Source organism: Rhinoderma darwinii, chromosome 2 (genome assembly GCF_050947455.1).
Source record: "Rhinoderma darwinii isolate aRhiDar2 chromosome 2, aRhiDar2.hap1, whole genome shotgun sequence".
NCBI classification, from domain to species: domain Eukaryota; kingdom Metazoa; phylum Chordata; class Amphibia; order Anura; family Rhinodermatidae; genus Rhinoderma; species Rhinoderma darwinii.
The window spans coordinates 162,557,242-162,701,420 of NC_134688.1; the positions used below are offsets into that span (position 1 = coordinate 162,557,242).

The 144,179-nt window shown below is 43.3% G+C and overlaps 1 protein-coding gene across 1 annotated transcript; it reads right to left on the minus strand.

Moving 5' to 3' along the window:
• Window positions 1–4,825: 4,825 nt before the first annotated feature.
• STK24 (serine/threonine kinase 24) lies at window positions 4,826–112,092 on the minus strand. Its single transcript, XM_075852414.1, has 11 exons — window positions 111,695–112,092; window positions 77,539–77,769; window positions 44,790–44,846; window positions 43,469–43,577; window positions 42,795–42,952; window positions 24,181–24,366; window positions 21,438–21,580; window positions 19,980–20,103; window positions 9,224–9,292; window positions 8,460–8,596; window positions 4,826–5,489 (listed from the first exon to the last, which is right to left on the minus strand). The coding sequence occupies exons 1-11, from the start codon at window positions 111,734–111,736 to the stop codon at window positions 5,453–5,455; spliced, it is 1,293 nt and encodes a 430-aa protein (XP_075708529.1). The 5' UTR covers window positions 111,737–112,092; the 3' UTR covers window positions 4,826–5,452.
• Between the last annotated feature and the right edge of the window lie 32,087 nt (window positions 112,093–144,179).

Below are 144,179 nucleotides of genomic sequence, written 5' to 3' on the forward strand. Positions count from 1 at the left end.
GGTTGCAAAATCTGGTGACAGAGCCTCTTTAACCTTTCTTTACAGATGTGTTTATGTACTCTATCTAGATCTACCAGTCATTGTCAAAGTATTTATACCATGACGATATGCCATTTTTTCCTGTTCTTTGTGTCTTTTACTGTATGACATGTACCGCCTTAAATATATAAAATATAGTTGATGTAATTTTCTATATATAGTTATAATTTGTAACATTTAGGTTAATATGTACTTTCCTACCCCATATATTGCTTCCGACTAAGCTTTCCATTCATTTGTGATATGTATGTTTGATTCTGATATCATTGATGACATTATGTATTCTATTCTGTGGAGTTTAAATATATATCCATTTATGAATTTATAGTGCCTCAGGAAGTTCATGGTAATGACCGAAACGTCGCACTGATACGGTCTACAAATAAATTATCTATTTTGAAAAATTACCGTCATCTGGTGTGCATAGTACTTGCGTTCTATTGATCGGGTTGGGCCCCTACGTATGCACCCACGTCAAAACCTAGTGTTTTCTGAACCTTGCTACACTGTATATGAAACAGTCTCTCTGTCTAATATACAGAAAGTTGATTGAGATTGTCTAATGTACAGAGCGAGAGAGAGAGACTGTTTGATAAAACACAGAGGAGAGAGACAGAATCTCACATTCAAACTACAAGTATCCTGGGTGTGAGGTCTTAGGCCCCATGTCCACTTCAGTTTTTTCCTTCAGGGTGCTAGCCGTTTTTCTGACGGCTAGCACACTGACCCATTCATTTCAATGGGGCCATGCACACTTCCGTTTTTTTGACTGTCCCGTTGCTCCGTTCCGATCCAAACTAGAGCATGTCCTACTTTGGTCCGGGATTCCGTGACCATGAGGCCCATGCAAGTCAATGGGGCCGTCAAAAAAAACTGAAGGCACACGGAAGGCGTCCGTGTGTGACGGAGCCGTTGCCTAGCAACGGCCGGGCGGGCAGAAGTACATTACAGATATATTCCACTAATCGGCAGCCACTTGTCTCTATCAATCACTGATAGAGAAAAGAGGCTGCTGATTAAAAATAAAATAAAAAGCAGTTCATACGTACCCGGTCGTTGTCTTGGTGACGAGTCCCTCTTCTTCCTCCAGTCCGACCTTCCTGTATGACGCGGCAGCCTGTGATTGGCTGCAGAGGCCGCTGCAGCCTGTGATTGGCTGCAGAGGCGGTCACGTGGGATGAAGCGTCATCCCTGGAGGCCGGCCTTCTGACGTCATCCTGACGTGCGTGATCGCCACTACAGCCTGTGATTGGCTACAGCGGCGACATGGATGAAACGTCATCGCTGGAGGCCGGACAAGAGGAAAGTAAGTGACATTTTATTTTTTATTTTTTTTATTACATTAAAATTTTATTTTCCGTGCGCCAAGCATGGTACTGTCCAGGGTGCTGAAAGAGTTACGGCCGATCAGTGCAGCCCATTAACTCAGCACCCTGGACAGTACCATGCTCGGCCCATGGAAACATGGAGTGCACATGGCCGCTAAAACGGGCACACGGATCCGTCAAAAACGGCCGTGAAAACTGTCGTTGAAGTGTGCACGAGGCCTTACTCTCTGCCCTAAAATTTTACCTGGCTGCAGTGTCTCCTACCTGAGTCTCTCCTCAGAGCCTACGGAACCCTGAGTATGTGTGCGCGCGTGCCTGTGTCTCTCATCCTCTCCTCACGACATGGAGGGTAAGGCCAGGCAGTAACGGGTGTGCTGCATGCTGAGGTGGCCTGACTGTGGAGGAGGGTGTAGAAGTGTGGCTGCAGGAGAAGATGATACTGGACAGGCTGGGGGTTCGAAGGATGCATGATTTTGATTTTACTTTTCTGATCAGAACCCTACTTCACTGAAACGGCTGTTTAATTCATTAGGCCTGCCTTTGTGTGCACACAAAACTCCACATACAAGATCTACCACCTACCTGTTTGCATAGAGGCAGTTAAAAAGGGCTGGTCAGCTCTCCTGACATACCTGTTTTAGTAAATACTTGTGTTCCCCATAAAATATATATATTTTTAACTTTCTTAGAACGTTGTAATAACAACTGGGCGTTAGCGTTTCCCTTGTCAATAGAGCATCTCTGCACAGTCTTGACACTGTCCAATCATTGTTATTTTATGGGGAATTCAAGTATTTACTAAAAGGAACTCTGTTCACATTTGTGTCGAGCCTCCGTTGGGGCTTTAACTCCTTAACGCCGAAGGACGGATATATCCGTCCTCAGCAGCTGCTAGTTCGCGCAGGAGGACGGATATATCCGTCCTGTGATCGCGCGGGTACTGACACTGTACCCACGCGATCAGCGGCAGGAGCACGGCTGTTATACACAGCCTGGCTCCTGCTGCAACTGCCGGAATCGAAGCGCGCGCCGATTCCGGCAGTTTAACCCATTAAATGCCGCTGTCAATAGTGACAGCGGCATTTAATGTGTTTGACAGAGGGGGGAGCTCCCTCTGTCACCCGATCGGCGCCCCCGCAAACAAATCGCGGGTCGCCGTCGGGTTTCCATGACAGCCGGGGGTCTAACAAAGACCCCCAGGTCTGTCTTCAGCATCTGCCTGTTAGGCGATGCCAGAGGCATGACCTAACAGATTGCCTGTCAGTTTTACACTGACAGGCAATAATGCTTTGGTATACGAAGTATACCAAAGCATTATATATGCGATCGGCACATCGCATAGTGAGGTCCCCTGGTGGGACTAAAAAAAAAAATGTAAAACAGTTAAATAAAGTTTGTGAAAAAAAATAAAATAAAAATTACAGTCAAAGTCAAATAAAACTACTTTTTGGGCCCAAAAAGTGGTTTTATTTAGTAAAACGGTCAAAACAAATCACACATACACATATATGGTATCCCCGCGATCGTAACATCTTGACCAATAAAATGAACATATTAATTAAACCGCCGGATGAACGGCGTCCAAAGAAAACGCAAAAAACAACGTCAAAATTCTCTCTTTTCTCCCATTCCCCCCATAAAAAATAAAATAAAAGTTCATCTATAAGTCCTATGTACCCCAAAATAGTACTAATGAAAACTACACATTGTCCCGCAAAAATCAAGCCCACATACGACCACATCGACGGAAAAATAAAAACGTTACGTCTCTTGGAATGCGGCGATGCAAAAACAAGTAATTTTTTTCTAAAAGGCTTTTTATTGTGCAAACGTAGAAAAAACATATAAAACCTTTACATATTTGGTATCCCCGTAATCGTGCCGACCCATAGAATAAAGTTAACATGTTATTTACGCTGCATAGTAAACGGTGTAAATTTATAACGTGAAAATTAATGCTGGAATAGCTGCTTATTTTCAATTCTCTCCTAAAATAAAGTTAATAAAGGTTAATCAATATGTTATAAGTATCTAAAAATGGTACAATTACAAAATACAACTCGTCCCGCAAAAAACAAGCCCTTATACGGCTATGTTGACCGAATAAAAAAAGAGTTACGACTCTTGGAATGCGACCGTGAAAAAACAAAAAATAATCCTTGGTCATTAACGTGCAAAATGGCCCGGTCATTAAGGGGTTAATCGGCCATCCTGCTGTTGAGGTTCTGCTATTTTTGACAGCAAGAATAGCACTGCATACTGTTCAGTTCTTGTCAAAAATAGCAGAACCCCCGACAGACCCCATTAAAGTCAATGAGATCTGTCTGTCTGTTTGGATCCATTGGAAAACAGATCATTCACTGAGTCATGGCTTCTGCTATGGATGAAGCCCTGACACTAGTGAACTGAGCATTTGGAAATATGGAACTTAAGTAATACTTCTGCTGGTCTAATTAGAATGGTTTGTGCCTGGATTTCCTTCATATTTAGGCCTTATTCACACGAACATGTCCGTTTTGCGTGTGCAAAAGTTCAGTGTGGCATCTGTATATGGTGCGTGGCTGTGTGATTTTCACGCAGACGGCATCATTATGACACTCCCTTTTTATGTGACGAGACAGTAAAGGAGCGGATTTTGTTTCCCTTCTCCGCTTTACCAATTGTAGCGCGAATCACACGCGTCACCCGGAAGTGCTTCCGTGTGCCGTGCGCGATTTGTACGCACCCATTGACTTCAATGGGTGCGTGCTGCGCGAAACATGGGCAAGTATAGGACATGTTGTGAGTTTTACGCAGCGCACATACGCTGCGTGAAAATCACTGACAGTCTGAACGGCCCCATTCACTAACATAGGTCCGTGCGACATGCGTGAAAATCACGCGCGTATCACGGATGTATAACAAGTTTGTGTGAATAAGGCCTTATTGTAGTAAAGGTAGCAATGGATACAAGCAGAGGGAAGAAGGAAATCCTGTTCCCAAAATAATAACGCCTTCCCTATGTTGACCTCTGTCCCTGTAGAACACAAATAGGGTCAGTTCACGCAAAGTTTTTTGATGCAAAAACCACGTCAGAATCTGCGAAAAAAAACTGTTTAGATCTCCCCACATTGATTTCAGCAGGCGGCAGGGGTGGTTTTTCCCCCACAGGTGGCTTTTGGTCACTCGCGGTAAAAAGGTGGCATGCTATTTCTTTGAGTGGCTTCCACCTCTGAAATTAATGGGAGGCAGGAAAAAAAATCTGTGGCGCTTAAGTGTTTTTTGCCCTCGGTCCTTGCATTAAAAAAGTTCAAATTCTGCCTCAAAATTCCTGAAGGAATTCTGAGGCAGATTTTTTTTTGCCTGCAAAAAACAGTGCGAACTAGGCCATAGACTCATCTAAGCGAGTCCTAAGGAGTGGAGCGTTGAAGTATCTCCTGATAAGTAATATAAATAAATAAAGCAACCACACAGAGACGTTGTGACGAGTACCCATCTTTAGTCTTTTTATAACAAATGTACATTCAAAGCTTCAGCAAACGTTAGCAATACTGTATTTTTTACATTGCAAAATCTGTAGAGAAATACATTGGCTTCCTGTAGCATTTATCTCAAAGTAACAGAAGTAGAAAACCGCTTCTCCTGCCATGTGGTTTTACTATATACAGGTAACATTAGGGGAAAATGTAAGCACAGTCTTTTAAATAAGTCATCCAGTAACATTATGTACAGAAGCGCTCTCCTGCAGACACACATGGGAGGCTCTGGGCACGCTCGAGGAAGGTCTGTAAAAATGAGGCTATATACATACATCTGTGTACACAAAACCTCAGTGCAGCGTTTATACCACCCCCCAGAGGAGCTGCCGGCTTAGAGCGAGATACCTGAGTATTCAAATCTTTTCATTCGCTTTATCACAGTACTTCTTAACATTTATCATGTTTGCACTAGGTGCGCAAAAAATAAAATCCTAAAAACGATCGCTTTTAGTGAGTGTCCAGTGGAATCACTGATCATTAAAGCTACATCCACATTCTGACTCTACAGTCTCTCTCCATCTCGATTTCTTCTGTAAAGTTTGTCCGCCTTATACTGAAAATAAAACTTCATTGTGTTGAAGGTTCTGCTCCATTGACAGAGTATCTAGAAGAGAGAATGGTAACAAGTCCGTGTGAAATTAAGGTGTTGTGTAAAATGCCATGTAATTTCATACGCTGCATATATAATAAGGTTATATCATTCTGACGTGAACTAGGCATTCCTATTGAGATTCTTCAAAATCAGTTTATAAAGTGTCATACGAATAGACAATAGGGTGGCGGGACACTTTATTAACTATTCTATAGAATATCTAGCATTTTATATTTATTTGGCAAAATATAATAGACAACAGAGGGAGCACTTCATGAATGAATTTCAGGGGGGGGGGGACATGTTAAAAAAAACCTGGGGTGCTTCTTTAATATTTCTGCCTATTTAGTGAAGCATAGGCTATTATTAAAACAATGTAGAAGCTCTTGTGTCTTCCTTACCGCAGTCTCCTGTGCAGCACTGCAGCCCGTATTTCCCAATATGCCTCTGGCTCTTCAGTGGGGCTGGAGTCTCATTACACTGCACTTTGCTCTGAGTTCTTTCTAAACCTGTGCATACACATTAGATGCATGTCGGCCGAACCCGCCATACATCTAATGTGTATAGTGGCATTCCACCACCACCACCAATGGCAGATGTTGGGCATGTTGCATTTCCACATGCGTGAACCTTTTGTTCTTTAGCAGATAAGCCGCTGCCAGGAGTCTGTGTTTTCAATAGGGAGAAAGCCGCTGCCAAACGCTTGGCCGAGCAGAGCATTTGCATATGGGGGATTAGCTCTCGGCTGAACAAATGTTTCAGGCTTGTCATACACTTTAGACAGCTAAGTTCAGCAAGTGATAGAGCCTATTGGCACAGAACAATTGCCTTTTAATAATAAAACTCCACTGACTCACACTGCAGAGTTTACAGTGGGTTCTATGCTGCTCTCCCCTGCCTCCTGCTTGTGATAGGATTCTTCCTGTCAGCTCTTGCTGGCAAGGAGCAGGGGAGAGCAATGTGAAGCTGCATCTCATAGGAATCTTTTGGAGACAGGTAGTGTGAGTCAATGAGTTTTATAACTGCAGCTAATAATTGTAGGGACAAAACTATTATATCACTGCACTCCTGCTCCCTCAGATAGGGGCAAAATCTGTTCTGTAGCACTCTATGCATGGAGAACATACAGAGGAACAAGGAAAGTGGATCTTGGTGGGGAGAGGAGGCGAGAGCTTGCAATGGCGATTTGATCGATGCTGATGCAATGAAGTCCTCCTCACGGAAGGCTGACTTCCGGTTTACACCGGAATGCGAGCTCTGGCCTGGTGGTCCGAGTAACACATGACACAGCTGCACATAATAAACTAGTTCAAAATGGATGGATGCAACTGAGCTGTGAAGAAAAATTACACCGCTAGAATATTGCTGATGCTAATACCAAAAAAAAAAAAATCCTTTGCTGGAGTGCTACTATAACCAGTTATTCTATAGAGTGTCTAGCAGTTTTACACGTTGAATAAAACAAACTCAGTAATCTACAGCATGCCTAGGAAATGTGTACAGACGGATTTTACACATGGTCTAGAAGTTTTAGGCCTCCTGCACACAGGATGGAGATTCCACACCGTTTATTCAAGATAAATTGACGTGTTGCAGATTAATTTCCGCACGTGATTTGGGCTGATTTTCTCTGCAGCGTGTAGATGGAGATTCGTTCAAATGTCATCCACTTTATTGCTACTGTAATACGCTGCAGAATTTACGCACCTAAATTTCAGATGTAAATTCTGCAGTATTTCCATCTCGTGCGCAGGAGTCCTTAGGCGTTCTACAGATTACCTAGGCATTCTGTACAAAGTCTTCATTTCACACATTGACGGTAACATACACTGAAAACAAAAAGTCAGATTTAGGCCTTATTCACATGAACATGTCCGTTTTGCGCACGTAAAAAAACGCAGAATTTTTCTTGCATTGCAGTTCTGTGCGACATCCGTGTACAGTGCGTGTCTGCGTTTTTTACATGCGTATGTCACACGTTGTTTACGTCAGCAAAATAAACTGCTGCGTGAAAAACGCATGGCACATGGATGTGCAGCCGTGTGCTATACGTGATTTTCACGCACAAGTATAGGACATGCAGTGAGTTTCCCGCAGCGAACAGACGCTGCGTGAAAAACACTGTCTGAATGACCCCATTGAATTGCATAGGTCCGTGTGACGTCCGGTTTAACACACGTAACACGGATGTGAAATACGCTCGTGTGCATGAGGCCTTAGAGTACATCCACACGGCTCAGATTTGCTGTGTGAAATGCTGCAGAAAATCCGACCCAGAATCCGTAGAGAAAAACCTGTAATGTACTGTACTCTGCCACATGTAAACGTGGCCTAAAATTAGCCATACGATAAATGTGGTCAATCCTTGTTTGCCTAAACTTGTCATTAACATGGGGGTTTGGCTTGACAAACTAGGGTTACACGGTGACTTTGGCCCAAGATCACTGCGTTGCGACCTGCAGGTTTCCGCAACATGACAGTTGCAAAAAATCTAAACTTGAGCGTTGGATCACGGCCATATTCTGATCTCAGGCTTGTATAGCTAAGCCTGTGCTCACTTAAAATATCCACATTTCCCAATTTAATATTGTGTTAAAGAGACGGTCACCTCTAGAAATCCCTCCTAACTCCTAACAGTAATGAGAAAACAGCTTAAAATACTATTTTCCCCGCTGCAAGCTGCCCACAAACGGGCCGTGAGCTGCTTGCTAACGCATAAAGAGAACTCCTAAGCTCGGTGATATAATGCAGTGGACTCCTAGGACTCATCATCCGCATGCAGCACGCGGGCCTACAGCGGGGGAATGCAAGTGAGTACAAAGATAAAACGTACCGATTCTGAATCAGCGTCTTTTCAGCTATTAAGTGATTGTCACCTCCAAAAACACTCCTAAACGGTAATAGAGTCTCTATAATGGTAATTTAAGCATTTGTGTTAATTTTCTATCTTTCCTGTACAAATAGATTATATAGGGGCATTACCTTTGAAGTCGCATAAGAAGCTGTGATACCATTGAGTCAGAGATGCCTGGACAGTCCTCCTCGGCTAAGTAAATTGCCTCTCGCAGTTCCTCTATGGATCCTACATTGCCACCACTGGCTTGACTTCTCTCTTTCAACTGACAAAAATGTGTTATAGTTATTGTTAATCTACAGCAGTTCCCCTTAAACAATTTCAGCACTGTGGGTTGAAATCTATATTTAATCTGTATGACAACTTTTCAGGTAATAGGGCCATACAAAAAGTGAAAAAGGATTGCGTCCTTACGTTCCCATGCACATGGCCATATTATGAATCTAATTTGTGTGCCACCCATAGAAACCTTTGAACCTATACTGTATTAGTAAGTTATTTTTCCATTTCAGCAGGCCCCCTTCTAACAGGGCCACCTATAGGCACCGGGCTACAAGAAAGATCCAGCCCAGATTATTTTTTTCACTGGAATCGGAAGATAATTTTAAAGCATTTATAGAATAGTATTGCATATAAAGGACGATGTAAAATATGTAACATGCTGGCTTGCAACATGAGAATTTGCGTTGTGAATTCCGTTTTGCGGTTCCGTCATAGGAGCAGAAAAACGTAATTCAAGCGGTCATGTATCCATCACAAGAAGGACACCATTGGCACCCAGCGGACTCCATTGACCTATAAAAGGTTTTGTCGGGTTCCGTCATGGTGTTCTTCATTTTGCCACAAAGATTTGAGCTGTACGCTGTTAAGTTAAACTAAACCTGCTACATACCTCAGCAAATAACGGTGACATTATTGTTGACAAGCACTGAGATAAAGGTCTTTTTTGGATGTCTTTAGCCTTGAAGATGAAACAACAAAAAAAATAATGGTGAGGTCAGTGTACGTAATGTTTCAAGTTTTCATTTTTTCGTGATTTATTGTGAAGCACTGGTTTGGAGCCATGTAAGGGTACGTGCACACGACCTATTTTCAGACGTAATTCAGGCGTTTTACGCCTTGAATTACGCCTGAAAAGACGGCTCCAATACGCCGGCAAACGTCTGCCCATTGCTTGCACGATGTTCTGTTCAGACGAGGTGTAATTTCAAGCGTTGCTGTCAAAAGACGGCACGTAAAACAACAGCCTCGTCAAAGAAGTGCAGGACACTTCTTGGGACGTTTTTGGAGCCGTTTTTCATTGACTCCAATGAAGAACAGCTCCAATTACGTCCGTAAAAGACGCCGCAAAAAACGCGAGTACATGCAATTACATCTGAAATGGAGGAGCTGTTTTCTCCTGAAAACAGCGCCGTAATTTCAAACGTATTTTGTGTTGTCGTGTGACCATACCCTTATAGTATATTAGGGAACTGCATAAGTAGCAATTGCCCAATATAATGTTATGATCAGATAAGAACTTGCACGGCTGCAGGACAGTGTTTAATTACATTATATTACAAAAAACGAAACTGCAATTTCCTATTATAATTTTTTACAATGCCACTAAACTGGAGCTTCACTACCATAATTCTGGTTTAGCAATATTAAAGGTAGAGTTCACAGGAAGATGGTAACTTGCTTTTAGCTTTGTGGGAATATAACATGATAAAAATGTGTGACATATAAAATGCTACATATAAGCGGAGATGATTTTCTTCTTGTTCTCCTCCAAGGTGAAGTGTTCACCCCACCTCATGGGGCGGTACAACCCTACTGTAAGGGCTTATTCAGACGAACGTATAATAGGTCCGTGCAACACGCGTGATTTTCACACGCCTCGCACGGACCTATTTTAGTCTATGGGGCCGTGCAGACAGTCAGTGAGTTTCATGCAGCGTGAGTCCGCTGCGTAAAACTCACGACATGTCCTATATTTCTGCATTTTTCGCGCATCACGCACCCATTGAAGTCAATGGGTGCGTGAAAATCACGCGCACCACACGGAAGCACTTCCGTGTAACCCACGTGATTCGCGCAACAGCAGTAAAAACTATGAATGTAAACAGAAAAGCACCACATGCTTTTCTGTTTACAAACATACAAACAGAGTGTCATAATGATGGCGGCTGCGCGAAAATCACCCAGCCACGCATCATACGCTGCTGACACACGGAGCTGTTAAGTGCCTTTTGCGAGAGAAAAATGCACACGCTCGTGTAAATCCGTCCTAAGACAGTAAAAACGAAATTATGTTACATAATGTTAAATATGTTTGTAAAAAAAAAAAAACTCTCATTAAATCTTCATAAGATAGTTTTTCAAAAAGAACTTAAAGGGGTTCTGACATTTATGACATATCCTGTGGATATGTCATATATATCCCTGATGGGACAACCCATCATAGATATTTATGACATATCCACAGCATATGTCATAAATGTCAGATAGATGTGGGTCTCACCTCTGCACCTGCACCTATCTCTAGAACAGGGCCCCTTAAACCACATTCTACCGCTCCGTGTTGTGGCTGAAGCATGTGATTTCCGACCATGAATTACGGACGCGGCTTCCATAACTGCCATTCACTACTATGGGAGGTACGGAAACAGCATAGCTCAGCGAGCTAGGTAGTTTCCGTAACACATGGTCGGAAATCACACGCTTCAGCCACAACACGGAACAGTAGAACGGGATTTAGCGGGCCCCTTTCTTAGAGCTAGGTGCAGGTCCCAGAGGTGGGACCCACATCTATCTGACATTTATGACATATCCTGTGGCTATCCATAAATAAAATATTTGAAGCAGCACAAATCCCGATATCAGGAGCAGTGTCACGCTGTAAAATCAGACAAACCCAGTCTGACGTAATGTAATCCTCAGAAAAAGCATGGTTGAACAGCAGCACACGTCTCCCAAATTTCAATCAATATGTTCTTTTATTGGTCAAACATCCAGTAAAAAATGGCAACGTTTCGACCCGTGACAAGTGGAGGGTCTTTCTCAAGCCTAACAATGTGTCTAACAGTGTCAGTTTAAATAGGGAAGTATACAACATCACATGGTGCAGGTAATCCAATCAAGACATCAGCACATAATAGAGAGACTCACACAGGTGTACAATTAGGCTAGATTCACACGAGCACATTACGTCCGTAATGGACGGAACATATTTTGGCCACTAATCCCGGACCAAACACACTGCAGGGAGCTGGGCCCCTAGCATCATACTTATGTACGACGCTAGGAGTCCCTGCCTCGCTGCCGGACAACTGTCCCGTACTGAAAACATGTTTTCAGTACAGGACAGTAGTTCAGGGACTCCTAGCATCGTACATAACTATGTTGCTAGGAGCCCGTCTCCCTGCAGTATGTCCGGTCCAGGATTAGTGGCCGAAATACGTTCCGTCCATTACGGACGTAATGTGCTCGTGTGAATCCAGCCTTACATGCATGGCCTTGTTCTCATATAAAAGTGTTCATAGTGCATCTCATATAAAAGTGTTTATAGTGTATCACATTAAACATTTTACTAAATGACAATCAATTATATATAGCATGGGGGGCGTGGCCTAGCGGTGAATGTGAGAGGACGTGTGTGACCGGAGCTCCTGCTGTATCCATCCTGTAAGGCATATATATCCCGCAGAATTTGGGGGAAAACTGTTTCCACGGTGACTTACCGGAGTCTAGAGGTGGAGGTGCACGAGTGCCCGTTCATAATGACGAGCTCGAAGAAGCAGAAGTCGCCGCCAGCGAGTCCCGGGTCCCGCTCTCAAGATGGCGCCGGCGAGACGGAGGGCTGCACTAGGGGCCTCAGGCAGGAAGCAGCAGAGAAGCTGGAGAGGTTCGCCCGCACGCCGAGAGCAGGAGGTGCGGCAGCACAGCAGAGAAAGTCGGCTGGAGATCAGGCTACAGGAGGCTCATCTTATGGATCCAGGTACTCTCCTTTGGCAGGGGACATGAGAAGTGAGGATGAGGAGGAGGAGGAGGAGATGTGCGGTGCCATGCAGGATCAGCCAGGTGCTGGAGGGAAAAGTGGAGCAAGGAAGGGGGAACCCTCATTAAAGGACATTTTGGCTGCGGTGAAGCAAAATTCTATGGTCCTTACTGCCTTATCATGCCAGATGGGTGGATTAAAGGAGGACATTTTGTTGCTCAGGAATGATTTACAGAAAGTAGCGGAACGCACCACTGCTGTGGAGGGGAGAGTGTCAGACATGGAGGATGCGATTCCTAACATAAGGCAGGATGTACAAGCACACTCTCAGGCAGTGGCCGCATTGCAGGCAAAGACAGATGACATGGAGAATCGGCTGAGACGGAACAACGTTCGACTTGTGAGGGTTCCGGAAAGAGTGGAGGGAACGAATCTGGATGATTTCTTTGAAAAATGGCTGATCGACACATTTGGTAGAGAGGAATTGACCCCTCTGTTTGCTGTGGAGAGAGCACACAGAGTGCCGACAAGACCCGGCCCTCCGGGGAGGCCGCCGAGACCCGTCCTGATAAAGATACTACACTATAAAGATAGAGATAACATCCTGAGGAAAGCTAGAGAACGTCAAGACATCTCCTTTAATGGGGTGAAAGTGTCCTTCTTCCCAGATTTCTCTTTGGAAGTACAACGGAAAAGATCGCAGTTTATGGATATAAAGAGACGCCTAAGGGCGCTACAAGTGCAATATTCTATGATGTATCCTGCCCGCCTGAGAATAGTGGCTCTGGGCACGACTTCCTTTTTTGAGACACCGAGAGAAGCGGTTAGATGGTTGGACAGTCATGAAAGTCAATTGAGACCTGCGGAGGCAGAGAGAAGGCGTTGATCTGGAGGGAACCGGCTGAGAAGAAGAGGCCGGAGATGCGGGATTGAACCAGGTGTCGTAAACCATTGCAAGAACTGGCATTAAGGGTTCCTGGCTATGCTTGGACTCCTGATTGAACCCCTGGGGGCCTTTGAGGGCCTGGCTGCGGTGCACACTGAAGACAGGGAGTGGAGGAATTTGTCTATGGACATTGAGGGGTACTGATATGTTGAAGGGATGGTTGTTTATTTGCAAAAAAGCAGCGGGAGGAATGGTCAGTTAAGCGGGAAGGGTGAATTGCAAGTTATGGTATTGCTGAATGTACGGTGGGCGGAGTTGACCTGCCAATGCTTGTTGTTATGGGTTATGGCAGATGATATCTGTCGCCCCAACCCTTGGAAAGGGGTAGGTTTACGGGGGATGTTACAGGGAGGGGGAAGGGAGGGGAAGGAGAAAAGGTTGACCCAGCCGGTCGGATATTTAAAAGTACGAATACAGGGTAGGATGTATTGGGATATGTTGAGGGATGACGGGATCACTTAACTGTTTGTCCTGGAATGACCGGGGCTTGCGGGACTCCAGAAAACTGCAGGCGGTATTTGAATTTATCAAGAAACAGGAGTCACGGGTGATAGGACTACAGGAGACGCATATGACTAGGGATTCGGTCTCCATGATGCATAGGGCCTGGGTAGGCCATAGTTTTCATTCCTATCACACTACATATTCAAGGGGGGTGAGTCTTCTCATACATAGGGCGGTGCCATTTATATGTCATGACTCCTTCCAGGATGGGGAGGGGCAGTATGTCTGGGTACACTGTACGATGTATCACTGGAATTGTGTGTTGGTGGTGTTGTATGTTCCCCCTCCCTTTTCAAGTGGGTATCTCAAGAAAGTGGTGGAAGAATTGGCTAGATTCCCGGAGGTGCCGGTACTGGTGATGGGAGATTTTAACGCGGTACCGAATACCAATATGGATAAATTTGGCACGACAGGGGGGTGGGAATAACAGCGTTTGGTCATCTTGTTGTTGAAATGGGCTGACGGGACATATGGAGGGATAAGCATCCAAATAGGTGTCAGTACTCTTGTGCGTCTTCCACGTATCAGTCTCTATCCAGGATAGACTTAATTTTGTGCTCGAATGCAGCGGTACCCTTCGTGGATCAGATAGAATAACTACAAAGAGCCCTATCGGATCATTCTCCCTTGTTAATGAAGGTGGTGACGGAGGGGAGGGCAGGGCGGGGGCAAGTGGGCTGGAAGCTCAATGCATTCTGGCTGAAGTTGATAGATAATAAACAAATTCTAGACCTCATAAAGGAGTATTTTCAGTTTAACTCGGGTACTGTACCGCAAGAGATACTGTGGGAAGCGATGAAGGCGTGGCTGAGAGGGGTGTTCATCCAGCACATTTTGGCAGTAAAAACCAGGTCTAGACAATTAGGGGAAGCGCTGTTGGAAAGGGTAACGGAGACAGAAAGGTTACATATTGCGGATAACACACCAGACACTTTGAAGCATTGGGTGGAGGCACAGAGGTTATTAAAACAGCATCAGTTGGAGAGGGCGGATAACAAACGGATGTTTTTGAAACGTCAATATTATGAGGAGGGGGAGACCACAGGACGGTTGCTGGCAAGGATGGCGCAGGCTCAGAGGGAGAATAATTATATACATACTATTAGGGGGGAGGGGGGAAAGCCGGAAACTGATACGGGGCAGATATTGAAAGTATTTCAGCAATTTTACTCCGATTTATATGCCTCTAGAGCAGAGCACACACCCCAACAGTTGGAAGAGTATATAGGGGAGATTGACCTTCCCAGGTTGGGAGGGGAGGAGAGAAGGACATTGGAGGAACCTATATCTCTGGAGGAGCTCCAGGCAGCCATAGGGATACTCGCCAGTGAAAAGGCTCCGGGACCGGATGGTCTTCCGGTAGAGGTTTTTAAAGAATATGGGGAGGAACTCACACCTCATTTACTGGCCACTCTTCTGGATAGTTTTGAGTGGGGGCGGCTCCCGGAATCAATGTATGAAGCAACTATAGTGGTTCTGCCTAAAGAGGGTAAAGATCCCCAGCTCCCGGGCTCCTACAGACCAGTTTCACTATTGACGGCAGATATTAAAATCATAGCAAAGCTCTTGGCGCTTCGACTGGCTAGGGTAGTGGCTGGGGTGGTACATGGGGACCAGGCCGGATTTATGCCATCCAAATCGACGGCGGTGAACCTGAGACGGTTGTTCTTGAATTTGCAAGTTCTTCCAGATAATCATGGGGGGAGAGCCATTCTTTCTTTAGATGCGGCTAAAGCGTTTGATTGCGTGGAATGGGGATATTTGTGGTCAGTTCTGGGAAAAATGGGATTTGGGCCTAATTTCATAAAATGGGTAAGGTTGTTATACGTAGCCCCGACGGCCAAAATTAGGTTGAATGGGGCCCTCTCTGATCGGTTTGCGCTGGCGTGGGGAACACGTCAGGGATGTCCCTTGTCTCCGTTGTTGTTCGCGTTGGCGGTGGAACCATTGGCGTGTGCAGTAAGACAACACGAGCATATACAAGGGTTGAGATATGGGGGGGTGGAGGAACAAATCGCATTATACGCGGATGATATGCTGTTGTTCATGGCGGATACCGAGCGCACACTACCGTTAGTTATGGCCCTGATTAAGCGTTTTGGGAAATATTCGGGATTGCTCATTAATTGGTCGAAATCGGCTCTTATGTTTATGGATCCGGGGGCTATCCAGACTGGGGAGGAGGAGGTGGAGATACCGGTGGTCACGGAGTTTAAATATCTGGGGGTCAGGGTGACGGCGAAAGCACAGGATTATATGTCCCTTAATGTGATGCCACTGTTGACAACGATAAAGGCCAAAGTAGAGGCTTGGAATAAGCTACCGCTATCGGCTCTGGGTAGGACGAATTTGATTAAAATGATCCTTATGCCTCAAGTGCTGTTCGTCTTACATAATTCCCCGGTATGGATCCCCAAATATTGGTTTAGGAGGTTGCATAACCTTTTCAGAGACTTAGTATGGAAAAAGGGGGTACCCAGGATTAAACTGGAGAAGCTTCAATTGCCTAAGGAGGAGGGGGGCCTAGCTTTGTCTAATGCTTGGGTGTATTATTTAGCTGCCCAATGTCAGCATTTCTGGGGGTGGGAGCAGGAGGAGACCTGGGGGTCCAGTGCGCGCATCCTATCGCATCTGGGGGGGGGGGGGGAGAATCCGCTGGCAGGACTGGAAGCACACAGCTATAGAAGACTGGCGAGTACTCGACCCACCCTGCTTCTCATACATAAGGTGTGGTGGCAGTGTAAGCAATTGTTGGATAGGAGAGTGTACTAAATATACCCCACTCTGGAGGAACACATATCTGGGGGAAATGGGCAAATTGGAAGGGATGCAGGGGTGGGAGCAGCGAGGTATAATACGATTGAGTCAGTTGTACGAGGGAGGCATACTCAAATCCTTTCAGCAGTTACGGGAGGGGTTTCAGTTGCATTCCCGCATGTTCTATCAGTACCTGCAGATTCGGCATGCTGTGCAGACACAAGCGGCCAGTGTAGACATGGCGATCCATGCCACCGGAGTGTTGGAACATATTGCAAAAGCAGTAACGTCAAAGGGATTAATTTCATTGGTTTATCGCAGGTTGCTGTCAGAACATCTGGGAGATCCTATGGCACCGGTCAAAGCTGCATGGGAAAGAGATGTGGGTCCTATTTCTACAGACCACTGGGAGGTGGTATTGGCGGCATCATGTACTCTGTCCATAAATGTTGCACAACGGAGATCTCAGTTATTTCTGATACATAGGGTGTATAGGACCCCCTGGGTTCTGAAACAAATGGGATTAAGGGCAGACGCCAGGTGTCCTAGGTGTCCGGAAGAAAAGGCAGACGTCCTTCATATGTTCTGGTCCTGCGGGAGATTGGGGGCCTTATGGACGGAAATTACAGAGTTAATGGGCCGAGTGTTTGAGGTACAGATTCCATTGGATCCAGTGGTAATACTGCTGGGGTATGTAGGGGATTTGGAAGGGGATAGGATGACATGGCTGGCAATTGCAAAAATACTATACCAAGTAAGGAAGGGAATAGCAAAGCACTGGCTGGATGGGGAGCCACCCTCGAAGCAAGAAATTATAGGGGCACTTAATTCTCAGGTTCTGATGGAATATAGGATATATTCCAAGAGGGGGTCCAAGACTAAATTTGAAAAACAATGGGCTAGGTGGATTGATCACTCTGGGTGTGCTTCCTCGGAACTTATGACGCTACGTGCGCTGGTCTCACTCTAAATGGTTCTGGGGTCCAAGGGAACACTAAGGGCGCGGGGGGCACGGGAGAAGGGAGGGACAAGTCACACATTCAGGAACAGAGCCACTGACGGTTGCGTACATGCGGGGAGTTGGAGGAGGATGGGGGAGGGAAATGGGAAGGAGAAAGAGATAGGATAAAGACGATTGTAACGGGAGGGCCGGCTGGGGGATACAGGGGGGAGTTGGGGGGAAGGGATTGTTTTGTTGGAAATAAATGCTTGGGTCTTTGGAGAGATGCTTTCACAATGTATGAGAATGTATAATGACCTGTATTGATGTGAAGTTTGTTGAATAAACTTGAACTGATTAAAAAAAATAAAATTATATATAGCATTAGAGAAAACAAGAGGAGAAAAAAGGCATAAAGCAAAAAACCCAAAGAGTGGATGGGCTCACCACACTGCAGCAGCTGTCAGCGTTCAGCTAGTGTAAGGGTATGTTCACACGGCCTATTTACGGACGTAATTCGGGCGTTTTTGCCCCGAATTACGTCCGAAAATAGCGCCTCAATAGCGCTGACAAACATCTGCCCATTGAAAGCAATGGGCAGACGTTTGTCTGTTCACATGAGGCGTAATTTATGCGCTGCTGTCAAAAGACGGCGCGTAAATAGACGCCCGCGTCAAAGAAGTGACCTGTCACTTCTTTGGCCGTAATTGGAGCCGTTATTCATTGACTCCAATGAATAGCAGCGCCAATTACGCCCGTAATTGACGCGGCGTTCAAGCGCCTGCACATGCCGTTACGGCTGATATTACGGGGATGTTTTCAGGCTGAAACATCCCCGTAATTTCAGCCGTAACGGACGCCCTCGTGTGAACATACCCTTACTGCGCCATGCCTGTGTAGTGTTTACTTCTGGATTAGTCAGATCGTATAGAGATGATCACTCCATATCATTTGTGATCCCATGTACTCTGCAGCACGATCAGTCCCTGGGGTGAGTAGGAGACTTGCATGATATGGAGTGATCATCTCTGTCTGTCAACTCCTTCCCTATCTCTATACGATCTGACTAATCCGGAAGTAAACACTACACAGGCATGCGCAGTAACACCAGCTGAACGCTGACAGCTGCTGCAGTGTGGTGAGCTCATCCACTCTTTGTGTTTTTTGCTTTATGCCTTTTTTCTCCTCTTGTTTTCTCTAATGATATATATATATATATATATATAATTGATTGTCATTTAGTAAAATGCTTTTTTATGATGCACTATGAACACTTTTATATGAGAACAATGCTCTGCATGTAATTGTACACCTGTGTGAGTTTCTCCATTATGTGCTGATGTCTTGATTTTTTTTTGTTAAACAGTTCGTATATAAATGATTACACATTGTTCTAACTAATTTTTTTAATTTTTTCACAAGTCAGGAAATATTATAAATTAGATTCTAATTTATAACATTTCCATGTGCTGGTCACTAGAGGGAGCAATTCCCAAAATTGCAGCATTGGCATGTGGTAAAGCAACCTCATTGCTTTATGCTGCAAAATTGGCAAAGACACACTCGCTCTAGTGTACTCACACAATCCCCCCTCCTTTATCCTGGCTAGTGCCAGGAGAAAGGAGGGGGTTGAATGTTCAAACCTCCTACACTGTGTGCCGCCATTTTTTGAGAAAATGTACAGTGTATGAGGATTAGATACAGTGGTAATCAGACAGTATAACACGAACATACATACACAAACATAACTTACCTACTCCTGCCGCCGCCGCCGCCGCTCCCTCCGCTCCTAGTCCTTGCGTCTGAACATATGGCCGGAAGCCACGACCGGAAGTAGTCATCTTACTGTCCGGCCGCGGCTTCCGTTCCACATGAAAATGGCGCCAGATGTCGCTCTGCCGAGGACCTTCCTTTTGGTCTGTGTGGGAGTGGCGCATGCGCCGTTCCCACACAGACGGCGTACGCTGCAATGAATAGAACGGCTACCGTTCGCATTCTCTATGGGGATGTATGTGCCGTATTACATCTCTGTATGTGTCGTTAATCGACACATACAGAGATGAAAAAAAAAATGGCAGCCCCCATAGAGAAGTAAAAGAAAGAAGAAAGTACAACACAAATAAATAAAATGTATTTTAATAACATACTAAAAGCAATAACATATAAAATAATTTTTTTCGGGACACGTTAGACACATTGTTAGGCTTGAGAAAGACCCTCACGTTGACATGAAATTGATGGCCTATCCTCAGAATATGCTTCCGGCAACCCCGCATGTGCTGCTTCCCTTTCTTTCCCATTTATGTCGGCAATTCACAGTGTAAGCTAGTAAAGGAAATGAAGGGGAAGCAGCGCCCTTCAAAACAGCTGATCGGCAGGCGTGCTGGGAGTCGGACCCCAACCGAAGAGATATTGACGGCCTATCCTGAGGATAAGCGATCAATTTCTTAGGACTGGAATTCCCCCGTAAAAAAATTCTAGTTTAAAAGTGACGGGTTTTAAAATACAGTAAAATAACAAACCTCATTTTCCTCTAACTCCACAATTTGTGCTGCTCCATTATCCATCTTCTTTAGATATGACTCTTCCACTGTAAAGTACCAGGGCCCTTTATCGTTTCCACCTGAAGCTTGTCCTTCATCTTCCCTTTAAAAAAAAAATTATTTACAGGATGTAGCAATAGAAATATCTGACAGTTTTTCATCTTCCATGTGTTACCTGCAGGATACAGGAACATTTCCAATCAATAATACATTTCACCATATGTACTGTACATAGATTTAAAGTGTAACTGTTGTTTAAGTTTCTTTCTCCATAAATCAATAGTACAAGCGAAGATAAGAAACTTTGATAAGTAGTGAGAGACATTTTTTCTATAATAAGATATATTACAGACTCCTCTCTTCCTCCCTACCTCCTGCACTGATCGTTCACTCTCAAGTCACTAGTAAAATCCATCTTCAGTGAGGCAGAGATGAGATGGATTGTCATTTCACTGAGGGATCAGGTTACAGCTGATGCCCATAGAAGTCTATGGAGAGTGGAGAGGCAGGAGCGAGAGAGAGAGAGAGAGAGAGAGACACAGACACACACACACTCACTGCTGTTTCTAGTAAGCGTTTTACTAGAATCCAGCTCTGAAAACCCTTACTAGGAAAGAGCAGTAGCAGCATAGAGGACATTAAACAGAGGATAAAGCAGTGTAGCAGAGAATGCAGGACTGGGGTGAGATAAAACACTTACAAAGAAGCTGCAGCAGTGTCTGTGTCTCCACAGCTACTCCCCCTCCATAGACTTCTATGTAAAACAGCTGTAACATGATATCTCAGTGAGCTGATAATCCATCTTCACCTCTGCCTCACTGAATACAGATTTTAGCAGTGAATTAAGAGTGAATGATCAGTACAGGAGGCAGGGGGGAGAAGGAGAAGTGCCTAATAAATGGAGAAAGAAGCATTTTTCTGTAATAAGATTTATTACGACGTTTCTTTTCTTCGCTTGTGCTTGATTTATGGGGGGGGGGGGGGATGAAATCATTGCACTTAGTTCTCACACTCAAAAGAAGGCTAAGGGTCTCTGCCCACTGCGTTTGCAGTACCTGGAAAAGCTGATGGCATATACGTTAAAACGTATTCATAGGCACCCATGCAACAGTCAGAGGCCAAACGTGTCACCTTTTGGCCTCTGGGCAATAAATGTCAGTATTCGACAAGAAAAATTTATGGAATAGCATAGTAGACTATGCTATTCAATTCAAATGTATCCAGTATAAAAAATAAGAAAAAAACCATGCCGCATACTTTTTTTGAATTTTATACTGGGACCCTATGGCCAATGTAACCCACTGTAAGTTGTCACATCCTCCGTCGAAGGTATACATTGGGAGATCCTCCCGACATATACCTCCACTGCACACTGCAAACACAGCGAGCACAGAGCCTAACTGACTTTTTGTAGATGAGTTATTTCTATTAACGTACCCCTCTGAATCAGAACTGGAAGCCTCATGGCCTTGTTCCAACTTCCATCGCTTGTACCTATCAATTAGATCTGTTAAATAGGATGTTTTTTTGGCATTTCGTACAATAAATTTGTGCTTGAGAAGTTCCTTTGCTGTAGGTCTCTGAAGAAAAAAAAAAGTTAATTAGGAATGAGAGTTTTTACATAATTTTAACACTTAATACATTTTTGGGTGGAAGAAACCCTTAATTGTGTGAGCTGACTAGAGTAAGGGGCCAGCACAACAATTGGAGCAGAGATTTTTTATTATTGTTATTTATCTTAATGCCAGTGGCAGAGTGCAACGTTTTGGTCCTAATGAGCTTCTTCAGGCACAGAGCCGTGCTGGGGACTGTTGCACGAGCGCTAGGCTTTGTAAAAGCGGCTGACCACTGGTAGAAAACCTACCAGAGGCACTGCATTAAGATAAATAACAATATAAAAAATTCTCCACTCCAATTGGTGTGCCGGATACTTTTTTCTTATTCATAATTGGTTTGGGCCCCTATCCGTACACCCCCCCCCCCCCTCCGAGCTGGTGCTATCTGAACCTCTACACATAGAGTAAGGGGCCTTTTAAACCGGGCAACATTTTACGATCAGTGAGAATTTGCTTGTTTGACACTGTTTGAATCTCGAAAATAACGTAAAAATTAATGTTTGTCGGCAGTACAACCCCTCATGTAAACAGGCATCTGCTTGTCTCTGTGAGTGCTCAATAGAGCAAAGAGAAGCAATCTCAAAAGCGATCAAAATTCTGAAAAGCTTTCTTCTTACAATCAGCCTCATATTTTTTAGCCTGAACATAGGCCATGTTCACACGGCATAAGACTTTTTAGTAAGACTAGAGTAAAGCTCTGTTTACACTAGCGTCATGGCTTCTGTTATTACCAGATCCAATTAGGACAGATCTGTTGTGTAGTGGTTCCTGATTTCGTGTTGTGTTGCAGTAGCATGTTCAAATATTTTTTTTTATAAATGTCACCGTTTCCCATGAGGTACTGAGAGGACAGAGGTGACAACACTTTTGCAAAAATATCTACTGCAACTGGCTTTTGTTTTATCTTCCCATTTACTAAGTATAAGGCTGGGTTACCACATATCGTAAACACTGCGGAATTCTATGCAGAAATACCGCAGAATTTACAGTAGCAGCAAAGTGGATGAGATTTAGAAAATCTGCAGAAAAAAAACACAGCGTAAACGTTAATAACTACCTGCAGTGCGGAATTTAAAGAGGCTCTCTCACCAGATTATCAAATCCCTATCTCCTATTGAATGTGATGGGCACTGCAATGTAGATAACAGCAAAGTTGTTTTTTTTGGAAAACGATCATTTTTGCCCAACAATGAGCAATTTTATATTTATGCAAATGAGCTTTTCAATGGACAACTGGGCGTGTTTTCTCGTTTTACCAACGTGTATTGTGTTTTTACCAACTGGGCATTGTGAATAGAAGTGTATGACGCTGACAAATCAACATCATACACTTCTCATCAGTCCCACCCAGCTTCTTTCACTGCAGACACACAGCGTGACATCATCCACAGGTCCTTCAACCTTGTCGTCGGAAAAAGAAGATACATCGGCTCCAGGCGTCCAAAAGGTTAATATGCTCGTCTCTAGGGAGTTTGCTATGCTTACCTGCACATGGTGATGCTGCTGCAAATTCAACTGTACTCTCTGACGCCTGGAGCGGATGTGTCTTCTCTCTTCCGACACCAAGGTTGAAGGACCTGTGGGTGACGTCACGCTGTGTCTGCAGTGAAAGAAGCTGGCTGGGAATGATGACGTCACCCACAGGTGGCATCGGAAGAGAGAAGACACATCAGCTCCAGGCGTCAGAGTACAGTGCAGGTAAGCATAGCAAACTCCCTAGAGACGAGCATATTAACCTTTGGGACGCCTGGAGCCGATGTATCTTCTTTGTCCGACAACAAGGTTGAAGGACCTGTGGGTGATGTCATGCTGTGTCTGCTGTGAAAGAAGCTGGGTGGAAACGATGAGAAGTGTATGATGCTGATTTGTCAGCGTCATACACTTCTATTCACAACATCCAGTTGGTAAAAACACAATACCCGCCCAGTTGGTAAAACTAGAAAACACGCCCAGTTGTCCATTGAAAAGCTCATTTGCATAAATATAAAATTGCTCATAACTTGGGCAAAAATGATCGTTTTTCAAAAAAAATAAAAACTTTGCTGTTATCTACATTGCAGCGCCGATCACATGCAATAGGAGATAGGGATTTGATAATCTGGTGACAGAGCCTCTTTAAATCCGCATCATGTCAATATATACTGCGTTTTAGTTGATTTCAATGCCTGGATAAACCCTTTCAAACTTAAAGGGTTTATCCAGGCTTTACATTTACAGTAAAGGGTTTATCCAGGCTTTAAAAACGGATGGCATATCCTTAGCCAGGTGCCAAAATTGATACAAACAACTGTCGTAAACTAAGCCAACCAAGAGGTGGCATAAGGAAGAAAAAAAAAGTGTCTTGCATGTCTAACAAGATGCTCCAAGTTTATCATACAGCATGCACCACTGATATATTTGGCGCATCTTCTGACACTCTGGTCTAAGTTTACACAGTCTTAATGTTATACAGCATTAGTGCATCTTTCCCACTGTTTATAGCTGGCATTATGCTACGCAATACCAAAAGGAATAAGGACCTTACATGCAACATATTAAATAATGTGTCGATTTTGAAGACTTACAAAGCTGGGCTCTTTGTTTAGACAGGCTTCTACAAATTCTTTGAGGAGTTTGCTGTAGTTTCCTTCAAGCGTGGGTGGGTTGCATTTGGGAATGTGGAAAAGCACTTTCATAGGATGCAATTCTGAATGAGGGGGTTCCCCTTTAGCAAGTTCTATAGCGGTTATACCCAATGACCAGATATCAGCCTATAAAAAAAGAATCAACAAGCATATATATGACCACAAACTAGAGGAAACAAATCATGGGTTATTACAATCTTAAACAGTTCTTGACGAAAACGTATTGCAATTTATATTTGAGACTGTAGTAATTCTGTCCTGTCAACTATGCAGTGCCCAAGCCTTCTAATTCTTGAATATCTTATCTGTATATAATGTTGACGTTTATACTGTAGGTCAGAAGTACTTAACAACTTTTAGTAAAGGTTCATTTATCTGGGTCTGCCATCAGGTGAAGGTCCGAGCTGAACCCGACAGTAAGACTATGTTCACAGCAGTTGAATTTGGAATAGGCAAATCCGACACGTGTATCAGCATCAGGAAAGAAAGGCCTATGTCGGATTTTTGCCGCTAATTTGCAGTTTGATGTGCAACAATCTGCGTGTGGAAATTCACCTAGGGATTCGGTCTAGAGATGTCGTCTTGTTAATGTGCGACCCTATCTACAGAATCATTTCACACTGACAGCAAAGGAGGTATTCCAAAAGTAATAGCTTCCTGACAATACTCCCCCCACCCTCTCAGAAGAACTGTTCTGTATTTGTCACCTCTTCCTGCGGATGCTGTAATTTTTATATTAATGGAAATTTCAATTGAATTCAATTGCGTTACAAAATAAAAGCACCACACAGGCTGTGCCCCTTAAAAATAGTGCCACATGCAGTGAACCATAAAAATAGTGCCATATGCTATGCCCCATGCAAATAGAGTACCAAAGGTATGCTGAGCCCTGAGCAAATAAAGCATCACACACATGCTTTACCCATGTAGAGAGTGGCACACACTGTGCACTCTGTAGAAAATGCCACATGGTAGAGAGTGCCATATACCGTGCCCCCTGTAGAAAGTGCCACACACAGTTCTCCCTGTAGAAATTGACATACAACCACAAACAAATTCACCTGTCCCCATTTCCATGCTGTTATTCAGTAATGCAGGCCTGGCCTATTCTGACCAGGCATGCTCCAGCAGAACGATGCAAGTGGCGCGCTGATATATTTGCACCACCTGCATCACAGGAAAAGCGCCGAATGGCAGGGCAGGGAACTGATGTCTCCCTTGCTCCCGCAGGCAATAAGTGAGGCTGTTAAATTCTATCTGCATCCTAAATACACGGATGCAATTGGGTGCAGGGAGAATCGGACAGATCCCACCCCTCCTTGTAGATGAGAAACATGCCTCCTATGCCGCAGAAGAGAATGGACGTCCACTTCACTGCCCTGTCTACCTGCTGGCTGTCAGCAGGGGTTTGGAAAGCTAGTGTTCGCAGTCCAGATTCTGACTGCGGTCCGCCAGTTGAGTACCCCTGCTGTAGGTCATGTGTACCTACACTCACAATCAAGGACAACCTCATATTCCTGTAACTTTAAAATGTTAAAGGTATGTTCACGTACAGCAGATTTGTTGCAGAAATTTCTGCGAAAACTTATTTCCATACATGATGGGGTGGTTTCTGCAGCATGTGCATAGATTGCTGCAAGCCCCATTCAGATGAATGGGACAGTCGTAGAAATTCCTGCAACAAATCTGCTGCTTGTAAACTTAGGTTACATTCACACGTGTCCGATTTGCATGCACAAAAACGGACTGTATTTCATGCATTTCATGTTCGTGTGCATTCCATGTGGCATCAGTGGGCTTTGCATGTGGCATCTATTTTTCGCATCCGTGATTATCCTCGGCAAGCAATAAGCTTCTTTTTTTTTTTTAATTTCCCTGCATTTCTTTAGCAACTGATGAGTGAAGCACTGACAGCACATGGATGTTGTCCGTGTGCTGTCTGTGTTTTTCACGCACCCATGGACTTCAATGGGCGATGCGCTCCACAAAAACGCGCCAATGTAAGACATGCAGTGAGTTTCACGCAACAGAAACAATCTGCATGAAAAATCACACGTCTGAAAAGCCCAATTGATTTGCATGGATCCGTGTACTTCAACAGACGGCACACAGACGCAGAACATGCTCGTCTAAATGAGCCGTTAGGCCTCCTGCACAAGGGACGGAAATGAAGCGAAAATTCCACAGCGTATTATAGTATCAGCAAAGTGGAAGCGATTTGAACAAATCTCATCCACATGCTGCAAAGAAAATCAGCCGAAAACAACTGCGGAAATTGACGTACTGCACATTGATATTCCATAAGGAAGGTCAATTTATTTTGCGTAAAGGCTGCAAGTTTCTGCATATATGGAGGGGGCCTTAAAGTCAACTTGATTGTTATTAACCCCTTCCCGCTCCTGGACGTACTATTAGGTCATGGCAGCTGTATCGTTAGCGCTCCATTACCTAATAGTATGTCTCGGGAATAACGGCCGTTTCGGCCGTCCTCCCGACACATACAGCAGCAGGAGCTGTGACAGCTGCTGTCTCATACAGCAGCTGTCACAGCTCCTACAGCGGGGACCGATCGCTGTGTCCCCGCTGATTAACCCCTTAAGAGCCGCGTTCAAATAGAGATCGCGGCTTTTTAGGGGTTAAGCTGCCATCGCCGGCCTGCTACACCATAGCGGCCGGCGATGGTGACTATGGCAACAAAGGCGTCCGGCTATGCCATCGACGGAAGTCTAGTGGGTCCTGACAAAGTCAGGACCCACTATGCTTGCTGTCAGTGAGTAGCTGACAGTTCTAATACACTGCACTATGCATGTAGTGCAGTGTATTAGAATTGCGATCAGGGCCTCCTGCCCTCAAGTCCCCTAGTGGGACAAAATAATAAAGTAAAAAAAAAGTAAAAAAAAAATGTGTAAAAATAAGAAAATAAAAGTTTTAAAAGTATTAAGAGTAAAAATCCCCCTTTTTACCTTATCAGTCCTTTATTATTAATAAAAATATATAAACAAACAAATAAACTATACATAATTGGTATCGCCGCGTCCGTAACGGCTTGAACTACAAAATTATTTCGTTATTTATCCCGCACGGTGAACGCCGTAAAAGAAAATAATAATAAACCGTACCACAATCACAATTGTTTAGTCACTTCACCTCCCAAAAAATGGAATAAAAAGAGATCAAAAAGTCGCATGTACCTAAAAATGGTACTGATCGAAACTACAGTTCGTTATGCAAAAAATAAGTCCTCACACGGCTTTATTGATGGAAAAATAAAAAAGTTCTGGCTCTTAGAATAAGGTAACACAAAAAGTGAATGATTGTTTACAAAACGTATTTTATTGTGCAAACGCCATAAGACATAAAAAAAACTATAAACATCTGGTGTCACCGTAATCGTATCGCCCCACAGAATAAAGTGAATGTCATTTATAGATCACGGTGAACGCTGTAAAAAAAATAGAATAAAAAAACTATAGTAGAATTGCTGTTTTTTAGTCACCACGCCACCTAAAAATAGAACAAAAACTGATCAAAAAGCCGCATGCACCCCAAGAAAACTACAATGGATTCCTCAAGTGGTCTAGTTTCCAAATTGGGGTCACTTTTGGGAGGTTTCCACTGTTTTGGCATCACAAGACCTCTTCAAACCGGACATGGTGCCTAATAAAAAGGAGGCCTCAAAATCCACTAGGTGCTCCTTTGCTTCGGAGGCCGGTGCTTCAGTCCATTACCGCACTAGGGCCACATGTGGGATATTTCTCAAAACTGCAGAATCTGGGCAATACGTATTAAGTTGCGTTTCTCTGGTAAAATCTTTTGAGTTATAGAAAAAAATGGTATAAAAAGGATTTTCTGACAAAAATAAATATGTAAATTTCACCTCTACTTTGCGCTAAATTCCTGTGAAACACCTAAAGGCTATGTTCACACGGGGTATTTTGCCGAGTTTTTTGACGCGGAAACCGCGTCGCAAAACTCGGCAGAAATGGCCCGAGAACGCCTCCCATTGATTTCAATGGGAGGCGTCGGCGTCTTTTTCCCGCGAGCAGTAAAACTGCCTCGCGGGAAAAAGAAGCGACATGCCCTATCTTCGGGCGCTTCCGCCTCCGACCTCCCATTGACTTCAATGGGAGGCAGGAGAAAGCGTATTTCTCGCTGTTTTATGCCCCCGGCGCTCAATGGCCGCGGGCGAAAAACGGCGCGATAATTGCCGCGAAAATCGGCGTGCAGGGAGAGGAATATCTGCCTCAAAGTTCCAAACGGAATTTTGAGGCAGATATTCCTCCCCCAAAATACTCCGTGTGAACATAGCAAAAGGGTTCATAAACTTTCTAAATGCTGTTGTGAATACTTTGAGGGGTCTAGTTTCGAAAATGGGGTGTTTCATAGGGGTGTCTAATATATAGGCCCCTCAAAGCAACTTCAGAACTGAACTGGAACCTAAAAAAATAAATAAATTAGGCAATACTTCTCTTCTTACACTACCGTTCAAAAGTTTGGGGTCACCCAGACAATTTAGTGTTTTCCATGGAAACTCACACTTATATTTATCAAATGAGTTGCAAAATAAATAGAAAATATAGTCAAGACATTGACAAGGTTAGAAATAATGATTTTTATTTCAAACAATAATTTTCTCCTTCAAACTTTGCTTTCGTCAAAGAATGCGCCATTTGCAGCAATTACAGCATTGCAGACCTTTGGCATTCTAGCTCTTAAAGGGGTTTTCCAATCCTTTTTTTTTTTTTTTTTAAATCAATGCAATGTTCCTCTATTAATATATTAGTGCACTCTGACTACCTTTTTCTTGATAATAAATGGTTTTAGTAACACTACTCCCTATTGTTTACCTTGAGAGGTTTGTTTTGCTCAGTAAGTTCATTCCTCTTCTCTTCCTGTGTTTCTCCTCCCTGCATGCACTGCTCTAGTCCCAGCATGCAATGTGCATGCAGCAGTGCACTTGCTCCGCCTACTACACCCAGCTCTACTAACTTCTGCAATCTCAGTCTTCATTTTGGTGCTCTCATTCTATTACTGATAGCACAAGCTGAAATCACTGGATATCTGCGTTTTTAACCTCTTAACGCCGGAGGGCGGATATATCAGTCCTCTGCAGCTGCTAGTTCGCGCAGGAGGAGGGATATATCCGTCCTGTGATGGCGCGGGTACTGCCAGTGTACCCACGCGATCAGCGGCAGGAGCACGGCTGTTATACACAGCCTGGCTCCTGCTGCAACTGCGGAAATCGAAGCGCTCTCCGATTCCGGCAGTTTAACCCATTAAATGCCGCTGTCAATAGTGACAGCGGCATCTAATGTGTTTGACAGAGGGAGGGAGCTCCCTGTCACCCGATCGTTGCCCCCGCAAACAAATCGCGGGTCGCCGTCGGGTTTCCATGGCAGCGGGGGTCTAACAAAGACCCCCAGGTCTGTCTTCAGCATCTGCCTGTTAGGCGATGCTGGAGGCATGACCTAACAGATTGCCTGTCAGTTTTACACTGACAGGCAATAATGCTTTGGTATACTAAGTATACCAAAGCATTATATATGCGATCGGCACATCGCATAGTGAAGTCCCATGGTGGGACTAAAAAAAAAAATGTCAATCCGTTAAATAAAGTTGGTGAAAAAAATAAATAAAATTACAGTGAAAATCAAATAAAACTACTTTTTTTGCCCAAAAAGTGTTTTTTTTTAGTAAAAGTGTCAAAAAAATCACACATACACATATATGGTATCCCCGCGATCGTAACAACTTGAACAATAAAATTAACACATTAATTAAACCGCCGGATGAACGGCGTCCAAAAAAACAACGGCAAAATTCGCTCTTTTCTCCCATTCCCCCCATAAAAAATTTAATAAAAATTAATCTAAGTCCTATGTACCCCAAAATAGTACTAATGAAAACTACACATTGTCCCGCAAAAATCAAGCCCACATACGACCACATCGACGGAAAAATAAAAACGTTACGGCTCTTGGAATGCGGCAATGCAAAAACAAGTAATTTTTTTCTAAAAGGCTTTTTATTGTGCAAACATAGGAAAACATATAAAACCTTTACATATTTGGTATCCCCGTAACCGTGCCGAGCCATAGAATAAAGTTAACATGTTATTTACGCTGCATAGTAAACGGCGTCAATTTATAACGTGAAAATCAATGCTGGAATAGCTGCTTATTTTCAATACTCTCCTAAACTAAAGTTAGTAAAAGTTAATCGATATATTATAAGCATCTAAAAATGGTGGAATTACAAAATACAACTCGTCCCGCAAAAAACAAGCCCTTATACGGCTATGTCGATGGAATAAAAAAAAAGTTACGACTCTTGGAATGCGACCATGAAAAAGCAAAAAATAATCCTTGGTCATTAAAAGTGCAAAATGGCCCGGTCATTAAGGGGTTAAACGGTTTGAAGAGTTCTTCTGGTACCAAAACAGTGGAAACCCCCAAAAGGTGACCCCATTTTGGAAACTAGACCCCTTGAGGAATTCATTGTAGTTTTCTTGGGGTGCATGCGGCTTTTTGATCAGTTTTTATTCTATTTTTAAGTGGCGTGGTGACTAAAAAAACAGCAATTCTACTATTGTTTTTTTATTCTATTTTTGTTACAGCGTTCACCGTGCGCTATAAATGACACATTCACTTTATTGTGCGTGGCGATACGATTAGGGCTCATTTACACGAGCGTGTTATACGTCCGTGCAACGCGCGTCGCAGGGACCTATGTTAGTCTATGGGGCCGTGCAGCCAGGTGCGTGATTTTCACGCAGCGTATGTCCGCTCCGTGAAACGCACAACGTCCTATATTTGTGCGCTGTTCGCACATCACGCACCATTGAAGTCAATGGGTGTGTGAAAACCACGCATGTCGCACGGAAGCAATTCCGTGGGACGCGCGTGATTCGCGCAACAGCACTGTAAAGGATGAATGAAAACAGAAAACCACCACGTGCTTTTCTGTTTACAAACATCCAAACGGAGTGTCATAATGATGGTGGCTGCGCGAAAACCACGCAGCCGCGCATCATAAAGGGCTGACACACGGAGCTGTTAAGTGCCTTTTGCGCACGCAAAACGCCGCGCTTTTTGCTTGCACAAAACGCACAACGCTCGTGTAAACCCGGCCTTACGGTGACACCAGATGTTTATAGTTTTTTTTATGTCTTATGGCGTTTGCACAATAAAATACGTTTTGTAAACAATCATTCACTTTTTGTGTTACCTTATTCTAAGAGCCATAACGTTTTTATTTTTCCATCAATAAAGCCGTGCGAGGACTTATTTTTTGCGTAACGAACTGTAGTTTCGATCAGGACCATTTTTCGGTACATGCGACTTTTTGATCTATTTTTAATAAATTTTTTGGGAGGTGAAGTGACCAAACAATTATGATTTTGGTATGGTTTATTATTTTCTTTTACGGCGTTCACCGCGCGGGATAAATAACGAAATAATTTTGTAGTTCAGGCCGTTACGGACGCGGCGATACCAATTATTTATAGTTTATTTATTTATATATTTTTATTAATAAAAAAGGACTGATAAGAGAAAAAAAGGGGATTTTTTTTAACTTTTATTTTCTTATTTTTACACATCTTTTTTTTCTACTTTATTACTTTGTCCCACTAGGGGACTTGAGGGCAGGAGGCCCTGATCGCTATTCTAATACACTGCACTACATGCGTAGTGCAGTGTATTAGAACTGTCAGCTATTCACTGACAGCAAGCATAGTGGGTCCTGACTTTGTCAGTACCCATTAGGCTTCCGTCGATGGCATAGCCGGACGCCATTGTTTGGTGTCCGGTTGCCATAGTAACCATCGCCGGCCGCTATCGTGTAGCAGGCCGGCGATGGTAACTTAACCCCTAAAAAGCCGCGATCTCTATTGAACGCGGCTTTTAAGGGGTTAAACAGTGGGGACACAGCGATTGGTCCCCGTTGTAGGAGCTGCGGCAGCTGCTGTACGAGACAGCAGCTGTCACAGCTCCTGCACCTGTCGGGAAGACGGCCGAAACGGCCGTTATTCCCGCAACTTCATATTCCGTCGCTAATTTATAAGGGGTTATAATTTCACAGAGCATGCGCGGTGGAGTGTGTTAACCACGCATGCTCTAATGAGATAAAGAAGCACGTGGTACGGTTACGTCATTTGTGACGTAACCGTACAGTGTGAAAGCTGGAAACCGGAAGAAAGGCAGAAGACCAAATGGACGGGTCTGCACAGGAAGTGCAGATTTTGCATTACTAAGGGGGCGGTGACGGAGGAGGATATACGACGCTACAGCCATCTGATGAAACGTAAGTACATTGTATATTTTTCATTGTTTTATTTAAATAAATGTAATTTTTTAGTTCCGGAAAACCCCTTTAATTTGCTAAGGTAATCGGGAGAAATTTCACCCCATGCTTCCAGAAGGCCCTCCCACAAGTTGGATTGGCTTGATGGGCACTTCTTGCGTACTATTCGGTCAAGCTGCTCCCACAACAGCTCTATGGGGTTGAGATCTGGTGACTGCGCTGGCTACTCCATTACAGATAGAATACCAGCTGCCTGCTTCTTCCCTAAATAGTTCTTGCATAATTTGGAGGTGTGCTTTGGGGTTATTGTCCTGTTGTAGGATGAAATTGGCTCCAATCAAGCGCTGTCCACAGGGTATGGCATGGCGTTGCAAAATGAAGTGATAGCCTTCCTTATTCAAAATCCCTTTTACCTTGTACAAATCTCCCACTTTACCAGCACCAAAGCAACCCCAGACCATCACATTACCTCCACCATGCTTGACAGATGGTGTCAGGCACTCTTCCAGCATCTTTTCAGTTGTTCTGCGTCTCACAAATGTTCTTCTGTGTAATCCAAATACCTCAAACTTCGATTCGTCTGTCCATAACACTTTTTTCCAATCTTCCTCTGTCCAATGTCTGTGTGCTTTTGCCCATATTAATCTTTTCCTTATATTAGCCAGTCTCAGATATGGCTTTTTCTTTGCCGCTCTGCCCTGAAGGCCAGCATCCCGGAGTCGCCTCTTCACTGTAGACGTTGACACTGGCGTTTTGCGGGTACTATTTAATGAAGCTGCCAGTTGAGAACCTGTGAGGCGTCTATTTCTCAAACTAGAGACTCTAATGTACTTGTCTTGTTGCTCAGTTGTGCAGCGGGGCTTCCCACTCAATATATCAATGTGGCACGTGTCCCGAAAAACCAGAGCTCTGTATGAAAGAGTGTTTTAAAATGTATCATACATCCCTTGGTTTATAATTTACCCCAATTTTACTTATCCTGATGTACTCCGCACAGCTTATCCCCCCTCGTCTTTCCCCTCTGGGCCCTGCTGTGTGCCCAGGCAGCAGATAACAGCCACATGTAGGGTATTGCCGTACCCAGGAGAACCCACATTACAGTTTATGGGGTGTACGTCTCCAGTCAAAATGTTCACTACACCTCTAGATGAATGCCTTAAAGGGAATGTGTTGCCAGAAAAACATGTTTTTTTTTAAAAAATTAAACATTTAGTGTGTGGGTGATTAAACATTGTTAAAATTTTTTTTTTTTTTTTGCATGAGTCCAGGAAATATTATAAATTATTTCTAATTTATAATACTACCCATTTTTGGTCACTAGATGGAGCTGTTCCCAATGTTGCAGCATTGCAACATTGGGTTAAAAGCCCTCGCTCTAGTGAGCTCTCAGCATCCCCCCTCCTTTATCCTGGCTAGTGCCGGGATAAACGAGGGGTTTGAACGGTGTAACCTCCTACACTGTGTGTCGCCATTTTTTAAGGTAACCCACAGTGTAGTAGGTTTACATACAGTAGTAAACACACACAAACACGAACATACATTGAAATCTCTTACCTGCTCCTGCCGCCGCGGCTCCCTCCGGCCCGTCCGCTCCGTTTGCTGCCGCTGGTGCAAGTGCAGAAATCCGGAAGCCGCGACCGGAAGTAGTAATATTACTGTCCGGCCGCGACTTCCGGTCCACAGGAAAATGGCGCCGGACGGCGCCAATTTCGAATAGGACTGTGTGGGAGCGGCGCATGCGCATTTCCCACACAGACGCCGTACACTGCAGTCAATGGGACGGGAGCCGTTCGCAGTCCCTATGGGACTGTGGCTGCCGTATTCCATGTCTGTATGTGTCGTTAATCGACACACACAGAAATGGAACAAAAAATGGCAGCCCCCATAGGGAAGAAAAAGTGTAAAAATAAGAAAAAGTAAAACACAAACACACAAATGAATATAAACGTTTTTAATAAAGCACTAACATCTCTAACATATAAAAAAATAATTTGTGATGACACTGTTCCTTTAAGGGTGTAGTTTTTAAAATGGGGTCACTTCTTGCGGGTTTCAACTGTACTGGTACCTCAGGGGCTTCTGCATACATGACTTCGCCCCATAAAATCCCCAGTAGGCCAAATGGTGGTCCTTTCCTTCTGAGCCCTCCCATGTGCCCAAACGGCAGTTTATCACCACAAATGGGGTATTGCGGTACTCAGAACAAATTGCGCAACAGAATGGGGTATTTTGTTTCTTGTGAAAATAAGAAATTTTCAGCCAAAATGACATATTATTGGGAAAAATTAATTTTAATTTAATTCCCAGCCCAATTCAAATAAGTTCTGTGAAAAAACTATGGGGTCAAAATGGTCATAACACCCATAAATGAATTCCTTGAGGGGTGTAGTTTCCAAAATGGGGTCATTTCTGGTTGGTTTCCATTGCTTTGATACCTCTGGGGCTCTGCAAATGCAACATGGCACCCGAAAACCAATCCAGCAAAATCTGGACTCCAAAGAACAAATAGCGCTCCTTTCCTTCTGAGCCCTCCCATGGGCCCAAACGGCAGTTTATCACCACAAATGGGGTATTGCCGCACTCAGGACAAATTGGGCAACAAAATGGAGTATTTTATTTCTTGTGAAAATAAGAATTTTTGAGCTAAAACGACATATTATTGGAAAAATTTTTTTTTTTTTCATTCCCAGCCCAATTCAAATTAGTTCTGTGAAGAAACTATGGATTCTAAATGGTCACATTACCCATAAATGAATTCCTTGAGGGGTGTAGTTTCCAAAATGGGGTCACTTCTGGTGGGTTTCCATTGCTTTGATACTTCTGGGGCTCTGCAAATGCGACATGGCACCCGAAAACCAAACCAGCAAAATCTGCACTCCAAAGAACACACAGCGCTCCTTCCCTTCTGAGGCCACCCATGGGCCCAAATGGCAGTTTATCGCCACAAATGTGGTATTGCTGCACTCAGGAGAAATTGGGCAACAAAATGCGGTCATTTGTTCCCTGTGAAAATACAACATTTTGATAAAAAATGACATCTTATTGGAAAAAATGAAATTTTTTTCATTTCACAGCCCAATTCAAATAGGTGCTGTGAAAAAACTGTGCCGTCAAAATTGTAACAACAACCATATTTGAATTCCTTGAGCGGTGTAGTTTCCAAAATGGGGTCACTTCTGGTGGGTTTCCATTGCTTTGATACCTCTGGGGCTCTGCAAATGCGACATGGCACCCGAAAACCAATCCAGCAAAATCTGGACTCCAACAAACACATAGCGCTCCTTTCCTTCTGAGCCCTCCCATGGGCCTAAAAGGAAGTTTATCACCACAAATGGGGTATTGCCGCACTAAGGACAAATTGGACAACAAAATGGGGTATTTTGTTCCCTATGAAAATAAGAAATTTTGATCACAAATTACACTTTATTGTAAAAAATTTCATTTTTTTAATTTCACAGCCCAATTCAAATAGGTGCTGTGAAAAAACTGTGCGGTCAAAATGGTAACAACAACCATAAATGAATTCCTTGAGGGGTGTAGTTTCCAAAATGGGGTCACTACTGGGGGATTCCTACTGTTTTGGCACCTCAACACCTCTTCAAACCTGGCATGCTGCCTAAAATATATTCTAATAAAAAAGAGGCCTCAAAATGCACTAGGTGCTTCTTTGCTTCTAGGGCTTGTGTTTTAGTCCACGAGCGCAGTAGAGCCACATGTGGGACATTTCTAAAAACTGCAGAATCTGGACAATACATATTTAGTAGTGTTTCTCTGGTAAAACCTTCTGTGTTACAGAATTTTTTTTTAATAAAATTGAAATTCAGCAAGAAAAATGAAATTTGTAAATTTCACCTCCACTTTGCTTTAATTCCTGTGAAATGCCTGAAGGGTTAAAAAACTTTCTAAATGCTGTTTTGAATACATTGAGGGGTCTAGTTTTTAAAATGGGGCGTTTTATCAGGGTTTCTAATACATAGGCCCCTCAAAGCTACTTCAGAACTGAAGAGGGACCTTAAAAAAAAGGCTTTTAACATTTTCTTAAAAATATGAGAAATTGCTGTTTACGTTCTAAGCCTTGTAACGTCCAAGAAAAATAAAAGAATGTTCAAAAAACTATGCCAATCTAAAGTAGACATATGGGAAATGTGAACTAGTAACTATTTTGGGTGGTATAACCGTCTGTTTTACAAGCAGATGCATTTAAATTCTGAAAAATGCTATTTTTAAAAATTTTCTCTAAATTTTGCAATTTTTCACCAATAAACACTGAATATATCGACCAAATTTTACCACGAACATGAAGCCCAATGTGTCACAAGAAAACAATCTCAGAATCGCTTGGATAGGTTTAAGCATTCTGACGTTATTACCACATAAAGTGAAATATGTCAGATTTGAAAAATGGGCTCTGAGCCTTAAAGAGGCTCTGTCACCAGATTTTGCAACCCCTATCTGCTATTGCAGCAGATAGGCGCTGCAATGTAGATTACAGTAACGTTTTTATTTTTAAAAAACGAGCATTTTTGGCCAAGTTATGACCATTTTCGTATTTATGCAAATGAGGCTTGCAAAAGTACAACTGGGCGTGTTGAAAAGTAAAAGTACAACTGGGCGTGTATTATGTGTGTACATCGGGGCGTGTTTACTTCTTTTACTAGCTGGGCGTTGAGAAGAGAAGTATCATCCACTGACAGATCTAATACATTGCACTACATAGGTAGTGCAATGTATTAGAAAAAAAAAAATCTGACCGTTGGACCTTCAAGTCCCCTAGTGGGACTTGAGAAAAAGTGTAAAAAAAGTATAAAAAAGTGTAAAAAAAAGTGCAAAAAAAAGTGCAAAAAATAAGAGTTTGAAAACAATAAAAGTTTCAAGTAATCAAATAACACACAATCCCCCTTTTACTCTTATCAAGTCCTTTATTATTGAAGAATAATAATAAACCATATGTATTTGGTATCGCCACGACCGTAACGACCGGAGGTATCAAAATATTATATTATTTATTGCACGCGGTGAACAGCGTAAAAAAAACCCGTAAAAAAACGTTACCAGAGTTTCTGTTTTTTGGTCACTTTGCCCTACAAATATTACAATAAAAAGTGATCAAAAAGTCGCACGTATCCAAAAATGGTACCTATAAAAACTATAGCTCGTCCCGCAAAAAACAAGCCCTCATACACGTCCGTCGACAAAAAAATTAAAAAGTTATGGTTCTCACAACTTGGCGACAGAAAAAATACATTCTTTTTACAAAAGTAATTTTATTGTGCAAAAAGTTGTAAAACATAAAAAAGTGCTATAAATTAGGTATCGCCGGAATCGTACTGACCCGCAGAATAAAGTTAACATGTAGTTTATAATGCGTGGTGAACGCTGTATAAAAAAAACAAAAAAAGCTGTGCCAGAATTGCGTTTTTTTGTTTACCTAGCATCCCAAAAAATAGGATAAAAGGTGATCAAAAAGTTGCATGTACCCCAACATGGTACCAATAATAACTACAGCTCGTCCCGCAACAAACCAGCCCTCATACCGCTACGTCTATGAAAAATAAAATTAGTTATGGCTCCAATAAGTCAGGAAATAAAAAAATATGCAGTTGTGCCCGAGGGGAACATTTCTTCTGTTTCAAGAGGCGATTTATCAAGGACCTAAAATTAGGGAACCAGGAAGGGGAGGGCCCAATCATATCCGCTGGAAGCGACGGTGCCCGTATTATACCAAGACAACACTTTCCCAGCAAAATTCCCCAAACTACAAAGGCGCGGAGTGTGGATCAAAAGGGGGATAATAAATGACACCATTTATCAGTGTGACACCGGCCTGTGCAGAAAGGATTGCTTCACAGCGTAACACACATCTATGGATTATTTTTATTTTTTTATACCACATGACTATGCCCCTTATATACTCCGCCCCGCTTACATGTACCCCCACATTATAAAACACCATCAATACTCAAACAAATATAGTACCAAGCAAAATCCGCTCTCCAAAAGCCAAATGGTGCTCCCTCGGCCCTGAACCCTACAGCGTCCCCAAACAGAAGTTTCCTTCAACATATATGGCATCGTCATACCCGGGAGAACCCTTTAACAATTTTTGGGGTGTGTGTCTCCAGCGTCATAAGCTGGGCATGACATATTTGCCACTGAATGGCATATCTAGGGAAAAATATAAATTTTAATTTGCACCATCCGCAGCGCATTCATTTATGGAAAAGACCTGTGGGGTGAAAATGCTCACTACACCCCTTAATTAATGCCTTGAGGGGTGCAGTTCCATAGTGGGGGTCACTTATCAGGGGTTTCTTTTTATTATTTCACATCTGAGCCTCTGCAGTTGTGAACCAATACTTTGTAAATCGCCAAATTAGGCCTCCACTCCGCATGGTACTCTTCACTTCTGAGCCCTGTCATATGTCCAGACAAAAGATTAGGGTCACATGTAGGGTGTTTCTAAAACCGGGAAACACCGCATAATAACTAGAGAGCTGTCTTGTTATGGTGGCACAAGCCGGGCACCACATATTGGCATATCTATGGAAAAAAATCCCATTTTCACTCTGCAACATTGAGCGCACACTAATTTCTACAAAACACCTGCAGGGTTAAAATGCTTACTACAACCCTTGGTAAATGCATTGAGGGGTGTAGTTTCCAAAATGGGGTCACTTCTGGGGGGTTTCCACTGTTTTGGGCCCACAGGTGCCCAGAAACCAATCCAGCAACATCTGCACTCCAAATGGCGGTCCTTCCCATCTGAGCCCTGCGGTTTGCCCAAACAGCAGTTTATGACCACATATGGGGTATTGCCGTACTCGGGAGAAATAGCTTTACAAATGTTGGGTTCTTTTTTTCCTTTATTTGTTGAGAAAATGAAAAAATTTGCGCTACAGCTACGTCTTATTGAAGAAAAAGGACTGTTTTTATTTTCACTGCCTAATTCTAATAAATTCTATGAAACATCTGTGGGGTCAAAATGCTCACTACACCCCTAGATGCATTCCTCAAGAGGTGTAGTTTCCTAAATGGAGTCCCTTTTTGGGCGTTTTCATTGTTTTGTCCCCTCAGGGGCTTTGCAAATGTGACCTGGCCTCTGCAAATCATTCCTGCTAAATGTGATCTCAAAAAGTCAAATAGTGCTCTTTCCCTTCTAAGCCCTGCCGTGTGTCCAAACAGCCGTTTATTACCACATGTGGGGTATTGTTTTACTCGGGAGAAATTGCTTTACAAATTTTGTGGTGCTTTTTCTCCTTCAGTCCTTCTGGAAATGAGAAAAAATTAGCTAAACCTACATTTTCTTTGAAAAAATGTAGATTATTATTTTCAGGGCCTACTTCCAATAATTTCTGCAAAAAAACTGTGGTGTCAAATCGCTCACTATGCCCCTAGATAATTTCCTCAATGGGTGTAGTTTCCAAAATGGGGTCACTTGTGGGGGGTTTCCACTGTTTTATCCCCTCAGGGGCTTTGTAAATGTGACATGGCCTCCGCAAACCATTCCTGCTAAATTTGAGTTCCAAAAGCCAAATGGCGCTCTTTCCCTTCTCAGCCTCGCCGTGTGTCCAAACAGCCGTTTATTACCACATGTGGGGTATTGTTTTACTCGGGAGAAATTTCTTTGCAAATTTTATGGTGCTTTTTCTCCTTTAGTCCTTGTGGAAATTAAAAAAAATTAGCTAAACCTACATTTTATTTGAAAAAATGTAGATTTTCATTTTCACAGCCTACTTGAAAAATTTCTGCAAAAAACCTGTGGGGTCAAAATGCTCACTATACCCCTAGATAATTTCCTCAAGTGGTATAGTTTCCAAAATGGGGTCACTTGTTTGGGGTTTCCACTGTTTTGTCACCTCAGGGGCTTTGTAAATGTGACATGGCCTCCGCAAACCATTCCTGCTAAATGTGAACTCCAAAAGCCAAATAGCGCTCTTTCCCTTCTCAGCCACGCCGTGTCTCCAAACAACCGTTTATTACCACATGTGAGGTATTGTTTTACTCGGGAGAAATTGCTTTACAAATTTTGCGGTGCTTTTCCTCCTTTAGTCCTTGTGGAAATGAGAAAAAAAAATCGCTAAACCTACATTTTCTTTGAAGAAATGTTGATTTTAATTTTCACGGCCTACTTCCAATAATTTCTGTAAAAAACCTGTGCGGTCAAAATGCTCACTACACCCCTAGATAATTTCCTTGAGGTGTCTAGTTTCCCAGATGGGGTCACTTTTGGGGGATTTTGACTGTTTTGGCACCGCAAGAGCCCTTCAAACCTGACATGGTGCCTAAAATCTATTCTAACAAAAATAAGGCCCCAAAATCCACTAGGTGTTCCTTTGCTTCTGAGGCCGGTGCTTCAGTCCAGTAGTACGCTACGGCCACATGTGGGATATTTCCTAAAACTGCAGAAACTGGGCAACAAATATTGAGTTGCATTTCTCTGGTAAAACCTTCTGTGTTATAAAAAAAATTGTATTAAAAATGTATTTCTGCAGAAAAATATGAAATTTGTAAATTTCACCTCTACTTTGCTTTAATTCCTGTGAAATGTGTAAAGGGTTAAGACATTTTCTAAATGCTGTTTTGAATACTTTGAGGGGTGAAGTTTTTAAAATGGGGTGACTTTTTGGGGGTTTCTAATATATAAGGCCCTCAAAACCACTTCACAACTGAACTGGCCCCTGTAAAAATAGCCTTTTGAAATTTTCTTGAAAATGTGAGAAATTGCTGCTAAAGTTCTAAGCCTTGTGAGGTCATAGAAAAATAAAAGGATGTTCAAAAAACGATACCAATCTAAAGTAGACATATGGGTGATGTTAATTAGCAACAATTTTGTGTGGTATAACTGCCTGTCTTACAAGCAGATACATTTAAATTGAGAAAAATGCTAATTTTTGCAATTTTTCGCTAATTTTTGGTGTTTTTCACAATTAAATACTGAACATATCGAGCAAATTTTGCCAGTAACATAAAGTCCAATGTGTCACGAGAAAACAATCTCAGAATCGCTTGGATAGGTGAAAGCATTCCGGAGTTATTACCACATAAAGTGACACATGTCAGATTTGAAAAGTGAGGCTCTGTCAGGAAGGTCAAAAGTGGCTAAAGAGGGAAGGGGTTAAGGCCAAAACTAGGCTGCGTCCTTAAGGGGTTCATGATACTTCACTGGATGCTAACATTTACCTTACAAAAACTAATAATTGCATTTACAAATGTGTATATCATTTTTTTTTAACTATCAGAAGACTTTCCCCTAGTCTGATACACACAACAATCATTTGCAATTTTTCATATTAGTAGAAAGGTCACTTATTTACATGCTACTTTTTAAGATCAAGAAATATTCAGTAGGAAGCGAACTGCGCAAATACACTGAACAAAACTGGAATAATTGGGCTAAACAATGAGTGGGACACAATCTGTTATGTTTGTTGGGGGGATCTTACAATACATAAAGATAAATAAAATGTGTAATGTATTATTGAATAAAACAAGGACACTGAGTTTTGTGACGCTCCAGAGCAGTTGGCAATCGTCCATTCTTAGGGTATGTGCACACGACCTCTTTTCAGGCGTAATGGAGTCGCTTTACGCCTCGAATTACGCCTGAAAAGACGGCTCCAATACGTCGGCAATCATCTGCACATTGCTTGCAATGGGTCTTACGATTTTCTGTGCAGACGAGCTGTCATTTTCCGCGTCGCTGTCAAAATACGGCGTGTAAAATTACGGCTCGTCAAAAGAAGTGCAGGACACTTCTTGGGCCGTTTTTGGAGCCGTTTTTCATTGACTCTATAGCAAAACAGCCCCAAAAATGGCCATAAAAACACAGCGAAAAACGCGGGTTGCTAAAAATACGGCTGAAAATCAGGGGCTGTTTTCCCTTGAAAACAGCTGCGTATTTTCAGATGTTGTTTAGTAAGCGTGTGCACATACCCTTAGTGTAAAGAGAGTCAAATCTTGCAGAACAGAATGGTTTGCTTTTAATACCACAATATTTAAATAGCTGAAAAACAAGTCCTATGATGGTGCTGTGCACATTACAGAAGTTGTTTTACAGGTTTGCTGTGTTTCTGTCTGTCCCATCATCAATATTCATGAAGACTTTGCCACAGAACACAAGTATCACAACCCTTAGTTGGAAACACAAGTTCTTTGTGTACAGACAGTGATTCATTATTCATTATATTACATGTGATCTTTAATTAACATTAGACACAAGAAAAACAAGGACAGTAACCCTTTCTCCTTACCTTGGAATCATATGCCGACTGTTTTATGACCTCTGGTGCCATCCAGAATGGCGTGCCAACAAAAGTATTCCTCTTAATCTGTGTATCAGTTAGCTGACCAGCTACACCAAAATCTGCCAATTTAACCTCTCCATGCTCAGATAATAAAACATTGGCCGCTGGGAAAAAATTAAACAATTCTTCATTAAGAAAGCTGATTGTTAAGACTGCAGTCCTCCTGTATTTTACATAAGGCTTTTGGTGTACAATGAGTTGTCCGGGATTAAAAAAAAGCATGGCTGCTTTCTTCCCGCTCCTGTCCAAGGGTTGTATCTGGTATTGCAACTCAGCCTTATTCACTTCAATGGAGTGGAGTTGTATTACCACATACAACCAGTGTAAAAAATTAGAACTGGTTTCTTAATCCCGGACAACCCCTTTTATTTCGATACAGCACAATGTCTGTATTGCTGGACAATGATCTATGTGGTTATGTCAGCAGGGCTGTGGTAGCCTACTTTGTGATCATGGAGCTCATATGATGATGTTCTAGGAATAATACATTGTTAAATATACATGTACGTGTACAGTCACTAAACTATACGAGCCAATAGAGATGCGAGGAGGACCACAAAGGTTAAAAACCACTAAGCCAGAGTATACGGGTTGGTGCAGGCACTTAGCGACATACTCGCCTTTAATGTCTCTGTGAATTTTCTTTTCTGAATGTAAATAATCAAGTCCTTTCAAGATCTCCCTTAATATTGTGGCAATTTGTGTTTCGTCCATTTGACCAGGTTCCAGCTGGCAAGAAAACAATGAATCATATACACCTTACAATGCACAACACACAACAAAGCCTGACATATACTACTCTAAGGCACATGCTGCAGATTTTCTTGTGGAAAATAAATTGACATGCTGCGCGGTTAAAAATACGCACCGCAGGTAAATTTACGTGCCAAAAAAACCCCGCAGCGTGTACATGAGATTTCCTGAAATCTCATTTACTTTGCTGGTACTGTATTATTCTGCGGATTTGCCACAAGCAAATACACGCGGAAAAACAACACGTAATACGCATCGTGTGCATTCAACCTGAAGCCAGATGAGGAAAATAAGTTTCCAGAATATGTAGGGAACCAGAGTAGAGATTAAATGAGAGAGCGATTAACAAGTTTGCTCTAAAACATGCCCAATGTACAGCAACCAGTAAGTTGCCATTTACTTTAAATTAAAGGGAGCCTGTCAGTAGGTTTGAAGCCAATAAATCACCAACATGACATTATTCAGCTGGAGTTTAGTGTTCCAAACATACCCATCTCAAAAACAGAGGTTTTGGGAATAGTTAGCTTAATTACAACTTACCGAAAGGAGTGGGGGTAAGGAGTGCGGCGGCATCGGGGGGGGGGGGCATGCGCATTGTGCACATGAAGCCAAGGACAGTACACCTCTCTTCACTGCACCTGCGCAGTGTACGGTCCTTAGTAGATGTCTGTAATGTGCATGCGTCAGATGTCGCTCCCTGTCTTATCTCTGTAGGTTGTAATTTACTAACTATCCCCTAAACTTCCGTTTTCGAGGTAGGCATGTTGTTTGGAACATTAAACCCCAGGTGCACAATGGCATGTTGGTGATTTAGTGGCTCTAAACCTACTAACAAGTTCCATTTAAGGCCTATAATGAAATCCGGGTCCGCAAAACCCTATCCCTTGTATACAAGACATGGCAATATTCTCTTCCAAAATCATTTTGCAGTAAGAAGAACATTCAGCAGACAATGATTAATCACTCCGACAAGTCTATTTATACTTGTGCTGCATGAATTTGTTCTATTTTAGATGTCATCCAATTATCTAAATTGTGCAATCAGCTGCAGTGTCTTATTATTATGGAGGTCGCATTTAGAAAAAAAAATTATGCTTTTATCAGCTATGAATGTAGCTACAGGCTGTAACAAGACACAGCTTAAAACCATCCTATAGGTAAAAATAACCGCTTGGTAAATATACAAACCAGATCCAAAGCCGATCCTCCTCCAAGATATTCCATAATGATCCATAATTTTGTATCCTAGAAAAATAAACAAGTTGTTACTATCTATTCTGGTGAATGACAATGTGGGTCGATGCCGGTGTGTTCTGTGTTAGGTCAGGACAGTCCCTTTAGAGAAGTTTGGTAGTGGTGATCTTCAGGCACCATTACACCTAAATATTATAAATAGCATATGGGTGTCAAATATGCACCTTAAATATATTAAAAAAACACTGGTAATTATGTAGATAATAATAAAGCTAGTAGTTCATATTTATTCATGTTTTTGTGCTAGTTTTTAGTATAAACTGTGCCAAAAATTGTCGCAAATCATCTTGAGCCCTCAAAATTGTGCAAAAATGTAACTTTTGCCACAGTCGCCAAAAGATGAAATTTAGAGCATCTGTAACAAATATACTATCAGCCTGTAGCAGTACTGATCGCAGTACTGAGGAAAGGAAGGGGACCTTTGTGACATTCCTGCCAGCCCTGGCAACACAATGTCTGGTGCCAACATCACAACCTGGGCAGCCCTGGGTCTAACTACTACCTGCATTTTTCTATGTTCTTTATGGGTTAGCGATCAGGAAAACTACAATTAATCATGACTACAATCAATGAAAACTTTCCATCCCATCAAGGTTTGAAGTAAAACAACTATTGCTTTATGAAACTTTCAACAGTCTGTATAAAGGAAGGAAAAAAGAAAGATGCAGAAAATGTATATACAAAAATAAGCCACCAAAATAAGAAGCTTATGCCGATTATGAAAATGAATGACAATGGGTCTCATCCTTGTGCAGCAGAAATCCAAGGGTAAGGGTTTAGATTTTAGAAGCATAAATACGCGTCACATTTCAATGGCATCGTGTGAAAGGAATCGAACACTGAACAGTTCAAAAAACATGGATCAAATGACATTGTTTAGTTTGTGTATTTACATTCGACAGTTATTGTTTCAATCACCTGTATTTGTTTGAATCATAGGGTAAATTGTTGTGTGTAGATGGGCCTTTACAACAAATATATGGCACGGGCTCAGAAGCCTTGGATGTCAGCTGTATGTTGCAGCTGACACCAGGGGCGTAACTAGGAAAGACTGGGCCCCATAGCAAACTTTTGACTGGGGCCCCCCTCCGCTGCGTATCACACAACCCCCCCTTGTAAATAGTGCCTCCCTATAGATAGCACCATACACAGCCCCCTGTAGATAACGCCATACAGCCCCCCTGAAGATAATGCCATACAGCCCCCCTGTACATAACGTCTTACAGCCCCAAATCCCCCTGTAGATAATGCCATACAGCCCCCTCTGTAGATAACGCCATACGGACCCCCCTGTAGATAACACCATACAGACCCCACTGTAGATAACGCCATACAGCCCCCCTGTAGATAACGTCTTACAGCCCCAAATCCCCCTGTAGATAACGCCATACAGACCCCTCTGTAGATAACTCCATACAGACCCCCCTGTAGATAACGCCATACAGACCCCCCTGTAGATAACACCATACAGAACCCCCCTGTAGATAACGCCATACAGCCCTCCCCTGTAGATAATGCCATACAGCCCCCCTGTAGATAATGGCATACAGCCCCCCTGTAGATAACGTCATACAGCCCTCCCCCTGTAGATAACGCCATACAGACCCCCCCTGTAGATAACGCCATACAGAACCCCCCTTTAGATAACGCCATACAGACCCCCCTGTAGATAACGTCATACAGCCCTCCCCCTGTAGATAACGCCATACAGACCCCCCCTGTAGATAACGCCATACAGACCCCCCCTGTAGATAATGCCATATAGCCCCCTCCCAAAAAAACGGCCTATAGTTTGTCATACAAAAGACATACATCCCCTAGGATAGGGGATACATGTGTGATCACAGGCAGCGATAAGGAGAGCGGGGGACCGAAAGTCCCCTGAAGTTCTCCATGACAAACCTCGGACTTCAGGCGTCTGCGCAGTTCAATAAAAATGAAAGTCGTGCTCGTCACGCATGCGCACAAGCGAGACCGGTGCGCAAGTCATTTCTATGGAGCTGCAGACAGACCCCGGAAGTCCGAGGTTTGTCATGGAGAACTTCGGGGGACTTTCGGTCCCCCGTTCTCCTTATCGCTAGGCGTCCCAGCGATCCCACATGTATCACCTATCCTGTGGATAGGGGATGCATGTCTTTTATAGGAACAACCCCTTCAGTGGCGTCGCGCTGTAGCAGCCATAGCGGCTGCTAGCGGAGCCTCCGGCCATGGGGAGGGCCGTGCCGGCGGGTGGCACGGGCCCCCTCATGCTGCGGGCCCGTAGCAAATGCTACGGCTGCTATAGCGGTAGTTACGCCACTGGCTGACACCCTGCTATAACGGAAGGGACTGGAGCTAGCTCCGATCCCCACCATTAACCCCTTAGATGCCGCGGCCAAAAGCGACATAGGTTAGTAGCCGATCGACATCCCTGCAAAGCGATCCCCGCGACGCGATGGCTGCTATGGCAACCGGAGGCCTCCTGGTCTGCCAAGTACGCCCAGAGGCTAAGCTTAATAGGCTTGCTGTCAGTGTAAAATTGACAGTTCTAAATGCATTGAATATTAGAACAGAGATCTGACAGATGGAGCTTCAAGTCCCCTAGTCCGACTTTAAAAAAATAAATATATATATATATAGTTGCAAGTAATAAAATAAAAAAACACCCTTCTTCTCTTATCAAGTCCTTTATTATTGAAAAATATGAAACAAAAATAAACTATACATAAGGGCCTGTTCACATCACCGTTGCCCTTTCTGTTGAGGGGTTCCGTCTGAGGGTTCCGTCTGAGGTTTCCGTCTGGTTAACCCCTCAACGGAAAGGCAAATGGAAACCTAAGCTTCCGTTTCCCTCACCATTGATATCAATGGTCACGACGCGGAGTGTGGACCCACTGGGCCGTACCGCGTAGCGGGATAGAAGCTGGTCAACTAGGTACAAAACAATGTCTATAGTCCAGAACGGGTACCTGAGGCAATGTAGACAGTAGCGGTGACACAACTTGACTTTCACTGTAGATGGCACAGTAGAAGCAATGGAAGACACGACTTGACTCTCACATAGATGGCACAGTAGCACGGGATACAGGGTACAGGCAGCAGGAACGGGTAACACTGGGAACTGGAAGACACTGGGAGACCATTTGCAAGACAAACTTTAGGTAGACAACAACGCTCAGGCAAGGATCAAGTGGGCAGAGCCCTTTTTATAGTCCAGCAGCATTCTGGGCTAATTACTGATTAATGACAACTGGACGCTTACTGGCCCTTTAAGGCCGTGCACGCGCCCTGCGGGAAACAGTCCCAGAACCCGGAAGTGAGTGCCAGCGTTTCCCTGGAGGGAGATAACGCCGAGAACACAGATGTCCATGGCCGGGGCCGTCAGAGGTAAGTCTGAACGACGGCCCTCGGCCATAGATGTTACATCAATGGTGACGGAAACCTAGCTAATGGTTTCCGTTTGCCACCGTTGTGACAGGGTTCTGTTGTTCTTGACGGAACCAATAGCGCAGTCGACTGCATTATTGATTCCGTCAAAACGACGGAACCCTGTCACAACAGTGACAGACAGAAACCATTAGATAGGTTTCCGTCACCATTGCGTTCAATGGTGAGGGAAACAGAAGCCGAAGTTTCCATTTGCTTTCTGCTGAGTTATTAACCCGACGGAAACCTCAGATGGAAAACCTCAACGGAACACAGATGGTGATGTGAACACAGCCTAATTAGTATCACCGCATCCGTAACAGCCTGAACTACAAAATATTATATGTATCCAGCACAGTAAACGCCGTAAAAACAACAAATAAAAACAACTAAAAGAACAATGCAAGAATTGCATGTTTTTGGTCACATTGCCTATCCGAAAATGTTAATAAAAAGTGAAAAAAAAAAGTCACATGTATCCAAAAATGGTACCAATAAAAACTATAGCTCGTCTCGCAAAAAACCCTCATACAGCTCCGTCGACATTTAGATGAAAAAGTTATGCATCTCAGCACATAACAGAAAAAAAACATTGTTTTTACAAAAGAGTAATTTTAATGTGCGTAAAGTTGTAAAACATAAAAAAAGAAAGATCAATTTTTTATCACCGGAATCGTACTGACCCACAGAATAAACTTAACATGTCACTTATAACAGATGGTGAACACTGTATAAAAGAAGAACTAAAAAAATTGATATTTTTTGGACACCATACCGCCCAAAAATAAGATCAAAACGTTGCAAGTACCCCAACATGGTATCAATAAAAGCTACAGCTTGTCCCACAAAAAACAAGCCTTCCCAATGCTCCATAGACGGAAATGAAAAGTTATGGCTCTCAGAAGATGGCGACCCAAAAACATGATTTTCTTTTATTGTGTAAAAGTAGTAAAACATATAAAAACTATATAGATTTGGTATAGCCAAAACCGTACTGATCCGCAGAATAAAGTTACCATGTAATTTATACAGAACGGTAAATGCCTTATATGGACAGAGACGTCAGGAACTCCCTCTAGGAGTGGAATCCCCGGCAACGCTCTGGCCGGGGATTCCGCTCCTAGAGGGAGCTACCGAGGCGCTATCTACAGAGGGGACGTGCCATCTACAGGGGTGTGACACTATCTACATGGGCACTGTGGCACTATATGAGGGGTGTGGCACTATCTACAGTGGGCACTGTGGCACTGTCTATGTAGGCAATATCTACAGGGACATAGTGGTACTATCTACATGGGCACTGTGGAGGTTTCAGGGGGTTGGGACAAAAAAAACCCTGACATATGAAATCCATCTGGGTTTTTGACAGCAATGAAAAACGGATGGCTAATGGATGACAAATGCCCGTTAAAAACGGACAGATGGACTAGAAATGGATGGAAATTTGGAGACGCTGATGCAAAACGGCCATGAAAAACTGACAGTTGATCAGTTTTTAATGGCCATTTTTTTTCACTGTCGTGCGACTGGAGCCTAAGGCCCCATGCACACGAATGTGCTTTTGCGGCCGCAATTTCCCCGAAAATCCACGTGAGAATTGCGGCCCCATTCATTTCTATGGGCCCATGCACACGACGGTGCATGGCCCAGGAGCCTGGACCACAGAAAGAACGGACATGTCTTATTACGGCCGTGGCTACGGTCGTGTGCATGAGGCCTAAATTACTATGATGGCAGGAGTCCCGTTCACATGTACCGTGGTCGGGCCAGGAAATCACAGCTGACACACGGACTGGTTTTTACGGTCAAATCGCAGTCATGTGAATCGGGCCTTAATGTCATTTATTTAAAACACCATCGTGGGGCCGGTACTGCACAGGGTCCTGCTCAGACTCCAGACGCTATAAAATAATCTCTCCCCAAAGTGCCCGCTCGGCGATATCTGCCTGGTAAATTACACTGCTCTCATCTGCAATGTCAAAGACCGGCTGAGGTGGTGACGGGCAGAGAGGGATGTTAGTGCACGCAGTACATAACTTGATTATGGATTCTGTTAACCTGTTCCCTGCCAGGAACTCAGGAGGATCAAAGGTGATTGCAACTGTAAGGGGTTAATAACATTTGCTATTTAACTAATAATTAAAAAAAATAAAATATAAAACTAAAACCACACAAGTCACGAAACTAGTCCTATACAAAAAATCACCTAATTGTGTCATTTTGGTGACTCATGTTATCTACCATCTTTGTCATTAAAGCAGTTTGCCCACCACAGACATCCTCTGTAACGAGCCTGCATACTTGAAAATATCATTATTCTTAAAGGGTTATTCCCATTACTTGTCTTTATTTTTATTTTTTACCTAGCTGCAGTCCTTAATTAAAATGATCCCGATTGATGCAGTCAATTAATTTCTCTTAGTGTATGTTCACACAGGGCGGATACGGTGCGTAAAATTACACAGCGCATCCGCCCTGGACCCCGCAGAGAAATCTGTCCGAAAAAACGTACCAAATGGTGGTGCAGTTTTTCGGACAGAAAGGAGCTGGTTACGGAAAAAAAGCAAAAAAAAAAAGCTCACCTTACCTGTAGTCATGGAGATGCGTCCCTCTGTTGTCCTGCAGCCCCACCACCTGGGATGATGTTTCATCCCATATGACCACTGCAGCCTGTGTTTGTCTGCAGCAGTCACATGGGATGAAACGTCATCCCAGGAGGCGATTTTGGTAAATATAGGCTTCTTTTTTTTTTCGCCGAGGTGTGATTTTTGTGGCGGAATCACAGTTTTTTCGCTGCAAAATTCGAAACATTTGCGATTTGTTGCGGGTTTGACCTTCCCATTGAATTCAGTGGGGAAAACATGAAACAGAAATCCAGCGACTCCGAAGCATAAATTGACACGCTGCGGGTTAAAAAACCGCACCGCAGGTCTATTTATGAACGTTTTTTCGGCGGATGTTACGCAGCATGTGGATGAGACTTGTTAAAATCTCATCCCCCCTGCTGCTACTGTATTATGCTGCGGATTTTTTGCAATCAAATATGTGGCATTTACACTAAGTATGTGAATACCCTAAGGCCGAATGCACACATTGCGTATTACGTGCGGTTTTGCCGCGCATATTCGCGTATGGCAAAACAGCACAGTAATACAGTACCAGCAAAGTGTATGACATTCCAGGTAATCTGAAAAACGAATAAAAAAAACCTTCAGGTGCGTTTTCTTCCTGCAAATTTCTTGCGGTTTCCTGCGGTTTTGCTGCGTATTTTCTGCAACAATTTTCAGGCGTAATTACCCCTGAAAAGACGGCTCCACTACGTCGGCAAACATCTGCCCATTGCTTGCAATGGGTCTTACGATGTTCTGTGCAGACGAGCTGTAATTTTACACGTCGCTGTCAAAAGACGGCGCGTAAAATTACGGCTGCGTCAAAGAAGTGCAGGACACTTCTTGGTACGTAATTGGAGCCGTTTTTCATTGACTCCAATGAAAACCAGCTCCAATTACGTCCGTAAAAGACGCCGCGAAAAACGTGTGCACTTGTAAAAACATCTGAAATTCAGGAGCTGTTTTCTCCTGAAAACAGCTCTGTATTCAGTCCTATAGAACGGCTCCAGGGCTACTGCGCAAGCCTCGAGCCGTCCTATAGACTTCAATGGAGCAGCATAGATGGCAGGCAGGGAGCTACTGCACATTCCCTAGCATGCGCGCACCAGAGATCCCAGCTACCCTCATGTAAGATGGAGTGGCCACCACTGCTGGCACACATTGGCAGCCATAACCAGGAACAACGACCACAAAACAAGGGACAAATCACTTTAAAGAAAAAAAAAGCACACAATGGCGCAACATAGGGCATCATCGCACGATAAATAGCAGAGGCAGGAAAGTGAGAGGTGTTGACTCCGTTGTACATGACGTATCCGTTAATGGATCACATTATAGCCTGTGGTAACTGATATGTTTAAAGGATCCCTTAGGGTATATTCACACCTGTCTTCAGGCGTTTTTCCTCTGTTTTAAAAAATGAAGCGTAAAACGACGCTACGTAAAAATAAGTAGCATGTCACTTTTTGAGGCTCCTAGCATTATAGTTATGTACGATGCTAGGAGTCCCTGCCTCGCTGCGGGACAACTGTCCCGTACTGTAATCATGTTTTCAGTACGGGACAGTAGTTCCACGGAGAGGCGGGGACTCCTAGCATCGTACATAACTATGATGCTAGGAGCCCGGCCCCCTGCAGTGTGTTCAGTCCGGGATTAGTGGCCGAAATACGTTCCGTCCATTACGGACGTAATGTGCTCGTGTGAACCCAGCCTTAGGTATCCGTCACAGCCTCTGTTTAACATATACGTCGGGAGCTTTTACCATTGTGTACACAGACTCTATTCACATCTGCACCAGAGGCTCCGTCAGAAGACTCCATCGCAGGTCTGGTGACAAAATGCCGAACAAAATAGCGCAGCATGCAGTGCTATTTTGCCGGAAAAATTACGAAACCCATGTCAAAGGGTTCTGTCGGGCACTGCTGTCTGTCATGCAACGAATCTAGTGCTTCCGTTTTTCATTGTTCTGTTCCTATGATGCAGCGGTACAAAGGAAAACCAGAACGCTGATATGAGTGAAGCCTTAAACGGGGACAAAAGCAGTGAAACCTAGCTAGGTCATATCTTAACCCCTTCCCGTCGTAAACAACTTTCAAATTTTAATTTCCTCCCCACATTCCAAAACCAATAACGTCTTTATTTTTCCGTCGATGTAGTACTAGGAGGGCTTGATATTTGCGGGACGAGTTGTCGTTTTTCGTAGCACCATTTATTTTGCCATATAATGTACTAGGAAATGGGAAAAAAATTATTTGTGGGGTAGAAAATGAAAAAAAACAGCTATTCCTCCATGGTTTTTTGTGCGCCGTTTTTGCGCAATTAACTGTGCAATAAAAACAACATGTTAACTTTATTCTGTGGGTCAATACGATTATAGCGATAACAAATACATATAGTTTTTTCTATATTTTACTACTTTTACAAGTACAAACCTAAGTGTAAAAAAGAAAATTTATTTTGTGTCGCCAAATTCCGAGAGCCATAACTTTTTTATTTTTCCGTCGATTAAGTGATATGAGGGCTTATTTTTTGCGGGATAAGCTATAGTTTTTAATAATACCATTTTGGTGTACATACGACGCTTTGATAACTTTTTATTTAATTTTTTGTGGGAGATTAGGTGACCAAAAAATAGACATTCTGGCTTTTACAATTATTTTTTTTACGGCGTTAACCGTGCGGGTTAAATAATGATATATTGTAATAGTTCAGACTTTTACGGACGCGGCGATACCAATTATGTTTATTTAATTATTTTTTTACTATGCTCTAGGGGGGAAATGGGAAAAGGTTTTTTCTATTAACTTTTAATATATATATTATATATATATATATATATATATATATATATATATATATATATATATATATATATATATATATATATATTTATTTATTTATTTATTTTTTCCCCAAAAAAAACCCAAACTTTATTGAACTCATTTTTACTTTTTTTATTAGTCCCCCTAGGGGACTTCAACCAGCGATCGTTAGATCGCTTGCACGATATACTGCAATACTAACGGAGGGAGGGCTTAATAGGTGCACAAAAATGGCGGACCTGGGGGCCTTCATAGGCCCCCAGGCAGCATAGCAACCATCGCCCCCCCCTCCGCGATTGCCTTGCAGGGGGGGTGCGTTGAGCTGTTAGAGGGGGCTGGACCCTCTTTCTAACAATTTAAATGCTGTGGTCGCTATTGACCGCAGCATTTAACGAGTTAAACGAGCGGGATCGCGCTCGAGCACGATGCCGCTAGTTACTCTGAAGTGTCGAATGTAACAAACAGCCGACACCCGCATTGAATGGAGCGGGTTCACTCCGTGAGCACGCTCCATACTTCCCCTACCCGGCTATGACGTAACTGTATGTCATATGTCGGGAAGGGGTTAAAGAGAACCTTTCACCTGCCCTTACATGTGCAGCTGAGTGCAGAATGTAATGGGCAGGGCTGCACAATCCCTGGGGCACTTTACACTTTAAGAGCTGGCGAGAGGAGAGCGCGCATGCCCGCTCTCCTCCCTCCAGCGATTGCACTGTACGTAGCAGAGACACGCCCCCTTGCCAGTTCGGCAGACAAAGTACAAGACTGATCTCTTACAAGAGCTGAAGAGAGGAGAGCGTGCATGCCCACTCTAGTCTCTCCAGCAGCTCTTACACTGCCTGTAGCAGTGACACGCGGCGCCCCCTTGCCAGTTCGGCAGACGACTGATCTTGACAGCTGAAGAGTGAGAGCGTGTGCGCGCGCACACACTCTCTCCTCTATCCTCGCTCCTGCTGTAACACTGTCTGTATCTGATTGGACAGTCTCACAGCCATAGTAAAACGCCCCCTTGCCATTATACGCCCCATTGACAGTTCAGTTCAGGGGGTTATTTAAATATTGGGCGCCAAATATAACGGCACCGATATCTAAATAACGGAGGAGGGTAGTAAAAAAATGTAAAGTGCCCCAGGGATTGTGCAGCCCTCCCCATTAGATGCTGCACTCAGCTGCACATGTATGGGGAGGTGAAAGGTTCTCTTTAAATATACATAATTCTGTTTAATATTTAGTTCGGCTCAACAGAAAGGTCTGTACTTGAAAGTCAGGACCTCTGATCTAATGTGTATGACCAGCTTTAGGCCTTATTTACACGAGCGTATTTCACGTCCGTAATACGCGCGTGAAAATAACGCGCGTCACACGGACCTATGTAAGTCAATGGGGCCATTCAGACATTCCGTGTTTTTCACGCAGCGTATGTCCGCTGCATGAAACTCACGACATGTCTTATACTTGAGCGTTTTTTGCGCATTACGCACACATTGAAGTCAATGGGTGCGTGAAAATGACGGACAGCACACGGACGCACTTCCGTGTGCTGCGTGTGATTCGCGCAAAAGTTGTTCAAGAAATAATGGGAAAAAAGAACTAAAAAAACTTTATATTTTTTGGACACCATACCGCCCAAAAAATAAGATCAAAACGTTGCAAGTACCCCAACATGGTACCAATAAAAGCTACAGCTTGTCCCACAAAAAACAAGCCCTCCCGATGCTCCATAGACGGAAATGAAAAAATTTATGGCTCTCAGAAGATGGCGACCCAAAAACATGATTTTTTTTTTATTGTGTAAAAGTAGTAAAACATATAAAAACTATATAGATTTGGTATAGCCAAAATTGTACTGATCCGCAGAATAAAGTTCATTTCATTTTCTAAACATCAAAACCGCGTGTCATAAGGATGCCATATGCGCAAAAAATCACGCAGCCACGCACCAAACACTGATGACACATGGAACTGCAACGTGCGCAAAACACTGCGTTTTTTGGGCGCGCAAAACGCACACGTTTGTGTGAGTTTCGCCTTAAACATATTCACTCCTGATAAACTCAACATCAGACTTAACCCTTTCAGGACACAGCCCGTTTTGGCCTTAAAGACGAAGCCGATTTTTTCAAATTATGTGGTAATAGATTTGGAATGCTTTTACCTATCCAAGTGATTCTGAGATTGTTTTCTCGTGACATATTGTACTTTATGTTAGTGAAACAAATTGGTCGATAAATTTAACGTTTATTTATGAAAAACACCAAAATTTCGAAAATTTGCAAAAATTAGCACTTTTCTAAATTTAAATGTACCTGCTTATAAAACAGAGTGTAATACCACACAAAATAGTTACTAGTTCACAAACCCATATGTCTACTTTATGTTTGCATCGTTTTTTGAACGTTCTATTCTTTTTCTAGGAAGTTACAAGGCTTAGAACTTTAGCACCAATTTCTCACATATTCAAGAAAATGTCAAAAGGCAATTTTTTTCAAACACCAGTTCAGTTGTGAAGTGGCTTTGAGGGGCCCATACAACACAAACCCCCATAAATCACCTCTTTTTAAAAACAAAAATGCCCCAAGAAATGGCTAAAAATGCGGGGGCTGTGTGTCTACAAACATCTGCCCGTTGATTTCCAACGGGAAAAAAGGCGTTCCGTTCGCACAGGGCGTTTTTTATGCGTCCGTTTTTAAATACGGCCGTGTAAAAAAACACATCGTAAAAATAAGTGGATGTCACGTCTTGAGCCATTTTTGGAGCTGTTTCCCCTTGATAACAGCTGCGTATTTTCAGCCGTTTTTTGTTAAGAATGTGAACATACCCTAATAGTACAACGATAACAGGTGATCAACATGGATTCCAGCAATTGGACCCTCAGTGACATACCCAATCTTAGGTAAGCTGCTGTAATAAAGAAGCTTGTCCTCATGGGACGATCTCTTTAAAAAGGAGTCCGTCACCAGAAATTAGCCTATAAAAGCAGCAGCACATTAAAATAGTGCAGCCTCACCTCAATATAATGCGGTTTTCCTTTTTCAGATGCGTGGCAGAAATATAAGTTTATTCTTTATTTGCAAATGAGCTGTTTGGAGCAACCAGGGCGTCACCGTTGCTCCAAACAGCTCTACCTTCTCTCCCCAGTCCGGCCATCCCTCCCTTCCTTCTCTGATTGACATCTCCTGAGCGCGCCTCGGCTTCTGAATCGGCACATGCGCAGTACAGCACTGGAGTTTCAAGGGCTGAATCGGCTTTACTGCGCATGCGCCGATAACGTCACACTATACCCGGATTAGTTTCACGTAATCGATGCATGCACAGTAAAGTGGAGCCCGAATATTACAAAGCATGTGATACACTGCTGGAATCAGGGTCTCCGGCATTACTTTATGCTACCCTCAAATAGGACAGTATAAACCTGGTGACTGATTCCCCTTGAGCTCAGTTCATACTTCTGGGTCATTATAGTGAGTTCCCTCAGCCTTTTGTTTCAAAAGGAAACTGACATTTAAACAGATTCCAATGTTTCCAACGAGAATGATTTTGAACCAAAGTGACCAAATATTTAAAACTGGAAAAACTTTATATGATGAGTATATAACAAATATACAAATAAGTCTTTCCTCCTACAATTCAGTTATTATTTCTGTAAACAACAGCATCTATATATTTCAGGAAAGTCACGTTGAACATGCAGTCCAATTTGCAGTCAGCATGTTATAGACCAGGATAAGCAGAGCAGATTGATGTATATCTTTTGAGAAAATATTCACTATAACATGTAATTTATTCACTTAAACCCCTGGTCATTCTGCCCTTAAGAGTCCAGTGGGTGGTCCTTAGAAGTGATTGACAGCCTATCCTTTATGAGTGTGAATACAGAGATTCCTCCCATAGTATTTCAAAGCATTATTGCCTTTTCGTGTTACATAATAGGCAGGTGCTTATGGCAGACCTTGGGGCCTTTGTTAGACCCCTGAATGCCATGCCAACCCATCATAGCCCCGCAATCGCCACTCCCTCAGTCAAACCCCCTATATGAAGCGGTTGCTATTAACCATAGCATCTAAGGTGTTAAACGCTTGGATCCCATGATCGGAGACCAATTTCTGAATAAATTGACAACCAGTTGTTACTATTCCCCTTGTCAAATGGGCGTCTCCATGCACAGTCTGAGACTGCAAGCACTGGTTCTAAAGTGTCAGACTTTGTAATATTCAGAAATGGCGCTCCCTCCCTTCTGAGTCCTACAGTGTGCCCAAACAGCAGTTTATGTCCACATATATAGTATGGCATTGCCATACCTGGAAGAACCCACTTAACAATTTATAGGGTATGTGTCCCCAGTGGAACAACATATTGAACGCTGAAATGGAATATCAGTTGAAAATTCGCAAATTTCACTTTGCACCATCAGCTGTGCATTAATTTCTGGGAAAAAAACTGTGGGGTCAAAATGCTCAGTACATGCCTTGATAAATGCCTTGTAAAATATCTATACTGGTACCTCAGGGCATTGCGACATGGTGCCCGAACACCAATCCAACAAAATCTGTGCTCCAAAACTCAAATATCGCTCCAAAACTCAAATATCACTCCTACCCTTTTTAGACATGCTGTGTGCCCAAACAGCAGTTTATGACCACATATGGGGTATTACCGTACTAGGAAGAAATTACCCCTTATAAAAATGAAAAATTATGAGCTAAAACGACATATTATTGGAAAACATTTAATTTTCTATTTTCAGTGCGAAATTCAAATAAAACCTATTAAAAACATGTGGGGTCAAAATGCCCTCTATACCCCTATTTTGTGTGGTATCATTATATGTCTTAAAAGCAGAAAAAATCTAATTTAGAAAGATATAATTTTTTTAACATTCAATGTATGACCAAAATTTACCTCTAACAAAGTCTAACAAGTCACAAAAAAAAAAAGCAATCTCAGTATATCTTGGACAGGTAAAAGCACTACAAAGTTATTCCTACATAAAGTGACTGGGGCTCTATCAGAAAGGCCAAAACTGGCTGCAGCGGTAAGGGGGTAATATCGCATGATATTTAACAACTGTTGGTACCATCTAAAATCTTGTATCATGGAAAGAATATACTTAATTGATCTGTAGACAATGATGATAGTCTAGGATACGACTTATTCATCCAGTAACATAAAGCACACATGTCAATATACACATACAGTATTGGTCAGTACTGGAGTTACTGGAGTACAGTGCCTCCAATTATTGAGACTACTGCAAGGTGTGCGCTACTCTGCCCGTCAGCTGCTGGTAGGTAGTGGTCTCCCGTAGAGAAAAAAAATAGTTTGTAGGAATCTATGACCTGCAAACTTCATTCTCTCTAGGGAAAGGACAGCCATCACGCAATAGCTTTCAGGCCTGCCATTACTTTTAAGAATTGCATCCACTTATGTAATGCGGATATAACCTGTGACAGGACATTGTTACACCGGCCAATTTTGGACGGTGCAGCGAGCGCCGGTCAACGGGACAGCTTGTTGATCGGCGCTCGTTTGCTCACGTCACAAGGAGCTATGTATGGGGACGAGCGGCCGTTACTCCGATCGCTCATCCCCATACATTATTATCAAGCGAGGGAGATGGGCTGCCGACACAGGGAGATGGGCTGCCGACTACGATAATATTTCGTTTTTTAAAACGATACGATCAGCAGATGAACGAGTGTTTTTCTCGTTCATCTGCTGATCGCTGCCCTGTTTACACAGGGCAATTATCGGCAACGACCGTTCTATGAACACTTGTCTGCCCGATAATCGCCCAGTGTAAAACCCCCTTAAGACCCGGAAATCTGTTGACTACAAAAGTCTTTCTTGATTCTTTTTTGGTTACTGCTTTGCATGGTTTTCAGTCACATTACAAGCTACTGTATGCTATGATGATACAATGGATAAACCTTGCATGTACATTTATTTGTCCTATGAATGTTATGGACATCTTTGAACTCTTTTTTTATTGCATTTTATCTATTTTAGGTTTAAAAAAAAATTGCAATATAGTTTTATTTAGTCAGCATTTTTCTTATGCAGCTTACACGTTTCAATACTGTCGGTTTACTCTCTAGCCTCTCCTGAACGCTCATCTAAGCCCAAATCTGAAATTATTTTAAGGCTGAGATTCTTAGCTTTAACCCCTTAACGACGAGTGACAGATATATCCGTCGCAAGCAGGTGTTAGTTCCCGCATAGTGACGGATATATCCACCGCTCTGATAGGGTGGGTACTGCCAGTGTACCCACGAGATCAGCAGCAGGAGCACGGCTGTTATACACAGCCGGACTCCTGCCCCAACAGCCGGAATCAAAGCGTGCTCCGATTCCGGCAGTTTAACCCATTCGATGCCGCTGTCAATAGCGACAGCGGTATTTAATGTGTTTGACAGAGGGAGCTCTCTCTGTCACCCCATCGACACCCCCACAAATAAATCGTGGGGTGCAGTCGGGTTTTCATGGCAGCCGGGGGCCTAACAAAGGTCCTCAGGTCTGCCTTCAGCAACGGCCTATTATACCAAGTATACCAAAACATCATATAAGCGATCAGCAGATCGCATGGTGAAGTCCCCTAGTGGGACAAAAAAAAAAAAAGGAAATTAAGTTTATGAAAAAAACAAACAAGATTACAGTAAAAATAAAATAAAACCACTTTTTTTCCCCAAAAAGTGGTTTTATTTAGTAAAAGTGTAAAAAAAAATAACACATACACATATATGGTATCGCCGTGATCGTAACGACTCAAACAATAAAGTTAACACATTAATTAAACCACCGGGTGAACAGCATCCCAAAAAAAAAAACGCTAAAAAACAATGGCAAAATTCCTTTTTTTCCTACCATTCCACCATAAAAAATAAAATAAAAGTTAATCAATAAGTCCTATGCACCCCAAAATACTATCAATAAAAACTACAGCTTGTCCCTCAAAAAACAAGCCCACATATGGCTACATTGACGGGAAAATAAAAAAGTTACGGCTCTTGGAATGCGGCGATGTAAAAACAAGTAATTTTTTTAAAAGGTTTTTTATTTAGCAAATATAGGAAAACATAAAACCTTTACATATTTGGTATCCCTGTAATCGTGCCGACCCATAGAATAAAGTTAACATGTTATTTATTCCGCATAGTGAACGGTGTAAATTTATAACGTGAAAAACAATGCTGGAATAGAGGTTTATTTTAAATTCTTTCCTAAAATAAAGTTAAAAGTTAATATATTATATGCACCCAAAAATTGTGCAATTGAAATACGCAACTCGTCCCGCAAAAAACAAACCCTTATACAGCTATGAGGACGGAATTAAAAAAAAGTTACGACTCTTGAATGCAACAGTGAAAAAACAAAAAATAATCCTTGGGTCATTAATGTGCAAAATGGCCTGGTCATTAAGGGGTTAAAACAAGACCCCAAAAAAACTGATCTAGCCTGAACTAGAGCAGATGGAAGTGAGGGTATGTTCACACGGCTTATTTACTGACATCATTCGGGCGTTGGACTCCATGGAAAACCAGCTCCATTTAACGTCCGTAATGGACGCAGCAAAAAGCGCCTGCACATGCCATTACGGCTGAAATTACGGAGCTGTTTTCTCCTGAATACAGGCCCGTAATTTCAGCCGTTATGGACGCTGCCGTGTGAACATACCCCGAGAGCTGCACATACTTCCAGCTCTCACTTCAACCCATGTTTCTGAAGGCTCAAGCTCAGGTTAGATCGCAGCTTAAAAAAAAACAGATTTTTGGTCTCTTCAATTCTGGTGATTTTAGGTAGCTGCAGCATGTGCATGCAGACATATGTATAACTGGCATGTAAGAACTCTGGATGGACCACACGTGCAGTTTTCTGCTTGGGTCGCATTTTTTGCCACAAATACATATTTTAATGCATTTGTTAAGAAAAATTTAATTTTGACACAAAATTGAATAACAGTGCCTGCGTGTATAAAGTGCTGAGTGGCATTATGACAATGTGCCAGCTGTCTGCTGTAAGAAAATATAGGGATTTAGTATGGTCTATTTTCTCATTCAGATTTTAATTGTACATGTGAAAAGAGTGAAAATTGTCCTGGCTAGCAGAGGTGCAAAATATAAAAACAAAAAACTTGGCAGTGAAAGGGTTAAACAATCTGAAACTGCGCTCATTCACCACAAAATTCACCTATTGTACACAAGTTACAATAGTTTTAGCACTTTCCTTCATTTATCCCTAATATCTCTAGAAGATGGATAAGTCACCGCCTCCCCAAAAATTCGGAGGCAGAACTTCACCTGATGGGGTGAAAAAAAATTTTGAAAAAATTTACAAGGCAAGTCGCCTGTGCCCATCAGAAAATGTAGTTTGCACCGAATACACGCCTAGAAAAATACATACATACCATACAAAAGTGCTATATCAGGGGGTTTTGTATGTATTAGGTATTTATGTCTTTATATGGGGTGTTTATATTTTTTGTTCGCACAAACCTATTTTAGAATTATATACTTTATTTAGCTGTACCCCTTTAACACATATATATGTTATATATTTATCAGTGAAATTTGTTCACGATTCCATAGATAATGGCTTTTCACCACTGCATACACATTGCCCACTTTGCCCTCTTTATAGATGGCTGCACTGGCGCTGTGCACCTGATGACCTCACACTCACCTGGGTTGGCTGGGTGGGGGCGTTCATTGATGCATCTGCAGCTACGCAGATCTGCGCATGCTGCTGATAGTCATGTGGGCTTTCATCTCCCTGGCAGCAGCGTGTTGATCATTCAGGCACCTGGTAAGAAAGTGATCAATCATAGGCTAATTTTCTTCCCTATATGTTGTCCAGCATTCCCTCACCTCACTACTTCCAGAGAAAGCACGCACGTTGGAGGTTGAGGTGAAGGACAGACGGAATATATAATCACATGACAAACCAAGGTCAGTATTGGCGGTGATAACTGTTTGGGGACTGAACCCATGCTGTGGATATAACGGATACACTGTATTTTAGAATTACTTATGTAATATGTAACTTATGCTAACAATCAACTGCAAAAAGACGAAAAACTCACATCTATGAAATTGAAGTGGAGAAGTTTGTTGATTCAAAAATAGAAATTATTCCCCAAAGGGGCGCAGACAGACCTTTTGCTACAACATTAAAATATAACTTGAAACTAATAAATATTAAAAATTTATATTTTAATGTGGTACGGAGGGGTCTCTCCCTGCCCTTTTGGTCAATCATTTTTATTTTTGGTGCTACCCATTGCGGATATAATACTATTGAGGTGTATGTATGCCATCATGGCTACATAGGTATATTACTAACAATCCTAGAAGTGTCTAGTTCGCTGTTTCACTCTTGTTTTTAAATGTCCCATGTGTATAGGCCAACTGGTACAACCATCAATAAATTGTGTTTGGAATGGAGGACGGACTGTTGCCGTGGCAACCATGCAAAGAATGGACAAGTCGTGAGTTTTACGCAGCGGACCCACGCGCGGTCTGTCTGCACGGTCCCATAGACTAATATACAGTGAAGGAAATAAGTATTTAATCCCTTGCTGATTTTGTACGTTTGCCCACTATCAAAGACATGAACAGTCTAGAATTTTTAGTATAGGTTAATTTTACCAGTGAGATATAGATTATATTTAAAAAAAAACTGAAAATCACATTGTCAAAATTATATATATTTATTTGCATTGTGCACAGAGAAATAAGTATTTGATCCCTTTGGCAAACAAGACTTAATACTTGGTGGCAAAACCCTTGTTGGCAAGCACCGCAGTCGGACGTTTTTTGTAGTTGATGATGAGGTTTGCACACATGTTAGATGGAATTTTGGCCCACTTCTCTTTGCAGATCATCTGTAAATCATTAAGATTTCGAGGCTGTCGCTTGGCAACTCGGATCTCCAGCTCCCTCCATAAGTTTTCAATGGGATTAAGGTCTGGAGACTGGCTAGGCCACTCCATGACCTTAATGTGCTTCTTTTTGAGCCACTCCTTTGTTGCCTTGGCTGTATGTTTCGGGTCATTGTCGTGCTGGAAGACCCAGCCACGAGCTATTTTTAATGTCCTGGTGGAGGGAAGGAAGTTGTCACTCAGGATTTGACGGTACATGGCTCCATCCATTCTCCCATTGATGCGGTGAAGTAGTCCTGTGCCCTTAGCAGAGAAAGACCCCCAAAACATAATGTTTCCACCTCCATGCTTGACAGTGAGGACGGTGTTCTTTGGGTCATAAGCAGCATTTCTCTTCCTTCAAACACGGCGAGTTGAGTTAATGCCAAAGAGCTAAATTTTAGTCTCATCTGACCACAGCACCTTCTCCCAATCACTCTCAGAATCATCCAGATGTTCATTTGCAAACTTCAGACGGGCCTGTACATGTGCCTTCTTGAGCAGGGGGACCTTGCGGGCACTGCAGGATTTTAATCCATTACGGCGTAATGTGTTACCAATGGTTTTCTTGGTGACTGTGCTCCCAGCTGCCTTGAGATCATTAACAAGTTCCCCCCGTGTAGTTCTCGGCTGAGCTCTCACCTTCCTCAGGATCAAGGATACCCCACGAGGTGAGATTTTGCATGGAGCCCCAGATCGATGTCGATTGACAGTCATTTTGTATGTCTTCCATTTTCTTACTATTGCACCAACAGTTGTCTCCTTCTCACCCAGCGTCTTACTTATGGTTTTGTAGCCCATTCCAGCCTTGTGCCGGTCTATGATCTTGTCCCTGACATCCTTAGAAAGCTCTTTGGTCTTGCCCATGTTGTAGAGCTTAGAGTCAGACTGATTAATTGAGTCTGAGGACAGGAGTCTTTTATACAGGTGACCATTTAAGACAGCTGTCTTTAATGCAGGCACCAAGTTGATTTGGAGCGTGTAACTCGTCTAGAGGAGGCTGAACTCTTAATGGTTGGTAGGGGATCAAATACTTATTTCTCTGTGAACAATGCAAATAAATATATATAATTTTGACAATGTGATTTTCTTTTTTTTTTTTTATATAATCTATCTCTCACTGGTAAAATTAACCTAGCCTAAAAATTCTAGACTGTTCATGTCTTTGACAGTGGGCACACTTACAAAATCAGCAAGGGATCAAATACTTATTTCCTTCACTGTAGGTCCGTGCGACGCGCGTGATTTTCGTATTATGAATAAGCCCTTAGAATGATGAAAGTGAAGTGAATGACTTTTCAGTTGACAGGTTCACACGGCGTGTATTTGACAAGTTTTTTTTGCGCATTTTACATGCCAAAAACCACATAAAAAAACGCTTGCTTACGCTTTTTATTTACATAATTGGTAGAGTGTGCTGCTAGTACATACAACGCGCTTTTTACACACGTGTTTTAAAAAAAACTGTTGGGTCAATGGGAAAGCGAGCCGTTAGTTTAATACGCAAGCGTTTTTAAAAAACGTGTTGCGTAAAAAAGAACAGAGGGTGGGGTTGTGTGTGGCGTAGTTGCATGTCTAGGGGGAACTGTGTGTGTGTGTGTGTGTGTATGGGGGGTGCTGGCCGCTGATTCTTCAAAACAGCTGATAAGCGGCTATGAAGGATCAGCGGTGTCCGTGCATACGCCACATGTGCTACACAGACACACACACTCAGCTCTTCTACACAGACACACTCAGCTCTGCTACATAGACACACTCAACTCTTCTACACAGACACACACACACTCAGCTCTGCTACACAGACACACACACTCAGCTCTGCTACACACACACACACTCAGCTCTGCTACACACACACACACACTCAGCTCTGCTACACAGACACACATACACTCAGCACTACTACATCTGACAAGCTTAGCTCCGCACACCTTCCACACTGACAATACATCTAGTGACAGGGGGGGCATCAGGGGGGAGGATCCATCGTATTCCTAAACCGCGGCATATCGCGGCCCATCTCCCGAGATTCCATCGATAGGATTCATTTTTATCACATTAAAGAGGAGTTTTTCCGTGCTCTGAAAAACTCTCCAGAACTGCCAGAACATTTCAAAGAAATTGCGATTTATCCAGACCTGTCAGCAGCTACTATGCTAAGGCGTAGAGAATATATGCCCCTAACTAAAATTCTACGAGACAAAGGAATCCTCTACAAATGGGGATTTCCGGTGAAGCTCATTGTCTCCAGAAATGGCAGTGTACATGTGTGTACTTCACCAGATGCAGCGAAAGAATTACTTCAAGAATGGGGGTTTATTACTTCACCTTCACAGAGCCCTCGACGCCGAGAAGATTCCTGTCCGGAGGTGATCACTCCATTGTGGTCGGAAAAAGTCAGCCGCCGATCCAGGAAAAGACCGGGAGACTGATATATAGATGATTATATTGTGTTAAATGTATAAGAGCTTCATTTTTCCTCGGTATTCTTGGTGGAAGGTTGTGGAGGTATTCATATTTGCCTAAGGAAGGGCAGGTCCTACTGGCGTTGCCTCCTATTTTTCCCTGAAAGAGGGAAATACTATGTTATTGTGTCACTTAAGCAATCTGTTAGATTGGAAAGTGTTTAGTTTGCTTTGTTTTATGTTTATTTTTCGGCCTCTCCCCTACTGAGAATACTGCTATACGCGAGACACTTCTACTTAGTCATAATGGGTCTTAAGTTTTTATCAATTAATGCACATGGTCTGAACTCACCTTATAAACGCTCTATGTTATGGAAGGAAGCAAGCAATTCTAGATGTGATGTATTATGCATTCAAGAGTCGCAATTACGTACTAAAGATGCTCATCTCCTTAAACACTCAAAATTTCCAAATGTTATTTCAGCTACCACTACTGTGATAAAAGCAGGTCTTACTATTGCAATTAAAAATTCGGTATTGTTCGAGAATATTGCGTCTTTAATAGACCCTCACGGCAGATATATAATTCTGGTCTGTAAATTGGATTCAGTTATGTATACTATTGTTTCTCTATATGCTCCTAACAAACGACAAATTCAGTTTATTACTAAAATTCTTACTAAAGCTAAAACTATGCAACAAGGCGGCTTGCTAATTTGTGGGGATTTTAATATTGTTATGCATAACAGATTAGATAGATCTTATCCAGGGAAGGGCAGAGGTTTAGATATAGAATCTTTGGTATCAGGGGAATACTTACATGATGTATGGCATTACCAACACGCATCTGAAAGAGATTTCACTTTCTTTTCGGCACCTCATAAAGCGTATTCCCGGATACATTTTTTTTCTTGGTCGATAGAGAGATTTTATTAAACTCTGAAAAAACTGACATTGGGGTTATTACCTGGTCGGATCACGCCCCCATATCCTTAACCCTGAAGGCAAAATATAGTCTGCCTCCTAGAGCCCCATGGAAACTGAACACATTTCTCTTGAAGTCTCGGCTTAATCAAGATTCTATACGGCCAGCGTTAATAGAGTTCTTTGAAATAAACTCTCCCTCTGCTACTCCAGAATTGGTGTGGTGTACTCATAAGGCTTTCGTGAGAGGTCTTTTTATACAACAGGCGGCTAGGACAAAGCGAGATAGGAACAAAGAATTGGATCTGCTATTAACAGCAATTAAGGTTAATGAATCCTTTGTGAAATCTAACCCTCCGCTGGCTACAGGCGAGATTCTTCGAGATTTACGAGATAAACTTCAGATCTTGAATTTATTTCAATACGATAAAAATGTTAAACGCCTCAAACTGAACTTTTATGCACAAGGGGATAGGCCTGGTAAACTTCTAGCGAAGAGAGTAAAAGTTCAAACAGCCAGATCAAAAATTCAATTCTTATCCCTTCCGAATGGACAAAAGGTGTGTGACCCTCAAAAGATTGCAGATTCCTTCGCAGACTATTATAGCCGATTATATAATTTGAAGGAGGACTCTTCTTTACCCCATGTTTCGCCAGACCTAATTAAAGAGTTCCTGTCTGAAATGAACCTCCCACAACTATCTGTGTCACAAATAGTTAGCCTAAATGAAGCAATTTCAGAGACTGAAATAAAAAGGGTAATGAAGGGTTTAAAACTAAACAAAGCTCCGGGTCCAGACGGGCTCCCTAATGAGTATTTTAAAATGTTTGATGAAGTTCTTCTCCCGTATATGACTAATACATATAACGAGTTGGTGGCCAAACAGTATCCTCCATCGGAAATGCTTCAGGCGATTTTGATAACTCTCCCTAAACCTGGCAAATCGACGGACAGACCAGAGAACTTTCGTCCAATTTCGCTGCTAAATAGTGATATCAAAAGTTTTTCAAAAATACTGGCGATGCGAATTAATGAGTGCCTGCCCTCCTTGGTCTCCCTGGACCAGGTAGGGTTTGTGAATGGCCGCCAAGCCAGAGATGGCACCAGACGACTATTAGACTGGATTCAGATAGCATATGATTCGTCAGAACCCACAGTCGTCCTTTCTCTAGACGCGGAAAAAGCATTTGACCGGGTACATTGGCGTTTCTTAGAAGCTGTCTTAGATAAATTTGGCTTTCACTCCTTTATTAAACAGGCGGTCCTCTCCCTCTACTCCAATCCATCAGCTCTGGTGTATACGTCTGGGTTTTTGTCCAAACCGTTTTTTATAAGCAACGGCACTCGCCAGGGATGCCCTCTTTCTCCCCTAATTTTTGACTTATGTATGGAACCCTTTGCGGAAATGATTAGAAAAATTGGTCTCTATGCGGATGATGTGGTTCTTATTTGTCAGTCGCCTATGTCTTCCTTAGCTGAAATAACTAGGATTATAGCCTGTTATTCTGAGATGTCATATTATAAACTGAATGTATCAAAATCCCTGCTAATGCCCATTCATATTCCTCCAATAATGAAACCGCTTCTCTCTAGCTTTAATTTTATTTGGGCAAATGATGGTATACCATATCTGGGTATAATATTGACTCATCCATCTATGGTTATGAACACAAATTATACGGCACTCCTCTCCCAATTAACGAAGGATTGTAATAGATTGGATACGTTTCAATTGTCATGGATGGCCAGGATTAATATAGTAAAAATGCTACTTCTGCCCAAATATTTATATTATTGTAGGACAATACCTGATTTAATATCGTCCTCGTTATTGTCACAATTACAAACGGTACTTATGAAAATCATTTGGAATAATAAGAGAGCGAGGGTAGCTAAGCATCTATTGTTTCAAAGGGGGAAATATGGAGGACTGGGAGTTCCAAACTTAAAAGCGTATAATGTAGCGGCCATTATAGACCAGATGAGACCAAGTTGGATTTCTTCTGAAGAGCCTTTATGGTCTCAATTAGAAGATGCAATGTTTCCTACATTAATAATGAAGCATTTTATGATAGCTACATATTTAGGGGCTAAAACACCACCTATGCCTTTGCGGTCGATGTCGGATGCTCTACAGGTTTGGGGAACATATGTCTGTAAAGAAAACTGGATCCATGTGCCATTGACTCAAATTCCAACCCAAATTATTGCACTCTTTCTCCCTCACATCTCGATTACTCCATGGCTGGAAGCTGGTCTTGAGTGGTTTTCTGATTTTTTTGAAGGTTGTACGTTTAAATCTTTTGAGAATCTTGCAAATACCTATAACATTTCCTCTAGATATTTTTTTCAGTATCTTCAAATGCGGCACCTAATGCAGTCCGTAAAGATTCCATCGGCTCCGGAAAGTCTTGGTGCCTTTCATAAATTCATGTGGGCAGGGTCAGGTCATGGCAAAGGTCTGACGTGTAGTTATGACCTTATTCTTAAGATGGGGAAAGGTGGGAAGGCAGTGTATATGAAAAAATGGGAGGGGGAATTGGGGACTTCCTTCTCAATTGAGCAATGGATTAAAGCATCTACATGGCCTTCTAAACTGTCCAAGTGTGTAAACTATATGGAATTAATTAAGAAAATCCATCTCAGATGGTACCTTACTCCTTCTAGGATGTTGCACATTTTTCAGGGGTCTTCCAGAATGTGTTGGAGGGGGTGCGGACTCACGGGATCTCTATTACATATGTGGTGGTCTTGCCCTATTATTGCTTCTTTATGGACAGATACATTTAATCTAATTTCAGAGCTATCAGATTCACAGGTTAATATCAATCCTCCTCTAGCAATTCTAGACATTTCGCTTGATGATATATCTCTTGACAAGAGACTGGTCACACACCATATTCTAATTGCTACTAGATTAGCTATAGCTCGGTCATGGAAGTCCCCAACTTCTCCCAGTATTTCTGAAGTTATTCGGAGGGTAAATATGCAATGTCATCATGAAACGTCATTACTCTCACAGGTTCATACTCATCACCGTACTTGGGTGTCATGGGAAAGGTGGGTACAATCTAAGTATTTCAAGTGAAGTAACATAATTGATTTCTTTAGGGGTTATCTTTCCTTGGAGGCACTGTTTATTTCCATGTTTGTATTTACATGTAACAATGACAGATCTCGAAATGTTTAGAGATCTTCACATTCCTGTTATGTTTTTGTGTTGGAAAATTCAAATAAAAAACTATTGAATTAAAAAAAGAAATACCCCCAAAGTGGTCTAAATATGTTGTCTGGACACATAGCAGTCTTTTAGACATTTGAACAGGGGTACATTTGTGTACCAGTTGTACAAGTTGTACCCCTGATCTAACAGTGGGTGTAGGAGGTCCCACACTATCTTCCCTGTTGTGGACAGTATGGGGGGACAATTTGGGGGCTGTATTGTCCTGTCCTTGCCCTCATAGATCCGGAAAGCATGTGTGTATCCGGTCTCAGACTCACACAGCTTGTAGACCTTGATCCCGTACCTGGCGCGCTTATTGGGCAAATATTGGCGAAATTTTAGTCTACCCTTGAAGTGCACCAGGGATTCATCAACTGAAATCTCTTTGTCGGGGGTGTAGATTTCGGGAAACTTTTGGGAAAAATGTTTAGGAGGGGCCTAATTTTAAAAAGTCTGTTGGAATTGGGGTCATCCTGGGGGAGGCATAGGGAGTTGTCACTAAAGTGCAAACATTTTTGGATTGCGTCAAAGCGGGGTCTGGTCATTGTATTGGGGTACAATGGACAATGATAAAGAATGTCCGTAGACCAGTAGGATCTCACTTTGGGCTTTTTAGTGAGACCCAAGTTGAGGACTAACCCCCAATATTTTTGCACTTCTGCACAATTAGTTAGTTGCCAACGATTGGGCTGGGCATAAAATGAGTTTGGGTGTTCGGCTATAAATTGGTGGGCATAGAGGTTGGTTTGGTCCACCATAAGCTCTATCAAATTGTCGGTAAAGAACAATTTGAAATATCCAATTACAGGCAGTCCTTCCGTCTGCACATGAATTCCTGCCACAGCAGTAAATTCTGGGATTTGGGGGGTGTAATTGGTTGGGGGTGACCAATCACTGCTGGAAGTACCAGGGTCAGGCAGAACGGCAGTTTCAGGGTCAGGCAGAACATGGGCACTAACCCTCCTGCGACTACGAGGAGGTTCCTCGCTGTCACTAGAGGAGGAGGACGAGAGAAAGAACTCTGGTTCCTCACCACTCGCTGAGTCCGTATCGGATGCGATCATGGCATACGCCTCTTCAGTGGTGTAACGCTTCACAGCCATTTTATTAATTTGTGCGTAAATATATATGTAGTTTATAGACACGTAGCTGTAACAAACCGTTGTATAACAAAGATTTTTTTTTTCATTTTTTCACACTAAAACACTAAATACTAACTAACACTAACATTGACACACTAAGTTTTTTTTAAAAAATTTTCACAGAAAACACTAAACACAAAAAAATTATTTTTTGTTTTTGTTTTTTTTTATAACACGAAGTACCACTTACTAACTGACACGAACGCTGACTAACTGACAAGTGACGAGACTGACAGTGACGGATTGACACTAACTGACAAGTGACAAGACTGAGTGACGGATTGACACTAACTGACAAGTGACGCGACTAACAGTGACGGATTGACACTGACGCTACGGAATGACACTAACGGACGCTACGGATTGATGCTGAAGCTATGGATTGACGCCAACTGACGCTACGGATTGACACCAACTGACAACTAACGCTATAATGCTACGGATTGACGCTTAACAAATTGGATGAAAAAAATAAAATAAAATCTCCCTTATACACTGGGAGGTGTGTGGGGTCACACGCTAGGAACAGGGGAGAGGGAAATTAGGGGTTGATTCTGATTTTAACTTTGTGTGGGGCACACAACACGACACAGGCTCCGATCTCTCCAACTTCTCTTCACCAACTAAGAGATCAGAGCCTATGTCCGGTATTTTTCACCTGCCCTGGGTGAAAAATGCACTGTGATTGGTGGGTTTGAACAGACTCACCAATCACCACTGCTATTTGTCCATTGCCGGTCACATGGGGCATGGGACAGGGGGGGTTCCATAGTAACTGTTTCCGGACGAATTTCAAGTCCAGAAACAGTTTTCAACACTTTATTTGCAGAGGCGATGTACTCGGTGGATCTGTCAGATCCGCCAATTACATCGATCGCCGGCATTGGACCGCTTTTACAGGTCCAATGCCGGTGACTGGGGCATGTTAGCTGTCGGGGAGGGGGTTTTACCCACCCCTTTACCCAAACCCGGCTGTTCAGACCCACCCATCAAGGCAATCGTCGGCAATGGCCACTGCTATTGGTCCATTGCCGGTCACATGGGGCATCGGGCTGGGAGGGGGGGTGTCTATAGTAACTGTTTCGGGACTAATTACAAGTCCCGGAACGTTTCTTTACACTTTATCTGAAGAAATGATGTAACCGGTTACATCGATCGCCGGCATTGGACCGCTTTTACGGGTCCAATGCCGGTGACTGGGGAGTGTCAGCTGTTGGGGACAGCTGTCCTCCCTGTTCCCGGTGCACACTGCCACCGACAGTGTGCACCGGGAACCACTCAGTAACTGTACGTCCTTGTGCGCTAAGATACTGGCCGCTGGGACGTGCAGTTGCGTCGTGGTGCGCCTAGGGGTTAAACTTTTTTCAATTTTAGTTACATCATTGCAAACACGAAAAATCAAGAAAAACAAGTGGAAATGGTGATGGGAGGGGTTAATTAAGCGCAGGGCCAAAGGTATGTTCCCCCTTTTAAATTACTTCATAATCCATGAGAAGTCCATTAGGGTAGAAGTTGTAATGGTGTCCTCTAGGCGTGCGTCTTTCTAAAGAGTGGCTAGTGAGGTCTCCATAGTCACGCAAACCCAGCGCACGACTCATGGATGTAATATTTGGAAGGATGTGGAGACCCTAAGGGTATGTTCACACGCCCTATTTACGGACATAATTCAGGAGTTTTACGCCGAATTACGCCTGAAAAAACGGCTCCAAACATTTGCCCATTGAATTCAATGGGTCTTACAGTGTTCTGTGCAGACGAGGTGTATTTTTACGCGTCGTTGTCAAAAGACGGCGTGTAAAAAGATGCCCGCCTCAAAGAAGTGCATGTCACTTCTTGGGACGTAATTGGAGCCGTTTTTCATTGACTCCATTGAAAAACAGCTCCAATTACGTCCGTAATGGACGCCGCAAAAAAAACGCGTGCACTTGTTAAAACGTCGGAAATTCAGGAGCTGTTTTCGTCTGAAAACAGCTCCGTAATTTCAGACATATTTGGTGTTGCCGTGTGAACATACCCTTTAAGAGGCTCTGTCACCAGTTTATCACTTCCCTATCTCCTACCTAATCGAATAGTCGCTTTAATGCTTAAAACTCCTGTGTTTTTTGTTTAAAAAAATTTAAATTATTTCCAAAGTTATGTTCTTTTCTAGACTTATGTTAATTTTGTCTTAACCTCTTAATGACGAAGGACGGATATATCCGTCCTGTGAAGGTGTTAGGCGGGATTCACACGACCGGGTCGTTCCCGAGCCCGAGTGTCGGCCGGTAAAATCGGCCATTTTTCCCGGCCGGTTTGCATTAAGTTTTGCATCCGTGCCGGGCCGGGCAGATCTGGACAGTGACTACAGCGGCAACTCCTGAAGGGGAATCCCCATGTGTTCGAGGATTCCGCTTCAGGAGTTTCCCCTGATGTCACTGCCCAGATATGGACAGAGACATCAAGCGCTCTGTCCAGGAGCGGAATCCCCGAAAACACGGGGATTCCGCTCCTTCAAGGAGCTAAAGTGCGGCTAGCACATAGCAGAGCGGGGAGATACCTCCCCGCTCTGCTATAGTGGCGTCGCTACAGTAGTAGCAGCCGCAGCAGCAGCAGCTGCTAGCGGCGCCATCGAAGGTGTCGCCCGGCCAGGGCGCTTTTAAAATAAGCAGGGGAAGGGAGCCAGTGCAGTGCTCCCTTCCACCTGCTGTACACCCCGGCCCTGCCACACAGTGTACAGCGATGCCATTCGTCCAAATGGCATCAACTCCTCCTCCTCACATGCACTCTGCGCTGTGAGGAGGAGGAGATAGAGCGCAATCGCCGGAAAACCCGGCCATCACCCGGGACACATCCCGGTGATGGCCGTGTATTACCCGGCCCCATTGACTTCTATGGGAGCCGGGCGGCCGGGTACCCGGCCGAAAATAGAGCATGTCCTATTTTTTGACGGCCGGTCTTCCCGGGCGTCAAAAAATCGGTCGTGTGAATAGCCCTATTAGGGGTCTATTATTCCTAATGCAGCCGGGTGCTGGCCGATTTATGAACGGCCGGCACCCGGCCGGGAAAACCTGCCGTGTGAATGAGGCCTTAGTTCCCGCTAAAGGACAGATATATTCGTCCTCTGATCGTGTGGATACTGCCAGTGCACCCACATGATCAGTGGCAGGAGCACGGCTGTTATACACAGCTGGGCTCCTGCCACAACTGTTGGAATTGGAACGAGCTACGATTCCAGCAGTTGCTCAATAGCAACAGCGGCATCTAATGTATTTGACAGAGGGAGAGAGCTCCCTCTGTCATCCCATCAGCGTCCCCACAAACAAATCGCGGGGCGCCGTCGAATTTCCATGGCAGCCGGGGGCGTAACTAAGGCCCCCAGGCCTGCCTTCAGCATCTGCCAGAGGCATGGCCTAAGAGGCATGGCCTAATAGATTGCCTGTCAGTTTTAAACTGACAGGCAATAATGCTTTGGTAGACTAAGTATACCAAAGAATTATATAAGCGAACAGCAGATCGCATGGTGAAGTCCCCTGGTGGGACTAAAAATAAATAAAAAACAAAAAAATGTAAAAGCAGTTAAATAAAGTTTATGAAAAATAAATAAAAAGTATTACAGTCAAAATAAAATAAAACCACATTTTTTCCCCCAAAAAGTGGTTTTATTTAATAAAAGTGTCAAAACAAATAACGCATACACATATGTGGTATCCCCGCGATCGTAACAACTCGAACAATAAAATTAACACATTCATTAAACCGCTGGATGAACGGCGTCCAAAAAAAAACCAAAAACGACAAACTTCTCTTTTCTCCCATTCCCCCCATAAAAAATAAAATAAAAGTTGATCTATAAGTGCTACGTACCCCAATAGTACAAATGGAAACTACACCTTGGCCCGCAAAAATCAAGCCCACATACGGCCACATTGACGAAAAAATGAAAACGTTACGGCTCTTGGAATGCGGCGATGCAAAAACAAGTACATTTTTCTAAAAGGGTTTTTATTGTGCAAACGTAGGAATATATAAAACCTATACATATTTGGTATCCCCGTAATCGTGCCGACCCATAGAATAAAGGTAACATGTTATTTACGCTGCATAGAAAATCAATGTTGGAGTAGCTGCTTATTTTCAATTCTCTCCTAAAATAAAGTTAAAAAAAAGTTAATCGATATATTATATGCATCCAAAAATGGTGCAATTTCAAAATACAACTCGTCCCGCAAAAAACAAGCCCTCATATGGCTATGTCGACGGAATAAAAAAAAAGTTCTGACTCTTGGAATGCGACCATGAGAAAACAAAAAATAATCCTTGGTCATGACCGTGCAAAATGGCTTGGTCATTAAGGGGTTAATGGCCAACTGGGCGTTTTGTTTATTTTTACCATGTGGTCGTTGTATAGAAAACTGTATGACACTGACCCATCAGCGTCATACACTTCTCTTCAGTCCAGCCCAGCGTGATCTCAGCTAAAATCGCGAGATCCCGAAGTGACGTCACTTATTCCCACAGGTCCTTCACCAGAGCAACGGAAAACGGACCAGACATCGCCTCCAGCCGTGCCAGGACCATTATCCTGCTCAGCAGCAGCTCCACAGCTTGGTAAATTGGTGATACAAATATGCAATTAAATTAAAATACTATCAGTGAAATAAACAGAGATCAAATTTAGTCACCAGTCGGCCATACTTCTTGTGGTCTGAAGGAAAGTATACATTGTGTGTTAAACATGTAGACGTAATCCTTTTGTTGAATCTAACCCATGAGGACCACCTCACCCGAGGACAAACTAATAACCTAAAAAAAACAGCTCCTGAATTTCAGACGTTTTTGCATGGACTTGCGTTTTTCGCGGCGTCTTTTACGGACGTAAATGGAGCTGTTCTTCATTGGATTCAATGAAAAACGGCTCCAAAAACGTCCCAAGAAGTGTCCTGCACTTATTTTACGCGCCGTCTTTTGACAGCGACACGTAAAATTACACCTTGTCTGAACAGAACATCGGAAGACCCATTGCAAGCAATGGGCAGATGTTTGCAGACGTATTGGAGCCGTCTTTTCAGACGTAATTCGAGACGTAAAACGCCTCCATTACGTCTGAAAATAGGTTGTGTGCACATACCCGAGAAAAGAGCTAGAAAGAAAAAAAAGGGGATGAGGTCAAAAGGTAAGGACATACGAATTTCTATGCCAAAGCGTCTGGCTAGACGAAACCTTACATTAGCCAAGTAGGGAATAGGGGTACCTGAATTTTAAAAAAAAATAGATCAGGGAAGCCACGTGTAAATAACCTGGTCAGACCTATCTTGGTCTTCAGACATAAGTGACTTTATACGCCACAACAGATTAAACTCGGTAATCCACTCCCTGACTGTGGGGGTCTCAACCGATTTCCAATACCTGCGAATGACTGTGCATGCTGCAGTCAAAAAATGGCGAAGGAGTCCCTTCTTAATGATAGCGATATGTCCTTCTTAATGTTACCAGTTACTTGAAATTGAATGTCAAAAATAGCCTGCCAAAAAGGCTGAAATGTAAAGCACAACCACCATACATGGAGGATAGTACCAACCTCTGTGTTGCAACGCCAGCACTTACGGTATATGCATTTTTTTTAATGCCTAACCACAATAAACTGCGATGATAGGGCATTTTGCAATTTAAATTAAGAACACAGCATGACTTAAAAACAATGCGGTTTTTGGTCAGATTGTATGAACCACATTGTTGGTCTAAAAAGTCCCCACATACAGTGTACCACTTATGCTAACACAGGATATCACAGGAACAACTGGAAAAACTGGGGGAGATTTTTTAAGACTGGAGTTTCATATGCCAGTCTTAATTTGAAGCGCGACGGAATAAAATTTGCCAAATGTATCAAGAGGCGCACGCTTCTTATTGAATTTGGCGCACCTTGAGCTGTCTCAAAGCCAGAAAATAAAATCTACGCCTGCTGAAGTCGCAAATTATAGCGGAAATATGGCGTGCCCCATAATTTGAGACTTTGATACTAATGAATTGACAACCCCCCCCCCCCCCCCCAAACAATAGTTATTTAGGAATCTCTAGAGATTTCCTAGAAAGAATTCCCAACAAACATGTGAAGGACATACAAACTCCATGCATAGGTACAACCCCCTAGCTAGAAGTACACAATGCACATTCCTGGAAAGTTAAGGAAAGAATTTTCTCAATGAAGGTATACAAATGAGTATCAATAAAATCAAGATAAGCAATGTTATACTACTTACCTTAAGATAGGACCCATAATACTTCGTTACATACGGACTATCACACTGGCTTAGCACAGTAATTTCTTGTTGAACATCTTCTATTTCATCTTCTGCTTCTTCAAGATCTATAATTTTTATTGCTATAACTTTCTGAGTCCTATTGTCAATCCCTTTAAAGACTTCTCCAAATGATCCTTTGCCAATCTTCTCTAGTTTTCTGAAAAATTCCTCAGGGTCTGCTTTTAGATTCTAGGGAAGAGAAAAAGATCAAGGTATTAAGAAAAGACAAACATAAAAAGCATTATATGTTGAGAGAGGTTAACTCCCACTGCCCTTCTGCTCTGTAAAAGTAAAAGGAAATAGAGTCCGATCAAAAATTTGCCAGGACTGGACCCACAAATGCAGGAGTGGATTTTACAGAGAAGGGGAGGACGGGGAGAAGGGGACATTACCCTTTACCCCCAAAACTGCAAAGCCAGGGTTTTTTTGTCTTTTCTTTTTTTTATTGGCTGTTATCTATTGGATTTATCCAATAGATAACGTCTGATAGCGCCCACCACTTCTCCTCAGCAGTAACGTTCTGACACCCGGAGATAAAGAGCGCCTGGAACTGCTAATGAGGAGTCAGAAGCAGTATCTGAACTTGGGTATGAATTTTGGAGTCTAGTTTGCAGTCTGAATTATCGGGTCTGGGGTAGGAATTATGGTGTCTGGTCTGCCTGGGAGCCAGAATTCGTTTTGGGATCTGGTCTAGATTAAAGAGGTTAACCTGGCTTTATACAAATTTTAATTTCTAACTGCAAACGGTGTCATTTAGCGGAAAAGGGTAAGGCTGGGTTCACACGACCTATTTTCAGGCGTAAACGAGGCGTATTATGCCTCGTTTTACGTCTGAAAATAGGGCTCCAATACGTCGGCAAACATCTGCCCATTCATTTGAATGGGTTTGCCGACGTACTGTGCCGATGACCTGTCATTTACGCGTCGTCATTTGACAGCTGTCAAACGACGACGCGTAAATTGACTGCCTCGGCAAAGAAGTGCAGGACACTTCTTTGCAACGTAATTTGAGCCGTTCTTCATTGAAGTCAATGAAAAGCAGCTCAAGATTACGGGCGTCAAAGACGCCTCGCATAATGCGAGGAGCTTTTACGTCTGAAACGACGCAGCTGTTTTCTCCTGAAAACAGTCTGTCATTTCAGACGTAAAAGACAGTTCTCGTGTGCACATACCCTAATACTCAACTTATAATTCAATGCCGTTCCAGCGCCACCAGTCACCCATCGGTCTCTGTTTACGTCGGCTGGAACTGTGATGTCCCAAATGGGCACGTGACTACTTCAGCCGATCACGGACTACAGTGGTAATGTGCCATATACAGTATGGAAAGAATATATATATTTTTTAAATGTGAGGGTGCATGTGCACAGTTGAACATGATGAATGCAGCATGACTGTCGATCAGAGCAGTTCTCAGCTCGGAAACTTGCTTACCTATCGGCCGAATACCTGGCCCCCCACCTGATCACTAGTAATATGAATAAAAGGGAAACCAAGCTTAATCCAGCAATTGTTAACCAAGATGCTTGCATTGGCGCCAAACTACCCTGCCAGCCATCACCAGACGTTATCAGCTGGAACCTGCGTGTCAGAAACACGCAGGACCAGCATTCAGCTGAGCCGTCAGTACAGCTGACCTGACAGAATCGGCTTTGACGGAACAATACAGCTTCTATGTATACAGGATACATAGAAGCTGTATCTTAAAAAAGTAAAAAACATTTTTTAATAAAAATCTATTTAAAAGTTCTTTAAAATCAAATAAAACTTTGATTTAAAAAAAAAAAAAAAACCTTTCCAAAAGTGTACATAGCTTTTAACCCTTTAGTGACCAGCCTATTTTAAACCAAGCTATTTTTAAAGTTTTTCCATCGTCACATTGATTAACTTTTATTAACTTTTTTGGGGGGGGGGGGGGATAGAAAAAAACCTGAAATTTCGCCACTCTTTTTTGCAGTCTAAATCTACGCCATTTACAGTGTGGTGTAAATAACACAATAACTTTATTTAGCAGGTTGATACGATTGCAACGATACCAAATTTGTATAGATTTTGTATGTTTTACTGCTTTTACACAGTAAAAACACTTTTCTTTCAAAATTATTTGTTTTTGTGTCTCCATATTTGAAGTCATAACTTTTTTATTGTTCTGCCGATGCAGCTGTATGAGGGCTTTTTTTTTTTGTGGGACGATTTCTAGTTTTTATTAGTATCATTTTGGAGTAGATGCAACTTTTTGAGCACTTATCAAATTTTATTAAGGCAGGATTCACAGAAAACAGCAATTTTTCCATTGTTTTTTATTTTATTTTTTTACGGCGTACAACGTGCGTGTTAAATAATGTAATAGCTTTTTTACTAGTCACACTAGGGGACTTTAATATGCGATCATCCGATCACTTTTATAATGCACTGCAATACGGACAGGCATCTGCTAGGCCATGCCTCTGGCATGACTTAGCAGGCATTTACAACGGGCAGAACTGGGGGCCTCTATTAGGCCCCCGGCTGCCATAGAAGACACAGACACTCGGCGATCTTATCGCCGGGTGTCGGTGGGATGAGAGGGAGCTCCCTCTCTCTAAAACAACTCAGATGCGGCGCTCGTTATTGAGCGCCGCATCTGAGGGGTTAAACGGGTGAGATCGATACTGATATCGATCTCACCCATTCGAGCAGGGATGCCCCCAGCCCTCCGCAATCTCTGGTAAGGGAGATTTAACGGCTCCCTGCTCTGTTTATTTATTCTGATGCAGCGCCGTGAAAAGGCCTATGCATCGGATAAAGCCTGTTAGTGGCCGCCGTGAAAAGGCGTATTGGTAGTCACTAACGGGTTAAAAGGGGTTTTCCAGCCGTTACAAATAGATGGCCTATCCCCAGGCAAAGGCTGATGGGTTGGGGTCCGACCCCCGGGACCCCCGCCAATCAGCTGTTTTGAAGGGGCCGCAGCTCCTTTTCTCCATTGAAGTGAATGGGAGAAGAAGGCTGAAATACCTGTAAATCGCCACTAAATGTGTGTCAAACATTCATACGAGCGCTGCGGCCCCTTCAAAATAGCTGATCGGCAGGGGTCCCAGAAGTCGGACCCTGACCCATCAGCTATTGATGGCCTATCCTTAGGATAGGCCATCAATTTTTAATCGGCTGGAAAACCCCTTTAAATTTATGATACGTCTCAAGCTTATTATCAATGACTAACATCTTTAATAAGCTTGAGACATTGATTTGTTTGTACCCAATATTAGGGCACGTTCAGACGTGACGGAATTTTGCCGCTGCAAATGTTGGTGCAGATTTGGGCCAATTACGCAACGAATCTGCACCAACATTTGCATATTTCACAGGTAATTCAGACGTTGCAGATATCACAGCGGACTTGTCACAGATTTCAGTTTTTGCATTGCAAAGGCCGAAATCCGCTTCTTCCGCACAGTTATTTTCTGCAACGTCTGAACTTACTTTCCTCAAAATGTATAGAAACAAATGTAAAAAACGGCTGCTGCAAAATTCCACTGCGGACTGTCCGCAGCGGAATTCAACATCAATTCTGCCACGTGTGAATGTGCCCTTACAGCCCCACAACAATATATTCCTGAATGATAATCCATTTCTAGGAATAGAAGATACAGGGACTTAAATCTGTCAGACATGTTAATGAAATGCAAATGATAAAAAAATGGAAACAAAATATTCCAAACATCTTAATTTATTCAGTATCGAGTATCACGCACAGAAATACATACACTTACACGCCTTGGCATGCTATCAATGAGGTTAATAATGGTTGTCTGAGGAATGTTATGCCACGCTGAATGCACTTGGGCATGCAAATCATCAAGATTGGCTGCTAGCAACTCCCTTTGCAATTGCCGACCAATGACGTCTCAGGTGTGCTCAATGGGAGACAAGTCTGGAGACGCTGCAGGCCATGGTAGCACGTTTAGATCACAAAGGCTGCTCATAGTAGCATGAGCAACATGCGGCCTGGTGTTGTCCTGTTGAAAAACGGCATCTGGGACACTTGGAGTAATGGCCGTACCACTGGCTCCGTGACCAAATCAATGTAACGCCCAGCTGTTAGTGTACCTGTAATGAAGACAATAGGGGTCCGGCTACTGTACATTATGCCATCCGGCACCATAATCCCGGGAGTAGGACCGGTGTGACGTTCCCTTGTGAAGGTCTCTCCATGGTATTGCCCATGTGGTCTCCAGACCAATCTCTGGCTACCATTGAATCCAAGCCAAAAGCGGGACTCATCGCTGAAGAGGATAGACCACCATTCCAGCCTCCATTGCCATATTTCGATGCACCATGATAGCCTTTGAAAACAGTGGCGTGTGGTCAATGGAATACCTGTAGCAGGACATCTGGTGTGTAGCCCAATGTCGTGCAAACATTTTCTGATGGTTTGTGTCGACACTTGTAGCCATCCTAGGCTTGGGATGTGACATCTAATTTCACTTGCAGTACAGGATGGATCACTATGCGCCATTCTTCCAAACAGACGATCCGACCGTTCAGAGGTTTGCCTCCGCGCACCTCTTGCTGTCATCCCAGTTTGTTGTAGTTCGCCTAACCTTCGGGACGCACAACGTTGAACAGTGCTGACATCTCGGCATAGGCACATAGTGATCTGCCATAGTGATAAACCAAGGTCTCTCACTTCAAGGATTCTATCCCTCTCAGTTTGCGTAAAGTGGCGATAACTGGCACGTCGACAAACAGGAGGCATCGCATAATCATCCCACACCACTTGATCCGATTTTTAGAGGTTTCATGTAGCTAAAAAAAAGCAACTTTGCTTTCAATCAGGCGTTTATGCCATTTCCACATGCCACAGATTGGAGCTAGGTGCTTGAAAATCGGATGAAGGCAAAGGGTGATCACACTAAATATTGATTTGATTTAGATTTCTCTTCTGTTCATTCACTTTGTGTTTTGATAATTGATATTTTTTTTTTTTTAAAAACCTATTAACACTTCTTTTTTTGAAAGCATTCTTACTTTGCAAAAGCCTTAGGCAGTTGTGGAAAAATCCTGCACAGTACTGAAAATATATGTGCACTATATGGACAAAAGTATTGGGACACCTACACATTATACCTAAAGGAGATTTTACGAAGTTCCATTCTAAATCCATAGGCATCACTATGGAGTTGGTCCCCCCCATAGCAGCTAAAACAGCTTCCACTCCTCTGGGAAGACTTTCTGCAAGATTTTGGAGTGTGTCTGTGGGAAATTTGTGTTAATTTATCCAGAAAAGCACTTGTTAGGTCTGATGCTGATATTGGGCAAGAGGGCCTGGCTTGCAATCTCCATTCTGGTTCACACCAAAGGTGTTCGATGGGGTTGAGGTCAGGGCTCTGTGAGGGCCAGTCAAGTTCTTTAAAACCAAACTCACCCAATATGCCTTTATGAACCTTGCTTCGTGCACAAAAAAGGGCCTTCCCAAATCTGTTTCCACAAAGTTGAAAGCATACAATTGTCCGAAATGTCTTGGTATGCAGAAGCATTAAGATTTCCTTACACTGGAACTAAGGGGCCTAGACCAACCCCTGAAAAACAACCCCATAGCAACATCCCTTCTCCCCCAAATTTTACAGTTGGCACAATGTAGTCAGGTACGTAACTTTATTCTGGTATTCGGAATACTCAGACGCGTTCATCAGACTGCCAGATAGAAAAGTGTGATTTTAGCACTTCAGACAACACGTTTCCACTGCTCCAGAGTCCAGTGGCGGCGTGTTTTACACCACTCCATCTGACACTTGGCATTGTGCTTGGTGATATAAGACTTGCATGCAGCTGCTCAGCCATGAAAACCAATGCCATGGAGCTCCCGGCACACAATTTTTGTTCGGATGTTAATGCCAGAGGAAGTTTGGAACTCTGCAGTTATTGAGTCAGCCGAGCGTTGGAGACTTTTATGCACTAAGTACCCTAGCATTCGGCAACCTCGCTCTGTAACTTTACGTGGCCTGACACTCGTTACAGAGTTGCTGTGGTAAACGCTTCCACTGTGAAATAATACCACTCACAGTTGATCGTGGAATATCTAGGAGGGAAGAAATTTCAAGAATGGCCTCTTTGCAACTGTGGCATCCTATTTACAGTATGACGCTCAAATTCAGAGAGCACTTTAGAACGACCCATTTCTTCACAAATGTTGGTAAAGGCCAACTGCATGGCTAGGTGATTGCCATATGTGTATAAAATCAATGGGACTGATTAAAACACGTGAATTCAATGATAAAGAGGTGTGTCCTAATACTTTTATCCATATAGTGTATCTATAATGGACTTTTTTGTGGGGCTGTCAGTCCAGAACGTGCTTGGTAGTAAAATTGGGTTGACTAGCTAGGATTCCAAATTAACCCATAGTGGTGCAGAGATGTGAAGTGCGATAACAAAGAGCTGAGCTACCTGGGCTGTTTTAAAGTATTTGAGGAGATGCGGTACTGAAAGTCCCTCAAGTTTCTGATAGAACATCATTTTTCTCTAGATACATGAGGTTTATTCGACTCAGATAAAGTGAAAAATACATTTTTACAAGTCATTAATATCTGTGATTTTAATAGGTATAGGTAGACATCTAAAGTAATATCAAATACAAGTGAGAGGTCATCCTGATTGCGTTTATGCGCCAACCTATGAGAGGGATGGGTAGTCCCATTCCTTGAGGTATGTTTTCAGTTTCTTAATCCCTCCAGGACCCAGCCATTTTTTGGATTTTCATTTTAATTTTTTCCTCCCCACATTTAAAAAGCTATAATTTTATTTTTCTGTCATTATAGCAATATGAGTGCTTGTTTTTTGCGGGACAAGTTGTCGTTTTTAATGGTACCATTTGTTGTACCAAATAATGTATCGGGAAACTGGAAAATAATTATTTGTGGGGTGGAATAGGAAATAAACAGTGATTCCTCAATCTTTTGAGGGGTTTCGTTTTTACGGCTTTCACCATATGGTAAAAACGTCATGTTAACTTTATTTTACTGGTCAATACGAATACAGCGATACCAAACTTATATCATATTTTTTTTTATGTTTTACTACTTTTACAAGGAAGATACTAATTGTTAAAAATAAAATTAGTGTTTTGTCGGCACATTCTGAGAGCTATAACTTTTTTTATTTTTCCATCGATTGAGCGGTATAAGGGCTTATTTTTTGCGGGGCTAGTTGTAGTTTCTATTGGTACCATTTTGGTGACACTTTTTGATCACTTTTATTAATTTTTTTGTGAGATCTGAAGTAACCAAAAAAAAAAGCGATTTTTGGTGTTTTATATTTTTTTTATTTTTACACCATTCACCGTGCGCATTAAATAATGCCATAGTGTAATTTTTTTTATTTTTTTTTATTTTTTACATTACTTCAGAGAAAAAAAGGCGAAAAAGGTTTGTTTTTTTAACTTTTAATTTGTTTTACAACACTAAGACCTTTATTTAAAGAGGCTCTGTCACCACATTATAAGTGTCCTATCTCCTACATAAGGAGATGGGCGCTGTAATGTAGGTGACAGTAATGCTTTTTATTTAAAAAAACGATCTTTTTTCACAACGTTAGGAGCGATTTTGGTTTATGCTAATGAGCTTTCTTAATGCCCAAGTGGGCGTACTTTTACTTTCGACCAAGTGGGCGTTGTACAGAGGAGTGCATGACGCTGACCAATCGGCATCATGCACTCTTCTCCATTCATTTACACTGCACTAGCGATATAGTTATATCACTATGTGCAGCCTCATACACAAGCCCTAACATTACTACAGTGTCCTGATAATGAATACACATGAAATCCAGCCTGGACGTCATGTGTACTCAGAATCCTGACACTTCTGACTCTTTTTTTGTGAGATTCCGGCAAGTGAAACCAAATCTCGTTTAGCTCCGTGATCTCGCGAGATTTGGTTTCACTTGCCGGAATCTCACAAAAAAAAGAGTCAGAAGTGTCAGGATTCTAAGTACACGTGACGTCCAGGCTGGATGGTCATGTGTATTCATTATCAGGACACTGTAGTAATGTTAGGGCTTGTGTATGAGGCTGCACATAGCGATATATCTATATCGCTAGTGTAGTGTAAATGAATGGAGAGGAGTGCATGATGGCGATTGGTCAGCATCATGCACTCCTCTGTACAACGCCCACTTGGTCGAAAGTAAAAGTACGCCCACTTGGGCGTTTAATGTAAACCATTAAATAAAAAGCATTACTGTCACCTACATTACAGCGCCCATCTCCTTATATAGGAGATAGGGCACTTATAATGTGGTGACAGAGTCTCTTTAAGTTTGTTTTTTTTTACACATTTTATTCGTCCCTCTAGGGGACTTGAACCAGCTATCGTTAGATCGCTGGTACAATACACTGCAATACTAATGTATTGCAGTGTATTGTAATTTTTAAAGGCTCCTCTTCAGCCGTGCCAGAGACACGAAATTAAAATAGATTTTGGGGGGATTGCACCATTTGATTTACACAACATGCCTAACACTTCGAAGGTGCAAAATATTCGTTACTGTGACACAAACAATAATTAAGACAAAAAACTAAGAACGTTAATGTGCATAAGTATTCACCCCCTGAAATGTAGTACTTTGTGGAGCCACCTTTTGCTGCAATTACAGTTGCAAGTAAACGAACAACCAACCTACAATAAGCTCTAAACCAAACCAAAGGTGTAAAAAGTGTCCCTAAGATACAAGTAGACAACCTATACGCAAACAAAAAAGGAGCATAGCACCTGGAGAATCATATTCAAAAAATAGAAAATCTTTATGAAGTATTAATACAACGCATAATGACACAATACGAAGTATAAAAGATGGACCATACACGAAGAGATAATCAGATTAGGTAAGATGTTAAATAACCAATGGTCTACAGAAACAACCCAGCATCAGCCAATAACCACTAGAATTCCCCACAAAAGACAAAACATTATCAGAAGGTAATAACATGCCCAAAGATAATGAAGTAAAGATAATAAATCTCAAAGGGTATATCCAGAGTATTAGGATATCTACTATATATGAATACAAAAAATTATATATAGAATATATAGTAAATACAAAATATATATATATAAGTCTACATGCCTTGCAGACACATACATGGTAAATAATGAGGTGACATACAAGAGACACAAGCCTAGAACCACAAAATGCTATGCTCCTGACAAAGCCGGTCTGTAGGGCGAAACGCACGTCGAGTTGTTTTTCTTGCCTGTACCTTACGTTGCCTTTCCCGCTCCCCACTATGTCTCAGGTTATGTGTTCACTACTGCCATGTTCTATTTCTGAATAGCAATTTGTGATTCTCAGTCTTTGTCTCTTGTATGTCACCTCATTATATAGTAGGGATGCACGATGCATCGAAGCTTCGATACTGTGCATCCCCAAACGGTTCGATACCATTGTTGCATGTATTTCGATACTAAGCTGTGCGGCTGTGGGATACAGTCATTGCCCCGCTCCTGAGTCCTGACAAGTGCGCGCTGTCAGGATGATGCGATGCGGCCAGCGCTGCACTAATGAGCGGCGGCACTGAAGACAGAACATAGCGGGCGCCCTGCAAAACACCCCCATGTTGTCTTCGGTGCCTGCGCCGCCGCTCATTAGTGCAGCGCCGGCCGCATCACCTCATGCTGACCGCGCACGCACATAATGTCAGGAGCGGGGCCATGGCTGTATTACACAGCCGCAGCCCCGCTCTATAACGGCGGAGATCAGAGAAACCTCTGATCTCCGCCGCTATTCCCCTGAATGCTGCGATTAAAGCTGACTGCAGCATTCAGGAGAAAATGAGAAGGGGGGATGCCCCTGGATGCATCACAGGAAATTCCTGTGACGCGATCGAGGGCCATACCATATATGGGCAGACAGCCCAGGGTCTATTGGGGACCCCAGGACTGTCTTACCATATTTCATGTTAGGGCATACTTAGGTCTGTCCTAACATCTGCCTGTGTACTATCCGTACACATGCTAATGTACTGGCATATATCTGATATATGCCGGTACATTAAAGTTTAAAAATAAAGTAAAAACACAAAGTAATATTAAATTAAATAAAATACACACACCTTTTTTTACAATAAACATTAAAATAAGTCTCAATACATAAGACACACACATATTCGGTATTGGCGCTGCCGTAATAACCTGCACAACAATTTTTTTGCGTCGTTTATGGTGTGTACGCTGTAAAAATAAAAATACAAATTTTTTTTTCACTTATTAATGTAAGGCACGAAGTGTGATGAATTTAACCTCCGTCATCACACCATGTGCCTCACATCAGAAAATGGAAGAACTTCTTTTTTTATTACTGTTGGCAAAGTATCGTTTTGGTATCGAAATCGCAATACTAAACGAAGTATCGGTATCGAAGTCCAAATTCTGGTATCGTGACATCCCTAATATATATATATATATATATATATATATATATATATATATATATATATATATATTTACTTCATTATCTTTGGGCATGTTATAACTGGTATTACCTTCTAATAATGTTTTGTCTCTTGTGGGGAATTCTAGTGGTTATTGACTGATGGGGTTTGTTTCTGTAGAACACTGGTTATTTAACATCTTACCTAATCTGGTTATCTCTTCGTGTTTGGTCCATCTTTTCTATTTCGTATTGTGATATTATGCATTGTATTTATACTTAAATATTTTCACATTTTTTGCATATGATTCTCCAGGTGCTATGTTCCCTTTTTGTTCACGTATTGGTCGATTACAGATGCAAGTCTCTTGGGTATGTCTCTGTTAACTTAGCACATGTAGACACTGGGTTTTTTGCCCATTTTTGGCAGCAGTCTTCAAGTCTTGCCAAAGATTCTCAATTGGATTAAGTCCTTTTCAGAATAAGCTGTCATGTGTGTGCATGAAGAATAACACTATTTCTGGTCATTATGACTTGTATTCTGCATTTTTTCACAGTTTTTCCCTCCGCAGGGTCTATTTCTAAGTCTCAGTTTTCCCTAAACTGGTGGGTGAAGCCTAACAGCCATCATGTCTTCTGCAGACATAGAAGAGGAGAATCCTGCTCTCCTATCGCTATCTAGCACATATATAGAAGGAGCGGTAGCATGGAGGAGCAGTAATGAGCAGTGTAGATGAGAATCCAGCACTGGGGTTAGACAGTAACACTTACCAGCTGCAATACGTCTGTGTGAATCTTTCTAACTCTGCTCTTGCTCCCCCTCCCCTCTCCATAGACTTGTATCAGCAAGTCTGTCCTTCTCTTCTCCTGCTCCCTCCTAATGCTCCCCCACCCCTCGCTATAGACTACTATTGGCAGAAAGTAAAGAGACCCACCCAGTAACTTCACACAGATTTTGCATGGATAAAACAACTGAATATTAACAAAAACTACAATTACAAAGTTGACATAGATCAGGTATACTATTCAATTAGTATAAGTACTTTGAAAAGTGTTCATTAAAATGTTTTTCCCTAAACCTCTCCAGTTTAGCTTTAGCAGTATGTTTAGGGTCATGGTCTACTCGAGTCCAAAATCTCTGGCAGGCTGAAACATTTTTTTCTCAAGAATTGCCCTGCATTTACTGCCATCCATCTTTCCTTCAATCCTGACCAGTTTTCCGGTCCCTTTTGATGAAAAGCAGTCCCACAGCATGATGTTGCCACCACCATGCTTTACTTTGGGAATGCTGTTTTTGGGGTGATGGGAAGTGTTGAGTTTGCGGCACACGATGGCCATTAAGTTCAATTTAAGCCTCATCTGACCAGAGAACTTTCTTCCATGTGTTTGGGGAGTCTGCCACATGCTGTTTGGCGAACTCAAAACGTGTTTTCTTCTGTTTTTCTTTACGCAATGGCTTTCTTTCTGGCCACTCTTCCATAAAGTGCTATTCTGTGGAGTGTATGGCTTAGGGTCCAGGGCTGGAAATAGTGGAGTCATTATGAGACCTCAAGGAATGGACCGTATTTAAGTGATAATTTGCCCGAAATTTAACAGCAGTAATCTTGCCAGTTTAAAATACATGGCCTGAGTCCAATGAAGGGCACTTTCAGTTGTATTGGAGTATATAAAGTTCAATGGAGATTTAATGTCTTTAACCCCTTAGTGAACAGCCCATTTTAGGCCCTAATGACCAAGCTATTTTATTCATTTTTCTATAGTCGCATTCAAAGAGCTATAATTTTTTATTTTTTCGTCTACATAGCTGCATGAGGACTTGTTTTTTGCGGGATTAGTTGTACTTTTTAATAGCACCATTTTAGGGTACATATCATTTTTTTATTAACTTTTATTAACTTTTTTTGGGGGGATTATAAAAAAAACTGAAATTCCACCATTGCGTTTTTAAATTGACGCCGTTCACTGTGCGACGTAAATAACATGTTACCTTTATTCTATGGGTCGGTACGATTACGGCGATACCACATATGTAGAGGTTTTTTATGTTTTACGACTTTTGCACAATAAAAACACTTTTGAACTAAAATAATTTGTTTTTGCATCGTCGCTTTCCAAGAGCCGTAACTTTTTTATTTTTCCATCAATGTAGTGATTTTTTTGGCTTGTTTTCTGCGGGACGAGACGTAGTTTTGATTGGTACTGTTTTGGGGTGCATGGGACTTATTGATTAATTTTTATTATGACTTTTGGGGGGCAATGGAAAAAAATTGCAATTTCGCCATTGTTTTTTGCGTTTTTTTTTACGGTGTACACCTTGCGGTTTAAATTACATATTAACTTTATTAATGGAGTCATTACGGTCGCAGCAATACCATATATGTGTACTTTTATTTATTTTTTACACTTTTACTAAATAAAACCACTTTTTATGGAAAAAAATTGTTTTATTAATTTTTTTACTGTCATTTTTATTAATAATCTTTATTTCACATTTATTATTTATTTCATTAGTCCCACTAGGGGACTTTACTGTACGATCTTCAGATCGCTGCTATAATGCTTTGGTATACTTCGTATACCAGAGCATTATTGCCTGTCAGTGTAAATCTGACGGGCAATCTATTAGGACGTGCCTCCGGCGCGTCCTAATAGGCATATGTCCAGGGCAGACCTGGGGGCTTTTAGCAAGCCCCCGGCTGCCATGACAACCCATCGGAGACCCGCGATTGCATTTGCGGGCCGCCGATGGGTGACAGAGGGAGCGCACTCCCTCTGTAAACAAGTTAAATGCCGTGGTCGCTATTGACGGCGGCATTTAACGGGTTAAACGGCAAGCGATCTAAGTAAACTTCGATGGCGGGCGTTGGAGCAGGAGCTCAGCTGTCATCAGACAGCTGAGCCCCGGCTCCAGCCTGCACGGGAGACCCGTGCAGGACTTAGACTAGGCTCACGTGAAAAGGCGTCAGCCTAGCCTAAGGCCCCTTAGTGACGAACGTGAAAAGGCGTATTGTTGGTCACTAAGGGGTTAATCTGTTTAGGCTGTGCTCACATCTGCGTCAGAGGTTCCGTTAGACATGTCCAGTGCAGATTCGGTAATTTTTGCAAGTAAAAATATCACTATCTTATCCAGCAAAATGACAGAAACTATGATGAAAACACTACGGAACCCATTAAAGTCAATGGGTTCTGTCAGCGCCGTTTTTGTCATTCAATGGTTTTGGCGATTTCCATTTTTGTGATTATTCTGTTCCTATGAACAGAAAAAAAAAAGAATTGAAAACCTAGCGCAGATTTGAACAACGGTTTATTGATGGCTATAGATGGGTTTATTTGGTTAGTAGTTTCAAGTATACACAGGCTTTTTTCCAGACTCATTTAGGTAGCCATTCCTTTTTTTCTTCAAAGCTAGTTTGGCAAGTTGGCCTCTGCTAGAGGCCTTATGGGCCAGCCATACCCAAATCGGTTTGGAGTTTGGGGTAACATTAGTGGTAAAATAGCTGTCCAGTGTATAAATTAATTTTGGTGTCAGCATTGTCCCAGCATGCTCTGATCTTCTGTCAGGTCATACTGGGAGGCATAGTGTCAAAAGAGTTGGGATACCTGTTCTGTGAAACTATAACCCTCATTGTTGTCTGATGACGATCACGTGTTACGCCTCTTTTTACGACTCATCATGTTATTTGTAGTAGAATCACTGGTAGAGAGGAGTCACTGAGGTGTCAGCTCAGGAAGTGACTGATAACATTTTAGCACTCTCTGTACTAAAGGCAATTTTTACTTCCTGCTCAGTTCTCGGATTCAAGAGTACTGTAGTTTTGTATTATTTATTAATGTGTTAGAATAATCAAACCTCAGTTCTTTGTTAAAAATATTTATCCTATTCGTATATAAGCATTTGTTAAACCTGTGGTACCAAGCCTTTTTTTAAAACGAGTGATGACACCAGTACTTCCTGAATTTACTGGTGACTTCCGTACGACTCACATGGTGCAAAGAGAAAGCGTTGCACTTCCTAGTCTATACAATCAATATATTTTTGTATTATAGTGAGTTTAGGGTAAATAAGGATTTTTTTCCCCCCCTTTATATCTTACAATATGGTTACAGGGGTTGTCTAGGTTCGGGGACTGTTTTCTATACTGATGACCTATCCACAGGATAGGTCATCAGTATGTGATCGATGGGGGTCCGACACCGAACACCGATCAGCCGTTCAGGCAGCCTCCTGGCGCTGGAAGCTTTGCTGGGTTGGTCACGGAAGCAGAAGGCTTCATACATTGTATAGCGGCCATCCTGGGTTACTGCAGCACTGCTCCTATTCATTTGAATAGGAGCAGAACTGTAGTGTTGCAGCACGGCTGCGATACAGTGGCCGGAGCTATGTGCTTCCGGCACCATCCCTGCATAGCTTCCGGCGCCAGCCGGAGCGGCTAATCTGTGCGCGGTCAGGGTGTCGGACCCCCACCAATCATGTACTGATTGGTCATCAGTATGAAAAACAGCCCCCAGCCAGGACAACCCCTTTAAGTGTGTATACTAAACAGTCAGAGCACTGAATGTGTTATTGTATTTTAACATTACTTACTAATCGTTTTAAAACACTTTTAATGGCTGTACTAGATATTAGGCTATGTTCACATAGGCAAATTACGAGCGTATTTCGGTGTGTAATACACCCCGTTGTACACTTGCAATACACCTAGAAACAGCTCCCATTGAATTCAATGGAAAATATGCCATGTAGTTCAGACAAGGCGTCTTTATATGCTGTGTAAAAATAGGGCTCATTAAAAGTGGCATGTCACTTCTTGAAGCGCTTTATAAGCTGATCTCTCCCATTTCCTTTTGACATTTCAAAAAACGCTTTGAAAAAAACCCCTTCAAAAGATGCCTTGATTTCAGAGTCTGTTTTCCCTTGAAATCAGCCTCGTATTTTTCTGCCTCAAACATATGCTGTGTGAACATACCCTGCATATGACCAGTACTTGTTGAATACATCTGTCTATGTTATATACAAAGAAGTAGTGTGACTTTAAATACATTGAAGGAATGGTGTTTATTTAAGGTAAATATATAGCACAAGGGCTAATGTATGTAGTCGCAACATACAGGAACAAGCCAAACCCTCCAAATCAATGCACTCCACATAGGGTGCACATATAAATGGACACACCCTGAATTTAGCTAAAAAAGACGTAATGGTCACGAAAGGCGAATTTGTTGTAGAAATTTCTACAACTCTGCCGCATATAAATGAACCCTTAGGCCAAATGCAGACTATGCGTATTATGTGCAGATTTGCCATGCGTAATTTCGTGCGACAAATCCGCAGCGTAATACAGTACCAGCAAAGTAAATGAGATCTCAAGAAATCTCATCTACATGTTGCAGATTTTTTTCTGCACGTAAATTGACCTGCGGTGTGTATTTTAAAATCCGCAGCATATCTTGCGTTTCCGTTTGCAAATTGTATTTGACTCGTTTAAAAAAAAAAAAAAAAAATGTACCAAAATCTGCAGCTTAAAGCCGCACCTATTTCCATGTCAAAATTTAAAAACCGCACCTGAAAACGCATAAAACCTAACTATTAGGCCGGGTTTACACGAGCGTGTGGGTTTTGCGCACGCAAAAAACGCAATGTTTTGCGAGCGCAAAAGCACCTAACAGCTCCGTGTGTCATCAGCGTATGATGCGCGGCTGCGTGATTTTCGCGCAGCCGCCATCATTATGACACTCCGTTTGGATGTTTGTAAACAGAAAAGCACGTGTTGTTTACATTCAGAGTTTAACAGCTGTTGCGCGAATCACGCTGTTCGCACGGAAGTGCTTCCGTGTGACATGGGTGATTTTCACGCGCCCATTGACTTCAATGGGTGTGTGATGCGTGAGCAACGCATACATTTAGGACATGTCGTGAGTCTTAGTCAACGCACTCACGCTGCGCAAAACTCACGGACTGTCTGCACGGCCCCATAGACTTACATAGGTGCGTACGACGCGCGTGAAAAGCACGCGCGTCACACGCACGAAAATCACGCTCGTGTAAATGAGGCCTTAGGTGCGGTTATTACATGCGTAATTACCTGCAGTTTTGATGCAGATTCTCTGCACCAAATTCCGCAACGTGTGCATGTAGCCTTGGGGTCCAACCACACGTCGCATTGAATAAAAATGCATAAGAAAACCAAATGCATATTTACTGCAGTTTGGTGAGGTTTTTTTATGCGGTTACATTTTTTTTCTTCAACCGCATCAAATCGCACTAAAAACACATGTGGTTTTCAGGTGCGGTTTTTCAAATCGGTTCTAACAGCACCTCAACCGCTACGTGTGAATGGACCCTTAGGGTATGTTAACACAAAGATCCTGCAGCGTTTACAGTAGCAGCAAATTTAATGAGACTTCAATAAATCTCATTCACATGCTGCAGAAAAAACCCGCACAAAATACGTGCAGAAATTGACTTGCTATATGGAAGCATATAAGTTTATCTTCCAAAAACACTGCAGAATTTCTGGGCAGAAAATCCTGACAAATTATGCAGTATTTACACTTACCGTAGGCCAGGTTCCCATGGGTCGGAAACTCTGCAGCGTATCAGACCTGGTGAAAAAAAACCCAAACGTTCATACTTACCTCTTCCCTCTTCTCTGTTCATAGTCCGGCCTCCCTGGACGCCGTTACAGGCCATGTGATGCTGCAGCAGTCACATGGAATGCAACGTCATCCCAGGAGGCTGGACTGCAGGAAGGAGAGTGTTCTGGGTAAGTATCTTTTTTTTTTCTTCCCGAGTTACAATTTTTATGGCAGAATCGCTGCGATTCTGCCACAAAAGTCGCAACACTGGCTTTCTGTTGCAAGTTTGGCATCCCTATTGAATTCAATGGGTAAAACCTGCAACAGAAAACGCAGCATAAATTTCAGCAGCAATTCCGCAGAAACGAGCAGAAATTCCGCTGAGGAAAAACTGCACCATTTCCTGAGTTCCTGCAGAAAATGATGCAGATTTTGCGGCGTTTTTTTCAATGCAGGGAGATGGTGACATCTCCTCTGAAAAACGCGGCAATTCAGTCCACTTTCAGCAGTAGGAATTGACAGGCTGTGGTACGAAAAATACGCACCGCAGGTGAATTTCTGCTCGAAAATTTTACGCAGAGTGTGGATGACATTTGTTAAATCTCACCCATTTTGCTGCACCTATATTCTGCTGCGTATTTTCCGTCTGCAATTCCGGACGGAAAATACACAGCAAATCAGTTACAACCCCTTAGGCCGGATTAACATGAGCGTGTGTGTTTTGCGCGCTTAACAGCTCCGTGTGTCATCAGCATATGATGCATGGCTGAGTGATTTTTGCGCAGCCGCCATCATTATGACACTCTGTTTTTAGGTTTGTAAACAGAAAAGCACGTGGTGCCGTGTGCCGTGCGCGGTTTTCACGCACCCATTGACTTCAATGGGTGCGTGATGCGCAAAAAAAGGGCAAATATAGGACATGTCGTGAGTTTTACAAGCGGGATATACGTCCGTGCAACTCGCGTGATTTTCACGAGCGTTGCACGGACCTATATTAGGCTATGGGGCCGTGCAGACATGTGTGTGATTTTTACACAGCGTGAGTCCGCTGAAAAAAAGTCACGGCATGTGCGTTGTTTGGCCGTTTTTCGCGCATCACGCACCCATTGAAGTCAATGGGTGCGTGAAAACCATGCATGTCGCACGGAACCACTTCCGTGCGAACAGCGTGATTCGCGCAACAGCTGTCAAAAGGTTGAATGAAAACAGAAAAGCACCACGTGCTTTTCTGTTTACAAACATCCAAATGGAGTGTCATAATGATGGCGGCTGCGAGAAAACCACGCAGCCACGCATCATACGCGGCTGACACACGGAGCTGTTAAGTGCCTTTTGCGCACGCAAAACACCCCTTTTTTTGCCTGCACAAAAACGCCACGCTCGTGTGAATCCAGCCTTAAAGACATCTATGCAGAGCTCAACCCCCTTTGACTCTGCTCAGAGATTTCTGTGAGGCCAGGATCACACACTCAGTTTTGAAGTGTGTGTGTGTGTGTGTGTGTGTGTGTGTGTGTGTGTGTGTGTGTGTGTGTGTTCCTGCCTAAGGGTGCGCTCACACGTGCTGTACTTGCTGTGTATTTCCACAGCATATGTTTACTTTACAACATTTGACTATGGGAAAAAATATTCTGCAATACAAGAAAAAAGTTGCCGAATATTTTTCACATAAGCATACAATTTTTTATGCGCATTTTTACTCTGAGAAAATACAATGCAAGGCTCCACATATGAGCCTTACCCAAAATCTGATCCAACATTCTAACAAAATGGTCACTGATTTAATTGGCCTTTTGATTAAAATGTTGCGTCAAATTTCAAGTAGAAATGATCTTCTCGTGTTTTTCTTTTTTTAAATTCTTTTATTTTTACGTTTTCCAAAACACGAATATAATGGTGTAGACATATGCAGCACTGACATCGGCCCACAGGCCAGTATATGTAGTTACAATGAGTGCAAAGAAACAAAAAAACAAAAACGTACAGCTGAAATCGATATTGATGAAGAAGATCTTGTATGCATCCTGGACCAGCAGCCATGCATAATGACCCGTATGAGAACAGGATAGAGATAGAGAGAAGCGAAAGAGAAGAGGGGACAGAAGGGAAAAAGAGAGAACTGACCTTACACATTGGGCCTAGGGATTATGCTCAGGAGGCCATGATGGCCCTATACTCCACAGATGATTGAAATCTAACCCAATCATGCCATGTTTTGAGGAATTTAGCGTGGGACCCTCATCGATGCCGTGAGGTCCTCCATTATCATAATCTCCTGGATCTTGCCGAACCACATGCCCACCGACGGAGGGCAAGATTGTCTCCACAGTGCGGGGATGCACGCTCTAGCTGCATTCAGCAGATGGCGAACCACTGAGCATCGGTACGTAGATAATGGAACATCACACAGATGGAGCAGGAAAAGGCCCAGAGAGCGCGGAAGGGGGAAATCTGTAAATTTGGAGGAGATGCGCCACACCTCAGACCAGAAATTTGTCAACTGCAGGCAATCCCAAAAATGTGTCAAATTGTACCCACATCTCCAACACAACGGTGAGACCGCAGGTATCATCGCATGTAATCTGGAAGGCACTATATACCATCGCGACAAGATCTTAAATACCGCCTCCTGAAATCTGCTAGCCATGGAGGATTTATATGTCATAGTGAACAAGCGATCCTTATGATCCGCAGTAAATGTTAGACCCAAGTCCCTCTCCCAGGTAAGCAAGTAGGAAGGTATGGAAAGATTGGATGAAGAGATCAGGAGAGCATAAAGTCTGGACAACGAGTGACGTACCGTGCCCGTGCAAAGGAGTTCGAAAGGGGAACTATCTCGTGAGTATGCCGATGGGTTAGGTAGCTTCTCACGTTTTTCTATTAAATATCAGATCCTGTTAACGGGAGTTTCCCTTTAATTTCCAGTCTAAGGCCTCATTCACACAACAGGGTCCGAGTGTCGGCCGGGAAAATCGGCCGTTTTTGACCGATTTTCCCGGCCAGTTTGCATCCGTTCCGGGCCGTTTTTACCGGCCGATTTGGACCCGATTTGCATCCGTTTTTTTTCCCTGTCCATTTTAAAATCGGATGAATTTCATTTAAATTTGTTGCCACACACAGCTCTCTGTAGATAATGCAACACAGCCCCCTGTAGGTAATGCCACCCAGGCCCCTGTAGGTAATGCCACCCAGCCCCCTGCAGGTAATGCCACCCTGCCCCCTGTAGGTAATGCCACCCTGCCCCCTGTAGGTAATGCCACCCTGCCCCTTGTAGGTAATGCCATCCTGCCCCTTGTAGGTAATGCCACCCTGCCCCCTGTTGGTAATGCCACCCTGCCCCTTGTAGGTAATGCCACCCTGCCGCTTGTAGGTAATGCCACCCTGCCCCCTGTTGGTAATGCCACCCTGCCCCTTGTAGGTAATGCCACCCTGCCCTTTGTAGGTAATGCCACCAAGCCCCCTGTAGGTAATGCCACCCAGCCCCCTGTAGGTAATGCCACCCAGCCCCCTGTAGGTAATGCCACCCAGCCCCCTGTAGGTGATGCCACCAAGTCCCCTGTAGGGGTTGCCACCAAGTCCCCTGTAGGTGATGCCACACAGCCCCCTGTAGGTTGCACCCATCCCCCCCCCCCACATTCCAGGAGAAGTCACTGACTTCAATGTCCATATATGGACAGTGTAGTCACGGACTTCTCCTGGAGAGGAATTCCCTGCCACAGGTCGGGAATTTCGCTTCAGAAGTGAGTGACGTCACTGTGTCCATATATGGACAGTGTAGTCACTCACTTCTCCTGTAGCGGAATCCCCGGCCATAGCGTCGGGGATTCCGCTGCAGAAGTGAGTAACATCGCTGTGTCCATATATGGACAGTGTAGTCACTCACTTCTCCTGTAGCGGAATCCCTGGCCATAGAGTCGGGGATTCTGCTGCAGAAGTGAAAGACTTCGCTGTGTCCATATATGGATAGTGTAGTCACGCACTTCTCCTGTAGCAGCCGGGGATTGGGGATTCCGACTCCTACAGGGAGCAAAAAAAGACCCTCCTCCTCCTCACATGCACTCTGCGCTGTGAGGAGGAGGAGGAGAGCGCGCGAGCGACGGTAGACCCGGCCATCACTCGGGACACATTCCGGTGATGGCCGTGTATTACCCGGCCCCATAGACTTCTATGGGAGCCGGGCGGCCGGGTACCCGGCCGAAAATAGGGCATGTCCCATTTTTTGACGGCCGGTTTTCCCGGCCCGTCAAAAAATCGGTCGTGTGAATAGCCCCATTAGGGGTCTATTGTTCCTAATGCAGCCGGGTGACGGCCGATTTATGAACGGCCGGCACCCGGCCGGGAAACCCTGTCGTGTGAATTCCGCCTAAGTGGTTTCTCCAGTGTCAGAAATATAAACATACATTATCAGAAAATTAGACAACAATATCCAACACTATGGGCTTGTCCACACATAACGGAATTGCTGGATATTTATCATCCGGAATTGCAGGCAGAAAATACGCAGCAGAATACAGTAGCAGCAAAATGGGTGAGATTTAACAAATCTCATCCACACACTGGGTAAAATTTCTGAGCAGAAATTCACCTGAGGTGAGTATTTTTCGTACCACAGCATGTCAATTCCTGCTGCGGAAAGTTCACTAAATAGAAATTGGACCAAACCAGGAAATGCTGCGGTTTTTCCGCAGCGGAATTTCTGCTAGTTTCTGCGGAATTGCTGCAAATATTTTCTGCAGCAATTCCGTTACGTGTGGACAAGACTTAAGAGTAAGGGTATGTGCACACACACTAATTACGTCCGTAATTTACGGACGTATTTCGGCCGCAAGTTCCGGACCGAACTCAGTGCAGGGAGCCGGGCTCCTAGCATCATAGTTATGTACGACGCTAGGAGTCCCTGCCTCGCTGCCGGACAACTGTCCCGTACTGTAATCATGTTTTCAGTACGTGACAGTTGTCCTGCAGCGAGGCAGGGACTCCTAGCATCGTACATAAGTATGATGCTTGGAGCCCGGCTCCCTGCACTGTGTTCGGTCCGGTACTTGCGGCCGAAATACGTCCGTAAATTACGGACGTAATTAGTGTGTGTGCACATACCCTAAGGGGGAGTTCACACAGAGTTTTTTGATGCGGAAACCACTTCGGAAACGCGCCAAAAAACGGACGAAAAAAAAAGGGACATGGCCTATCTTCGGGCTTTTGCGCCTCTGACCTCCCATGGACATCAATGGGAGGCAGAGAAAGCGTATTTAGCTGTGTTTTTTGCCCACGGCGCACAATGGCCGGGGCAAAAAACGCAGCGAAAATCGGCGTGCAGGTAGAGCAAAATCTGCCTCAAAATTCCAAACGGAATTTTGAGGCAGATTTCTGCCTGCAAAAAACTCTGTGTGAACCCAGCCTGCTATGTTCACACAGAGTTCTTTGACTATTTTTTTGACGCGGAAACGCGCAAAACTAGTCAAAAACGGCCCTTGATTTCAATGGGAGGCGGGGGCGGTTTTACCGCTCGCGGGAGAAAGAAACGATATGCCCTATCTTCGGGCGTTTACACCTCTGACCTCCCATTGACTTCAATGGGAGGCAGAGAAAGCGTATTTCGCGGCGTTTTATTCCTTCAATGGCCGTGGGCGAAAAACGCAGCCAAAATCGGCGTGCAGGGAGAGGAAAATCTGCCTCAAACTTCCAAATGGAATTTTGAGCCAGAAATTCCGCTTGCAAAATACTCCGTGTGAACATAGCCTTATATAGTGAAAAAGGGGAGTTTAAATGTGTACCTGATCTTTCAAGTGCCTACGATTTTGCAATCACAAAATATTGAACAATTAAACATTCAGCAAATGTTTTCAGTATGTACAGATGTAATTTCCATAGATTAATACTAGTGGCGATAAGATGCGATATGGCACTGTAAACTACCACTATTGGATAGTGCGATAATTGCTGTGCATAATATCGCCATAGTGCCCTGGCCTTAGGGTGGATTCACACGTGGCAGATTTTGTTGCAGAAATTTCTGCGACTGAAAATCAGTCCCATTCATCGGAATGGAACTTGCAGAAATCCATGCACCTGCTGCAGAAACCACCACACTCAGATAAATAGAACTGATTTTCAGTCGCAGAAATTTCTGAAACAAAATCAGCACATGACGACACATCGCTGGAGTGTGTACAGAGACTGAGGGACGCAATGAGTCAGGGGAGGTGAATATAGGGTTTTGTTTTTGCTTAGGCCCAATGCACACGACCGTAGACACGTAATACGGTCCGCAATTACAGACCCTGCCCAGTTCTATTGGCCATGGATACCTTTCCGTATCTCTACGGATAGATGTCCATGCCGGGAATTATGGCGCATGTCCTACTTTTAGTTTTTTTACGGGCCGTGCTCCCATATGCAGTCGCGGAACGTGAATACGGGCACGGCCGTGTGCATGAGGCCTTAGACACTCAATATAGGGAAATCCACAGCAAAATCTGCACAATTTGGTGTGGATTTGTCACTGCAGATTTCCCTGCGACTGTTAGCGGATTTGCTGTATAATGGACCTGTAGGTACTCCTTGTGTCGCCATATGGTGCCTCTGGAGCCACGTCCAGGAGACAGAATGGAGAAGAAGTCTCGCATTAAAGACTACTGCATTAGCCCTCTTGCACACAATCGATGTGCCACTCGGGCCGTTTTTAACGGCATCAGAGTGGCACCCAATAGTCTTCACGGACCCATTCACTTTAGTCCGTGAAAACTGACCCGATTCTCCGATCCATGGAAAGATAGGACATGTCCTATCTTTCCAAAGATCACTGACAGGACTGGGCAGGCGCACACTGTCATGTGCATGAGGCATTACTGATACAGCCAGTTTGCCAAGTCACTAGTTGAGAAAATAACTGTGAGCTGGGAAACATACGCACAAAAAGGTCCCATGATGTATGTGAAATATGTACCTGATGAGACCACCTGGCTCTCCAACACTTTTGTGTACCTATGCATATTTCACACAGTGAACAGCATGACTTTTTTGTCAGAAGGGTCAGAACAAAATAATTTTTTAAGAAAAGAGGCTCAAATTGCTTTTATACAAGTTATCCCAAATATAAAGAGTTAGGCCCCATGCACACGACAGCAAAAACGGAGCCATTCACTTTCATTGAACACTGACACCTTTCCGCAGCACTACAGAAGGGTGTCAGTGCCGTGGAAATGTTCCGGGAATTATGGAACATGTCCGTTCTTTCGCATTTTGCGGGCCGTGCTCCCATACTTTGTATGGGAGCACGGCCCGAAAATGCGGCTGTCAGTCAGCGGCCGGCCGTGCCCGCAATCGCGGGCCGTGATTGCGGGCACGGTCGTGTGCATGGGGCCTAAGGCTGGGTTCACACGACCTATTTTCAGACGTAAACAAGGCGTATTATGCCTCGTTTTACGTCTGAAAATAAGGCTACAATACGTCGGCAAACATCTGCCCATTCATTTGAATGGGTTTGCCGACGTACTGTGCAGACGATCTGTTATTTACGTGTCGTCGTTTGACAGCTGTCAAACGACGACGCGTAAAAATACAGCCTCGGCAAAAGAAGTGCAGGACACTTCTTTCAGACGTAATTTGAGCCGTTCTTCATTGAACTCAATGAAGCACAGCTCAAAATTTACGGCTGTCAGAGAAGCCTCGCAAAATGCGAGGAGGAGGAATTACGGCTGAAACGAGGCAGCTGTTTTCTCCTGAAAACAGTCTGTCTTTTCAGACGTAAAAGCCTCTCACCGTGTGCACATACCCTAACTGTACTTTCGGAAAACTTTTGATGTCATAGCAACATATCCAAACTTTTGATCGGTGGTGAGACCCTCACCATAAGGCCAAATTCAGACCACCGTAGTATACGTCCGTGTGACGGCCGTTAAAACAACGGGCCGTTCACATGGCCGTTGTTTTAACGGACTGTGTGAAGGATCCGTTGAAAAGATAGAACATGTCCTATTTTCTTCCGTTTTCACGGATCCCTCGATAGACTCAAGTTTATGACGGATCCGTGAAAACGGGTCCCGCATGGGTGCAACTCGAAAGTGAAAAATGGCTGTTTTTCACGTCTGAGTTTGCACTCGTTCATGTAAATCTGGCCTAACTGAAATGAAGGTGCAGAAGTGCTTGGCTGAGTGGTCTGCCCCTTTTGGCTGTGATCGGTGCTCCATATTAGGCTAAGGACAGGCTCACAGACATCTATATGAGATGTCTTCAGGCTGAAGAGGAAAGCCGGTCATAGCCGTAGATGCAAACCACTCAGCTGAGCACTTCTGCACCTTCATTTCAGGGATGGTGGAAGTCTCAGCACCTGTACCCCGACCGCTCAAAACTTCTGATATGTCGCGTAAGTCAAATATGAGCATAGAAGTACGTGAAGCATAGAATTATGTGAATTTTTTAAGATGTAAGCACCAATGAGGACAACCCTGGAAACATCTGCAAAACAAACCCTGTGTATATTCTCAATGCAGTTATCTGAAAGCCCAGACCTAGTGACACCAATGATTCCCCAAAGCTATTCCAAAACGTATTGCTCACAGAAAACCGTGTCCACACTAGGGCCACACCCAGCAGTGTCCATACAAGTATCGCCAAACAGTATTGCTGACACACTAGTAATATCCACATGGAATTGCCTACACTTTTGTGACTACCATATAGAATTATACCATGTGCACAGAGCCCGTATAGCTGTCCAAGGAGACATATGTCCTCTGCATGCTGCTGTACAGGCTATGTAGGGTGCTGTACAGGCTATGTAGGGTGCTGTACAGGCTATGTAGGGGGCTGTACAGGCTATGTAGGGGGCTGTACAGGCTATGTAGGGTGCTATACAGGCTATGTAGGGTGCTGTACAGGCTATGTAGGGTGCTGTACAGGCTATATAAAGTGCTGTACAGGCTATGTAGGGTGCTGTACAGGCTATGTAGGGTGCTGTACAGGCTATGTAGGGTGATGTACAGGCTATGTAGGGTGCTGTACAGGCTATGTAGGGTGCTGTGCAGGCTATGTAGGGTGCTGTACAGGCTATGTAGGGTGCTGTACAGGCTATGTAGGGTGCTGTACAGGCTATGTAGGGTGCTGTACAGGCTATGTAGGGTGCTGTACAGGCTATGTAGGGTGCTGTACAGGCTATGTAGGGTGCTGTACAGGCTATGTAGGGTGCTGTACAGGCTATATAAAGTGCTGTACAGGCTATGTAGGGTGCTGTACAGGCTATGTAGGGTGCTGTACAGGCTATGTAGGGTGCTGTACAGGCTATGTAGAGTGCTGTACATACCTTCCCTAGAAGCAATGCTTGTAGGGGAGAACAGCTTGATGGAGTCTGTATAACAGCACACATAGGCAGCGTGACTCCATACATAGTAAGGGTATGTTCACACGGCCTATTTTCTGCAGTTTTTCGAGCCGTAAACGCCCAAAAATTCTGAAGCAGAACGCCTCCAAACATCTGCCCATTGATTGCAATGGGAAATACGGCGTTTTGTTCCGATGGGTTCTATACTTATAAATCCGGTGAAATATCCTTCTAGTAGACGGGCGCGAAAGTGAGTCCCCTATTGGCCGGGCGTTAGCGTTGCGGGGTTGGCGCACACTCCTGTCAATCATTCTAACCACAGGAGCGAAAGTAAGTCCCTTAATGGTTGGACGTTAGCTCTGCGTGATTGGAGAAAATCTTTCTACCTAGGGGCTTGTCTTATGAGGACCACTTCGATTGGTAGCATTAGTTTAGCTGACGTCACGAGTGAGGTCATAAATAGGAGACCTAGCCGCATTCGCCGCCATTAGCCCCATTTTCCCCTGAAGACGCCACTACGGTGGTGAAACATGTCGGGGGGCTTTTCTCTTTTTAACCCCTTCCCGCCGCAGCTCTTTTTCAGATTTTCATTTTCGTTTTTTCCTCCCCACCTTCCAAAAGCCATAACGTCTTTATTTTTCGGTCTATATAGTACTATGAGGGCTTGATTTTTGCTGGACGAGTTGTAGTTTTTCGTAGCACCATTTATTTTGACATATAATGTACTAGAAAACAGGAAAAAAAATATTTGTGGGGTAGAAAATGAAAAAAAAACAGCGATTCCTTCATTGTTTTTTGCGCGCCGTTTTTACGGAATTCACTGTGCAATAAAAACAACATGTTAACTTTATTCTGTGGGTCAATACGATTACGTGATACCAAATATATGTAGTTTTTTCTATATTTTACTACTTTTACAAGTAAAAACCTAAGTGTAAAAAAGAAAATGTATTTTGTATCGCCAAATTCCGAGAGCCATAACTTTTTTATTTTTCCGTTGATTAAGTGGTATGAGGGCTTATTGTTTGCGGGATAAGCTGTAGTTTTTAATAATACCATTTTGGTGTACATGCAACGGTTTGATCACTTTTTATTTCATTTTTTGTGGGAGATGAGGTGACCAAAAAATAGAGATATTGGCGTTTACATTTTTTATTTTTTTTACGGCTTTCCCCGTGCGGGTTAAATAATGATATATTGTAATAGTTCAGATGGACGCGGTGATACCAATGATGTTTATTTACTTATTTATTTTACTATGCTCTAGGGGGAAATGGGAAAAGGTTTTTTTTTTAACTTTTAATATTTATTCATTTTTTACACAAAAAAAAACTTTATTTAACTCATTTTTACATTTTTTATTAGTCCCCCTAGAGGACTTCAACCAGCGATCGTTGGATTGCTTGCACAATATACTACAATACTAATGCGCGATGAGCTCTTTCTAACGATTTAAATGCTGAGGTCGCTATTGACCGCAGCATTTAACGAGTTAAACGAGCGGGATCGCGCTCGAGCGCGATGCCGCTAGTTACTCTGAAGTGTCGGCTGTAACAAACAGCCGACATCCGCATCGTATGGAGCGGGTTCACTCCGTGAGCCCGCTCCATACTTCCCCTACCCGACTTTGGCGTATGGATACGTCAAATGTCGGGAAGGGGTTAAAATACAATGTGTTCTGTCAATTCCAAGTCCTCACCTAAGCGGACTGCAGCCGCTAACTATAGTTGTTTCATACAGGCAGTGAGGTCATCAGAGGTGTTGGTTTGACCCTGCACTTAGATAGCACAGACTAATGAGTAATAATAGCAGTACTATATTATATAGGGACCTTCAGTTCACATTGCGCTTTTAATCTTCATTTGTATGCTTAATAGTCATTTACAATAAAGTTATACGTTTAATACTAGTAAAGTATTCCATAGGTACCTGGGAAACAAGGGCTAATCTTTTTGCCTTTGGCAATATTGATGTGTTGTGTTCGTATCTCAGCCCACCAGCTACCTGGGTCCTCCGTTTTGTTCTTTCGTGTAGTAAAAGTCCCATGCACTACAATAGGAGCCCTATTATTATGGCTCTATACGAAACCCAGTCGTATTAGCGCCGTGTGCATGAGAATTTACCCATAAGATAGCAGTGATCACAAAATGATAAAATAGTCAGAGTATTTAGTTCTACAACAGTGTAGTTAGTCAGTGCACATATAGATGTGCCAGGCTCAGTGCCACTACACTACCACTCATTTGTCTCCTGGTACCACCCTGATCTCTCTGCTAACAGGAATTGACATTTCAGCAGCTACGTGAAGCAATCACTTCCTGTTAGAGGTCAGCACTGGGGCATGACATTGGGCAGACGTAATCTATGGTTGGCATAGCGTTGCAAGACAAAAACACAGAGCTTGGATTTTTTTTGTCTCTTCTGGAATCTTGTTTTTCATGATTTGCGGGGCGACTGAACAGGTGCAAAAAAAAAACAAAACATATGGCCCCCGTGGATCTATTGCAATGCTAGACTAATCCCAGGAGCCAGGTCACTAATGTCCCTACCAATTTGCAAATAGCACCTAACTTTTTGTTTTTCTACTTATGTCTATGAAAGTTCTTACTATCTGGCCACTAAAAATTTCATATTGGCTCATGGCGTGATATAACGGACTCCTAAAATCTACAGTATTTTGACGACCCCTGGTCTGCAGTATTCGAGACATTTATCACAAAAACTTGGCTGCACATATTCCTCAAGTCAATGACGGTTTTCCATAGTGTCAAGCTCCATCTAAAGGACACGATTCATACACACGTCCTTCTCCGGCAAATGTTAGACCATTCTCATGAGCTGGAATGGTACCTATGCACACATTGTGGCATCACAGCTGGTAAACAGTGCCACGCCTGAAGGCAGTTTACAAATGACAGTATAAATGATCTCCCTGCTAGTCCTTCCACCCATCTTTACCTGACTCACATATACCCAACATCGAAACCAGCTAATAGCCTGCAATCACCTGCCCAGCTACACCTGCTAATAACTGACCTGGCGCCATGACCTGTCTGACAAGCTACCTCACATGTGTCACACACCGGCTTCTGCTTCATGCAGAGAAAGACGCCTCAGACGTGCAGCATGTGGCTAGTGACATAATAAGAGACGTGCAGCATGTGGCTAGTGACATAATAAGAGACGTGCAGCATGTGGCTAGTGACATAATAAGAGACGTGCAGCATGTGGCTAGTGACATAATAAGAGACGTGCAGCATGTGGCTAGTGACATAAGAGACGTGCAGCATGTGGCTAGTGACATAATAAGAGACGTGCAGCATGTGGCTAGGGACATAATAAGAGACGTGCAGCATGTGGCTAGTGACATAATAAGAGACGTGCAGCATGTGGCTAGTGACATAATAAGAGACGTGCAGCATGTGGCTAGTGACATAATAAGAGACGTGCAGCATGTGGCTAGTGACATAATAAGAGACGTGCAGCATGTGGCTAGTGACATAATAAGAGACGTGCAGCATGTGGCTAGTGACATAAGAGACGTGCAGCATGTGGCTAGTGACATAATAAGAGACGTGCAGCATGTGGCTAGTGACATAATAAGAGACGTGCAGCATGTGGCTAGTGACATAATAAGAGACGTGCAGCATGTGGCTAGTGACATAATAAGAGACGTGCAGCATGTGGCTAGTGACATAATAAGAGACGTGCAGCATGTGGCTAGTGACATAATAAGAGACGTGCAGCATGTGGCTAGTGACATAATAAGAGACGTGCAGCATGTGGCTAGTGACCTAATAAGAGACGTGCAGCATGTGGCTAGTGACATAATAAGAGACGTGCAGCATGTGGCTAGTGACATAATAAGAGACGTGCAGCATGTGGCTAGTGACATAATAAGAGACGTGCAGCATGTGGCTAGTGACATAATAAGAGACGTGCAGCATGTGGCTAGTGACATAATAAGAGACGTGCAGCATGTGGCTAGTGACCTAATAAGAGACGTGCAGCATGTGGCTAGTGACCTAATAAGAGACGTGCAGCATGTGGCTAGTGACATAATAAGAGATGTGCAGCATGTGGCTAGTGACATAATAAGAGACGTGCAGCATGTGGCTAGTGACATAATAAGAGACGTGCAGCATGTGGCTAGTGACATAATAAGAGACGTGCAGCATGTGGCTAGTGACATAATAAGAGACGTGCAGCATGTGGCTAGTGACATAATAAGAGACGTGCAGCATGTGGCTAGTGACATAATAAGAGACGTGCAGCATGTGGCTAGTGACATAATAAGCGACGTGCAGCATGTGGCTAGTGACATAATAAGAGACGTGCAGCATGTGGCTAGTGACATAATAAGAGACGTGCAGCATGTGGCTAGGGACATAATAAGAGACGTGCAGCATGTGGCTAGTGACATAATAAGAGACGTGCAGCATGTGGCTAGTGACATAAGAGACGAGCAGCATGTGGCTAGTGACATAAGAGACGTGCAGCATGTGGCTAGGGACATAATAAGAGACGTGCAGCATGTGGCTAGTGACATAATAAGAGACGTGCAGCATGTGGCTAGTGACATAATAAGAGACGTGCAGCATGTGGCTAGTGACCTAATAAGAGACGTGCAGCATGTGGCTAGTGACATAATAAGAGACGTGCAGCATGTGGCTAGTGACATAATAAGAGACGTGCAGCATGTGGCTAGTGACATAATAAGAGACGTGCAGCATGTGGCTAGGGACATAATAAGAGACGTGCAGCATGTGGCTAGTGACATAATAAGAGACGTGCAGCATGTGGCTAGTGACATAATAAGAGACGTGCAGCATGTGGCTAGTGACATAATAAGAGACGTGCAGCATGTGCCTAGTGACATAATAAGAGACGTGCAGCATGTGGCTAGTGACATAATAAGAGACGTGCAGCATGTGGCTAGTGACATAATAAGAGACGTGCAGCATGTGGCTAGTGACATAATAAGAGACGTGCAGCATGTGGCTAGGGACATAATAAGAGACGTGCAGCATGTGGCTAGTGACATAATAAGAGACGTGCAGCATGTGGCTAGTGACATAATAAGAGACGTGCAGCATGTGGCTAGTGACCTAATAAGAGACGTGCAGCATGTGGCTAGTGACATAATAAGAGACGTGCAGCATGTGGCTAGTGACATAATAAGAGACGTGCAGCATGTGGCTAGTGACATAATAAGAGACGTGCAGCATGTGGCTAGGGACATAATAAGAGACGTGCAGCATGTGGCTAGTGACATAATAAGAGACGTGCAGCATGTGGCTAGTGACATAATAAGAGACGTGCAGCATGTGGCTAGTGACATAATAAGAGACGTGCAGCATGTGCCTAGTGACATAATAAGAGACGTGCAGCATGTGGCTAGTGACATAATAAGAGACGTGCAGCATGTGGCTAGTGACATAATAAGAGACGTGCAGCATGTGGCTAGTGACATAATAAGAGACGTGCAGCATGTGGCTAGTGACATAATAAGAGACGTGCAGCATGTGGCTAGTGACATAATAAGAGACGTGCAGCATGTGGCTAGTGACATAATAAGAGACGTGCAGCATGTGGCTAGTGACCTAATAAGAGACGTGCAGCATGTGGCTAGTGACATAATAAGAGACGTGCAGCATGTGGCTGGTGACATAATAAGAGACGTGCAGCATGTGGCTAGGGACATAATAAGAGACGTGCAGCATGTGGCTAGTGACATAATAAGAGACGTGCAGCATGTGGCTAGTGACATAATAAGAGACGTGCAGCATGTGGCTAGTGACATAATAAGAGACGTGCAGCATGTGGCTAGTGACATAATAAGAGACGTGCAGCATGTGGCTAGTGACCTAATAAGAGACGTGCAGCATGTGGCTAGTGACATAATAAGAGACGTGCAGCATGTGGCTAGTGACATAATAAGAGACGTGCAGCATGTGGCTAGTGACATAATAAGAGACGTGCAGCATGTGGCTAGTGACATAATAAGAGACGTGCAGCATGTGGCTAGTGACATAATAAGAGACGTGCAGCATGTGGCTAAAGACATAAGAGACGTGCAGCATGTGGCTAGTGACATAATAAGAGACGTGCAGCATGTGGCTAGTGACATAATAAGAGACGTGCAGCATGTGGCTAGTGACATAATAAGAGACGTGCAGCATGTGGCTAGTGACATAATAAGAGACGTGCAGCATGTGGCTAGTGACATAATAAGAGACGTGCAGCATGTGGCTAGTGACATAATAAGAGACGTGCAGCATGTGGCTAGTGACATAATAAGAGACGTGCAGCATGTGGCTAGTGACATAATAAGAGACGTGCAGCATGTGGCTAGTGACCTAATAAGAGACGTGCAGCATGTGGCTAGTGACATAATAAGAGACGTGCAGCATGTGGCTGGTGACATAATAAGAGACGTGCAGCATGTGGCTAGGGACATAATAAGAGACGTGCAGCATGTGGCTAGTGACATAATAAGAGACGTGCAGCATGTGGCTAGTGACATAATAAGAGACGTGCAGCATGTGGCTAGTGACATAATAAGAGACGTGCAGCATGTGGCTAGTGACATAATAAGAGACGTGCAGCATGTGGCTAGTGACCTAATAAGAGACGTGCAGCATGTGGCTAGTGACATAATAAGAGACGTGCAGCATGTGGCTAGTGACATAATAAGAGACGTGCAGCATGTGGCTAGTGACATAATAAGAGACGTGCAGCATGTGGCTAGTGACATAATAAGAGACGTGCAGCATGTGGCTAGTGACATAATAAGAGACGTGCAGCATGTGGCTAAAGACATAAGAGACGTGCAGCATGTGGCTAGTGACATAATAAGAGACGTGCAGCATGTGGCTAGTGACATAATAAGAGACGTGCAGCATGTGGCTAGTGACATAATAAGAGACGTGCAGCATGTGGCTAGTGACATAATAAGAGACGTGCAGCATGTGGCTAGTGACATAATAAGAGACGTGCAGCATGTGGCTAGTGACATAATAAGAGACGTGCAGCATGTGGCTAGTGACATAATAAGAGACGTGCAGCATGTGGCTAGTGACATAATAAGAGACGTGCAGCATGTGGCTAGTGACATAAGAGACGTGCAGCATGTGGCTAGTGACATAATAAGAGACGTGCAGCATGTGGCTAGTGACATAATTGCACAATGTTGGTAACGTCCTAAATGTTCGGCATGAGGAGGACTGAGGTTTCCTCACAAAACAGACCCCAGGAGCTTTATATAACGTGCACACATGAATCCGCTTCCACAATTTCCTCATCGGGAAATACTGTTGTGCAACTTAAAAAAAATAACCTCTAGCTAGCCAAGAAAAAAAATTGTCGCAGGCATACAGTATGTACATCTCATAGCGACTCAATGCGTTTCTATTGACCACGACTGTCGCACAACAGCTTCTGAGGCGAGGTCATGTGACACAATCAGAAGGACAACTCCGAGGACCAGTAAATCCAGTATTAACCTCGCTGATAAAGAAGTCACCATGACCGCTCCATTACTTAGATACAACGCTTACATCATAAGAAGTTCAGGATGTTTCCCCATCACCCACTGTATGAGGAATACACCAAGAAAGAACATAAAGTAAATGACTGAAGTCCCTGTATAATGTAATACAATCACTAATGTAATTCTACAACTCAGCTGAGATACACGGAAGTGGATACATCCTGTAAAAGTAGTATCGCAATGAGTATCACAGCCTGACATGAAAACTGACTGGAACTTGCAACCCATAGACACCGCCCACTACCACAGAGCGCCACACATCTTACCTGCACCCCAGGCAGGCCGGTCTGCAGCAGGGACTGAGTCATACTGCTGTACCCTGGCTCCTGCCGCACAGCCCCGGCCCTGAGCGCCACAGCCAGACCAGGATCCCTCCTCCACGCCCGGGCTCCCCGCTACGTGCCAGTCCGAGAGGAGTAGAGATCGCAGGGAGCAGGCACTGGCAGAGTTTGGCAGCAGGAAGAGATTTGCTTTATTATTGTGCCTATGATGATGATTTCCGGCTGCAGATAGGACATGTATGACAGCTAGTCCTGTGCCCTGATCTCTGTCATCTCTACGTACTGCTGCCACTGGCTTCTCGTTCACACCAAACTAGACCAGGAAACAAGAAGAGAGAAAAAAAGAAACATTAACCACCCACCTCCCCTCCTCCCTCACAGCCTCTTCCCCTCTCACAGCTCCTCCTGGTAACTGCATGCAGCCTGGAATCATGTCACTTCTGTCACAGCACTGCATTACACATGGAAGTAGAAATACATCTTCTATTATTCTTTTTATAAAACTTTCTATTAATACACTGGGGATATTAGGTTTAGGCTAAATGGTGACGTCAGATGCTGGGTGACACTGTAAGTCACACATCAGTAACCGCCATAGTGCCATCATGTGCCATTGAATTTGCACGCAGTAGAAAGACGTTGCTGGATTCTGAGTTTTGGTGCATTTTCTGTTGCTTGTATAGAGCCAACATATTCTGCTGCCCTGTAGATAGATTGTTATCACTTCAATTTCATAGAAAGCATATTAAAGGGGTTATCCGGAATGTGAATTATTTTTTTTAGGAGCTAAAAATGAAAAAAATATAAACCAAAAAAGCAATACTGACCAGTCCTTGCCCCCAGTACTGACGCTCTCCCGATGGTTGTTTACATGCACGTAAGATGTGACCGCTGCAGCCATTCAGAAATACGATTTGTCACCAGTGAGCCCTGTCGAGCTCTCAGATTGTCTTACATTCTACGTGCATGTAAACAACCACCGGGAGTGCCCCCGGAGCAACAGCGCTGGATCGCCGGGGGCAAGGATAGGTAAGTATCGTTTGTTTTTTTTGTTTATTTATAATTTCCTGCCCCTAATAACATTTTTGCATCCCAGATAACCCCCTTTAATCTATCAGTACCTTTTTTGTCATGCGGGAGGAAACTGGGATAACCCCACTCAAATACGGGAAGACCATATAAACATGCAGACGTTGCCTTGGTTTGATTCAAACCTAGGATCCCATGCAAGGCAACAGTGCCAACCTCTGATCCACCCTGTTAACACAAAGAAAGCGTTCTCTCCTGTCTCTGTACCCTATAGGACATACTATAGACTTGCACGGAAAGCTCTGCCCGGCTTTTTCTCCTGTTAGCCGCAGCACACAGCCGACTTTTATTGCAAAACTGGGGTTAGGGGACCTCCGTGGTAACACAAGCGCCACCCAACCTTCCAAACACACATATTAAAAACGTAATGAATAAATAAAGACCAAGAGACAAATGGCCGCGGTATTTATTAAGGGGTTACATAATAAACGGAATAAATAAATATTAAACTTGTAATAAATACCAAATATTTTAATAAATATTAAAAACCAATAAATATTATACCAATAATTCTTGACCTTGTCCACCCATAAACTGGGCGACTAAACCCCACAAGCCACGTCGGATTTAATCTGACAAGGACCCCCCCCCCCCAAAAAAAAAACACTGCGGCTCTCTCAACCATAGAGTTTAGACCTAAATTAAAAATGTCCAAACCAACATCTGATAAGTGAACCAAGTCATTTCTATACAGGACTGTAATGTCGGGGTAGGAAGACGGACAGGTGAGCCCTAATCTACCTGCCACTCAGTGCCTGCCTACTTCCACAGTCCGTCCTAGGCGACGGCGTACAACTGGGCGACGGTCCCTACGCTCAGTATGTGCACGACAAACAAGACAAGGGAAGAGGGGCAGTTACCAATGGAAACACCGTGAGCAACAGAATAGTGAACGAGCCGAGTCAAACCAGGAGAGTACGCGGTAGCAAAAGCAGAACAGGAGAATAGTCAGTAAAGCCAGGGTCAATATGAAGCAGGGGTCAATGGTAATAGCAGGAACAGCAGAGCCAGGAAACACAAGAATCACAGGCAAAGGACAAGCAGCAAATGAAGGTATAAGTAGACCAAGGGCGGGAGCTAGAACTGTCTGGCCAGGCTGTGATAGGTTCTCCCACTCCTTAGCCTACCAGCCTGAGTGGTAGCAGATCGAGTCACTCTATCAGACCTAGGAACAGATGCAGACTGATTAACCACGGGCGTCGATACAGAAGCTGTGTCTGACAGATCATTTACAGTACCCCCCCCCCTTTTATGAGGGGCCACTGGACCCTTCCTAGGTGGACCTGGCTTATTGGGGAACCGAAGATGGAACCTCTTGAGCAATAACCCAGCGTGAACATCCCGGACGGGTACCCAAGTGCTCTCCTCAGGCCCGTATCCTCTCCAATGGACCAGGTACTGGAGGGAGCCTTGGACCATCCTGCTGTCCACAATCTTGACCACCTTGAATTCTACCCCTTCAGGGGTGAGAACAGGGACCGGAGGTTTCCTCAAGGTAGCCAAGGACGGGGAGCAGCGTTTCAGGAGGGAGGCATGAAACACGTTGTGTATTTGAAAGGAAAATATTCTCAGATAGAATGTGGATTTATGGCAGTGTAAGCGGTGCCTACGCGTTTCTGACGCTTGCAGCGTCCTTAGTCATGGCTTTTTACACTGCCATAAATCCACATTCTATCTGAGAATATTTTCCTATCATGCTATTGTTTTTAATTTTTTGATAATTCTACAATAAAACTTGGAAATAGTTTCCTTTTAACAAAAAGACTTCAGAGGACTCAGCGCTGGATCCATTTTCTTTATCTTCCTTCTACTCCATACGTGTGCCGACACGAGGACCCGTGCGCAAGTCCATTGATGTGATAAGGTGAGCTGGAGGAACCCTCCCAAACATTTTTTCTATTTGAAAGGACTAGGGTAACTCCAGCCGGAAGGAGACAGGGTTAAGGACCTCAATGACCTTGTACGGCCCTATATACCGGGGAGCAGATTTTTTGGACGGCACTTTAAGGCGCAAATTTTTTGAAGTCAGCCACACCAGATCCCCGTCCACAAACAAGGGGTTAGTAGAACGTCTTTTATCTGCCTGAGTCTTTTGTATGCTCTGGGACGCCTCTAGGTTCTTCTGAACCTGGGCCCAGACTGTGCACAGTGCCCGATGAACGACATCTACCTCGGGATTGTTAGAACCACCAGGTGAAACGGAGGAGAACCGTGGATTAAACCCAAAATTACAGAAAAAGGGGGAGACCCCTGATGAGTTACTGACCCGGTTATTAAAGGAAAATTCGGCGAGGTGAATGAAAGAGACCCAATCATATTGACAGTCAGAGATAAAACACCTTAAATATTGTTCTAGAGACTGATTAGTCCTCTCAGTTTGGCCATTAGTTTCAGGATGGAAGGCCGAGGAGAAGGACAGATCAATCTCCAACTTCTTACAGAAAGCTCTCCAAAACAATGAAACAAATTGTACCCCTCTGTCAGAAACAATATTGACAGGAACCCCATGGAGACGCAGGATGTGTTTGACAAACAAGGTAGCTAACTTCTTGGCATTGGGTAGTTTCTTTAGGGGCACAAAGTGTCACATCTTACTGAAGCGGTCTACTACAACGCACACCACCGACTTGCCTTGGGATGGAGGCAGATCGGTGATAAAATCCATGGAGATATTGGTCCAAGGTCTCTGGGAAATGGGCAAAGAACATAGTAAGCCCGCTGGTCGGGACCTGGGAGTCTTGGACCTAGCACAAATTTCACAAGCGGCGACGTAGGCCTTAACGTCTTTAGGCAACCCAGGCCACCAATAGGTTCTAGAAATGAGGTGCTTGGTACCCAGGATGCCTGGATGGCCAGATAGTGTAGAGTCATGATTTTCCCTGAGTACCCTTAGCCGGAATTGCAGGGGAACAAACAGCTTGTTCTCAGGAAGGTTCCCGGGAGCTGAACCTTGATCAGCCGCAATTTCAGAGACTAAGTCAGAATCAAAAGAGGATATGATTATACCTGGGGGCAAAACACAAGCGGGATCCTCCTCCGAAGGAGGGCTGGCCATGAAACTACGCGACAGTGCATCAGCTTCAATGTTTTTAGACCCAGCCCTATAGGTGACCACAAAGTTAAATCGTGTAAAAAAACAACGCCCATCGAGCTTGTCTCGGGTTTAGCCTCCGGGCAGATTCTAGGAAAACCAGATTCTTGTGGTCGGTAAGGACCGTTACCTGGTGCCTAGCCCCCTCCAAGAAGTGGCGCCACTCTTCAAATGCCCATTTAATGGCTAAGAGTTTGCGGTTGCCAACGTCATAGTTACTCTCAGTGGGCGAGAACTTCCTGGAGAAGTAGGCACAGGGACGAAGATGGGTGAGAGAACTGGTACCCTTGGACAAGACAGCACCCACTCCCACCTCGGAGGCGTCAACCTCCACGATGAATGGCTCCATTTGGTTAGGCTGAATCAGCACTGGGGCAGAGATAAAGCACTTCTTAAAGAGGCTCTGTCACCAGATTTTGCAACCCCTATCTGCTATTGCAGCAGATAGGCGCTGCAATGTAGATTACAGTAACGTTTTTATTTTTAAAAAAACAAGCATTTTTGGCCAAGTTATGACCATTTTTGTATTTATGCAAATTAGGCTTTCAAAAGTCCAAGTGGGCGTGTTTAAAGTAAAAGTCCAAGTGGGCGTGTATTATGTGCGTACATCGGGGCGTTTTTACTACTTTTACTAGCTGGGCGTTCTGACGAGAAGTATCATCCACTTCTCTTCAGAACGCCCAGCTTCTGGCAGTGCAGACACAGCCGTGTTCTCGAGTGATCACGCTGTGTCGTCACTCACAGATCCTGCATCGTGTCGGACGAGCGAGGACACATCGGCACCAGAGGCTACAGGTGATTCTGCAGCAGCATCGGCGTTTGCAGGTAAGTCGATGTAGCTACTTACCTGCAAACGCTGATGCTGCTGCAGAATCAACTGTAGCCTCTGGTGCCGATGTGGCCGACACGATGCAGGACCTGGGGCAGGAAGTGAGTGACGTCACAGCGTGATCTCTCGAGAACACGGCTGTGTCTGCACTGCCAGAAGCTGGGCGTTCTGAAGAGAAGTGGATGATACTTCTCGTCAGAACGCCCAGCTAGTAAAAGTAGTAAAAACGCCCCGATGTACGCACATAATACACGCCCACTTGGACTTTTACTTTAAATACGCCCACTTGGACTTTTGCAAGCCTCATTTGCATAAATACAGAAATGGTCATAACTTGGCCAAAAATGCTAGTTTTTTTAAAATAAAAACGTTACTGTAATCTACATTGCAGCGCCTATCTGCTGCAATAGCAGATAGGGGTTGCAAAATCTGGTGACAGAGCCTCTTTAAGGATCTCAAAAGCCTGGAGTGCCTCCGGAGGCCAGTGGAGGAGATCAGCACCTTTGCGAGTAAGATCCGTAAGAGGCTTAGCGATGACCGAGAAGTCAGCAATAAATCTCCTGTAGTGATTAGCAAACCCCAGGAAGCACTGTAACGCCTTCAGGGAGGCAGGTTGGACCCATTCAGCCACAGCCTGAACCTCGGCAGGGTCCATGCGGAAATCATTAGGAGTGAGGATATGACCCAAAAATGGTATCTCCTGCACCCCAAACACACATTTTTCGGTTTTAGCCAAGAGTTTGTTTTCCCGAAGGGCCTGGAGCACCTTCCTGACATGCTGAATGTGGGAGACCAGTCCTTGGAAAACACTAGGATGTCATCAAGGTACACTACAAGAAATACCCCCAGGTAGTCTCTTAAAATCTCATTTATGAAATTCTGGAAGACCGCGGGAGCATTACACAACCCAAAGGGCATGACGAGGTATTCGAAATGACCTTCGGGCGTGTTAAACGCAGTCTTCCACTCATCCCCTTCTCTGATTCGGATAAGGTTATAAGCCCCCCGAAGATCAAACTTAGAGAACCATTGGGCCCCTTGAACCTGATTGAAGAGATCAGGAATCCAAGGAAGGGGATACTGGTTCCTTACAGTCACCTTATTCAAGTTACGGTAATTGATGCACGGCCTAAGACCACCATCCTTATTCCCTACGAAGAAGAAGCCAGCACCTACCGGAGAAGTAGAGGGGCGAATGTAACCCTTGGCCAGGCTTTCCTGGATATATTCTCTCATGGGTTCACGTTCGGGACAAGAGAGATTAAATATCCTACCCTTAGGGAGCTTAGCTCCTGGTACCAAATCGATAGCGCAATCGTATTCTCTATGAGGAGGTAACTCTTCGGAGGCCTTTTTAGAACAAACATCAGCGAAGTCCTGAATAAACTCAGGTAGAGTGTTCACCTCCTCAGGGAGAGAAATAAAATTAATAGAAAAACAGGACGTCATGCATTCATTACCCCATTTAGTAAGATCCCCAGTATTCCAGTTAAACGTGGGATTATGCATCTGCAACCAGGGAACGCCTAAAACCAAATCGGACGATAATCCCTGCATCACCAGTACAGAACACTGCTCCAAATGAATGGAGCCAACAATGAGTTCAAAAACAGGGGTATGCTGCATAAAATAACCATTAGCAAGTGGAGTGGAGTCGATACCCACTACCGGGACAGGTTTAGGTAAATCAATCAATGGCATAGCTAGAGACATATCAAATTCCACAGACATAATATTAGCAGAAGACCCTGAATCCACGAAGGCACTGCCGGTGGCAGACCTACCCTCAAAAGAGACCTGAAAGGGAAGCAAGATCTTATTAGATTTCATATTTACGGGAAATACCTATGCGCCCAAGCGACATCCCCGATGGTCACTTAGGCGCAGAAGTTTTCCGGCTGCTTATTCTTACGCCTAGGACAGTCGTTCACTTGATGCTTGTCAAGACGTACCGCTAAAGCCATAACCTGATCTAGAAAGTCAGAAGAGGGATAGCTAACTAACAGGTCTTTCAGGGTGTTCGACAGACCCAATCTAAACTGGCACCTCAAGGCAGGGTCATTCCACCGAGAAGATGCATACCACTTCCTAAAGTCAGAACAGTGCTCCTCAACGGGCCTCTTACCCTGACGTAAGGTCACCAGCTGACTCTCGGCAAAGGCAGTCTTCTCAGTCTCGTTATAGATGAGCCCGAGAGCAGAAAAAAAAGGTCAACAGAGGAAAGTTCAGGGGCGTCAGGAGCCAAGGAGAAGGCCCATTCTTGGGGGCCGTCCTGGAGCCGGGACATAATTATACCCACTCGCTGGCTCTCAGAACCTGAGGAGTGGGGCCTTAGCCGGAAATAGAGCCTACAACTCTCCCGAAAGGAGAAAAAAGTCTTCCGGTCCCCTGAGAACCGATCAGGCAACTTGAGGTGGGGTTCAAGAGGTGAGGTGGAGGGCACTACCTGGGTAGCATCACGCTGGTTGCACCTCTGAGCCAGGGCTTGGACCTGTAGGGAGAGACCCTGCATTTGCTGAGCCAGGGCCTCAAGGGGGTCCATAGTTGTGTAGGAACCAGGGTAGAAAAGGTATATGGGCCTGTGATTATGTAATGTCAGGGTAGGGAGACGGACAGGTGAGCCCTAATCTACCCGCCACTCAGTCCCTGCCTACTTGCACAGTCCGTCCTAGGCGACGGCGTACAACTGGGTGACGGTCCCTACGCTCAGTATGTGCACGACAAACAAGACAAGGGAACACAGAAGCAAGGGAAGAGGGGCAGTTGCCCACAGAAACACTGTGAGCAACAGAGTAGTGAACGAGCCGAGTCAAACCAGGAGAGTACGCGGTAGCAAAAGCAGAACAGGAGAGTAGCCAGTAAAGCCAGGGTCAATATGAAGCAGAGGTCAATGGTAATAGCAGGAACAGCAGAGCCAGGAAACACAAGAATCACAGGCAAAGGAGAAGCAGCAAATGCAGGTATACATAGACCAAGGGCGGGAGCTAGAACCGTCTGGCCAGGCTGTGATAGGTTCTCCCACTCCTCAGCCTACCAGCCTGAGTGGTAGCAGATCGAGTCACTCTATCAGACCTAGGGACAGATGCAGACTGATTAACCACGGCCGTCGACACAGAAGCTGTGTCTGGCAGATCCTTTACAAGGCCTTTAACAAAACCCTCAAGATCCTGATGCCTAAATGACCAACCTCCAATATAAGGTAAACATTTTTTCATATTTCTATCGATCCTTTTTCAGATTTTTTCCATGAAGGAAAAATTCGGAACCGCTCCATAGAAAATGAGGAACAATTTCAAAAAAATAACGATAGCATTTGAAAACATGGATTTGATGAAACACAAATCTCGTTTCATTTAAAAAATAAGATCAAAGTATTAACTTTGCCCAAGTCGTGACCACCTGCATGAACAATCACAGCATCAGGATCCTGAAAAGTCAATTTAATCTCCTTTTAAATATTGTACCATGTATTTCCATCTTAAACCCCTATGACCAAACCAGAAGACTCTCACTAGGTTAGGATCCATAAATAAATGAATTGAATCTCGTTCAGCTGCTCTCTTCTATGCCCAGAAAATGAAAGAATGGCCACATATCCAAATGGAAACTGGCTTACCTGAAAAAAGGAATTAAAAATTAAAACAGAGCAAGATTTGGTCTAACATATAATTGAAACGTTTTAATAATTGTATCATCTAGACCCATCCTGGCCGCCTCTGTTGCAGCACCGATGCGGAATGAATGAGACGAAAAACCAAAACCTTCTAAATGAATAAAATTAAAGCATTTTTTAAGAACTGCAGTAAATTGAGATCTTGTTAAAGGAGAAGAGTCATCGTGAAGTAAAAATGAACCCAAAAAAGTAGGCCTTGCTTACAAATAATTTGAAATTGCCAACACAGGACATAAACTAGAACCCACCATCTTTCTAAGTTTCAACCATTTGCCTTTGCCTAGCTGATCAGTTTTAGATCTACAGATCAATATCCATGCCGAACAATTCTCTAGCCGAACATCACTGAATAACAGACTGGATTCAGATGACCTATTAACTGCTGTAAATTCACCAATTCACAGGGCTGCAAAAAAGGCAAGAACAAATGACGTCCGAAATAAAATACACTCATAATTTGAAAAACTAATTTTTGGAAGGATAGCCAATAATTTCTCTAAAATATCAATAGGAATTGGCCTCCTGTTATCAATAGAAGAGAACGATCTAGAATAACCTTTTAACAATTGTTTCACCTGAAAATAATCATTAAACGAACGACAACCACCTAGTTTTAAAAAGAAAGAAACTCCATCTAACGTTTTATGAATCAATGAAAAACGTAAACCTAAATTAAATAAAGAACAGACAAAAGATAACATTACCTCTAAAAAAATATTTAACTGCCCTACCTCCAAAATGTCACAAAACATGCACCATTTTCTCCAAGAGACACAATAACTGGACCAAGTACGCTGGGAAAGAGAATTCTTAATATGTTTCGAAATTAATCCCAGATCAATTGCCATAAGTGATCCGGACATCGAATTCCCACTTGATCCGCATGAGGGGCCAGCTGGTAAAATCTTTCCCACTGTGCACGAGAAAGGGAATCAGCTATATTATTCAATTTAGTATTAATATATTTAGCCTTCAACCATATATTTAATTTAAAACAGTATAAAACCAAATAGCGTAATAACGTAATCTCTAATTCACTATGAGATGATAAACAATTCACTGCAAACAGCACGCCTTTATTATCCGTATGTAAAAATATTCGTTTGTTCTTGAAGGATTCGCCCCAAATATAAAGAGATACTACAATCGGAAATAACTCCAATAGAACCCGACTTTTTGAAAGTCCAGCTTGAACCCAAGACTCATCCCAAGGTTCAGCTGACCAATGACCATCAAAAAATGCACCATATCCCATAGAACCTGAAGCATCTGTAAAAAGGCCCAGAGCAAGTGAATCGACAAACTCCTTGTAATGGCAGGAAGGAGGTGAAGGGAAAGTGAGCCCTAATCTACCCACCACCCTGTCCCTGCCTACTTGCAACGACCCGCCCTAGGCGACGGGGTACAACTGGGCGGCGGTCCCTACGCTGTCTAAGTGTACGGGAGAACAAACAGGGAACACGCAAGGGAAGGGGCAGTAGCCCACGGAACGCCGCGAGGAAACGGAGCGGTGAATGAGTTGTCAGGACCAGGATGAAGTGGAGTACGGAGGAGGAAGCAAGCCGGAGGCAAAGCAAAGCGGGTTAAGCAGAACAGCAGCAAGGCAGAAGCACGGCAGAAGCAGGCTGGAGCAAGCAGCAGTGGGGCCAGGAATCCAGAAGAATTACAAGCACTGAGGAGGAGAACACAGCAGGTAATAAAGGACAGGGGGCGGAGCTAACTCCGACTGACCAGGCCGCGATAGGCTCTCCCACTCCTGAGCCTGCCACCCTGGTTAGTGGGAGATGGTGTCAGTCGAACAGGTCTGGCCTCAGGTGTGGATTGATTAATCCCAGGAGTATACCTAGACGTAGTACCTGGCAGATCCCTAACAGTACTCCCCCTTTTATGAGGGGCCACCGGACCCTTACTAAGAGGACCCGGTTTAGTAGGGAAGAGAAGGTGGAACCTCCTGATCAATACCCCAGCGTGAACATCACGGGCAGGTACCCAAGTCCTCTCCTCCGGCCCGTACCCTCTCCAATGGACCAGGTACTGGAGGGAGCCCTGGACCATCCTACTGTCCATAATCTTGGCCACCTCGAATTCCACCCCCTCAGGGGTGAGAACGGGAACAGGAGGTTTCCTCGAGGGGGACCAGGACGGGGAGCAGCGTTTAAGGAGGGAGGCATGGAAGACGTCATGTATGCGAAAGGATGGGGGCAGCTCCAGACGGAAGGATACAGGGTTGAGGACTTCAATGATCTTATAAGGCCCAATAAATCGGGGAGCAAACTTCCTGGACGGAACCTTAAGGTGCAAGTTCCTGGACGACAACCAGACCAAATCCCTGATGACAAAAAGGGGGTTAGCAGAACGTCTACTATCCGCCTGAATCTTTTGTGCGCTCTGGGACGCCTCTAGGTTCTTCTGAACCTGGGCCCAGACAGTGCACAGTTCCCGATGAACATCCTCTACCTCAGGATTATTGGAACAACCAGGGGAAACGGAGGAGAACCTTGGGTTAAACCCGACATTACAGAAAAACGGGGAGACCCCTGACGAGTTACTGACCCAGTTATTCAGGGAAAATTCAGCAAGGGGAAGGAATGAGACCCAATCGAATTGACAGTCAGAGATGAAACACCTTAAATATTGTTCCAGGGACTGGTTAGTCCTCTCCGTTTGGCCATTAGTTTCGGGATGGAAGGCGGAGGAGAAGGACAGATCAATCTCCAACCTTTTACAAAAGGCTCTCCAAAATAAGGAAACAAATTGTACCCCTCTGTCAGAAACTATATTGACTGGGGCCCCATGGAGACGCAGGATGTGTTTCACAAACAAAGAAGCTAACGTCTTGGCGTTAGGTAGCTTCTTAAGGGGCAAAAAGTGGCACATCTTGCTGAAGCGGTCTACTACCACCCACACCACCGACTTGCCCTGAGATGGAGGCAAATCGGTGATAAAATCCATGGAGATATGGGTCCAAGGTCTCTGGGGAATGGGCAAGGAACGTAGTAGGCCCGCAGGTCGGGACCTAGGGGTTTTGGACCTAGCGCAAACCTCACAAGCGGCGACGTAAGCCCTAACGTCTTTAGGCAACCCAGGCCACCAATAGTTTCTGGTAATGAGGTGTTTGGTGCCCAAGATGCCAGGATGACCAGATAGAGCGGAGTCATGGTTTTCCCTGAGTACCCTTAGCCGGTATTGCAGGGGAACAAACAGTTTGTCCCCAGGGACGTTCCCGGGAGCTGCACCCTGATCAGCCGCGATATCAGAAGCTAAATCAGAATCCGTGGCAGAAACGATTATACCAGGGGGTAAAATACAAGCAGGATCCTACTCGGAAGGAGGATTGGCCATGAAACTACGTGACAGGGCATCAGCCTTAATATTCTTGGACCCAGCCCTATAGGTAACCAAGAAATTAAATCTGGTAAAGAATAGTGCCCACCGAGCTTGTCTAGGATTAAGCCTCCGGGCCGATTCTAGGAAAACCAGATTCTTGTGATCCGTAAGGACCGTTACCTGGTGTCTGGCCCCCTCCAGGAAGTGCCGCCACTCTTCAAAAGCCCATTTAATGGCTAGAAGTTCGCGGTTGCCAATATCATAGTTACTCTCCGTGGGCGAAAACTTCCTAGAGAAGTAAGCACAGGGGCGGAGATGGGTGAGGGAGCTGGTACCCTGGGACAAGACGGCCCCCACTCCCACCTCGGATGCGTCAACCTCCACAATAAATGGCTCCTCTTGGTTGGGCTGAATCAGCACGGGGGCCGAGATAAAGCACTTCTTGAGGGTCTCAAAGGCCTGGACGGCCTCAGGGGGCCAATGGAGGACATCAGCACCCTTGCGAGTAAGGTCCGTAAGAGGCTTAGCGACAACCGAGAAGTTGGCAATAAATCTCCTGTAATAGTTGGCGAACCCTAAAAAACACTGTAACGCCTTAAGGGAGGCAGGTTGGACCCATTCCGCTACAGCCTGAACCTTGGCAGGGTCCATGCGGAATTCATGAGGAGTGAGGATTTGCCCTAAAAATGGTATCTCCTGTACCCCAAAGACACATTTTTCAGCCTTAGCAAACAGATTATTCTCCCGAAGGACCTGGAGCACCTTCCTGACATGCTCCACGTGGGAGGACCAGTCCTTGGAAAACACCAGTATGTCATCAAGGTACACAACAAGAAAATTACCCAGGTAATCTCTCAGGATTTCATTAATACAATTCTGGAAGACAGCAGGGGCATTACACAACCCAAAGGGCATGACCAGGTATTCGAAATGACCCTCGGGTGTGTTGAACGCAGTTTTCCACTCATCCCCCTCTTTGATGCGGATAAGGTTATATGCCCCCCGTAGATCGAACTTAGAAAACCATTGGGCTCCCTGAACCTGATTAAAAAGATGCGGAATCAAAGGAAGTGGGTACTGGTTCCTTACGGTGACCTTATTCAGGTTACGATAATCAATGCACGGCCTAAGACCACCATCCTTCTTCCCCACAAAGAAGAAGCCAGCACCTAAAGGAGAAGTCGAGGGGCGAATGAAACCCTTGGCCAGGCATTCTTGGATATACACCCTCATAGCTTCACGTTCAGGACATGAAAGATTAAATATCCTACCCTTAGGAAGCTTGGCACCAGGCACCAAATCGATGGCGCAATCGTAATCTCTATGGGGGGGCAACACCTCGGAGGCCTCCTTAGAAAACACATCGGCGAAGTCCTGAACAAACTCAGGAAGCGTGTTTACCTCCTCCCGGGGAGAAATAGAGTTAACAGAAAGACATGACATAAGACATTCACTACCCCATTTGGTGAGATCCCCAGTATTCCAATCAAACGTGGGATTATGCAACTGCAACCAGGGAAGAACTAATACCAGATCAGACGATAATCCCTGCATCACCAGTACAGAGCACTGCTCCAAATGCATGGAGCCAACAAGGAGTTCAAAAACAGGAGTATGCTGAGTAAAATAACCATTAGCAAGGGGAGTTGAGTCGATACCTACTACAGGGATAGGATAAGGTAAATCAATAAAAGGCATTTTTAGAGACATAGCAAATTCCACAGACATGATATTAGCAGATGAGCCAGAATCCACGAAGGCACTGCCAGTGGCAGACCGGCCAGCAAACGAGACCTGAAAGGGAAGCAAAATTTTATTGCGTTTCACATTAACGGGAAATACCTGTGCGCCCAAGTGACCTCCCCGATGATCACTTAGGCGTGGAAGTTTTCTGGCTTTTTATTCTTGCGCCTGGGACAGGTGTTCAGAAGATGCTTGTCGTCCCCACAGTAGAAGCAGAGACCATTCATTCTGCGAAACTCCCTACGTTGTCGAGGGGACATGGAGGCCCCGAGTTGCATAGGTACCTCCGAGTCCTCCGTGGAGGGGCGAGGAGACGGGACCTCGGGGGGAATCGCAGAAAAGTCAGAGGGGAGCACATTGAAGCGTTCAAGCTGACGTTCCCTGAGACGTCGGTCAAGTCGTACTGCTAGGGCCATAACCTGGTCAAGGGAGTCAGAAGAAGGGTAACTAACCAGCAGATCCTTCAGGGCGTCAGATAATCCTAACCTAAACTGGCACCTTAGGGCCGGATCGTTCCACCGAGAAGCTACGCACCACTTTCTAAAATCAGAACAGTACTCCTCAACCGGTCTGCTACCCTGACGTAAGGTCACCAGCTGACTCTCGGCTAAAGCAGTCCTGTCAGTCTCGTCGTAAATGAGTCCGCGGCAGAGAAAAAGCGATCAACAGAGGAAAGTTCAGGGGCGTCAGGAGCCAAGGAGAAGGCCCACTCTTGGGGCCCTTCCTGGAGTCGGGATATGATGATACCCACCCGCTGGTTCTCGGAATCCGAGGAGTGGGGTTTAAGGCGGAAATACAGTCTGCAACTCTCCCGGAAGGAGAGAAACGTCTTACGGTCCCCTGAGAACCGGTCAGGTAACTTGAGGTCGGGTTCTAGAGGTGAGGTGAGGGGAACTACTACGGCAGCGTCACCCTGGTTGACCCTCTGGGCCAGGGCCTGGACCTGTAGGGAGAGGCCCTGCATCTGCTGGGTCAGGGTCTCAAGGGGGTCCATGATAGCGTCAGCGTAGGGGAAATGGTAGACTAGGTAAGGGGCTTGTAATTATGTAATGGCAGGAAGGAGGTGAAGGGAAAGTGAGCCCTAATCTACCCACCGCCCTGTCCCTGCCTACTTGCAAGGACCAGGATGAAGTGGAGTATACCCAAGTGAGCACGGAGGAGGAAGCAAGCCGGAGGCAAAGCAAAGCGGGTTAAGCAGAACAGCAGCAAGGCAGAAGCACGGCAGAAGCAGGCTGGAGCAAGCAGCAGTGGGGCCAGGAATCCAGAAGAATTACAAGCACTGAGGAGGAGAACACAGCAGGTAATAAAGGACAGGGGGCGGAGCTAACTCCGACTGACCAGGCCGCGATAGGCTCTCCCACTCCTGAGCCTGCCACCCTGGTTGGTGGGAGATGGTGTCAGTCGAACAGGTCTGGCCTCAGGTGTGGATTGATTAATCCCAGGAGTATACCTAGACGTGGTACCTGGCAGATCCCTAACACTCCTCCTGCCAAATACTTCTACCATTAAAAGTTAGTAAGAATTCCTGCCATACCCTAAGATCATCTTTCAAAACCTTAGTTAGACGAATGTGAGAAAATGGAGATTTCAAACCTCTTGTAGACATGTACAAACTTCTATCAAAAACTCTACCCATTGGGATAACCTTTGAGGCAAATACTAAAAGACCTAATAAAGATTGAAGCTCCCTCAAAGTTGTTTTACTGCTAATTAGAATTTTAGATAATACATCCATTAATTTTAATAATTTAATCTCCGGAAGTCTGAATTCCATCAAACACGTATCAATTGTGATTCTTAGTAATTCAAGACAACAACATGGAGAAACTGTTTTCTCACTTGCTAAGGGGATATTAAAAAACTCACAAACTTCAATAAACTTATTTAACAGATTGAAAAAAACGTGGGAATCCGCTGGACCAAAAAATAAAAAAATCATCTAAGTAATGCAACAAATCACCATCCCTCTCATCCCTCAAAGTAACTGTCAAAGGGGGTGGGGTAATAGCGGGATTCACTGGTTAGTGACACCCACTATTACTACCGCCTTTATAAACAGGGTCACTAGAGCTATTCCTAGTTCCCCTACCTTTTCCTTATACTAACGTCGATCTAATTGCTTTAGCGGCTACTCAAGGGAATAAGACCGTATAGTAAATAAAGGTAATATTTATTAACATACAGTAATCACTCTCATATATATAATACAGTAACTAATCACAGTACAGTATAAACACGGTATCACCATCCTGATTATACCGCCACCCACTTACCTAACCATACATATGAATACAGTTACGTTACAACACAATACACATAAGTTACTTGTGATTCTCACACGCTCACTATCTCTATCCCACTCCCTCCTAATATAACTTTCCCTATACACTAAGGGTTAATACGGGATAAGGAGGAACAAGGGGAATTGGTTTCTGAGTACCTGGGGATGTGCAGGTCAAGGGTCACTGCAGGGTACTTAGGGCAGCAAGGGTGAACTTAGGGAACACAGGGTTACTCAGAGAAGCAAGGGTTAACTCTGGGACAGTAGGGACAGTACTCAGGGAGAGCAAGGGGTTAACTCAGGGACTCAGGGAAGCAAGGGGTTAACTTAGGGAGGGAAGCAAGGGGTTAACTCAGGGAAGCAAGGGTTAACTTAGGGAGAGCAAGGGGTTAACTCAGGGAAGCAAGGGTTAACTCTGGGACAGTAGGGACAGTACTCAGGGAGAGCAAGGGGTTAACTCAGGGAAGCAAGGGTTAACTCTGGGACAGTAGGGACAGCACTCAGGGAGAGCAAGGGTCAGGGAAGCAAGGGTTAACTCTGGGACAGTAGGGACAGTACTCAGGGAGAGCAAGGGGTTAACTCAGGGAAGCAAGGGTTAACTCTGGGACAGTAGGAACAGTACTCAGGGAGAGCAAGGGTTAACTCTGGGAACTCAGGGAACTTAGGGACTCTGGGACAGTACTCAGGGAGATCAAGGGGTTATCTCAGGGAAGCAAGGGTTACAGCAGGAGGAGACAGGGAGAGACAGGGTTAAGTGTAGCTGCTGCTACACTTGATACTTAGCGTGACTTTGGTGGAGCAGAAGCAGGAGCCCAGGTCTTTGGAGGAGAGAGAGGTGAGCCGGTTCGTGGTGGTGTGGGAGGCAGGCAGCTCTCAGCTGATCGTCTTCTGCTAGCTCTAGCTAGCTTCGGCTCCTGAGCGTACCGACGCAGGACTATTTAACCCTGTCGGTACGCTCGCAGCGGGGGATGTGGCGCTTGCCTCTGGCTAGCATGGGTCGGCATGGTGATAATGTATCACCAGCCGACTCATGAGCGCCCGCACGAGAATATCCGTGTGCGCAGGAGATTTGAAATGGAGACAGGGGATAACTATCTCCTGTCTCCATGGTTACCAAACAAAGCAGGGCAATGCTAATTGTCCTGCTTTGCTTCCAACCGCATTCATGACCAGGGCTGTTGTTGTTACAGCCCTGGCTCATGATACATTATATGTATTATACATACACATATATATATATATATATATATATATACATACTCACTATACATATATATATATATATATATATATATGGACACTTCCCTTTACAATCCCCCTGTTGTCGGGGACTCGACAATGCAATTTGTGGAAGTGTTTGTGGGGTTCTATTTACCCCCTCAACCTCCCTGGTTACTGGTAATGGTCTGAGATGGAAGGAAGTATACTATTGGACCTAGATACTCGACATCAGCTATCTCCTCAAGGACACCTTCCCGCCAGTCCTCTGACTCTGCAGTCTAGTGTCCAAGGAAAGGAAACCTCAAAGTTCAAAGAATGAAGATGAAATTAAATCTCCTAGTCCATAGAACAAAGCCTCAAAGTCCATAGAACGAAGTTGAGATAAAACTCACAGTCCATAGAACGAAGCCTCGAAGCTCATCCGATGAAGTTGAAATTAAACCTTCATAGTCCATAGAACGAAGAAACCTTCATAGTCCATAGAACGAAGAAACCTTCATAGTCCATAGAACGAAGAAACCTTCATAGTCCATAGAACGGGGTTGAAATAAAACTCACAGTCCATAGAACGAAGCCTCAAAGCTCATCAAACGAACAAAGCTCATACAAAAACCTCAAAGTCCATGAACCGCAGATTTCTTGTTCTTTCTTGCTTTGAGTTTCTTCATCTTGAGTGGCGTCAGCAGGTCTTTCCAGTGGCCGATCCAATTTTAGCATGCCGACCCGTGTAAGGCTACTTGTGCCCTCACATGGTCAGGCTTGGAATGGCTTAGCCCGCCTTTCAACAACCTTTTGTACGTGATCCATTTCTTTTCCAACTTTTCCCAGCATCTTGATTGAAGACGAAACAATCTTTGTGGGCCAATATCCAGGTCTCTATCATGGCAGGTTATCATCCCCAAGGAGGAGGTGATGTCTTGGTACCCAGGAATCTACAGTGTGGTGGAGCATCGCCTTCCATCTCCCCTCTGACATTCAATCCATCATCATATTGACCATACCAGTTCTCAGGTTGAGGTGGCAAATACCTACAAGGGTATCTGAATACCTTACCTGTCCCTAAGGGTTCCTACACACTACCCAATCATACAAACAAAGTGAAAAATAACCAAACATACAAAAATATTCCCCCACCAACCATAGGTATATGTACATATAGAGATTCATGCTCAAACAGCATCTCACACTACTCCTCCATAAACACGTGCAAGGTACACATGTAAATGAGGTGACTACAGGCTGTAAATATATGCCCGCCTCCATGTACATACTCACTTGCTGTGGGACAGGCACGTCCTCACTGAGTATGCCTATATTGCGGACAAATATCAACACCTAGAATGTCTATATGTACACCTTGAAAATTTTGTACGACGCATTGATTAAGATTTACACTTTACAAATATATATACACATACAATAATAAACAATTCTGGGTCGCAGGACTGTATCACTATGTCCTTAGACTCCGTCTACGAATGTATTTGTGGCTTTCTGCTTGACCTCATTGTATTTGGTCAACCAGTCCTTTCATTCGTCGGTACACGCAGAACAGTCCAAATTACATAATCGCCACAAGAGTGAGAACGATTATCACTGGGTGGATGAGCAAGTTGAAGAAGGAAGTGGCCTTGGGACTATATCCGAACAAGCTCTCGCACCAAGACACTTTCGCGTCCACCTCAAAGTTGTTCACAATTCCTGTGATCTTTTTAGTGTCATGTTCCAACTGAATAGTGGCTTGGTGTTGGGAATCTTTCAGTTTCTCCATGACATCCTCTTCCTCATTGAAGTCTAGCAGGAGATTTCTTAGTTCGATGCCAAACCCAAGAGGAATCGTCTGGAGTCTCACAGGGGTGTCTGGACAGATGTCAGGTGTCACCGGAGTTCTTCCCTTCTGATCCGCCACATCAATGCCTAATACGGGATTAAGGGTACAGTATGCTCCAGGGAGGAGTATGCCTCTTTCGGTGCAGTTAGTCGCGTGGATAGTATATGAAACGTTCTGTATTTGATACCAGCACCAATAGCCTTGACCTATGTATTTTAAGTTTGAAGAGGGTATTGGGTTGGCCTTCATTTCACAGGACCCCTCGGTATCCCAACACTGGTGTAGGTCAGGATATCCGAGGGGAGCCGTGGATGAAGCACTGTTTTTGTGGTTCCTCACAATTCTCAGGTTTGTGGAACTATATCCCTGTCTTACCAAACCCATTATCTTAAAATCAAGATATGGGTGTAATGCCAGGGTTACCTCCCACTGTCCAAAGTTTCCTAACTCCAGTTAAACACAAAACAATCAGCCATACTTTTATTCGCTGTATTTAATTGCACTCGCATTAGGCCTCAGATGAAGTTGTGTTACCTGTCTGAACCCCCCAGGTCTAGGTGCACAGAATAACATAAAGCACTACACCATGAACTTATGTTACCTGTTCGCACAGCCAAACCTGAGTTCACAGTATAATAACAACTTCAACGTTATCCTAATAGAGAGCAATTAAAATATTGGGCGCAAATACACCACTATCCAATGGTTTATTCTCCAGTTGTTTTCCTGGAGTGGTATGCATTATAAATACAGGCAACACCCATATAGTATAAATACATATTACTGATAACCAGGGATTTACCACAATAGAATATGTGAAAGAACCACAAAATAAAAACACAAATGAAAACAAACGGACAACTGGGGACAAACACAACAGACCATAAACAACCATTACAGACGTAACACCAGACTGAACATGCAATTTATGGCCAACTTCCTAAACTCCTCCCTAGTTGTGGTTGGTCATTTAGACCCTTGAGCACGTGGCGGAGCACATAAGGCTGTAAGGAGACTCTTATGCAGCCATTTTGTCTAAACCCACGTTTTGTTCTGACGTGGCCATTTTCTAGTGCCATTTCACTGGGCTTTCCATGGTTGCTTATGCTGTGGCAGTTCCTCGCAATATGTCCCATCTGACCACATTTAAAGCATTTAACAGGACCACATTTCTTAGTACTCAAAGACTCGCAGTAATTCGCAATGTGACCTGATCCGGCACATGCAAAACATTTAACCGGTTAAGGACTAGGCTGTTTTACAGCTAAATGACCAGAGCAAATTTCACAATTTTGCTATGCGCTTCTTTAGATGACTATAACTCAGCAGGTGAATAAAGTTCATCTTTGAATTTTACACTCTTTTTAAAGGACAGATAGGGCTTTGTTTTAGTGGCATTTGTCAGTATATATCATTTTTATTTTTTTCTCTAAAGTGGGCAAAATTGGAAAAAAATGCAAGAATTTAGCAATTGCGCCAGTTTATGCTAGCATTTTTCACACACGGTATGGACCACGGACAAAATTAATCTCCTTTCACATTCTTCCACTTCTAACGTGCATGGGGATACCAAATATGTGAGCCTTATTCACTGTGCGGGCATGTGCCAGGGCTTGGCATAAAAGGAGGCTTTTTGGCCTTTTCGGTCCAGGAATTTTGCATTTGATTTTATAGCCGCATACTGTTTTCTGGGGGGCCTAATGCTGCTGAAACATTAGAATCACCCCATAAATGACTTCATTCGCACAAGTAGACCCCACAAGGTTTCCTTCAAGGGGTTTATCATATTTTTAGCAAGTCCAGTTTTCTTCTGAAAGTTTCTTGAATAAGATGGAACAAAAAAAAATCAGCTATTTTTTAGCAAATGCGTCAGTTTAGGCTAGCATTTTTCACACACGGTATGGACCACGGACAAAATTAATCTCCTTTCACATTCTTCCACTTCTCCCGTGCATGGGGATACCAAATATGTGTGCCTTATTCACTGTGCGGGCATGTGCCAGGGCTTGGCATAAAAGGAGGCTTTTCGGCCTTTTCGGTCCAGGAATTTTGCATTTGATTTTAGAGCCGCATACTGTTTTCTGGGGGGCCTAATGCTGCTGAAACATTAGAATCACCCCATAAATGACTTCATTCGCACAAGTAGACCCCACAAGGTTTCCTTCAAGGGGTTTATCATATTTTTAGCAAGTCCAGTTTTCTTCTGAAAGTTTCTTGAATAAGATGGAACAAAAAAAAAATCAGCTATTTTTTAGCAAATGCGTCAGTTTAGGCTAGTATTTTTCACACACGGTATAGACCACGGACAAAATTCATCTCCTTTCACATTCTTCCACTTCTCCCGTGCATGGGGATACCAAATATGTGTGCCTTATTCACTGTGCGGGCATGTGCCAGGGCTTGGCATAAAAGGAGGCTTTTTGGCCTTTTCGGTCCAGGAATTCTGCATTTGATTTTATAGCCGCATACTGTTTTCTGGGGGGTGTAATGCTGCTGAAACATTAGAATCACCCCATAAATGACTTCATTCGCACAAGTAGACCCCACAAGGTTTCCTTCAAGGGGTTTATCATATTTTTAGCAAGTCCAGTTTTCTTCTGAAAGTTTCTTGAATAAGATGGAACAAAAAAAAATCAGCTATTTTTTAGCAAATGCGTCAGTTTAGGCTAGTATTTTTCACACACGGTATAGACCACGGACAAAATTCATCTCCTTTCACATTCTTCCACTTCTCCCGTGCATGGGGATACCAAATATGTGTGCCTTATTCACTGTGCGGGCATGTGCCAGGGCTTGGCATAAAAGGAGGCTTTTCGGTCCAGGAATTTTGAATTTGATTTTATAGCCGCATACGGTTTTCTGGGGGGCGTAATGCTGCTGAAACATTAGAATCACCCCATAAATGACTTCATTCACACAAGTAGACCCCACAAGGTTTCCTTCAAGGGGTTTATCATATTTTTAGACAGTCCAGTTTTCTTCTGAAAGTTTCTTGAATAAGATGGAACAAAATAAAATTACCTTTTTTTTTAACAAATGCGTCAGTTTATGCTAGCTTTTTCACACACAAAATGGACCACGGACAAAATTCATCGCATTTCACATTCTTCCACTTCTCCTGTGCATGGGGATACCAAATATGTGTGCTTTATTCACGGGCATGTGCCAGGGCTTGGCATAAAAGGAGGCTTTTTGGCCTTTTCGGTCCAGGAATTCTGCACTTGATTTTATAGCCGCATACTGTTTTCTGGGGGGCCTAATGCTGCTGAAAGATTAGAATCACCCCATAAATTACTTCATTCACGCAAGTAGACCCCACAAGGTTTTCTTCAAGGGGTTTATCATATTTTTAGACAGTCCAGTTTTCTTCTGAAAGAATCTTGAATAAGATGGATCAAAATAAAATTAGCAATTTTTTAGCAAATGCGTCAGTTTATACCAGCATTTTTCACACACGGCATAGACCACGGCCAAAATTCATCTCCTTTCACATTCTTCCACTTCTCCTGAGCATGGGGATACCAAATATGTGTGTCTTATTTATCACATAGAGAAGTAGGAGGGCGGACGATAGAAGAAGCTTATTTCACAAATCGCTTTTTTTCAAAGCTGGTTTTACAAAACTCAACAGAGTTTCTATAACACTTGCAAAATATCTGCTCTTGAAGCAGAAATCCCAAAATATTCATCTAGGGGTATAATGGGAATTTATTTTTTGGGGTTTTCTAAAATAAGAAATTGCAGGTTTATGCAAATGGAGCTCTCCAGCAGATGAACTTTAGAGAATATGCAAACATGACATCCACCCCCCACCCACCCATTCCCTCCCTCACCCTTGGAGTCAAATCAGGGGAAAAATAAAAACGTAATGTAGGGCAAATATATTTTCAACGAATTAACTAAAATCTAATAATTCAGAACAGTGTGTTATTTTTTAAAACATGGCTCAATGCACAGGCCTGGTTGTGAGGGACATGAAGGACAGAAATATCGGGAATCTTTGCGGTGCCCGTCTTTTCTGCAGACGCGGCACTTTTTCTGAGGGTTGCTTCTGGTTGGTGTTGGGGGAATCCGACTGATGAAGTGTCTTTCAGTCAGTCGCGTGACATCCTCAGACTGGGGGCATTCTCGGGTGTCCTGAACATCAAAAATGAGGCCTTCAATAATTTTTACCTGGAAATCCAGGTATGTGTCTCTGCCTCTGTTTTTTTTGTAGAGCACAAATGAGTTGTGGATGGCCACCTGTAACAAATAAATGGCCACTTTTTTGTACCAGGTTTTAGTTTTGCGTTTTACTAAATAGGGCTGTAAAACCTGGTCGCTTAAATCCACCCCCCCCCATGTACTTGTTATATTCGGACACGCTCACTGGTTTGTGCTTGTCCGATGTTGCCCCCCTTTCCCTCACTGCCACTGTTCCTGCGGTATGAATCGTGCTTAGCACATACACATCTTTGCGATCCCTGAACTTGACCGCCAGCAATTCTTCAGATGCATAAGCACAGGAGTCCCCCTTTACCATGCGCTTCCCCACTAATTGCTGTGGAAAACCAATTCTGTTTTTGCGCATGGTACCACATGCCCCAGTCCTTGCAGCATGCAAATGCCTAAACAGGGGCACACTGGAATAAAAATTATCACAGTACAGGTGGTACCCCTTGTGAAGCAGAGGCTGCATTATCTCCCACACGATCTTACTGCTGGTGGAAAGATCAGGGGGGCATCCAGGAACATTTATTGTGCGGTCCCGCCCTTCATAAATTCTGAAGGCGGTGGTATATCCTGACCCGCTTTCACACAATTTGTAGAGCTTAACGCCATATCTTGCCCTTTTTGAAGGTAGATATTGGCGAAAGCTAAGTCTGCCATGGAAGTTGAGGAGGGATTCGTCCACACTTACATTCTGCTCAGGGGTGTAGAGTTGCAGAAATAAATTATTCAGGGAATTTATTAGCGGTCTTATTTTGAACAACCGATCCCGGTTTGCATCGGTACTTGGGGGAGCCTGTGCGTTGTCATTGAAGTGGAGGAACCTCATTATTGTCTCATAACGAGACCTGGGCATTACTGCAGAATATACTGGGGTGGCTTGGGCGGGTCTTGTTGACCAGTAAGACCTAATGGAGGGCTTTTTGACAATACCCATATTTAGGGTGAGCCCCCAAATTTTTTTTAATTCCAGCAAATTGGTGGGCGTCCAATCTCTGGCATGGGTGGATGAAGGTTTCTGCCTTATATATTGAGTGGCATATAAATTTGTTTCGTGGACAATCTGATTTAGGATGTCGTCCGTTATAAATAAATGGAAGTAATCCATTTGGACAAAATTTGTATTGTCCACGGTTATGCCAGGAGTGGCAGTAAATCCGTGGATTCTAGGCCCAAAAGATGGGGCAGGTGCCCATACAAGAGCCTGGACTGAAGGGACCAGGCTGTCCCGTGCTACAGCGCTACTTGGCCCTGCGCTTTCAAGTTCTGCAGTTTCAACTGCATCAGGGACAACGTCCCCTGAAGATGAACCTGAAGTGACGCTGTCATCGTCACTACCTAACACAGGTTCCATCTCGGACGCCATCTCTGATGCGGTCTCCGACTCAGACCACAGCATGGCGTATGCCTCCTCGGCGCTAAACAACTTCCTCGCCATAACGTAACTAACACTAACACTAACGAAACAAATTGTTTTTTTTTTTTTGTTTTTTTTATATAAAACACACAAACTAACTGGTATATATATCTACACTACCGCTAACAAAAAAATAAACCGCTATTGCTATATATATTATATATATGTGGATATATATATAATTATATACTCCCTACCTGCCTATTCTAATAGAATAAAAGATAGAAAGGTAGATATATAGAAAAAAAGATAAATGGATAGATAGATTGTATAGATAGATAGAAATCTATCTATACAGAGAATGTTTTAGAGTGTAACTGTATTTTTTTTCACTGTAATCTTCTGGCAGCAATTCTCCCGAGTCTCTTCTTCTCCTCAAACTGAAACAATGTTTGAGGAGAAGAAAAGAGGCAGGAGATTTACTGCCAGAAAAGTCAAAATAAAACAAATGTGGTCGCTGTGATAGGTTTTCACAGCGACCACATGTTCAGGGACCATCAGATTGGTCCCTGATACTCTGCCCAGTGCCCAGAGCTGTTGGTAACAGCGTGGGCACAGGGCTGTGTGCACGTGATCGCGTGCACACTGTTTTCTATGCAGAAATGCATGTGATCGCTGTGATTGGTTGTCACAGCGATCACATGTTCAGGGGCCAAAAGATTGACCCCTGACATTCTGCCCAGTGCCCATGGCTGTTAGCAACAGCCAGGGCACAGAGCTGTGTGCACGCGATCGCGCGTGCACAGTCTCTGAAGTGCCGCCGTAAATAGTCTATACGGCGGACTTTAGAGACCCTGACCGCTGGCCGTATATTTACGGCCAGCGGTCGGGAACCTGTTAACAGTACATGCTCTGCTGGACTTAGGGCAGTCAACAGTGCATGATCTCTTAAAGTTCTGCATGGCTAGGGACGCACTTCTAAATATCGTACGCTTACATCTGCGTAACACTTTCGTAACAATGTTACCTTCAGGATTCCGGATGGGATCACGATTTGTGACATCTGATCCATCACTCTTTCTACTCCCCCTTTTTGCCCTGTAGAGGGCAAACTTACAGCAGAATCAGGCCTTGAAAAAGACAAAGTCGGTAACATTTTTGAGAAATCTTTTATGATGTTTTGCATACTGGCAACCAATTGTGACCTAGTAGCAAGCTCATCATTCAACTTGGCAATGATGGCATCCGTAGATGCTGCCTTAACCTTAAATGCATTGATCACAGCATAAGACCCAGTCAGCTATGCATCAATATCATCACCATGATTTCTCAAATCTATCACTTGCAATTCTAGCATGCAAATTTGCTGATCTCTACATTGGGCATTCTCTGCCAGTTGTGTCTGCAAATCACAAACCTGCTTCACATTGTTGACACAACAATGGCAGTGAAGATTTGGGGAATCACTCTTCATTTCTGAGTGATCAGGCTTCCACGTCTCCTCATACACACAGATTAATTTAGCGAGCATGTGGAGACGTTTGGAGATTTTGTTAAGAACACTCCTCTTGCTAATACACAACTTATCATGTGCATAAGCCTCATCCAGCAGAGTGGACCACAGCATTCCTGCTGACTTGTATGTCGTGGGTGTTACTGGATTAAATGTACTGTTTTTGGCGAGGTGTTTAAGTGTGGAAAAGTCCATACTCACTGTTCCAGAAGTCATCTCCGTCTGCGTTGTCCTCCTTGTCACCCGCTGTTTTGAAAAAGGTCCTTTTCTTCCAGGAACGCCTTTTCCCGATCAGCTGGACTTAGCCGGAAGAACACCGACGTTGATACTTCTGCAAACTCTTTTGTATAAGTTGCTCGCTCGCCCGACGATTCGTCGCCGTAGAGCAGCACGCCGCAAAGCATAATAAAAGACGTTAATACCTCAGAAAATAAAACAAAAAATAGGTTCGCTTATCAATTATGAACTTCAAAAAGGTCTAGGCGCACAGTATAACCCAACACTACACCGTGTAGGTACTTTACCTGTCCACGCTTCGCCGCCTATCTTCAGTTCAAGTTTTAACACAATTTTATTGTACAAAAGACAGAAATAAATTGAAAGCAGTATGGGCTGGCTCGCCAATGTTAAAGGGGGTTACATATATATATATATATATATATATATATATATATATATATATACATACATATACAGATAGCCTCCTGGCTGGCTCTCCAACGTTAAAGGGGGTGGGGTAATAGCGGGATTCACTGGTTAGTGACACCCACTATTACTACCACCTTTATAAACAGGGTTACGAGAGTTATGCCTAGTTCCCCTACCTTTTCCTTATACTAACGTCGATCTAATTGCTTTAGCGGCTACTCAAGGGAATAAGACCGTATAGTAAACCATAGTGTTGTAGCACTATCAATCTGGAAGTTGAGATAATCGAGAAACTGTGTTTAGTAATTTTTCAAAGAAACAAATAATTTTGTTAACAATGGCATCTGATACATATCAGATTCGATCCGAAATGGCTGCCAGAGTGTTCGGCAACATGGCAAATACTGGTAAAACAAATTTTGAAATGCAGGATTTGTTTCATTCATCAGAGAAACTTATGATACAAGAGGCTAAAATCTGGTGGGACTTGACAACTCTTAAAAACTATTGCACAAAGGAAATGATACCCAGAGGTTTACGCCTTAAAAAAGTTCCATCTTTCAACTACTCCGACGAATTTTGTAAGGAGTGGAATCAAACCCTCACAAATTGTTCCCTGAAACTCATGGAACTCATCATACAACAGGAGGAGTGCAAGCTTATAGAACTAAAGGATGAAATTTCCAGATCCAAAATAAAGCTGGATTCATTCCCCAGCTCACCTGAATTTATCGCATTAGACTCACGTATAACGCTAAACATAGACAAAGTTGACAAGTCTATAGCTGAAATCAAAAAAAGAAAATTTCAACGGGATCTTCGCGATTATGCAAATAACGAGGTGTATGAGTGGAAAAACCGAACAAGAACATACAATAGAATAAAGCCCATTCTCAAACAACGACAACGCCGTAAAAATTATGGGAATTATCAACATAGAGTGAGCTTTAGCTCTACCGAATTTGATTCAGCCGATGGCGATAATGATGGATCTGACACTGAGAATATGAGAGGATATAAATCCAGACACATTTCTGATAAAGATAAACATATGCCAAAAAACGGGGGAGGAGGGGCGGCCGTAAACATAAACACGGATCAAGAACAGAGCTGTCGCCTCCGCTCACGAAAGAACCTGTACCCGATTTAAACATCATTAACCTCTCAAGCATTACACTTACTAAAGAGCAAACAGAGGTACTATCCCTTGGCTTAAATTTTGCCCCCAGCCAAAGCTTTGACCTTTTTGGAACTTTAATGGATATCAACAAATTTGTTAGAAACCTAACTGTCAAGAGACACTTTTATATGGAGGATCTAAAGACACAAGAAAATAACCAAAAAGAAATGACCCCTACAACAGACAAGCTATTTACCGATTCACAAGAGGTCAAGTGGAAAAATGATATATCCAATCACAACACCCTTTCATTTGAAGAATCCAGGACTATTATATGTTTGGAAAACCTGAATACGGAATTACAACCAAGGGACACTTATATCTCAAATAACTTCAAAACGTCAAACTCCCAATTCTACCCTACTACTTCAAGGACAGAGAATATGGATCATTTTCAAGCAATTGTCGAAAAGGACTTACAACATCTATTGGACACTCAAAATAAATCAAAAGAACCAAAGAATTTGTCCAAAAACTTGAAAAAGGCAATCAAAACTCTCCAGGACAATAAGGACATTATAATTAAAATGTCAGATAAAGGTGGTAGTATCACCATTATGAATAAGGATGATTATAAAATTCAAATTAAAGATCTATTAGCTGATCATGATACCGATAAAGTGTTGAAACACAACCCCACATTGAAATTCCAAAAAGAAATCAAAAATTTACTAGATATAGGGCTTCAAAATGGTTCATTAACATCAAAACAATCTGAGTACATGTATGTGAATCATCCAATCATACCCATAATGCATGCACTCCCCAAAACCCACAAAAATATCTTCCCTCCACCAATGAGACCTATTGTGTCAGGCATAGGCTCTCTCTTGGAAAAAACATCCGAGTGGCTTGATTCCCTGTTACAGCCTATAGCCCAACACACCCCAGGTTATCTTAGGCACACAGCAGATGTACTTCGTGCTTTCCACACTGAAATATGGCTTGAAAATTATACATGGTTAACATGTGACGTGACATCACTATATACAAGTATCCCCCATCACATAGCGTATGCATCAGTTAAACATCATTTGAAGATGCATAGTGATTATAGCGATCAGCTCCAGATAATTATTTTACAAGTACTAACATTTTTGATGACCCACAATTATTTTCAGTTTGATGGCACCTTTTATCTGCAATTAAGAGGGGTCTCCATGGGAGCTAGATTCTCCCACTCTCTAGCCAACCTGGTGATGGCTTGGTGGGAAGAAACCACAATTTTCTCGATGTCCAATCCATTTGGAGACAGTATCCATTGGTATGGCAGATACATAGACAATCTCCTCTTCATTTGGAAGGGGGATGTCTCTGCCATACCGGATTTTGTCAGTTATTTGAATTCTAACACGTCCAATTTGAAGTTCACATCTGCTCATGATAAAAACACCATGATCTTCTTAGACCTGGAACTAACAGGAATAGACAATCTACCAATACAATCCAAAACTTTCAGGAAACCCACAGCTGGCAACACAATTTTACACGCCCGTAGCAACCATGCAAAACAAACCATTATTTCCATTCCAGTAGGAGAACTCCATAGAGCTAAACGCAATTGCAGTTCGGACACTCAATTTAAGCTAGAACAGCAACAAATTAACAATAGACTGCATAGAAGAGGTTATCCACAGTGGTCACTTAAGAGGGCAACCAACATTACCTCCAAAAAAAACAGAAACGTCCTTCTATCACAAAAACACGCACACTTTGTTTCAGAACCAAATAAACCCACCTTGGTCTTGGGTCAAAGCAACCAATTCAACGATATAAAAAAGATTGTCACTAAACGTCTTCCCATGTTAATGGAGGATGATATTTTAGCGGACATTCTCAAGGAAGGCTGTAGATTTGTGGCACGCAAAGCCCCCTCACTCAGTAGTTCTCTTTCCCCTTCGTTTTTTAGTTCTAATGCACCCAAATCAACATGGTTAGAACATAAAGGGTTCTATAAATGTGGTAACAAACCTTGTAAAGTTTGCCAGTACGCAACCCCAACTAAAGTGTTTTTGAATTCTACAAATACCGACACTTTCATCATCAAAAACTACATAAACTGCAATTCAGAATCTGTAATATATATTATAGAATGCACACAATGCAATCTCAAATACATCGGGTGTACTAATCGCAAACTAAAAACTAGAATACTTGAACATCTAGGTTACATCCGTAACCCAAACATATTAAACATATCAAATGCGGCGAAGCATTTTGTTCACCACCACAATAGATCAACTAACAGCTTCATATGCTATGCTATCGAAAAAATCCGCACACACAAAAGAGGAGGGGACATTAAACATAAGACACATACCAGAGAGGCCTTCTGGATATATAGGCTACGAACACGGGCACCTTAATGGCCTTAATCTAAGAAAAGATTTGATGTTCCATTATTGAACAACACATTGAACCGAAAATCCGAATTATAAAGCAATAATTTAACGTTTCATAACTGCACAATAAACAGGCGTTTCTTTAAAGTTTTATCAAATAAGCGGTCCTGGCCCCATCTAATAAATTCACTTTTTTCTTAAATATACTTGAATTGTATCTACTCTATAGAGATCGACCAATTATAAAATATGATTTAATTCTAACATGTCTCTAAATGAATTTTTCGGCATAACAAAAATAGGTTGACAATTATCAGCCCCAATTATCAGAAACCAGGCTCTGTACTCATTCAGAGTTTGTTTGAAGATTGACAGACATACATAAACAAATAAATAAACAAATATATAGTAACACATGGAACTTTAAATTCCAAACTCTACTTTTTTAGTTCATACTTCAAATAAATCACAAATATTCCATGATCTCGTGCTTCTGATGCTTTTCAGACCAAAACAAAATCGCTACTTACATTGTTTACCGGGCTCCTCGGGGCCGTCGGATGGGATGCCTCTGCAAAATATAATTATAAATCAACAAAGTTAATGAATAGAGATAGAATTCGAATACATTAAATATAATAAATAAATCCAACGGGCTGCTATGACCTTTTCTCTAAAAGGATATGCTTGTTGAATGATCATGGCAATTATAGCCATCAGCCCAACAAAGAAATTCAGTAAACAGACCCAGCATTTATTTATAGTCAGTTCGTGGACTGACAGACATATACGAATAAACATACAGTATTTATCGGAATTATAAACTTCAGATTTTATTCTCATATCCCATATTTCAAATAAATCATGAATATTCTACGTTCTTACGTTTATGATGTTCTCTATACCTGAAATGAGAACGGTACTTACATCATGTGCCGAGTCTCTCGGGGCCGTCGGATGGGACATCTTGATAAAACATAATTGTAAACAAATTAAATAAATAGAGATTTAATTTAAGTACAATGAACAAACCTAATAGTTTGCCACAAACTTTTGTCATTCAATGCTAGCATTGGTTAATTATAGCAGCCTCCGGACAAATATTAACACACATAACGAAATTTTCCACATAAATAATATATAAAGTAAAATACACCAAGTATTAACTACGTTTCTCATACCAATGTAGTGAAAAATTCATTTAAAAAAAATTCTCCTTCCGTTTTGATAACTTTTTAACTTACTATTTTTATTCTTATATAACACACATTCTCAGTCAGTTTTTCATTAAGTAAATATTTCCGAAACCAGTTTGCAACAATAAGGCATATAACGTTTATCATATTTTTCTACAAATACCGCAATCATTATACATATTGATGTCACACGGACAGCCACACTCTCACAAATTTACATGACAATTGTGTAGGAGTACGGAAATTAGTTAACTTAAGAAGTGGGCTAGAGAGATTAAATTTACCTGCCCATTGTTATCTTATTTTCGTCTAGCAGGAAACGATCTGCGTTCCAGGGTATACCTGGGAGTTTCCCATTTTGACCCGCAATCAACTGTTGCTAAAAATAGACTGGCTATAAAGTCTTAGACTGACAATGAGACAGAATAGAAGCCATGACTAAGGACGCAGTAGGCATCAGAAACGCGTAGGCACCGCTCACACTGCCACAATCCCTCCATTTATCTGGGAATATCTACCTGCATTGCTATTGTTTTTATTTTTTCATTGTACAATAAAACTTGGAAATAGTTTCCTATTTTAAAAAGACATAAAGGACACAGCGCTGGATCCATTTCTTTGCCTTTCTATGTATCCTATACGTGTGCCGACACGAGGACCCGTGCGCGAGTCTACACATCTGCGATAAGGTGAGCTGGAGGAACCCTCCCAAAAACTTTGTCGATCTAATTGCTTTAGCGGCTACTCAAGGGAATAAGACTGTATAGTAAATAAAGGTAATATTTATTAACATACAGTAATCACTCTCATATATATAATACAGTAACTAATCACAGTACAGTATAAACACGGTATCACAATCCTGATTATACCGCCACCCACTTACCTAAACATACATATGAATACAGTTACGTTACAACACAATACACATAAGTTACTT

What these genes read in the sequence shown, in the direction of transcription:
- STK24 (XM_075852414.1), bottom strand. Translation starts at nt 111,736, where the DNA reads ATGACTCAGTCCCTGCTGCAGACCGGCCTGCCTGGGGTGCAG. An exon ending in CCGGCCTGCCTGGGGTGCAG is followed by an intron (nt 77,770 to 111,694) that starts GTAAGATGTGTG and finishes TCTCTTCCCTAG; the next exon opens with AATCTAAAAGCAGACCCTGA. An exon ending in AGTCGGCATATGATTCCAAG is followed by an intron (nt 24,367 to 42,794) that starts GTAAGGAGAAAG and finishes CTTTTTTTATAG; the next exon opens with GCTGATATCTGGTCATTGGG.